We start from the raw sequence: 144,179 nt of genomic DNA, 5'->3' as shown, positions 1-144,179 counted from the left end.
AGTGGAAAAAAATCCAACTAGAAACCATGAGGTTGCGGGTTCCATCCCTGGCCTTGCTCAGTAAGTTAGGGATCCAATGTTGCCATGAGCTGTGGTATAGGTCACAGACACAGCTCAGATCTGGTGTTGCTGTGGCTGTGGTGTAGGCCAGCAGCCGTAGCTGCCATTAGACCCCCTAGCCTGAGAACCTCCATATGCCATGGGTATGGCCCTAAAAAGACAAAAGACCAAAAAAAAAAAAAATGGGAGTGCTATAACAGCTACCTAATGCTTGTCCCAGAAATGTATATTGGATAGGGAGGAGGAGCGTGGATAACTTGTGTCTGGCCTTCAGAAAAACTCCACCAGAGGCTCTGTACATAAAGAGTTTCATCCATACTGGACCTGATTGAAAGGATGAGCTCCCGGACTTCAAATTAATGTCACATTGGGATAAGTCTTGGGGGTCTTGCATGTGGGAGAAATGGAAACTATTGTGACCACCAGGTGGATTGTGGCAGATTGTATTTTCCAGTCCTACATGTTCTTACAGTATGACTTTTGACACCCGTCTCATTGAGAATGGTGGTTATGTTCCCTCCCTTTAAATAAGGGGTAGGAGTGAGGCTTCTAAACGACACTGTGTGACTTCCAAAGCTGGGTTATAAAAAGCTATGCAGCTGCAGCCTGGTTCTCTTTGCAACTGTTGCTCTTGAAACCTAGATATCATGGTGTGAGGAAATTCAAGCATCCACTGGGAGAGGCCACATGTGGGTGTCTTGGCTAACAGCCTCAGCTGAGGTCCCAGCCAACATCAACCATGGGACATGTGAGTAAGTTAGGCTTCCAGTCCCCAGCAGTCAAGTTCTCCCAGCCTTCCAGTCTGCCCATTTGAGGCCCAGACACCATGAAGCAGAGGTTCACTATGGCTCAAACTCATGACCCACAACCATCCATGAGATTTCAGTACCAGGATCATCCTTTGCCAGCTGTGTAACTATGAGCAAGTCCCCTAGATGATTATTACTGCCTCAAGGGTTGATTACAAGAACTTAATGGGATAACACATATAAGGTACAAGGTAAAGTGTCTGACCCCTACTAGCAGTCATGAAATGTTTGTCAGTTGTGGTTATTTTTCATTCATACCTTTATCACCACACTTGCTGTTGAAATTATCCTTTTTTTTTTTTTTTTTGTCTTTCTCTCACCCTTGGCCACAAGTTGCATGACTCCAGGACTTTATCTTGTTCATCTATGTAGTTTAGTGCCTACTGTTTGCTTAGCAGACTATTTCAAATCTCAAATAACAGAATGTGTACAAAAGTATTTGTAAGTGATGCTACAAAAGTGTACGGTATAGGAGTTCCTGTCGTGGTGCAGTGGTTAACGAATCTGACTAGGAACCATGAGGTTGCGGGTTCAATCCCTGGCCTTGCTCAGTGGGTTAGGGATCCGACGTTGCCGTGAGCTGTGGTGTAGGTTGCAGACACGGCTCGGATCCCGAGTTGCTGTGGCTCTGATGTAGGCTGGTGGCTACAGCTCCGATTTGACCCCTAGCCTGGGAACCTCCATATGCCGCGGGAGCGGCCCAAGAAATAGCTAAAAAGACAAAAAAAAAAAAAAGTGTACAGTATAATTGTATCTGATTAACCTCTGTTTCAATTCATATCCTCAGACCACTTAATATGTGGTCAAGGATTTCACACATACTGTCAAAATCATCTTCTTAGCCATATTATGAAATTTTATCTTCATTTTACAAGTGAAGAAATTGAGACTCAAGAAACCTAAGGACTACTCAGCAATAAAAGTTAGGCTTGTTCAAGTTCAAGTTCAAGTTCATCCCTGCTGACCCCAGACCCCCAGAACTTTCTCAGGCACCAAGGTTGCCACAGATACACTCTCTAGTCCTCGTCTTTTAGGTTACCACCCTTCAAATTCCCCATCGTGGACAAATTTCCATCCTTTGAAATGGTCAAAAATCATAATAAAGATCACACAACTAAGTAAAAAGGATATCTATTTTTTTTTTCCTCCAAAACCAGACATGACAACACAGTCATAAGACCGGTTTTCTTGCAAACTCTAGAAACTCCTCCAAAATAAAAGAACGTTTTTAACAATTTTGGACTAAATACCCAAGGTGAAGAGACGCGCTTTTTTTTTTTTTTTCCGTCTTTTTGCCATTTCTTGGGCCGCTCCCCGCAGCACGTGGAGGTTCCCAGGCTAGGGGTCTAATCGGAGCTGTAGCCACCTGTCTACACCACAGCTCTCATAGCAACACCGAATCCTTAACCCACTGAGCAAGGCCAGGGATCGAATCTCTTGGTTCCTAGTTGGATTCGTTAACCACTGAGCCACGACGGGAGCTCCAGAGACACACTTATTTTAATGTACGGCTTTACAGTTGAACTTCATATTTTCATTCTTCCACGTAGTCTCTATAACTATTATATGTGGCCTGAAGGGAATATGAAGCTTTGGAAAGATACTTTAGAATCATTCACAGCAGCTTTGAAGGAAGGTGGAAGCCACTGAGGAAAAAGCAAGGAAAATGGTTTCAACTAGTTGACTCATTTCATACTTTGTAAATGGCCCTGTTACTCCTTTAAGTGGTGAATCTATCAAGAAAAGGATATTCAAAATATATTCTAAATTGCATTTTATGAAGGAAGGAGGAGAGGGAGATTTCAAACAATTTAAGCAAGGTGTTTTTCACACTATTTCCATCTTGAAAACTATATAAAAGAAAGCCTAAATACTGTTTGAGTACATTGAAGGAAAATATTACAGCTAAGTATAAAAAGGCTGGATTTCAAACTTCCAAAAAGCAATCTCCTCTCTGAGATAAAGTGATTTGTAATGAGAAATTTTCTGGGTTTTTTTTAATTTTATTTTTGAGCCTTATTGAGCTGTAATTAACACATGACACTTTGTTAGTTTAAGGTGTACAGCTTATACCTATAGACATATATATTGTGCATTGCAAATTTCTGTTCTTAAAGTATTAGCCTTCTGATGATTTTTGGTTTTGTTTTTTGTGGGGTTTTTTTGTTTGTTTGGTTGGTTGGTTGGTTTGGTTTTTTGCTTTTTAGGGCCGCGCCCACGGTATATGGAGGTTCCCAGGCTAGGGGTCGAATCAGAGCTGTAGCTGCTGGCCTACACCACAGCCACAGCAATGCCAGATCTGAGCCACATCTATGACCTCCACCATAGCTCATGGCATTGCCAGATCCTTATTACACTGAGCGAGGCCAGGGATCAGATCTGCGTCCTCATAGACGCCGGTCAGATTCGTTCCCACTGAGCCAGGACAGGAACTCCCCTTCTGACAATTTTGGAAAAATTAGAAATAAGATTTTTAAATAGAATTTACTCATTATTCATTGGTTTGTCAAATATTTAGAGTGCGACACTAAAGGTAGGCACAACCCTAGTTGCTGGGAATGCAGTGATGAGTTCCGGAAACCTCATCTCTGTGCTCAGAGAGGTTACTGTCTTAGAAGAGATAAACCTTGCAGTAACCACCAAATGTGATACGTGCTATGAGGGAAGGGACTGTCAAGGGCCCTATGGCAGGAAAGAAGGGAGCACTGGAGGAGCAGAAGGAAGGCAAGGGGACATAAACTCACCATCACACTACCTCTCAGCTTATCCATGCGACATCATCTTTTCTCCTGACAGCTCATCAAAACGGAGAGGACAGTTACATTAGTATCTAGAGAGTAAGATATAAACCTGATCTCTCTCTGACTTTGTGGCTGAGGTCCTCATGAGAAAAAAAGTCCCAGAGTTCCGTCCTGGATCCGTGGTTAACGAACCCGACTAGTATCCATGAGGATGCGGGTTCAGTCCCTGGCCTCGATCCGTGGGTTAAGGACCCGGCATTGAGCTGTGGTGTAAGTCACAGATACAGTTCGAATCCTGCGTTGCTGTGGCCATGGCGTAGGCTGGCAGCTACAGCTCTGATTCAGCCACTAGCCCGGAAACCTCCATATACCATGGGTGCAGCCCTAAAAAGACAAAAAAAAAAAAATCCCTAAGGATGGAACACAGAGGGTTTCTGGACAATATTTCTGTCAGTAGCATTGACTGAAACATGATTTTAAATGGTTTCCCTTCATACCTCCAGGGGGATTTCACAGGCAGCTTGAAATCTCTGAATAAATTACTATACCGAGTCTCATTAAAAACAAAATAAAACCAAAAAAAAAAAAAAAAAACCACCGTGATGGTCTCTTTCATGGTGCAAAACCAGCTAGTTCCCAGAAGGCTCTATCTGAATGAACATCCACCCTTGTTTTTAGGACCAACCCACATCCTGATTCTGTGGTCATTCACTTCTTTGAATCCAGATCAACTCCAAAACCAATTGTAAGACCACAAATCAAGATTCAGTGCCTGGTTAGGCAATTCCCGTAAACCCAACGTCTGCTTAAAGCATTTAAGGTTGCAACAGATCCCCCAGGGTAAGGAAATTAGTTTATGCCGGACTAATGAACAGGGTCGGAGTATCAAAGAAATGGTGGGCCATGGAGGACCTAAGAGTACTCTGGTAGGAGGTACTCTGGACCCAATTCTGGGTTTTTGTCCCCAGAGGGGAGTGGGTGGGTCCGTATGTGTGTAAGCATGTCGCTGTTCTCCAGACCACAGTTGACTTTGGAACAGGTTCTTCTAAGAAATTCCATGAGACACTGAGAACATCATGTCTTCTCAGGTCAGCTTTTCCTGGAACATCCAACAAAAGTAGTTTGAAATCTACCCTGTAACATATTTGTCTTCCATTCACAAACTTTTTGTGCTCAGGCACAAAAGCAGCACTAAGATTTGTTATTGACCCACCGTCGAAAACCGAATTCCTCCTGCCTGTGTTGGGGACTGTTGGACTGAGATCACCTGACCTGTTTGTAATTCTATTCTCCTTTCTTCAACTGGGCATAACACGTGCCCTGTGTACTTCGCAGGGTTACTGAAAGGAGTGAACAGGTCCATGATGGGGAAACACTTTGAGAATGATAAAGGGCCGCGCACACTCAAGTTCTGGTGATCGGTTCCGTTCTGTCCAAGCGTCTCTCTGAAATCTCTCTCTGGAGACAGACAGACAGACAGACAGACAGACAGACAGACAGACAGACACACACACACACACACACACACACACACACACACGACAGATCAGAGAAGGCAGTGTACCCCCGTGGGTCCACAAAGACTTCTTCCTGCTCCCACACCTGCTCTCTCCTGACATCAGGTGTTCTCACTCACAGCTGCATATTTTATCCCAGTGGTTGTCAACACTAGAATTATCAAGGCCGTGCTTCAGCCCCAGCCCAAAAGTTTTGACTGAATTGGTCTGGGCTATTGGTAATTTATAGTTTTTGGCGTTTCCGTCGTGGCGCAGTGGTTAACGAATCTGACTAGGAACCATGAGGTTGCAGGTTTGATCCCTGGCCTCGCTCAGTGGGTTGACAATCCGGTGTTGCCGTGAGCTGTGGTGTGGGTCGCAGACACAGCTCGGATCCCTAGTTGCTGTGGCTGTGGCGTAGGCCAGTGGCTACGCTCTGATTCGACTCCTAGCCTGTGTACCTCCATATGCCACAGGTGCAGCCCTAAAAAGACCAAAAAAGAAAAAAAAAAAAAAAAAAAAGGTGATTTATAGTTTTAAAGTACTCCTAGTGATCCTAATGGGCAGCCATGAAATTTTTTAATCCTTGTTTTAGAGGCTCACAAACAAAAATCACAATAATAATAAATGCTTCCTGGGTACTTACAAGGTGCCAGCCACTGTGACAGGTATTTAAAAGCATCATCTCGGCCAGTCCTCAAAATCATTCTCTGAAATGAGTGCCTTTACTCTTCCCCTTCATTGGGAGAAACTGAAGCTCCTACAGCTTACCTGCCTCACCCCGCCGCCCCCCCCAACACACAGTGACTAAACCAGGGGGCAGGATTCAGACTCCACTCTGTCTGCACCAGAACCCAAGTCAGGCTCTCCACCAGCACCTCCCCCTGCCCTCCACTGGAGCCACGTGACTAGCAAATGAGCTTGGAGGAACCCCCCAAATCTGACTTTAACTGGGGGAGAGAGAGAAGGTGAAGAAATTTGCCATGCCAAACGAGTCTTAAAACTCAAACGCTTTCTGACCCAGCATTGTTAGAGCATTTTTCTTTCTCATATTTCAAATGTACGGTTGACCCTGGACTATATTAAAAATGGGGGTTTCATTTAATTTTATACTGCATTTCATAAAGCAGTGTTGTCTCACTCTCAGAGTTCATAGTCCAAAGAAAAGCATACATGATGAGGTTTAGGGGAGGGAAAGGGCCTGGGGACCCCCAAATCTCTCCCAGTTAAGAGAGATACCCCTGTCGCTCTCCCTGCCTCCCCACAAGCCATAGTAATATGTAATGTGTAATAAGCTTAGACCATCCACAAGCTGTAGGATCTCTCTTCCTCTGCTAAGTTAGAACAAAACCCATTCTCATGAAAATATTGAGGTTCTGTGGTTGTCTGTGGTTCTCACAGAGCACTTGGGGGTTCTGAGGGTCCTCCTGGATGAGGGGGGAGGTAACTTGGAGGAAAAGAAGATAGGGCTGAGCTGGGGATCCTGGAGGCTCTCCATCCACTTTATCAGAGCAACCCAACTTTTCTTTCCTTGACCTATTAAACGTTACATAAGCTTGGGTTTGAAGAGTGGGCTGTTGCTCTGTTGAAAAGAAAGTTTGGAAACCACTGTTCTAGTTAATCAGTAGTGACTCTGACCCGAACTGAATTACCAAAGTTCAAAGAATGGGATTACAACAAAATATACTTCATCCTAAACATGTACTGAGCCAATGTGGATGATTCAAGAAGTAGCACAAAGACTTAGGGAAGTGGTGGTGAGTCAAGCGTTCCAGTTGGTAGAAGGATGATAACAGCGTTTGTCATTCTTGGCTCTCCCAAAACATTATATGTACACAGAATAAACCCTCAAAGTCGCTCTTTTTTTCCTTTTTTTTTTAATAGTTATTTCCCATATGATTTTTTTATCTATTGTACAGCATGGTGACCCAGTTACACATACATGTACACATTCTTTTTTCTCACATTATTTTCCTTTTTTTTTTTAATTGAAGTGTAGTTGATTTACAATATGATGCTAGTTTCAGGTTGACGGCAAAGGGATACGATTATACATATAAATGTATATATACACTCTTTTTTTTTTTTTTTTTTTTTTTTTTTTGTCTTTTTGCCATTTCTTAGGCCACTCTCTCGGCATATGGAGGTTCCCAGGCTAGGGGTCCAATCGGAGCTGTAGCCACCGGCCTATGCCAGAGCCACAGCAATGCAGGATCCGAGCCGCGTCTGCAACCTACACCACAGCTCACGGCAACGCAGGATCCTTAACCCAATGAGCAAGGGCAGGGACCGAACCCGCAACCTCATGGTTCCTAGTCGGATTTGTTAACCACTGCGCCACAACGGGAACTCCCGACACTTTTTTTTATTCTTTTCCATGATAGTTGAAGAGAAGATCCAAGTGGCCCTTAATAGAAGCTGAATCCCTGCTTAGAGACCGCTGTGAAAGCATCAGGGAAGCTCGTCATTTCTCCACGGTTCAGAAGCCTCACGCAGCCTTCCTGTCCTCTGCAAACAGAGCAGCAGCAGCTGATCTGGGGCCACCTGGCAACAGCAGAAGAGGGGGCCGCTTTGGAGGAAGCTGCATGCACCACCTTGCCAAATGGCACTGCCTGATTTTTTTTCCCCTGATATTTAAAGTGAGATGTTCAATAGTATTTTTTAATAACAGTTATGCCACTTTCTGATCATAAAAATGTGTTTTGAAAGGCAACTGACTTCAGACTGTTTCAGCTTGCTGCTCAGATCTCCCAGGCCAAGAATGACAGAACCTGCCTTCTTATTAAAAATGGGGAGAAGGAAAAATTACAGAGAGGGAACAAATTATTCAACGAACTATGCTGCAAAAAGTTTTGTTGTTTGCTTACATGGGTGAGATTAAGCCACGTGGACACCACAGATATTTTCACTTCAGTAAGAGCTTCCGAAGAAACTTTATGGCAGCATGCTATAGTATATCAGATAGGCACCCCGCCTTTTGTTTAATCATTCTCTTATTGTTGACCTTTAAGATGATTAGCACTTGTTTTTCCTTTTTTTTTTTTTTTTTTTTTTTTTTGGTCTTTTTGCCATTTCTTGGGTCGCTCCCACGGCATATGGAAGTTCCCAGGCTAGGGGTTCAATCGGAGCTGTAGCCGCTGGCCTGCTCCACACCCACACCAATGCGGGATCCAAGCCATGTCTGCGACCTACACCACAGCTCACAGCAACACCGGATCCTTAACCCACTGTGCAAGGCCAGGGTTCGAACTCGCAACCTCATGGTTCCTAGTCGGATTCGCTAACCACTGCAACACAACGGGAACTCCTTTTTTTTTTTTTTTTTTTTTTTTTTTCTTAATTGCCATTCCTGTGGCATATGGGCGTTCCCAGGCTAGAAGTCAAATCGGAGCTGCAGCCACAGGCCCACGTCACAGCCATAGCTGGATTTGAGCCAGGTCTGTGACCTACGCCACAGCTTGCAGCAACGCCAGATCCTTAACCCACTGAGCAAGACCGGGGATCGAACCTGCATCCTCAGGGACACTATGCCATGTTCTTAATCTGCTGTGCCACCACAGGGACTCTGGTTTCCACTTTTGAGTTATGATAAATGACATGGTGGTGGACGTCTCTGAGAACAAGTAAAGGTCTGCACAGATTATTTCCGCTGCATAAGTAAGTGGCAATAGTAGAGTTTTTCACACCGTATTTTAATGAGATGCACCTTCCTGGTCGCCCCTTCCTTTCACTATTCCTTGTTCTTTCGTGCTTTGTGACCTTTCTTTACTTGGCGCCTTTCATGATTTCTGCATGTGCCTCTGGGTTTCTGTCCTATTTTATTTTCAAAGATTCTTCTGGGGAGTCTATATTCATGCCGCTGTTTGGGGTGCCCCAGCCGTCAGAGCTGAGCTCTTAATCAGGGACCGTGCCCTCAATGCTGAGGCAATCTCGTACCATCTTCCAGCCTATTAGACCTTACGAGCTATTCCCCAGGACCATTCAGTACATAACTCAGATCTTGCATTCTCCTCTGCTTCTAATACCCCTGTGTTTTCAAAGCATATATATTAAAATGGGTAGAAAACAGGCTATATAACACAAACCTGCAGTTTCTGAACTCTGTCTCTTTCCCTGGGAAATCCCTTATGCTTAGAAACTATGGCTTTTGTATGATTTTTTTTTTTAATCAGAGTTGCACTGGGGAACATGGCAGAGTTGCTGAAATTTGCACTCATTAGCATCCAAGCTGTAGTTAAACACCTTTCTATATTCAGTGCTGGAGCAAAAGAGGCTCACAGATCTATAGCGGCCCTCTCCCAATGGCTAAATTAAATGAAGCCAAATTTTAGAGTCTCTGGAAACACAAAGAGGTTCCAAATCTATCCAAGTGTCTTCAGTTCTTAATGATTTTACATTTTACTTGGGCTCTTGCAGGCTCTGAAAAAAAAAAAAATCAGTGTGGAGGTTGTCTGTTTCAAAACTCTGATTTATTTTTATGTATTTTATTTATTTGTCTGTTTGTCTGCTTTTTTGGCCATCCCGCCGCATATGGTGTTCCCTGGCCAGGGATCAGATCTGAGCTGCAGCTGCAGTAACGGCCAGATCCTTAACCCACCGCATAGGGCCAGAGATTGAACCTGCATCCCAGAGCAACCAAGATGCTGTGAATCCCATTTCTCCATAGCCAGAACTCCTCAAAATTCTGACTTAAAGGTCTCATCCTTGGAGTTCCGTCGTGGCTCAGTGGTTAATGAATCCAACTAGGAACCATGAGGTTGCAGGTTCCATCCCTGGCCTTGCTCAGCAGGTTAAGGATCCGATGGTGCCATGAGCTGTGGTGTAGGTCGCAGACGTGGCTCGGATCTGGCGTTGCTGTGGCTCTGGTGTAGGCCGGCGACTACAGCTCTGATTAGACCCCTAGCCTGGGAATCTCCATATGCCACAGGTGTGGCCCTAGAAAAGACCAAAAAAAAAAAAAAAAAAAAAAGTCTCATCCTTTGCAAAGCTCCTGGGGGCATGACGCCCCACCCCAATACTGTATGGCTGCCAACGTTCCCAGCACAGCTTCACCACCAGTTCCACCTTTTGTTAAAGCACGAGGCTTACTAACTCCAAGGTCAGGGACGTGGTCGCAGTGGACCCCAGTGAAGCCCGGCTATTGAGCAGAGGGAGTTCTGGATGAAATCAATGTTTCTCTTCTCTGCTATGGAAACTGAATAAAGAGTCTTCCCCACGCACAAACATATCTGATAAAATTACACAGAGCATCCTGCTAGGGGAAACTGGGGCCATTTAGAATGCAGCCTTTCTCTTCCTGCTACAAACTTCTACAGTATCTATTTTAATGAGAAAATGAATCTGACCAGGGCTGAAAAGTGGCCCCAAGGCACCTGGATGACCATGACAGTTGTTAAAATATAAAAATTCTTCAGTATCAAGGGGTAAATAAATATCTTTCCAGCATACTCTCCCCAACATCCTCCCCAGGTTCCAGCCACTAAAAGGTTAACATCTGGCACAGCTGAGGCTCCAGCACCTTAATTCTGCCCCATTGGATCCATTCCAACTGCTGATCCAGTTCAGGAGGAATAAATATTTTGAATAACATTCTCAAACCTGAATGATATGTCAGCTGACCTCAAAAATCATGGGACATCAGTTCACGATCATTTTAGGGAAATACTATTTAATCTCACCTTCAATTATTCAACAAATAGTTATTAGGCACCTGCTCTGCAGCGAGCAGAGCCTAATCCTGCCCCCAGGAAGCTCACAGTCTAGTGACAAACATGTAACTAAAAAGTACTCAGGGAGTTCCTGTTGTGGCACAGCGGAAATGAATCCAACTGGTATCCATGAGGATGATGGTTCGATCCCTGGCCTCACTCAGTGAGTCAGGGATCCAGCATTACCTCAAGCTGCGGTAGAGGTTGCAGATGTGGCTCAGATCTTGTGTTGCTGTGGCTGTGGTGTAGGCCGACAGCTATAGCTCTGTTTCGACCCCTAGCCTGGGAACTTCCATATCCCACAGGTGCGGACCTAAAGAGGAAAAAATAATAATTCAATATTGTGTAATAAATGCTACCACAGGGCAGGTATAGCAGGCTTCATAGCCACAGAGAAGAGGGTTTGATCAGGTTTACAGGAGAAGGTGACGGTGATGGTGAAATTTCAGGGGCAAGTCCCAGTGAGCCAGGTCAGTGGGGGTGGGAGCAGGTGTGGTCCTGGGAAAGATGATACAAGCGGACTCAACAGCCCATGGGAAAGCCTAGAGGCCAAAGAGAAGCAGGCAAGTTCAGGGAGCTAAACATAGTTCACTGGGCTTAGAAAGAGGGAAGTGATGAGGAATGAAGCTGTGGAGTTATCCCCAAGAATGACTTGCTTTTCATATCTTACAATTGTAGTTGGCAATGTTCATTCTTGGGCGTCTCAAAGTGCTTGTGGTCTCAAGCTGTATTCAAACTAGCCACGGTTCTGTGGACTCTTTCATTCCCAAGAAGGCTCTGGAAGTCCACCAAGGTCCCCCTGCATAGTGAACCCATCAGCTATGAACAGGAAGATGAACAGACTGGAGTTGCAATCAGCTCCTGGTAGAGACGGGGTCCTGGCCAGAACTCCTCTAGGCTGATGGCCCCCATGAGAGGCCTGGCACTCAGCAAATGTCTGCTGAATGAATGAATGAATGAATGGAGAATAAGTTACAAGGACAATCTGGGGAATGGAGCTCTCACTGAGTGCCTCATAAGTGCCCAAGTGATCATGGCAATTCAATAGGCATGGCTTCCAGGTAAGAGGTACTTTCCTTTTTTTTTTTTTTTTTTTTTTGTTGTTGTTGTTGTTGTTGTTATTGTTGTTTTGTTTTTTCAGGCTGCACCCTCAGCATATGGAATGTCCCAGCCAGGGGTTGAATTGGAGCTGCAGCCACAGCAATGCAGGATCTGAGACCAGGCTGCAACCTACCCCACAGCTCATGGCAACACCAGATCCTTAACCCACTGAGCGAGGTCAAGGATCAAACCCGCATCCTCAGGGATACTAGTCGGGCCCATTTCCGCTGAGCTGAGATGGGATCTCCAAGGCACTTTCAATATATACATTTTAAAGGGGAAATCCCACACCTTGTTCCTCATCTCCATCTCAAAACTGTTCTCATTCATTACCTATCAAAGCCTGAACATGGAGTTCCCATTGTGGCTCAGCGGTTAACAAACCCAACTAGCATCCATGAGGATGCAGGTTTGATCCCTGGCCTCACTCAGTGGGTTATAAGTATGGCGTCACCTTAAGCCATGGTGTAGGTCGCAGATGCATTTCAGAGCCCGAGTTACTGTGGCTCTGTCGTAGGCTGGCGGCTACAGCTCCGATTCGACCCTTAGCCTGGGAACCTCGGGTGTGGCCCTAAAAAAACAAAAAGACAAAAAAAAAAAAACCTCCTGAACAGGGTGATGAATTTTGACGTTTGGGGGAGAGGATCCGTGAAGCTTTGTCGCTGTTTCACCCTTGCCCTCGCCTACTGTTTCTTGCCTCTCGTTAGCTCTCTTTCCTCCTTATTCTTAGTGGCTGATGTCCATGGATTAGCAACTCATGCCAGTTTTCCCTGGATTTTGTGGGTTCAGCACTGAAAATCCCATGTCCCTGGAAACTCTTCCCCTCAATCCAGGCTCAGGAGAACCAGGACAGTTTGTCATCCTTCTGATGAAGAGCTTCCTCTTAGACCAGAGACACTCTGAAGACAATAAAACACTTCGATCCCTGCAATGGTGGAGAATCGCAGTGGGGGAGAATTACCAAAGCCTGGATCTGAACCCAGAAAGAGGAGCATGAATTTGCCAGGGGAACAAGGCAGGAAAGGGCATTCTAAGAAGGAACGGCATTTGCCAGAGGCCTGGGGATCCCACCCTCTGAGAGAAGTCGAGGTCCGAAGAGCAGCAGGAGGGCACAAGAGGGGAAATGGAGAGATTTCTAATTCTGGAGACAGATTTTTCTAGTACCAAAATAGCAGGTAACACACGTTTTCATACGCAAGTCATAGCTGCTGAAAAGAAACCCGTTCGACTGCCAATTTAGATTAGCCATGCTCTTGCTTTCATCCGTGGCTGTGAATAATCAAGAATTTGCAGAACTTCCTGCTATTCCCAAGGGAGTATGTGGTCTGGATCCAGTCCCACCTATTATACTCATCCTGTTAGTTCCTACTGTTAACGTGAATAAATAAGAAATCTGATGTGACTAAACACCACCCCAGGCTGCGTGATGTAGCAAAAGGCTCATTTATTTTTGACCTGCTACTTATGCGTAAACATCTGACTCAGAGCATCTTGCCTTCTCTCCAGGGACTCAAGGAGCTAAGTTGATGAAACACCTGAATATTATGCAGCAGAGCTTGGATTCATTTCTCCTCTCTTCTAACTCTTGGCTCTAAACATCTGTTTTCCCCTGCAGAGGCCTGGATGCATCAGCAGAACAACAACAGAGCAATCCTGTATGTGACTGTGTTCTTGACTATGAAAGTTCAATGCCTATGGAGTGTTTTCCTACTCACTATGGCTTTCTTAACTACCCAGATAATCGAGCCAAAAACACTAGGGTTTTTTTGTGTGTGTTACCACAGTCCACCAAAATAAACTACCTCTCAGAGTTCCCATTCTGGCGCAGTGGTTAACGAATACGACTAGGAACGATGAGGTTGCAGGTTAGATCCCTGGCCTCGCTCAGTGGGTTAAGGATCCGGTGTTGCCATGAGCTGTGGTGTGGGTAAGCTCTGGTGTGGGTCACAGACGTGGCTTGGATCCCGAGTTGCTATGGCTGAGGTGTAGGCCAGTGGCTACAGCTCCGATTAGACCCTTAGCCTGGGAACTTCCATGTGCCGTGGGAGCGGCCCGAGAAAAGGCAAAAAGACCAATAAATAAATAAATAAATAAATAAAAATAAACTACCTCTCATCAGCACCACATGGAGTTGTGGTTGCCTACCAGACACCCATGTCTTTTCTTCCTTCCTAACAGAACCATAATTGTGCTCAGGTGTTAACACAGCTAAGTGCCTCAGCGGAAGGTGACTCCCACTAAAGGTAGTCCCACCCAGGGTAACACCACTTTCTTGGAGTGATTGGCTCAGGCATGGGCCCATGAACCAGCGGTAGCCAATGAGATGCAAGGAAAAGTCTGCTAAGGGCCCTCCCTCATTCTCAAGTAAGAGCCACTGGAAGGCTGGGTGGGTTTCCTTTTTCGATGACTGCCTGAGGTGGTTGCATCCATTTTGCTGCCAGCCTTAAGATGTCGCCAGCATATCTGCACATCCCCTGTATCAAGCACGGAGTCTGGTATATAAGCGGTGTGGTAAATAGTGCCATTAAATGTGATTAAGATTAGTTGAGAATCACAAGCGAGCATGCAATCAGAGCTACTTGGGAAATTCATGGGCTATGACTAACAGACTACTTGGGATTTTAAGTGAAAGTCAGTCCTTTACTAGAAAGTGGGGAAATCAAAATGACATAGTGGGAAAGAAAGAAGATGGCAGAAATCCCTTGAAGTCCATTAACCAGAGAGCAGAGGGTATATGATTGATATTCAAGGATTGTGGAAAGAGAATATCTATGCATTCACTCCACAAATATTTCTTAAGCCCTGATGCTATGCCAGGCTCTGTGCTTGGCATGGCTGCATAAATGTAAGACATTTGTCCTGCCCAAAGGGAGTTCTAGACTAGAGACGAGACTGACATGGAAATGAAAAGCGTCCTACCCTGTGATGCGATGGAAGATGTGCTCTAATGGAGACACTTAGAAAGTTGACCAGGGTCAAAAAAGAAGGAGTGATGACTTAGGGGGTCCTGGGATGGCTTCAAAAAGGAAGGGAAAATGAGGCCTTCAAGGATGAGCAGTTGCCTGCCAGGAAAATTTAACAATATATACAAAGTCACAGAGGCAAGAAAGTACATGGAACATTCTAGAAATGAGAGTAATCTGTGTAATTGGAGCAGAGCATTGGGTGAAAAGTAGAAAGTGGTAGGAGGTGACATTGAAAATGTAGACATAGGAGTTTCTTGGTGGTTCAGTGGGTTAAGGATCCAGCATTGTCACTGCTGTGGCTTGGGTTTGATCCCTGGCCTGAGAACTTCCACATGTTGTGGGTACAGCCAAAAAAAATGTAGAATGACCCCAAATCACAGGAGGATCCTTGCAGGAGTTCCTGTCATGGCTCAGCAGTAATGAGCCTGACTGGGATCCATGAGGATATGGGTTAGATCCCTGGCCTCAATCAGTGGGCTGAGGATCCGGCATTGCCGTGAGCTGTGGTGTAGGTCACTGATGTGGTTTGGTCTTGTATTGCTATGGCTGTGGCTGTGGCAGCAGCCGTATCTCCAATTAGACCCCTAGCCTGGGAATTTCCATATATCGCAGGTGTAGCCCTAAAAAGAAAAAAAAAAAAAAACAGAAACAAAAAAACCCTACATACTCTGCAAAGGGATTTGGATTTTAGTCTAAAAGTAATATGGGGAGTTCCCATCTTGGCTCAGTGGAAAGGAATCTGACTAGTATCCATGAGGACGCAGGTTTGACCCCTGGCCTCACTCAGTGGGTTAAGGATCTGGTGTTGGAGTGAGCTGTGGCTGTAGCTTAGGCTGGCAGCTGTAGCTACAATTTGATCCCTAGCCTGGGATCCTCCATATGCCTCGGGCATGGCCCTAAAAAAAAAAAAAAAAAAAAAAAAAAAATGGAACCAGTCAACGTTTTAAGCAGGTACACAATGGATAGAATTTCCCTGCCCATATGAAGTTAGACATGATCATATGACTTATTTTGGTCAGTGAAGTCGGGATAGAACTGATAGGGGTCCCTTCTGCACGATGTTTAAACATCACTCTGAAGGGCCAGTGCACATCTCACCAGCCAGTGACAAACAATCTTAAGATACTGGCTTTTCTGTCAGCCTCAGTTCCTGAGTGATTATAATGAACAGCCGTGGACTTGAAGCAGGAGTAAAAACTTTGTTGTCTCAGCCACTTTGATTTGGAGGTTGTTTATCACTGCAGCAAACCTTCGGGCTAGGCGTTCCTGCTGTGATTCAGTGGGTCAAGGATCCGGCTTGTGTTCATCCCAGGCCCAGCCCAGCAGATTAAAGGATTTGGCATTGCTGCAGCTGTGGGGTAGGTCACAGCTCTGGCTCGGATTCCATCCCTGGCCCAGAAATTTCCATATGCCAAGGGTGTGGCCAAAAAAGAAAAAGGAAACTTCAGGCTATCCTGACTGATATAGCAGGAGAATAATAAGATCAGATTTATATTTTTAAAACATAATTGAGGGAGCTCAGTGGTTAATGAATCTGACTAGGAACCATGAGCTTGCAGGTTCAATCCCTGGCCTCGCTCAGTGGGTTAAGGATCCGGCGTTGCCATGAGCTGTGGTGTAGGTTGCAGACACGGCTTGGATCCCGCGTGGCTGTGGCTGTGGCTCTGGCGTAGACTGGCGGCAACAGCTCTGATTAGATCCCTAGCCTGGGAACCTCCATGTGCTGCGGAAGCAGCCCTAGAAATGGCAAAACAAGACCAAAAAAAATAAATAAATAATTGAAAACTAAGAAAAGGTGCAGAAAAGTGTGTTGTGACATCTTTTCTCTAATTCAAATATAGATTTGGTATGCAAATGTATGTATTCATGACTTTAATGGAAGGTATTTTACATATTGACATTTTAATTCTTAACAGTGTTTACTTTGGAGCAAAAGACTTGGTGGAGGTATGGGTTTATTTTTTTAAATAATTCCTGTCTATATTGTTTGAATTTCTATCTTGCACATATATTACTTCCCCCTTATTTTATGTCTAATAAAATAATTGCAATTAGCTATAAAAAATGTAATATAATATAATATAATATAATATAATATAATTGATGGCAGTATGGAAGATGAATTAGAGTAGGAAGGAGATTACCTACAGGCAAGGAAATCTATTGGGAAATACTGCATCTAGGAAAGAGATGATAAAGCCCTAAAATTAGAACACTAATAGTGGACATGAAGAGGATGAGTTATACTTAAGAAATATTTAGAGAGCAATAGCAACAAGAATTCAGTGACTAATTAAATGTGGTTTAGAAATACTTTAGTCATCTGTTCCTTTATAACAAATGACTCCAAAGCGTATCAGCTTAAAACAATGATAAATGTATATATTATCTCACAGTTTTCTGTGGGTCAGGGAGTTCAAGGAGAGCTTAGCTGGTGGTCCTGACTCAGGATCTCCCTCAGCTGTCATCACGATCTTATCCAGGGCTGCATCATCTGAAGGTCTGACTGGGGCCAGAGGATCCACTACCAAGATGGTTCACTCACACGGCTGACAAGTGATGCTAACTGTTGGCAAGGGGACTCCAGTTCCTCCCCATGTGGACCTTCCCATAGGGCTGCTTGATGTCTTTATGACATGGCAGCTGGCTTCCCCCAGAGCAAGTGAACCGAAAGAGAATTAAGGCGAAGGAGCACTTTCTCTCATGACCTCACCTGAGAAGCTACACCCCATCACTTCTGGTATGTTCTTTGGTCACACAAACCAACCACGATACATTACTGAGACCACACAAAGATGCAAATAGGAGTTCCTGTCATGGCTCAGTGGTAATGAATGAGACTAGTAGCCACGAGGACTCGGGTTCAATTCCTAGCCTTGCTCAGTGGGTTAAGGATCTGGTGTTGCCGTGAGCTGTGGCGTAGGTCGAAGACCATGCTCGGATCCTGCATTGCTGTGGCTGTGGTGTAGGCCAATGGCTACAGCTCCTGTTCGACCCTTAGCCTGGGAACCTCCATATGCCACAGGTGTAGCCCTAAAAAGACAAAAAAAAAAAAAAAAAAAAAAAAGAATCCGACTGCAGGGGCTGCAGAGGTGCTGTTCAATCTCTAGCCCAACTCACAGGGTTAAAGGATCTGGCTTTGCTGCAGCTGCGGTATAGGTCACAGCTGCCGCTTGGATTCAGTTCCTGGCATGGGAACTTCCATATGCCACGGGTACTGCCATTAAAAAAAAAAACCGTAGAACATACATTAATGGAAAATCTCTCTTTGTCATGAAGGCATCATGCTCCATTTATTGGTGATGGAAAATGAATGAATGAATGGGTTAAACAAAGCACCATCTTCTTCTCTGCCCAAACAACCGCAGCTTCAGGAAAAGCTGAGGATGCTGCTAACCTTCTTAGGGCAACTAGGAAGCCATTCTTCAAGGGCCTGGAGTTACAGGGTGGGACCACAAACCAGAATCACAGGATTTGAAAATAGTACAAAGGGATCATCTTAACAAACTTTTTCATTTTAAAGATAAAATAAGACCCAAGAAGATTGAGTTGCATGCCTAAGGTCACATAGCTTTTGTCCTTCAGCTGGATCCAGGCTTCCGGACATCCTTCGGTGCTCTTTTTTTTTGTCTTTTTTTTTTTTTTTTTGTCTTTTTGTCTTTTTGCCATTTCTTGGGCCGCTCCAGCGGCATATGGAGGTTCCCAGGCTAGGAGTCAAATCGGAGCTGTAGCCGCCGGCCTACGCCAGAGCCACAGCAATGCAGGGTCCGAACTGCATCTGCAACCTACACCCAGAACCACAGCAACACAAACAAATAAACAAATAAATAAATAAATAGTAAAAATAAATAGAGATCCCTGCAAAGACATAAAAAACAAACATGGAGGGATTTTGTTCACTAAAATATGTTCAATGTCTTAAAAGCCCCTGGCCCATGGGACGTATCCCAAAAATGTTTGTTGAATAAATCAGTTAGGATTGAATCCTAAGGTCCAGACATGCTCAAATGGCATTATTATGTTTAGCCAAATAGAAGCTTAATCCAGAGACTTACCAGAAACTAAAAGCAGAAATGTCATGGTCACTGCTACATTCAATCTAGTTGCCTTTGGTTTTGAAGACAGTGCATCACAGCAGCCCTGAAAGCTTTGTTTAAGATGAAACTCCAGGAGTTTCCGTTGTGGCTCAGTGGTTAACGAATCCGACTAGGAAACATGACATTGCAGGTTAGATCCCTGGCCTTGCTCAGTGGGTTAAGGATCTGGCGTTGCCGTGAGCTGTGGTGTACGTCGCAGACGCAGCTCAGATCCCGAGTTGCCGTGGCTCTGGTGTAGGCTGGCGGCTACAGCTCCAATTCGACCCCTAGCCTGGGAACCTCCATATGCTGCAAGAAGCGGCCCTAGATAAAAAGGCAAAAAGACAAAAAAAAAAAAAAAAAAAAAAAAAAGATGAAACCCCAGCCCACTAATATGCTCAGGAGCCAGTGACCCTGAAAAGACAGGAGGTGATAACAGGAAAACCAAAACTCATTACTGCTCAAAATTAACAGCTCTGGCCATATATCGATAGTATTTACTGAGCCTTTTCCACTCCTAGACAGGCTGGTGGGACATTAGAGACATCAACTCAGCCAAAAAGCAATAAAGGGCATTGTTATAAGGGATCCAATTCCTCTAATTCTTTCATTCATATATTGATGTTTTCCTTTCATTCAGCACTTTCACTGAGTGGATTGTAGGCTATCATCCTTTCTGGAATAAATCATGGTTGCTGTTGTCTTTGTTCCAGAGATGACAATTCTGGTCCATCCCCATCACCGTCATCTTCATCACTATCCATGCCATATCGGAGGCATGTGAAGGCCATCGTGGGAACCCAAGGAAAGCCATCTAGATATCTATCTGCTGGCTCACATTTCCTACCATGGGGAGGGATAGTGACATTTCCCGAGAAGTCTCACCTATGCCACCCAGCAAGTTATTTTATCCTAAGACTCCATCTATCTTGGACAACATAACTTAAGTCACCTGAGTCATGGCGGTGAGGGGGAACAATTGGGCTTATTTCAGAGAAGAAACTCCATTCCCTCATTTTGACAATATTTTCCCAGTTATAATTTAATCCTCAGAATCCATAAGAACCTTAGTTAGGATGAAGCTAGATAAATGATTGACTGCAGTACATCCAATCCCTATTTTCCTTCCAAGAGTTTTTTTCTAGGTGGGTACCAGTTTTTAGCTTTTCGCATCATCTTTTCCAACAGAGCATGAGACAACAGAAACTACTTAGGAGACCAGAAGATGCCAACCCCATTACGTGCCTTTAGAAATAGTCTGTTGATGACCCAGGAGAAATCAGATGATTAATTTTTACAACGTTTTTCAAAGACCTTCAGTATAGCCTCATACCTTCAAAACTAAATGAAAGAAAAAGGGGGTGTGCCTGTGCCAACACTTGGACAAAGGAACAACGGAAAGCAATCTTTGAAGCCATCAAACAAGCCACTCCTGACTGATCTCACCAAGAACTCCTTACAGATCCTCGGATTTCTGACTTCCTTCCAAACAGCCACAGGACTTCCTTTAGTCCCAGGTAGGCCTGTTCTCACCAAGAGTGCCAAACATGATGTATTCATTTCCTTGGGCTGCGGTCATAAACTACCACAAACCCGGAGGCTTAAAACAATATTTCGTTCTCTCCCGGTTCTAATGGGGAGATGTCTCAAAGGAAGGGCCATGCTCTGGAGTTCTCATAGTGGCTCAGTGGTTAATGAATCTGACTAGGAACCATGAGGTTGCAGGTTCGATCCCTGCCCTTGCTCAGTGGGTTAAGGATCCAGTGTTGCCGTGAGCTGGGGTATAGGTTGCAAATACGGCTCGGATCCCGTGTTGCTGTGGCTCTGGCATAGGCCGGTGGCTACAGCTCCGATTCGACCCCTCGCCTGGGGACCTCCATATGCCACGGGTGCGGCCCAAGAAATGGCAAAAAGATAAAAAAAAAGAAAAAAAAGGAAGGGCCATGCTCTCTTTGAAGGCTCCAGGCAAGAACCCTTCCTTGCCTCTTCCAGCATCCTTGGCATGGCTTGGCTTGTAGGTGTATCACTCCAGGTTCTGCCAGTCATCACGGGGTCATCACAGGGTCACCCCCCTCCCCCCACTCTGGGTCTCTGTGACCAAATATCCTTTTCCAAATATCCTTTGAGTCTAGGGCCCACTTGAATCCAGTGTGAACTCATCTTAACTTGATCACCCCTGCAAAGACCCTATTTCCAAATAAGGTCACATTCGCAGGTACCAGGGCATTAGAATTTCAATGTGTCATTTTAGGAGTTTCTGCCATGGCTCAGCGATAAGGAACCCAACTAGTACCCATGAGGATGCAGGTCCAATCCCTGGCCTCACTCAGTAGGTTAAGGATCCGACGTTACCATGAGCTATGGCAGACCCAGCTCTGATCTGGCGTTGTGGCTGTGGTGTAGGCCAGCAGCTGCAGCTCCAATTCAGCCCCTAAGCCTGGGAACCTCCATGTGCCATGGGTGCAGCCCTAAAAAAAGACAATGTGTCATTTTGGAGGACACAGTTCAACTCCCCAAAATGCCCAAACTCCAAGTCTTCTGCTCTGAGAAAATTCTACCAGATGGCATTAGAAATGGCCTTCCCTCTTTGCTTCTTCTTTCTTTCCTTCCTTCCTTCTTTATACAAAGATTTATATTTACCATGGGATCACCCTGTGTCACACTATGGAAAGCAGAAAGATGAAGTGAGATTCTCACATTCAAAAGATTTAGACCTACGTAGGAGGAAGATTCTCCTGTACATACAAATCATAATAAGATCATGGTAATGGCCATGAGAGTCGTAAACACAGTGACCCCCAAAATACAGAGAAAATAAATCAATTCCTGCTGGGGAGAATCAAGCAAGATATTTGAGCTTGACCTCGAAGACAATCTTGGATGTGGATTTTCAGAAACTAGAAAAAGAGTCTCCAATTGAGCGGGGTGAGCAAAGACACAGAGACAAGAAAACACAGCATGTTCATACATTTCTCTCTCTCTCTCTCTCTCTCTCTCTCTCTCTCTCTCTCTCTCTTTCTCTCTCTTTTTTTTTTTTTTTTTTTGGTCTTTTTAGGGCCACACACGTAGCACGTGGATGTTCCCAGGCTAGGGACTGAATCAGAGCTGTAGCCACAACCTGCACCATGGGCCAGATCTGAGACCTACACCACAGCTCACAGCAATGAAATGCTGGATCCCTAATCCACTGAGCAAGGCCAGGGACTGAACCTGCGTCCTCATGGATACTAGTTAGATTCATTTCCTCTGAGCCACGACAGGAACTCCAGGTTCATACATTTCTCAGTATGTCAAAGACCCTCCTATGTCACTGCTCCAGATACATTTCAGAAGGATTAATGGAAAGGAGATACCAAGAAAAAGCACCAAAAATCAAATGAACAGTGATCATCTCTGGGAGGTGAATATTTCCATTGTGTTTTTATATTTTTTTCTACTTGTCTTCGATGCTTATACATTATTTTCAATGTGGAATTTTTTTTTTTTTTTTTTTGTCTCTTTGCCATTTCTTGGGCTGCTCCCGCAGCATATGGAGGTTCCAGCCTAGGGGTCTAATCGAAGCTGTAGCTATCAGCCTACATCACAGCCACAGCAACTCGGGATCCAAGCCCAGTCTGCAACCTACACCACAGCTCACAGCAACACCGGATCCTTAACCCACTGAGCAAGGCCAGGGATCGAACCCGCAACCTCATGGTTCCTAGTCAGATTCATTAACCACTGAACCACGACGAGAACTCCAAGAAAGATTTTCAAATCACCTCAACATAGTTGTCTCCATAAAAGAGGAGAAATCAAATCTTCCCTGATATAGAATTATAGCAGCACAAGACAACTTCAATCACGTCACTTATGACGTGGAGGGAGAAAATGACCAGGAGAGGTAGTTTATCAATCTGTGGGTTCCTGCAGGTCCTGGCATTGCCTACGTGGGCGTACTTGACCGCCGAGGGAACTGTGTTTTCCTTTAGGTAAGCAATGCCTGCCCTCTGCTGGTGATTCAAAAGTTAGCTAACGAGAGCCCAGGTTTTTCTTACCCTGTCTTCCTAAAACAAAGTGATGAAAAGACAAGAAATATGAACTCATCATTCTGATGGCAAAGCCATATGTTTCATTATTTTGCTGAGTCTTGAATTACTTTACGTATAGGGGAGAAAAGTCTGTTGGTTCACTTTTCTTCTTGTGCCAATACAACCACTCTTCGGGCTGGAACTTTGAAACACCCTGTCCCCAAGTCAGAGGGATTTGCTCAGTTGGCAGGAAGGAGGGTATTCAGTTTGTAGGGTGTAAGGGAGCCCAGTGTCTGCAGGGGGTTAGGGGGTTTGCACAAAGTGACGAGGAGAAGCTCTGATAGGAGTTCCCATCATGGCGCAGTGGTTACCGAATCCAACTAGGAACCATGAGGTTGCAGGTTCAATCCCTGGCCTTGCTCAGTGGGCTAAGGATCTGGCGTTGCCATGAGCTGTGGTGTAGGTTGCAGATGCAGCTCAGATCCTGCGTTGCTATGGCTGTGGTGTAGGCCGGCGGCTACAGCTCCGATTCGACCCCTAGCCTGGGAACCTCCATATGCCACAGGAAGCGGCCCTAGAAAAGCCAAAAAGACAAAAAAAAGAAAAAAAAAGAAGCTCTGATACCAAAGGGGATCAGATGCTCTCCTAACTCAAGAAGTTTGATTCAGGCTTTTTCTGCTTTAAGCTTAAATGGGTGATTTAAGCTTTAAACCACCATTTCTCAACCTCAGCACCACTGACGTTCAGGGCTGGCTGGTTCTTGGTCACAGGGCTGTCCTGTGCTTTGCAGTGTGTGGAGCAGCGTCCCTCACCTCTTATTAGATGCCAGAAACCCTCCTGGCAAGTGGTGACAACCGAAAACTCCTCCAGACATTGCCAAGGACGCAGGTTCGATCCCCGGCCTAACACAGTAGGTGAAAGGATCTGGCATTGCCACAGCTGCAGGCGCAGTTTGAAGCTGCAGCTCAAGTCTGATCCCTGGCCTGGGGAAGCCAAAAAGCAGGGGGTCAGGTCTGATCCCTCGCCTGGGGCGGCCAAAAAGCAGCGGGGGTGGGGTGTGGGGGGGTAGGATGTGTTTACTTTAAACCAGAGCTTGATAGCACATTGCCACCAACTGCAACTTCTCAACCTTCAAAGGAATCCTCACCTCCTTGCCTTGGTTCTCTACTCCCATTTATTCACTCGAAAGCATTTGCTGAACCTGCATTATGTGCCAAATGCTAGTGCCAGGTGATGAGAACAAACACATGAATTAGACGTGGTCCCGCCTTGGCAACGTCTTGACCCTTGGACAACAGGCTGACATTTTTGGCTGTTGTTGTCCACTTTGTGAACAAAAGCGATTTTTGATTTCCCCTAAGTTTGTGGCCTAAAGAAGGGTGAGCTAACGAGGGCCTGCCAGCCAGTTACCCATCCTTACAAATAAAGTTTTACCAGAACACAGCCACTCATGGTTTATGTCATGTCACCCAGCTTTTGCACGTCACAAGGCAGAGTTCGGTTTGCTCTGAGTACACAGCAGAAACCATATGACTCGTAAAGCCTAAAATATTTCCTAAAAGGCTTTTAAAGAAGAAGTTCCCCAACCGCTAGGTTGAAGGGTAGCTGGTGGGGTTGTGGCAGGGAAAGCTGTAAAAGGAGATAAAAGGCAGGAAATTGCTGATTCAAGCCCCTGAGAAGAACGGCAAACTTGGGAAGCGTCGTGGTGCAGTGGAAACGAATCTGACTAGGAACCGTGAGGTTGCAGGTTCGATTCCTGGCCTTGATCAGTGGGTTAAGGATCCGGCATTGCCGTGAAGCAGTGGAGTAGGCCGGCAGCTGTAGCTCCAATTCGACCCCTAGCCTGGGAACTTCCATATGCCGTGGGTGCGGCCCTAAAAAAAAAAAGAACAGCAAACTGGCAGTGTGTAAGCTAGCACACAGTTCAGCGGCATGTATCAGAAAACCCAATCTTAGGCTTAAACAAAATAAAGCCTTCATTTCTCCTCTGTAAAAGAAGTCCAGAGGCTGATGGTCCAAGGCCGTTTGGGTGGCTCCATGATCATCAGGGCCATAGTTTCTCCATCAGCCTTAGCAGGAGCTTTTCCTCCAGGTGGTTTCATGGCTCAACATGGCTACTGGAGCTCCAGCAATTATATCTGTGTTCCCAACCAACAAAGAAAGGGCAGGGCAAAAGGATCTACCTTCTACCCGAGTTCATTCCCTTTAAGAAAATGACTTGCGGGAGTTCCCATCATGGCGCAGTCGTTGACAAATCCGACTAGGAACCATGAGGTTGTGGGTTCGATCCCTGGCCTTGCTCAGTGGGTTGAGGATCTGGCGTTGCCATGAGCTGTGGTGTAGGTCACAGACACAGCTCGGATCCTGCATTGCTGTGGTTGTGGTGTAGGCCAGTGGCTACAGCTCTAATTTGACCCCTAGCCTGGGAGCCTCCATATGCCATGGGAGCGGCTCAAGGAAAGGCAAAAAGACGGAAAAAAAAAAAAAAAAAGAAAAGGAAAATGACCTGGGGAGTTCCCTAGTGGCTGAGCAGGTTAAGGATCTGGCGTTGTCACCTGGTTACTGCTGTGGCACAGGTCTATTCCCTGGCCTGGGAATTTCTCCATGCCATGAGCATGGATTACAAAGAAAGAGGGAGGAAGGGAAGGAAGGAAGAAAGAAAAAGGAAACGACCTGGACTCCCTACTCTACTCTTCCGTTTCCAGCTCAGTGACCACTCCTAGCTATAAGGAAGATGGAAATATCACCCACAGCTCCCTGCTCATGAACCCTTCGCATTTTTCCCCACTGAATTATAAAAGGGAGTATGGATGTTAACATGGGCATTGCTAGGATGCTCACAGGGAATAGGTAAATGCCTTCTCTGATCTTGCTATTAATGGATTTGTTCATTCCTCAAATATGTTAAGCCTCTACTGTGTACTAGATCCTGTACTTGCCACCATAACTTTTTCTTCCTTTTTTTCTTTTGTTTTTTGATATATCAGTAATCTTTTTTTTTTTTTTTTTTTTTGCTATTTCAGAAAATGGCAGGAGAAAAGGATTTTTTTTTTTTTTGTCTTTTTAGGGCTGCACCCACAGCATATGGGAAGTTCCTAGGCTAGGGGTCAAATAAGAGCTGAAGCTGCTGGCCTACACCACAGCCACAGCATATCCGAGCCGAATCTGCTTGCTGCAACCCCGGATCCTAAACCCACTGAGTGAGGCCAGGGATCCAACTGGGATCCTCATGGATATGAGTCGGGTTCTTAATCTGCTGAGCCACAAAGAGAACTCCAAAAGGAAAATTTAAAATATCCAAACCGGAGTTCCCGTCGTGGCACAGTGGTTAATGAATCCGACTAGGAACCATGAGGTTGCGGGTTCGATCCCTGGCCTTGCTCAGTGGTTTAACGATCCGGCGTTGCCGTGAGCTGTGGTGTAGGTTGCAGATGCGGCTTGGATCCCTTGTTGCTGTGGCTCTGGCGTAGGCCGGTGGCTACAGCTCCGATTGGGCCCCTAGTCTGGGAACTTCCATATGCCATGGGAGTGGCCCAAGAAATGGCAAAAGGACAAAAATAAAAAAATAAAAATAAAATGAAATATCCAAACCAATGAATGATTCGATGATTAACAGATGTGAGTTTATTTTCCTTTATATGATATACATGGGTAGTTATTAGCAAGTGGTATATGTCCTTAGATAGCATGACCAAATTATACGGAGTAAAGTAGTCTCGTGTTATAGTTACTATAAAGTGCTCATCCACTGTGACTATTTGCTAATGTTTCTCTTTCCCCACTAGACTATCTCCTCTTTAAGAACCTCTTTGTGCTTGCTAACCTCAGGTGCTTAATAAATGTTTGATGAGGGAATGAAAGAATGATCTTCCCACCTTGCAGCTAAGGATTCTTTGCCTTTATAACTGTGCTCAGTGACTGCTTCCTACTCTCTTGAGCCAGATGGCAGGGATGCAAGTGAGACTTGCATATGGGCAGAACCTTACAATTTTCCAGGTATTCTCACATATATTAAAAAATCATCTTGGGAGTTCCCGTTGTGGCACAGTGGAAATGAATCCAACTAGGAACCATGAGGTTGCAAGTTCAATCCCTGGCCTCGCTCAGTGGGTTAAGGATCCAGGGTTGCCATGATGGCGTAGGTCACAGACGTGGCTCGGATCAGATCTGGCATTGCTGTGGCTGTGGTGTAGGCTGGCAGCTGTAGCTCCGATTAGACCCCTAGCCTGGGAAACTCCATATGCCACAGGTGCGTCCCTAAAAAGACCTAAAAAAAAATCATTTTAAAATTTAATTAATCCAAAAAAATATACCTTGGCCACAGGTGTGGTAGCCAGTTTCCCTTTTACACTGACTCAAGTTAGGAGAAGGCATCTCCTTCCTTCCAACTGGTCCACTAAATTGGCCTTTAAATGCAGAATTTGAAAGTGTGGATTTCAGGTGCTAGAAGCATCACTACCTTGTTCAACTAAAGAAAAACCAAGAATTTAAACAGCATTAACAGCAGTCCAGGTTGGGACTTACTCAAATTTTGTTGAACATAAAATATGTGAAGCCGTAGGATGCTTTCCTAAAAGAGGTACAGAATCAGAGTTCCCGTCGCAGCAGAAACGAATCCAACTAGGAACCATGAGGTTTCGGGTTCGATCCCTGGCCTCGCTCAGAGGGTTAGGGATCCGGCGCTCAGAGGGTTAGGGATCCGGCGTTGCTGTGAGCTGTTGTGTAGGTCGCAGGTAAGGCTCGGATCTGGCGTTGCTGTTGCTGTGGCTGTGGGGTAGGCCGGCAGCAACAGCTCCGATTAGACCCCTAGCCTGGGGAAAAAAAAGAGTACAGAATCACTGCAAAATGATGGTTCCAAAATTACTCCCCTCACACGGTTTTGGTTTTGGTTTTGGTTTTTTGTGGGGAAACCTGCAGGAAAATATTTGGCCACCAGAGGGTGCGCTACCAAAAAAATCCAGCGGGACTCCCTCAGTCAGCTCCCTATAAAACACTCAGGTATTGAAAACCTTCCAAGGGCCAGTCTCAAAGCTTTCTTGGTAGTTTTCCCAAGTAATTCTCCTTAAACTCTATGGGAAAGCACCGTTCCTTCATCTCTAAATTTCCAGATCAAGACACCATTTCTTAGAGGCAGGGAGTCACATGGGACCAGCGTTGCCCTAGACTGGAGCTCTGTGTTAGCTCTAACGCTTTGTACTGAGACCAGCCCAATTCTTGCATCTGCTCATGAATATAGAAATTTACATATGGTTAATTTATGTTCCCCACTTCTCTTAAGTACACTGGTGATGAATAAATCAGAACAATATGAGAACATACGATGCTGTTCTATTTAATTTAGCAATTAATAGCTAAGATTAAGAGAACTGTTTGTCATTTAGAAACCCCAGGATTAATCCTTTTAATTACCATCTGGATTTCTTGTAAATTATCTGATTTGTTTAATCCTTGTTTACTCTCATTCAAAAGCCCTCAAGTTTCACTAATTTGGCGCACCAGATATTCAGCTAATCGCCTTAGGAGAAAACAAAACAAAATATAAAAGAACTTAGCAGTGGAATCACTCTGGTGGTGGGCGAAGGATGGTGAGTGGGAGAGACCCAGCCTCCAATCCCCATTAGACTCCAATTACCTGTGGGATCCTGGGCGAGTCTCTTCCTGCCCCTAAACCTCATTCTCTTCCCTCGGAAAATGAGAGGGGGCTGGACTGGAGCAGAGGGGCTTACTTTCTAAGTGAAGGCTTCCTTCTGTAATGGAAGGGGAATATGCTAACATTTCCTGGCTCTGGGGAGATAGCAAATGGGTTCCCGTCGTATTCTCCCAAATACAGGGGATTTTCCCTTCCATATCGTCCCCCCTCCATCATGGGGATGGGCTCATATGAGCAGGACAGGTATTCCCACTGGAGCTGTCCACACAAAGTGAGAGTCATGGGGCCCAAGTGTGCTCAATTACATGTTTCAGAAGCTACATAGTGGATAAAGTGAGGGATTTATTTTCCTCGTGTAACAAGGAAACTGAGTAGCAGGGAGCCAGCTCAAGGACCAGGCTCCCTCTACCTCTCGGCTCTGCCATCCTCAGCAAGTGGTCACAAACTGTCTGCAGCATCTCTGGGCATCATGTCTCCATGTCAGGCAGAAAAAGAAGGGAAAGGAGAGAGCAAAGAGCCCAGGCCAGCTGAGTCCATGCATTTTTATTAGGAGAGCAATAGCTTTCTCGGAAGCCTCATCCAGTGGAAGATGGACGCCTGTCATTCACATCTCATTGGCCAGAACCATTGGCATGACCCTTGAAGGAAGCTTGGGACTTTCAGGATGGGCACACGGCCCGCCTGAACCACGTTGGAAATATAGCAGCAAGGGAAAGAGGTGAATGGAAATTGACTGGGTTGCTAGCTGCCCATGCCACAGGAACAAGAAAGTATTGGGACATACAAGGAGGTCCTTGTGTTAATCCCTGGATGACATGTAGATGGCTGTCTAAAAGAAGTCCTCACCATGGAGTTCCCATGGTGGCGCGGTGGTTAATGAATCCGACTAGGAACCATGAGGTTGCAGGTTCAATCCCTGGCCTTGCTCAGTGGGTTAAGGATCCGGCATTGCCCTGAGCTGTGGTGTAGGTTGCAGACGTGGCTCGGATCCCGTGTTGCTGTGGCTCTGGTGTAGGCCGGCGGCTACAGCTCCTATTCGACCCCTAGCCTGAGAACCTCCATATGCCGTGGGAGTGGCCCTAGAAAAGGCAAAAAATTAAAAAATAGGAGTTCCCGTCGTGGCGCAGTGGTTAACTAATCCGACTAGGAACCATGAGGTTGCGGGTTCGGTCCCTGCCCTTGCTCAGTGGGTTAATGATCCGGCGTTGCCGCGAGCTGTGGTGTAGGTTGCAGACGCAGCTCGGATCCCGCGTTGCTGTGGCTCTGGCGTAGGCCGGTGGCTACAGCTCCGATTCAACCCCTAGCCTGGGAACCTCCACATGCCGCGGGAGCGGCCCAAGAAATAGCAACAACAACAAAAGACAAAAAGACAAAAAATAAAAAATAAAAAAATAAAAATAAATAAAAAATAAATAAAAAAATAAAAATAAAATAAAAAATTTTAAAAAAAAGGAGTCCTCACCAGACACCAAGAAATCCATTACCAAAGCTCCTCCTTGTGGGGGATGCAGCTCACACTCCCAGTGGAGTCTTGATTCCTTTGACACCCAACACAGATGAGTCGTTGTCAGTGACTTAGATGATGATGGGCCTGGCAGTTGCAAAATGCTGACTGACTCTGCGCCTATCAGAGTCTGGCCCCTCACCCAGGCCCCGCTGACCTCCCCCCTATTCACTCCCCATCTCTCCCAGCTCTGAGTCCACCCTAAGGCAAGATTCTTTGCTTCTCCTCACTTCCTAAACTGCTGTTCTATGCACAGGAATCTGCCCAAGCTTGTGAAATTTACAACCAACAAATGCTTTCCTTCCTTTGTCCCTGTTTTCCCTAAGTCATCTTCTCCTATAAGGCAGTGAACCCAGAAAGCCATGCTCCCTGAATGGGTCGAGGACACATTTATACCCTGTATACAAGGGTATAAGAAAACCAGAAACTAAAAACAACTTAGATTTTAAAATACCATCCCTACGTTCTTCACGTGAAATCTCATCCAGAAACCCAAGATGTAAGACAGATTTAAAGAAAAAAACAAAACCCAGCATGGTTAAGGGGTGGATGGGTGATAGGAGGACCTCCCCATGACGCCTGAGAGAAGCCAGCCAAGGAAAGTTTGAAAATTCACCAAACTGGAAACATCTCTATGGTTTCCTCCAGCCTGAAAGTTCTACGATTCCATGTTAAAGGGTAAACTTTTGATCTCTTTTCCCCAAATTTGAAAGAGCCCCACATAACAAGGGTGACAGGTGAAATAAAGGATGATGAAGGTGCGTATGTTCCTAGCCTTTCCTTAATCCTGACCCTACTCTTTGGCCTGTTTCAGACGTTTCAGCTTCCCCAAGCTCACAGTAGGATTTTTTGATGAGGAATTGGCGTGAAACATGAGAAGAAGAGATACCAAAAGTTAAGCAAAGAAATACTGTTTGACCTAGCAATTCCACTCCTAGGTATAGACCCCAAAGCACTGAAAGCCATTCAAACCAACCTTGGACATTCATGTTCACGCCAGCCCTATTCACAATAGCTGAGAGTTCATAAACAGCCTAAATGTCCATCAAGAGATGAATGAATAAATTGTGGTACATAACAATGGAAGGTTATTCAGCCATCAAAAAGAAGAAAGCACCTGCTGGATGGACCTCAAAACCATTATTGGAAAGAAACCAGACCCAAAAGGCCACATATGGGAAGGTTCCATTGCTATGAAATACCCAGAGGAGTGAATCTATAGAGACAAAGCCAGTCAGTGAGCGCCTGGGGCTGGGGGAGGGGAGGAAGGGGAGTGGCTGACTCCTGGGTACCTGGTTTGGAAGGATGAAATGTTTCAGAACTAGAGAGAGGTAGCGGTTGTGCAATATTATGAATTTATTCAATGCCACTGAATTCACTTTAAAATGGTTTTGTACTGGAGTTCCCGTCATGGCTCAGTGGTTAACGAATCCGACTGGGAACCATGAGGTTTTGGGTTCGATCCCTGGCCTTACTCAGTGGGTTAAGGATCCGGCGTTTCTGCGAGCTGTGGTGCAGGTCGCAGACGCGGCTCAGATCCCAAGTTGCTGTGGCTCTGGTATAGGCTGGCGGCTACAGCTCCCATTGGACCCCTAGCCTGGGAATCTCCATATGCTGTGGGAGCGGCCCTAGAAATGGCAAAAAGACCAAAAAAAAAAAAAATGGTTTTGTACTTATGTCACCAAGGAGGACAGGTGGGGAGAGGGATGGACTGGAGGTCTGGGATTGGCCTATGCACAATGAGGTTTATGGAAGGATTGGCCTACGGGGACCTGCTATATAGCACAGAGAACTCTACCAAATACTCTGTGATAATCTATGTGGAAAAAGAATCTAAAAGAGAATGGATGTGTGTACACATATAACTGAATCACTTTGTACAGCAGAAATTATCACAATCTTGTAAATCAACTATACTACAATAAAACTTTAAAAAATGAAAAAAAAAAAAAGGAGTTCCTGTTGTGGCTCAGCAGGTTGAGAACCTGACTAGTATCTGTGAGGATTCCTGTTCAATCCCTGGCTTCGCTCATTGGGTTAAAGATGCGGCGTTGCCTCACGATTCTGCATGGGTCACAGATGCAGCTTGGATTTGGCGTTGCTATGACTGTGGTGTAGACCGGCAGTGGCAGCTCCAATTCGACTCCTGGTCCAGGAGGGTACATATTGCAGTGGGTACAGCAATAGAAAGGAAAAAAAAAAGAAAAGACAATGATTTTGTGAATTTCATCTCAATTTAAAAAAAAAAAATCAGTTGAAGAAAAGAAAAAGAACGAAGTTCCCGTTGTGGCTCAGTGGTTAACGAATCCAACTAGGAACCATGAGGTTGCGGATTTGATCCCTGGCCTCGCTCAGTGGGTTAAGGATCCGGTGTTGCCGTGAGCTGTGGTGTAGGTCATAGACACAGCTCGGATCTGGCGTTGCTGTGGATGTGGGGTAGGCTGGCGGCTACAGCTCTGATTAGACCCCTAGCTTGGGTACCTCCATATGCTGCAGGAGCAGCCCTAGAAAAAGGCAAAAAGGGTAAGTGAATTAATTGGTTCAAAGCCCTTGGAAGAGTGGGGCCATCACAAGCCTTCAGTGACCATTACCTCGTGTGTGTTGTTATCTGTTTGGTGTCATGGCTAGTCCTCTTTGACCAAACCATTCTAGAAATGAGCTGTGTCCGTTGTGCTTTATAAATCTTATATCAACGTTCACCTATTCAACGATTTTTTTTTTCTTTTTAGGGCTGCACCTGCAGCATATGGAAGTTCCCAGGCGAGGGGTCGAAACAGAGCCACAGCTGCTGGCCTACACTACAGCCACAGCAACAAGGGATCCCAGCCTTGTCTGCGACGTAAACCACAGCTTGTGGCAACGCCAGATCCTTAAACTAATGAGTGAGGCCAGGGATGGAACCAGCATCCTCATGGATACTAGTCCACCACAATGGGAATTCCACCTGTCCTATGATTGTGTAATGCAAACTTTGAGATAATTATAAATACCATCACCTCCAAAAAAAGATGTTTCGTTTCCTAGGGGTGATGTGAGAAGGTACCACAATCTGGGTGGCTTAGAACAACAGAAATGTAATCTCTCACAGTCTCACAATACTGGAGGCTAGAAGTCAGAAGTCAGGGTGTCGGCAGGGCCATGTTCCCTCTAAAGCCTCTAGGGGAGGATCCTTTCTGGCTTCTTCCAGCTTCTGGTGGCCCCAGGCCTTCCATGGCTTGTGGCTGCATCACTCCAGTCTCTGCTGCCACTTTTACATGGTCACCTTCCTGGATGTCTTCATATCACCTTCCCTCTCTGGGTGCCTGTGTTCAGATTTTTCTCTCTTTTTTCTTTTTAAGGCTGCACCCACAGCATATGGAAGTTCCCAGGCTAGGGGTCGAATCGGAGCTACAGCTGCCGGCCTCCACCACAGCCACAGTAATGAGGGGTCAGAGCTGCATCTGTGAGCTACACCACAGCTCAGGATAATGCCGGATCCTTAACCCACTGAGCCAGGCCAGGAATCGAACCCACATCTTCAGGAATACTAGTCGGGTTCATTACCACAGAGCCACAATGGGAACACCCCAGATTTTTCTCTTAATTAAGGACACCAGAAGTTAAATAACCTGGACAACATCAAAGCTAGTGAGAATGAGAAACAGGATTTGAATCCAGACAACCTAACTACTTTTCTCCACATATATATCTTTTTAGGGCTGCACCCATGGCATATGGAGGTTTCCAGGCTAGGGGTTGAATCAGAGCTGTTGCTGCCGGCCTACACCACAGCCACAGCCACGCCAGGTCAGAGCCGCATCTGCCACCTACACCAGAGTTCATGGCAACACCAGATCCTTAACTGAGTGAGGCCAGGGATCGAACCCACGTCTTCATGGATACTTGTCAGATTTGTTTCTGCTGAGCCACAACGGGAACTCCCAGACAACTTAACTACTTTTAAGACAAAAATATCCAAAACAGGGAAACAAAGGACGGCTGCCCACCTTTCCAATGTCATGCATTACAGAGCCACTCCAGAATTATCCTAGTCTCCAAGGGGTGTAACTTAATGACCTGCTCTTAACTATTTTTTTTTTTTTTTTTGTCTTTTTGCCTTTTCTAGAGCTGCACCTGTGGCATGTGGAGGTTCCCAGGCTAGGGGTCTAATGGGAGCTATAGCCACCAGCCTACGCCAGAGCCACAGCAACATGGGATCCGAGCCGCGTCTGAGAGCTACACCACAGCTCACAGCAACGCCGGATCCTTGATCCACTGAGCAAGGCCAGGGATCGAACCCGAAACCTCGTGGTTCCTAGTCAGATTTGTTAACCACTGAGCCATGGCGGGAACTCCAAACTTGCTCTTAAGTCTTGACCAGGATATTCTATAACTTTATAAGAGAAGACGTTCACTTGTAGAAAGCGGAGAGGGATTCAAATGATTCTGGACCTAGAGAAGTGCCAGTTTCTCTCCAGTGGAAAAAGATAATTCCAAAGGTTACAGTTTTATTGTTCTCTAGGAGATTAGCCAGTTTAGCAGTCTCATTCCTGCATTCTTTCCGTCAGTGACTGCAAATAGTTCTTTCTCAACTGTAATTCTTTGCATCCTGATTTGTTTGGTCTTTTTAATTTTTTTATGGCCACACCCATAGCATCTGGAAGTTCCTGGGCCAGGGATTGAATCCAAGCTGCAGCTGTGACCTGTGCCACAGCTACAGCAATGCCAGATACTTAACCCACTGCGCCAGGCCAGGGATCAGACATGCACCTCCATAGTGACCTGAGCCACTGCAGTCAGACTCTTAAACCAGTGGGAACTCTCTTTGAATCCTGTTTACTGTCCTGCTAGCTCCCTCACTGATGAGTCATTTAAGTCTGTGGCACATGTTCATTCTCTATTTGTATGAGAGTTATATTTTTAATGTTCTGGAAATTTTACATGGCACGCCAAAGCCCACTTGCTTAACCATTATACTAGAGTGAATGAATGAATGAAATTGAATCTGAAAATATAGGTTAGAAAAAGAAAATATATGTTGATTGTGCTTAAGAAGGGAATGCAGGGGGTAGGGGAGGGATGGATTGGGAGTTTTGGATTAGCAAATGCAAACTAGTATATACAGAATGAATAATCAACAAGGTCCCACTTATAGCACAGAGAACTATATTCAATATTCCATAATAAACCATCATGAAAAAGAATGTATAGGAGTTCCCGTTGTGCCTCAGTGGTGAACGAACCACTGAGGACGCGGGTTCGATCCCTGGCCTTTCTCAGTGGGTCAAGGATCCAGCGTTGCCGTGAGCTATGGTGTAGGCAGAGGCTAAAGCTCTGATTAGACCCCTAGCCTGGGAACCTCTGTATGCCGCAAGTGTGGCCCTGAAAAAAACAAAAAGACCAGAAAAAAATTAAAAAGAAAGAAAAGAAGAGAAAAGAAAAAGAATGCATATATATGTGTATAACTGAATCACTTTTGCTGTACAGCAAAAATTAATACATTGTAAATCAACTATACCTCAGTAAAGTAAAATTTTAAAAAGAGGGGTGATGAGTACAAACCACAACTGGAACCCATCAGTCTCTGAAAGAGCAATGAGTAAACTGGTGTGAGGGAGAATTACGTGTATCTATATTACACACACATATATATATGGTTTAAGATGTATCTAATATATCCCACAAAAGACTGTTAAGCCCAGAACAGCAGAAAGTGCTCTGGGGAAATCTTGTCTGTTGTTTTTTTTGAGAACTTGGTAGAAGTGAGACACAACTTTGAGACCAAGACTGGGACTTACCAAAAAGCCAGATGCTTCCCAGGAGAGTGAACTGTGTGTCTTTCAAAGGGTGTGCTAAAAAACAAACTGAAGGGAGTTCCCATTGGGGCTCAGTGGGTTAAGAAACTGACTAGTATCCATGAGGATACAGGTTCAACCCCTAGCCTTGCTCAGTGAGTTAAAGGATCCAGCGTTGCAGTGAGCTGTGGTATAGATTGCAGACACAGCTAGGATCTGGTGTTGCTGTGGCTGTGGTATAGGCTGGCAGCTGCAGCTCCGATTGGACCCCCAGCCTGGGAACTTCCATATGCCGCAAGTGCAGCTGTAAAAAAGGGGAAAAATGAAATTAAATTTAAAACAAACTGAGTAAAGTTTAAAGACCTTATTGGATTTATTCAACAATATATGAATCAACACCATTCAATCCAGTAGACAGAAAAGAGCTTCGAGGAACTATACAGAAGGAAAGACTTTTACAGCCAGAAGGGAGCAGGAAGAAGAACGTTATATTAGGCAAAAAAAAAAAGCAGGTTGGTTATTGTAAAATCATGTTCCTTCAGGGGACAGCAGGGAACATCAAGCAGATTAGCTGACCAGTGCTGATCAGGCCATTCCTGATTGACTGATTTAAGATTCCACTTCTAGGAGAGCCGAAACTGTAATTAAGTCAAGTCTCAGTTTGATGATGTGGGGCTTAGCACAAGCAATTCCATTTTGGGGACTGTTGTCTTGTTTTTAATAGGTGTAACCTCCTGGGGAATCTTAAAGGGGAAAATAATTAATACCTTTACCAAGGGCCTGGCTCAGCAAAAACCAAATACCCTAATTTGAGATGGCTAATAGAAGTTAATAAATGAAATAACTAAAACACAGTGAGTGATACTGCTGCTTGGAATATAGAAGATGCTTAATAAATATTGTATGGATTGAAAAATTGACCCCCGATGCAAAGAAATCATTTCTGCAAAAAAACAAAGCCGAGTTGAACCAATTCAGTCAAAGACATCTTACGGAGTTATTAGTCATTTCTTTTATATGGGGAAAGATTATGAGACACATACTTAGATCCAACTCACTACTAATAACTTGCTAGCAGTGCTAATGAAGTTTTTAATTATAAGGGAAAGACTATGAATGACCCGTTTTCTAAGGATTCAAGAACGGAGCCATATATTAAAAATCCACTGTGTTTCTGTGTTTCTTTTGCGTCTCTTTTCCGGGATGGTTATGGGCTTTTGTGGTTTCTATTTATAGAAGGACACCACCAGCACTGCGGAGAAGGAAGATTCCAGGCAGTATTGAGGGACAGCCTTATAAAAATGTTGGTAGGCTTCCTGAAATATGTCACTAGTTAAGCAACATACTTACTGATTCATCCAAGGGGCTCTTCTAAGCAGTAGGGATATAGCAATAAACAAAAGACACAAACTGTCGTGCTATCTTAGAGTTTATATGCTCATGGAAAGAAACACACATGAAAAAATAAAAAAGGAATGCACATAGTAAGATAGATGGTGACCAGCGCTGTGAACTAAAGTAACACAGGGACAGTGAAGAGGAATTTCCAAGTGGGGGTTGAGAGAGGAGCTAGCAATTTCAAATACGAGCTTCAAGAGTTCCCAGTGTGACTCAGCAGGTTAAGAACCCAACGACATTGCCTCCGTGAGAAGGCAGGTTGGATCCTTGGCCTCACTCAGTGGGTGAAGGATCAGGTGTTGCCACAAGATGCAGGCATAAGTCAAAGATGCAGTTCAGATCTGATGTTGCTGTGGCTGTGGTGCAGGCTGGCAGCTGCAGCTCTGATTAGACCCCTGGCCCAGGAACTCCCATAAGCTGTGGGTGTGGCTATAAAAAGAAAAAAATTATGCTAGTCAAGGATAGCCTCAGTGAGTAAAAACTTTAAAGGATGTGAGACAGCAGAGAATATGGATATTTGGGGAAAGGGCATTCTTGGAAGAGGAAAGAGCAAGGCAAAGCCCTGAGGCGGGAGCATGCCTGGTGTGTTTGAGGAATAAGCAAATCTGTGGGGAAGTAGAGGAGGGAAGGAAATAGCAGAGAGAGGAGAGAGTGGGAGAACAGATCGGGTGGGGTCTGGGGGAAGAGGACTCTGATGATCCACTGATGTCTTACCAAGATCACCCTGGCTGCTGGATTGAGAACAGATTGGAGGTGTCAGGACCAGAGCAGGAAGATGGGTTAAGGGCTGTTGCCCTCACTGAATGGAAGCCCACCTTCCCAACAGCTTCTCCTCCAAACGTCCGGCCGCTTGAAAGTGTGTCCAGCCTGCTCTTGCAATGTCATCTTGCAGTGATCAGATTTAGTCTCTGCTCCATAAGAGAATGTTCAAAAGAGAACAGAAAATAGGATGAAACATGAGGGGTATAGTTTCCCAGGAAATGAGAAAATAAATAAAATTGCAATTTGCATTTTTGACAGTTGGGGAAATGGAGTGGACTCATCCCCTCAGGAAGAAAAAAAGCTAATGTTAGTACGTTAAAAATAACAATGAGATACAGAGTGTGCTGGAATAATTAGCCTGGAAAAGGGGTTGCCCCAGTGATCTCATTACATTTCCTTGGATGACTTTCCCAAGCGGGGGCGGGTGAGGAATAGGAAGCCATTGGATGGCAGGCACAACGGTCTAGTTTTAAAAACCTCTAATTTGATGTTGAAATAAATGGCAGAGCCCCCAAACATCAAGATCAATTAGATGATAGTTAAAGAATCTGCACTAGTGTCCTATAAAGAACTCTCTTGGGATTTATAAACGCTATCACGCTGTCCTTCCCTTCAGTCAAGAGCATGAGTGGCCAGTATCCTTGGACACCTGCCAAATGCCTGGATGTTCCCGCATGTTTAAATTGTACAGCACCCATTCAGCTTAGATACAGAAGGTCTGTGGGTTTTTTTGTTTGTTTGTTTGTTTTTTTCTACACGCACGTATGGACCAAAAAACCAAGACCCACTGCTTGGAAGGCTAATGCTTTGCTGCAGGTCAGTGCTTTGTTCGCCCTGCCTGCTGTCTTGGGTGAGCGGAAACAAAAACCAATTACTCTCCAAGATCAAAATCTTCAGAGGCCTCGGGAGCTGTTTTAATTTCATTCTAGAATTATGAGCTGGCTTTCTCCCTCACCTCTTGGTGTCAGATGGAGCCAAATTAAAAACATCGCCAAGGAATGGAAAGTTACTTAAATCTTTCTCTTATGACTGTTTTCTCTTTACAACCCTTATGGTCATTCTCAGGCTGGCCACAGACATTTCTTTTAAAACAGAATGCCCCTTGGCTCATTTTGAGCTATTTTCTCACCCTCTTTATTGACCTCTATCCCTTTAGCTCATTCCTTTGGAAGCCTGAACCTCAATTCTATAAATACATTAAAAAATAAAACTGATCTCGTTTGGAATGAGGTCATATCGTTGAATTTATTTTCAGATCACATCACAACAAACAATTCTTGTTTGCTCCACAATGTGTTTAGAATCGAGGTGTGACCGGGCTTCAAGCTCTTGGCATCCCTAGTGATCAGAAGGGCTCACTCAAGCTGTACTATCCCTTCACCATCTCAGCTGATCCCTGCCTTGGCCCTGCCTGTGCCCCAGGATTGATTGTCTTGCCATCTCTCAGCAGGTGAGCTGGATGCTACCTACTTAGCATGACAAGCACTCACCAAAAGAGATATTGGTCCCTGCCCATGACTCTACTCAATTCAGCATCTCAGAAACCAGCTTCTGCAGAATGGCCTGGTCTCCAACCTCAACCCAAGAATCCTTCTACATATATCTGCTCATTAATTCATTTTCTTGACGACCTACTATGGGCAAGGCATTGGACCTAGGAGAGTCGATGGTCTACAGACAGCTCCATCTTCTGTTCCTCCCTGAGCTACCTCTAACATACACTGTTTTCCTGGAGCCCCCAGCTCCAACACCTTCCTCATCTCTCTTAGTGGTGACCTTGCCAATATCAGAGAAGGACTGCTTCAACTCTGTACACATCCTGACATTTGCACACAGATCAGCACCTTGCCTATCTTTCCCTCCTTCCTTCCCACCTCATCAGGAAAGATGTGATCTAGGTTCCATTATTTCCACTGGAGACATAGTTTCCATTTCCTTCGGGGTCTGACTCCACCACCTTTCCCTTCTCTCTTTTCTACCTTCGATCCTGCCAGCAGTTCTTTTCCACAAATATTTTTACATGTTCAGGCCTATCTCAAGTATAAAAATTCATAAATAAGTGATTTTCCCTCTAAGTCATTCACTAGCATTTGACCTATCTCTGTCTCCTCATGGCCAAGGGTCTAGAAAGAATCCACATATTCAACCCCCATGGCATCATCCCAGCAACAACATTGACGTAACTGGTTTCTGGATGTGAATCTATGTCTTAGATTCTCCCATATGTGCTCAAAGACCTACTGGATGTATCACCCGTTGGCTGGCCTGCAAGTGAGCCCATCAACTTCCTTAGACTGTAAGGATTTGGATCCCATCTCCATCACTTACTGGCCGAGTGACTTTGGACAAGTTAATGAACCATTTGTCTTTCAATGTCCTCATTCGAGAGCATCAAAAGCTGAAGAATCTGAGATGTTACCCTGCTTGCAAACCAACAAATTAGCCTGTCAGAGTTTCATAGATGCTATTCGAATATACAAAACTCCTGGGTCAGAAATGAATGACAGTGATAAACAACCACAAGAAGAACCAGGGTGTCAGTGTCAGCATGTTTCCTTGAGCCCTAAGTCCCACAGGAAAAATGCAAAAATCTGCACATGCAGTGTGGTTACAGGAAAGGAACTTTGAGTTTAGGGAAATTGCTCTTTGCTCCACAGAGAGACAGTACACCTCCTAGGGCTGCTCACTATATGTTCAATAAAATGTGGGGAATGTTATAGTAGCTCAATCCCAGGTTGTTGTATGAAATGTGTTTTTAAAAAGTAAAAGCCTTGAGGAGTTCCCGTCGTGGCTCAGTGGTTGGTGAATCCAACTAGGAACCACGAGGTTGCGGGTTCGATCCCTGGCCTTGCTCAGTGGGTTAGGCATCCAGCGTTGCCATGAGCTGTGGTGTGGGTCGAAGACGCAGCTCGGATCCCAAGTTGCTGTGGCTGTGGTGTAGGCCGGCGGCTACAGCTCCGATTAGACCCCTAGCCTGAGAACCTCCATATGCCGAGGGAACAGCCCAAGAAATGGCAAAAACAAAAAAAAAGTAAAAGCCTTGAACATAGTGCTGGGTGCATATAAATCCTAATACTACTTCATAGCCCCATCTTCCAAGTGCTGGTTGAGGGTACATGTTATGTATCTCTTTGTAAGCCTGTGTTTAGCACAACATGTGGTGTGTGTATACAGTGGTTGCATGATGCCTGCTAAATAATTGGTTGTGAAATACATGAATATATTGAGATATTACATGTCCTGTTTTACATTCCAGGCTATAGTAAATGCTATCATGGCAGAAATGTTAAAAGTGGAAACTCTTTTGGTCAGATATTTTTAAATTTTTTTGTGTCTCAGAGCCCTTTAGAAGTCTCATGAGGGAGTTCCCGTTGTGGCTCAGTGGTTAACGAATCCGACTAGGAACCATGAGGTTGCGGGTTTGATCCCTGGTCTTGTTCAGTGGGTTAAGGATCCGGCATTGCTGTGAGCTGTGGTGTAGGTTGCAGATGCTGCTCGAATCCCGCATTGCTATGGCTCTGGTGTAGGCCGGTGGCTATAGCTCTGATTTGACCCCTAGCCTGGGAACATCCGTGTGCCAAGGGAGGGGCCCTAGAAAAGGCAAAAAGACCAAAAAAAAAAAAAAAAGAAGAAGTCTCATGAACCAGGAGTTCCCTGATAGCCTAGTGGTTCAGGATTCAGTGTCGTCACTGCTGTGGCTGGGGTTCCATCTCAGGCCTGGGAATTTCTGCATGCCGTGGGTGTGGCCAAAAAAAAATCTAGCCATAAGTCTCATAACTACTGTAAATCCAAAGCAGGAGGGAGGAGTTCCTGCTGTGGCACAGTGGGTTAATGATTTGGCTTGTCTCCTTGGAGGTGCCAGTTTGATCCCCAGCCCTGTGCAGTGGGTTAAGGATCTGGCATTGCTGCAGCTGTGGCAGAGGTCGCAGCTCTGGCTCAGATTCGATCCTGGCCCACTGTGTCAAGAGTGCAGCCAAAAAAGAAAAATAAATAAATAAAACAAGTTTTAAAATAAATCAATCAATCAGAGAGGGAGTAAATGATATTTGCAACTAGCACAATGTTAAATGAAAATGCTTGTGATTTCTATTGATTAAGAAAGTCGCAGATACTGCTAACCAAATGGTGGTTTGTGGCCTGTATTTGTAATTGAAGGGAATCCTTATTTTCAGTTAGAGGTTCACGAAGAAAGAGATGTGATGATCTCCCATCACAGACCATCTTGCTCTGCCTGTTCCTTTTGGAGATGGGAAGTCTCAGATGGAGGAAATCTGAGAAATTTAAGATAAGAGGTCTAAGAACTTTAAGCCCCAGGATCCCAACCCTCAGACAGAGCACGCAAAATCAGAGGACACTTGATGGCCAGAGTCAGACCTTGAAGACTTGAATAAGTTATTTTGCTTATGTCTAGGAAGGGGTCAAGTTAATGGGGATTCAGTTCTCTCTGTATCCCTAAAGGACCACCCACACTGCCCTCAAAAAACAAAAACTCCCCATTCTACTACTGAGACCTAACACTTTTTTTTTTTTTTTCACTTTAGGGCCACACCCAGGGTATATGGAAGTTCCCAGGCTAGCAGTCAAATCAGAGCTGCAGCTACCAGCCTACACCACAGTCACAGCAACATGGGATCTGAGCCACATCTGTGACGTACACCACAGCTCACAGCAATACCGGATCTTTATTTAACCCACTGACCAAGGCCAGGGATCAAACCTGAGTCCTCATGGATACTAGTTGGGTTCGTTACCACAAGGGAACCCCCCCAAAATACTTTCTTTTTCTTTTTTTTTTTTCTTTGTCTTTTTAGGGCCACACCCTTGGCATGTGGAGGCTCCCAGGATAGTGGTCAAATTGGAGCTATAGCCACCGGCCTATGCCACAGCCACAGCAATGCAGGATCCGAAATGCATTCGCAACCTATACCACAGCTCACGGCAACACCAGATCCTTAACCCACTGAGCAAGGACAGGGGTTGAACCTTCATCCTCATGGATGCTGGTCAGATTCATTTCCTCTGAGCCACAACAGGAACTCCTAAAACACATTTTTAATCCCTGTTTTTGAGTTTCCTCATCTGTAAAATGAGACCAGTAACTACTTACCATACTGGGATGTTATGAGGATTATATGAAATAATATATTTAAAGCTCTTATATGGGTGTATATATTTATATGTACATATATATACATATGTGTGTGCATATGTATATGTATAAAGGGCCGGGCATGTTAAATTAAATAATACTTATGAAATTATTTCATGGTACATTACCCCTCAATTCTTCCTAATGTCCACAGGTAATGTGTCAATTCAGCTTCGAGAGTTAAACGCCTAGGAGTCTATTAAAGACACCTGATTAAGAGTTCCTGTCGTGGCACAGTGGTTAACGAATCCGACTAGGAACCATGAGGTTGAGGGTTCGATCCCTGACCTTGCTCAGTGGGTTAACGATCCGGTGTTGCCGTGAGCTGTGGTGTAGGTTGCAGACAAGCCTCGGATCCCGCATTGCTGTGGCTCTGGCTGGACCCCTAGCCTGGGAACCTCCATATGCCGCAGGAGCAGCCCAAGAAATAGCAAAAAGACAAAAAAAAAAAAAAAAAAAAAGACACCTGATTACATTTAGAAATGATGTTTTCTTTCTTTCCAGGCCTCCTTTAACTTCCAAATTGCTGTCTCCCAGCCATCAGGGCCTCACTCCCTCCGCAGAGTCTGCTGCCACAATCTCTAGAAAGCATGCTTTTGGATTCTCTCCCAGCATTCCTGGGTCTGGGGAGACAAAAGAACACCTGAGTAGGTAGGCCTGGCCACTCTGCCCTCTGCCAAGGTGCACACACTGGATAGATGTTTTCTAACTTTCAGATGCTTCAGGCCTGGGCAGAAGTGTCGGGCAAAGAAAACATAAGCCTCTACTGCAAAATACTTTAAGTATTAAGGTGAAAATTCTCCTGAATTCATAGGGTGGGGAAAAAAAAAAAAAAAAAACTCCTCTCTAAATGAAGGCTCCCCAACAATTTTCTTTCTTTTCTTTTTTTTTGTCCCTTTATGGCCACACCCACAGCATATGGAGATTCCCAGGCTAAGGGTCAAATCAGAGCTGTAGGCACAGGCCTACTCCACAGCCATAGCAATACAGGATCCGAGCCATTTCTGTGACCTACACCACAGCTCATCACAATGCCGGACCCTTAACCCACTGAGCAAGTCCAGGGATTGAACCTGCATCCTCATGGATACTAGTTTCCGCTGAGCCACGATGGGAAAGTTTTCTTTCTTTTTTTTAAATGTTTTAAAATTATAGTTGATTTACGGAGTTCCCATCATGGCACAGTGGAAACAAATCTGACTAGCATCCATGAGGATGCAGGTTCAATCCCTGGCCTCACTCAGTGGGTTAAGGATCTGGCGTTGCCATGAGCTGTGGTGTAGGCCAGCAGCTACAGCTCTGATTCGACCCCTAACCTGGGAACCTTCATATGCCATGGGCATGGCCCTAAAAAGACAAAACCCAAAAAATAAAGAAATATAATTTTAGTTGATTTACAATGTTGTGTCAATTTCTGCTACATGGCAACGTGACCCAGGCATGCCACACCTGCAGAGGCAACTACCAGGTGGGAGGGGGGTAACCATGCCCCTTTCTTTTCACATTCTGTTCTTTCTCCCCACCATGCCACCTCTCTCTTCTGTTTCCCCACCTCCATCCTGTTCCCTACCCAGGATCATCTACATAACTCCCCGGGCCCAGTGTAGACTGAAAATGTGAAGTCCCCTGTTCAAAAACGATTAAACATTTTCAAGATGGCCCAAGCAGAACTTCAGTTAAACCAGGACCAGGGGCCTTCTGTGTGTTGGGGGGTGGGGTAGGTGGGGGGGTTGTGCCACATTGCAGGTCACACACCCACACAGCCAGCCCTGTCTCCCCTTCTCTGCCAGTGCCTCATTCCATTCCCATCTGCCTCTACCTCCCAGATGACACTCACCCTTGACCCTGCTCCAGGCAAACATTAAGATCATAGACTCCCACACCCTTCAGGCCACAAAGGACCCCAGAGGCCAACACCCTGATTTTATTCCCGAGGAAACCAAGAGGCAACCGTGAGGACATGCAGGTTGAATCGCCAGCCCCCAGATCTCCCCAGTCACCTGGCTGCCCACTTCTCTCTCACAGCAAGTTTTATTTAGTTAGTTTTCTTTTTAATGATTTTTATTTTTTTCCATTATAGCTGGTTTACAGTGTTCTGTCAATTTTCTACTGTGCAGCAAGGTGACCCAGTCACACATACTATATACATTTTTTTCTCACATTATCATGCTCCACTGTAAGTGATTAGATATAGTTCCCAGTGCTACACAGCAGGATCTCATTGCTTCTCCATCCCAAAGCAAGTTTTCTAATTACACTCATCTGGGAGTTTCTTCTGTTCCTCATGCCACCTAACTAGGGAAAGCCATCAGGGAAAAGAAGGGAGAGAAGACTAGCCCCAAATAATCAGCATATTAAAATAGGGAAACTATTTCCCTTAAGGAGGGCTCAAGAGTTGTATAGCCTGGGAGACATAACTTCATAAAAATGGGGAGCAAAAAGTGGAAAGAAAAACATACACACTGATTTCAGCTCTTGGAGTTCCCTAGAGGTGCAGCAAGTTAAGGAACCAGAGTTGTCACTGCAGTGGCTTAGGTCACTGCTGTAGCATGGGTTCAATCCCTGGCCTAGGAACAGGCACAGCCAATAATAATAATAATAGTAACAATAATAATAATAATTTCAGCTCTTGCAAAACTTGCTTGTTCAGCCAATACTGGCCAGACCTTGTTGCAGATGTTAATAATACAGCAAATTTGGTAAAGTTCCTGATCTTTTCATTTTTCTTCTCCACCACACTCGGGGCATATGGAAGTTCCTGGGCCAAGGATCAAATCCCAGCCACAGCTGTGACCTACTCCACAGCTGCCCCAACACAGGATCCTTAACCCGCCAAAGGGCCACAGTGATCTTAAGAGCTCAGGAGGAAGTCATATTAGCAAGAAATAGCCCCTCCCAAAATAATAAAACTTAAAAGGCTATCAAACTGTATACACCTATAACACTAATTTTGCTTTTAAAAATATTAAAATAAAATTTACCTAAATGATCCCTAAAAAGCCGTTTTTCTGGTTGATAAAATGACAAATCATTTTATTTTTTCTTGTAATTTTCATTCTTATATTTATAATCTATTATTGTAATATACTTATAAGACAAAGTTACATTTATATCCTTGGACAATTACAGAATTTCTTTTTTTGTCTTTTTTTTCTAGGGCTGCACCTGCGGCATATGGAGTTTCCCAGGTTAAGGGTTTAATGGGAGCTAGAGCTGCCAGTCTACACCACAGCCACAGCAATGCCAGATCCAAGCCGCCTCTGCAACCTACACCACAGCTCATGGCAAAAGCCGGATCCTTAACCCACTGAGCGAGGCCAGGGATCCAACCCACAACCTCATGGTTCCTAGTCAGACTCATTTCCACTGCACCACGATGCAGGAAGTTATTTTAAATGTGAATAAATTTAATCATCACAGTGTTACTTATAATAAGGAAAAATTGAGGACATTTTGCTAAAGAACCTTCCCTGGAGCGTTTTTCAATGATCTCAGAACGTTGCTACTACAATTTAAGAATGGTGCCACTAGATGGCAACAGGGAATCTCTGACATGTGTGTCCATCTTGGAGGTTAGCTTGCAAAGCCGTCAGAACTTAATACTGGTGGAACGTTCATTAAAATTCTTTCTCAAAACGAACTCAAAATCTTACACCCCCCAAAAAAAAAACTCATCTATCATAGATATCCCACTTTTAGGAATAAGCTATTAAAGTAGAATAAATTAACAAAGATGTATGTATGTAATAGCAAAAAATGTGAAACCACCTAAAATAGTCCATCAGTTGAGGATGTCCATTATATGTTATTTGTAAGTGAAAAGAAAGCAGATTATCCAATACTGATACAGAAGATAATTTACTATAATGATTAAAAGCCTCTAGAGTCAGTGATCAAATATCAACTACTAGCTGTGTGACTTTGAGCAAGTCTCTTAACCTCTCTGGGCATCATTTACAAAATAGGAATGATATTACTGCCTCACCAAGTTGTAGTGAGGATTAAATGAAGTATTACAGGGAAAGCCCTGACAACAGCACTTAACACATACTAAACTCTCAGCAGATCTTAGCTATCTCTATCACATACAGTGTGATACATTGGGTTTTTTTCTAATATCCAATATATCTATCTCTATATGGACACCTGCAATTTCCAGAAGGACACATATCAAAATGCTATAATGGGAGTTTCCATTGGGGCTCAGCAGATTAAGAACCCAACATTATCTCTGTGAGGATGTAGGTTGGATCCCTGGCCTCGCTCAGGGGGTTAAGGATCCAGCGTTGTGGCAAGCTGCGGCGGAGATCACAGATGCAGCCTCAGGGGGTTAAGGATCCAGCGTTGTGGCAAGCTGCGGCGGAGATCACAGATGCAGCTCGAATCTGGCGTTGCTGTGGCTGTAGTGTAGGCCTGCAGCTGCAGCTCTGGTTAGACCCCTAGCCCGGGACCGTCCATATGCCACAGGTATAGCTATAAAAGGAAAAAAAGAGTTATAATGATTATAATACTGGAGTGACGTGATTGCAGGTGATATTTTAATGAAAGCTCTTAGTAATTGGGGGGGAAATTCTGATCATGGCTCTATATGCTCAAATACGTAGAGATCTGTAACTATAACTTTCTATACCACATTTTTTAGGAAAAAATTAAAATTTTTTCAATTTTTTACTTAATAACAAAAAAAATCACTGTTTTAAAAGAAAGTCTACAATAGATCTAATACCTTTCTCTTTTCTTTTCTTTTCTTTTAAATTTAATTCCATCTCTCACCTCACCAGAACTTATTCTGCATGTTTCTCTATACCCACCTTAAGCCCACCCCCCGCCCCCACCCCAGGTGGACGATAAAGGGTTCTTTCTCTTCTATTCCTACTTCCTCTTTCGCCCACAGGTCCCAAACCACTCCTTGTTCAAGAAAACTGAACTCTGCTGTCAGGTTCTCGCCAGTCACTGATTCTCTGGACATTTTTCGAAACCATTTTCCTTTTCATTCCTTTTAGATGAAAGGAGCGCCTCTCCTGCTCCGTCCACCCCACCCACCCCTCAAACCCCCTTCCCTATCTTGCCTGTTTGCTCTGATTCCCGCTACCCAGGGATGAAACATCCCTCAGCTGCCTCTTCTTAGGTTGTCTCGTTCCAATCTTGCTGGCTCCTTTAGAAACCATGATTAAAATGTCAAAATCTTGATATGCACCAGAACGTTTTCTTTGGAGAATGAACAGCAAATTAAATTGCTTTTGTTGTTGTAACTCACAGCATTAGCTTTAATTGCACCCCACTCCGCTTCCCACATAAACAGGCTACTGGTTATGAAGTTATCTCAATTAGCTTTTTTACCTATGCCCTCATTCTCAATACTAACAACAAACAAATCGCCTTCAAATAGGAGCTTCTACATTTGCACATTTGGAAGTTAGGGAATTCTCAGCAGACAAAAATCAAAACTGAAGCTGGCTCCCTCTGCTGATTCAAAAGGGCCCAAGCATTGCTGACACTGAGAATATGACGGGGCAGATACTGATTCCAGCATAAGGCGATTTTTTGCATTGGCTTAGTGATTAAAGCAATTGGAAGCAACCGTTACTATAATTTTTTTAGGTGAAACAAGAGGCAGCTACCAAATTTAATTAATATACATGTATATTGCAGGTAAGATAATGGCAGAACTTTGTTTTTTGTTTTTCTTTTTCTTTTTTCTTTTTTTGTCTTTTTTCGTTTTTTGCTTGTGGTAGAACTTTGTAAGGTCAAGATACAGTAAATAAAAATAACTCCTACTCACGCAAAGAACTCACAACTTGACCCAACTTCCATAAATATGTTTAATAACAGCGGTTCATGTAAATTCACTGATAGTAATCTTGGAATACAGACCATTAAAAATAACTTTTGATTTTATTCAAAATCAACCTTAGAAATTTAGATTGGCTTTAAAATAACTTTTAAATTAGTTTCATAGTGTTTTATGTTTAAATCAAAGCTCTCTCTCTTAATTGAAAACAAAGCTCACTTCGAGGATTTATTCATTCACCAAACATTAGCTGAGAACTGATGGCCAGCATAGTGTGGGGAGCAAAGTGGGGGAGAGGTGAACTACAAAGGCACAGTTTCCACTTTCAAGGCATTTGTCACCTACTCAGAGAGCAAAACTGAGTAACTCCTGAAAATTTTTTTTTTTTTTTTGCTTTTTAGGGCCACACTCGCGGCTTATGGAAGTTCCCAGTCTAGGGGTCGAAGCAGAGCTACAGCTACCAGCCTACACCACAGCCACAGCAACATGGGATCCAAGCCAAGGCTATGACCTACACCACAGTTCACAGCAATGCCGGATTCCAGACCCAGGGATCAAACCCCCATCCTCGTGGATACTAGTCAGATTCGTTTCTGCTGCGCCACAGTGGTTAACTCCCAAATTTTGCAGGTAACATAGTCCACAATGTCTGAAGATTATTTGTTTTTAAGACCTTTAAACTTGAGTTGCCAAATAGATTATTTGTTTTTAAGACCTTTAAACTTGAGTTGCCAAATAAAGTGCAAGACCTCCAATTACTATTTTAATTTTGTAAGTGACACAGAAAGGTTAGTATAAGAATGTCTCCTGCTAAAAAGAAGAAGAAAAAAAGTATTCATTATTTATCTGAAATTCAAGTTAATCTGGTGCCCTGTGTTATTGTTTTCTAAATCTGGCAACCCTAAATTGGAAGCATTTGGGGTACAGAAAGGGTCCTAATAGAGGGGAGGTGGTCAGATAAGCTTCCTGGAGAATGTGAGTTTTAAGCCAACTGCTGATGAAAGCAGTGGATAGAAACAGAAGACATTACAAATGTGGGACAGGCGTGTCCATGGCACTGAAATCGAGATGAGCAAGTAATTCCTGTTAGGATGGCAACCAGATTAGCTGAGCCAGAGGAAGATTTTCAAGAGGAATGAGAGAGCTGAAAATTGCTGATGTTCCCTCTTGACCTGATTTTTTCCTATAGAGTTTGTTTAAAGGATAATACTCATACCTCCCAATTAGCCTTTTTTTTTTTGTCTTTTTTTTTTTTTTTTTTTTGGTCTTTTTAGGGCCATGCCTGCAGCATTTGGAAGTTCCCAGGCTACAGGCTGAATCAGAGTTGCAGCTGCCAGCCTATGCCACAGCCACAGCAACACTGGGTCTGAGCTGTATCTGTGACCTACACCACAGCTCACAGCAGCGCCGGATTCTTAATCCACCATTTATTACCACTGAGCCACAGTGGGAACTCCTAGACTATTTTTTTTTTTTAATAATTTTTCTCTATATAAGCTAAGACCGCAGGTTTCAATGGCTTGGACACATAAGATTTTAAACTCTGTTTATCTCTACTGGTTATTTACATGGGCTCTACAATTTGAGTTTTGCTGTTACACATCTTAAAGATTTTTTTACGTGTTTGAAATATACATCCAATTGAAATATATATTTGTCTTTTTTCTTATTGACTTATTTTCCAAGTGGCTTTCAATAGGAGAGTCCTGATCCCTGAATCTTTGCTGGGTGAGGACAGTCAGGAGCATTGGTCAGAGGAGGGGGTAAGCCCTAAAGAGCTCTGCATAGTAAAAAGAATGAGCAGAGGGTAGGGAACCTGGAGCCTGTAGAGTGCTCCTGTCTAATGCTTCTATCATTGTAGAGAAAGATACTGGGGAGAAGAGAAATACAGAGGGGAATAATGAGGAGTTCCCACCATGGCGCAGTGGTTAACGAATCTGACTAGGAACCATGAGGTTGCAGGTTCGATCCCTGGCCTTGCTCAGTGGGTTAAGGATCCAGCGTTGCCGTGAGCTGTGGTATGGGTCGCAGACGCGGTTCGGATCTGGTGTGGCTGTGGCGTAAGCCGGCAGCTACAGCTCTGATTTGACCCCTAGCCTGGGAACCTCCATATGCCAAGGCAGCAGCCCAGGAAATGGCAAAAAGACAAAAAAAAAAAAAAAAAAAGGGAATAATGAGATAAAACTTCTTGTCCTTCTGCTTTCAAATCTATATTTCCTATATCTAGGCAGCCCTATTTCTAGAAATCTATCATAAGCTCTGGGATATATTGCTAAGTGAAAGATGGTATGCTAAGCTTATGAGAACACAGTATAAAAATATATGTGCTTATATGTTTTAAATAGATATGATTATATTTTAAAACAACAAATAATCATAAAATAAAAATAACAGGGAGTTCCCATTGTGGCTTAGTGGTAATGAACCTGACTAGTATCCATGAGGACATGGGTTCAATCCTTGGCCTTGCTCAGTGGGTTAAGGATCTGCCTTTGCCGTGAGCTGTGGTGTAGGTCACACACAGGTCTCAGATTCCGAGTTGTTGTGACTGTGGTGTAGGCTGGCAGCTGCAGCTCCAATTCAACCCTAGCCTGGGAACTTCCATATGCCTCGGGTATGTCCCTAAAAAGACAAAAATCAAATAAAAATAATAACAATAGGAAATGAGGTAGAAAAGAAACAAACACAAACTAGACCACTTTGGATGAGCCTTGTTTGGTAAATTTAACTTTAGGATCATGTAAATATCTTAAACATTTATACATAAATTAAGAAAAAGAAATCCTTAAAAAAAAAAAAAAGGAAACAAATGAACATAAGTGGGTACTCAGATGGTGGTTCAGCCACCAGAGAACAATTCTAAATGACTTAAAAACACAGTAATATGACTGGCACCCCCTGTGGGATACACCCTAGGGATAGAAAGAAAACAAAAACTAATAAGAAAATCTTTAAAGTTTTGGAGTCTGAACTGTCAATATCTGAGATTAATATATATATATAATTTGGGATAAAGCAAATGAATAATTATGAGATGTCCAAATTCTCTCATACCCAGCATTATTGAGAACTGAGATTCTTGGCATAGATGATAGGAAGGAAATAAATAAATTAGAAGAGATTAAGTAAAAATCCTATACTTATTAATTTGAATATGAAATATCAATATGAACAAATGATTAATTTTATCTTTAAAAGAAAAACTACATTTCCTAGCTCTGTCTGATGGAAAGCTCTGGAAACAATAACAAAAACGTAGCAAGGAGCACCCTAGTGCCACAACTGTGACCTTGAAATACAATTTCCGCTAAAAGAAATAAGGGCTCCATAGAAAGGACTAATTCTGGGAGCAGAGAAATAAAAAATGAGTTTGGGAGTTCCCGTCATGGCTCAGTGGTTAACGAATCCGACTAGGAACCAAGAGGTTGCGGGTTTGATACCTGGCCTTGCTCAGTGGGTTAAGGATCCGGCGTTGCCGTGAGCCGTGGTGTAGGTTGCAGACAAGCCTCGGATCCTGTGTTGCTGTGGCTGTGATGTAGGCCAGCAACTGTAGCTCCAGTTCAACCCCTAGCCTGGGAACTTCCCTATGGCATGAGTGCAGCCCTAAAAATCAAAAATAAAAATAAAAAAGATATACCACATTAACAAACTGAAGAATAAAATCCATATGATTATCCCAATAGATACAGAAAAAGCTTTTGCCAGAATTCAACATCTATTAATGATAAAAACTCTCAACAGGAAGTTCCCCCGAGGCACAGCAGGTTAAGGATCTGGTCGCACCTGCAGTGCACGTTTGATTCCTGGCCCAGAAACTTCCACATGCCGTGATGTAGCAAAAAAAAAAAACCTCTTAACAAAGAGGGTAGAGAGAGAGGGAACATAACACAATAAAGGCCATATATGACAAACCTATACTTAACATCATACTCAATGGTGAAAAGCTGAAAGCATTTCCTCTAAGATCAGAAACAAGGCAAAGATACCCACTCTCTCTTCAACATAGTATTAGAAGCCCAACCATGATAATCAGACAAGAAAAAGAATAAAACGAGTCCAAGCGGGAAAAGAAGAAGTAAAACTGTCACTGTTTGCACATGATATGATACTATATATAGAAAGACCTAATCAGCCCACGAAAACACTATTAAAATAAGAAATTCAGTAAACTTAAAAACATTTTTAATTCAAAAAACTGTTCTTATACTAACATTAAAATAAAATAAAAATATTTACAATTAAAAACAAACAAAAAATAGATACAGAGAACAAATGCATGGTTGCCAAAGAGGAGGAGGTGTGGGGAGGATGAAATAGGTGAAGGGGGTTACAAGGCACCAGCCCCCAGTTATAAAGTAAATAAGCCACGGGGATATAACACATAGCATAAGGAATATGGCCAATATTATTATAATATTTTGTATGAGGACAGATTGTTACTAGACTTGTGATCACTTCATAATGTATGCCAATGTCAAATCACTATGTGCTAATACCTGGAACTAACACAATATGGTACATCAAATCTATTTCAATTAAACAAACAAGCAAAAAAAGATCCAGTACACAAGAACCATGGGAGACAAAAGAATATGCTACACACTATGGGTGAGCAATGTGCAAAACTCGGGCAACCAATTTCTTTAACAATTCAATTACAAAGGGAGGGGTTCCCCAGTGGCCTACCAGGCTAAGGATCCAGCGTTGTCACTGCTGTGGCTTGGGTTACTGCTGTGACATGGGTTCAATCCCTAGCCCAGAAACTGCTGCATGCCACAGGTGTGGCCATTAAAAAAAAAAAGGGATTTAAGAGAGCCGTATCAACTACATATCAACAATAACAATGTGTAGATCTTAAATGGATCCAGATTCAAACAAGTAAACTGATTTTTTTTTTTTTTGTCTTTTTCTATAGGGTCGTACCCACAACATACGGCGGTCCCCAGGCTAGGGGTTGATTTTATTTTTTTTTTAGTTAGGACTTCCAGTTAGAAATGTGAACAGTGGATTGATTGTTGATGACATTGAAAGTTTTATGAATTTTATTAATTTAATGAAATCTATTAAAATTTATAAATTTTATTAATTTTAACCAATATTAACAATGGTATTATAGTTTTCATTTTAAATAGAAAATCGATTTTCTATCTTATCAACTTTTCCCACCAAAGAGAACACGTTAATATTTTGTATGCCATCAGCAGAATAATAGATGTTGAATTTGCTGAAAGAAAAGAACTCTATCTGCAAAACAAGCCTACCATCACTTTATGAAATCACTGATCATATTTTAAAACATGAGGCTTCTCTTTATCTTTTAGAAACATATACTAAAATATTTGGAGGTAAAACGATATGAAATCTGAGATTTGTTTCAAACCAACACTGAGGAAAGGAATGGAAAATAAGATGAATCAGATTGGCCACAAAATAACCATCACTGAAACTAGAAAATGAATACATGGGGGTACATTGTACTTCACTCTCTACTTTTACACGTTTCAAATTTTCTTTAGTAAAAAATTTCTAAACTCTATACTTCCCACTAATAAACAGCCACAATTTATGGAACACGTAACATGAATTTTATTTGACGTTGACAACAACTTTGTGAGTGAGGTACTATAACCATCATCTCTATTTTAGCGATAAGGAAACTCAGGCTTAGAGTCGGTAATTGACATACTGAAGGTCCCACAGCAGGAACAAAGATTCAATTCACCCTATTAACCTGGGTTTTCCAAAGACTGTATACTGGTGCCGAGTTATGTGTCTAAGCTGGTATGAAATGAGAACAGAAGCAGTCCTGGGGGACAGTTGGCATCTGGGTTTCAGCCATTTAAAAAATTTAAAATCTCCAAAATACACAACAAAAATAATTGAGAACACAACAGTGTGACCAAGCCAGGCCAAGGAAAATGTATCACTACTTCTATTCACAATAAAAAGCCTATTTGAACCAACACATTATCCCCCCAAAAAAAAGTATTACCAAGCCTTTCAGGGAATGAAAAAGCAGGCATAATACTTGTAGACAGGCAAAAGGACATATGGTCCTTAAGGGAATATGAATTTGAATAGAAAAATTTGAACAATGGAGAACAGTCTGCTTCTCAGATCCCCTGATGGATGAAGTTTGGTCCATTTCCAATAGCAATCAGAAGATGCTGGCACTACCCCAGCTGGCCTGCCTGTGAGACCATCTGGAAGAAAGAAAACTGTTGGCCACACACTGGTCAGGCTGACACCAGCCCTGGATTAGTGGTCCATTTTTATAGTACCTGGGAACTACTAGTCAGGCTAAAGTCACCCACAACTTCAAAGGAATTAAAGTGTCTCATTGAGATATTAAAGAAACAGAATGAATCAAAATTAGAATAAGCTATTACTAAGTTTTTAAAAATTGGTCAGGAGTTTACTCTTCATCTAATTTAAGGCCAATATTATCTTTTTCCCCTGAATGAAACTCAGGAAGGTTATCTTTAAGATTCTGCTCGTATCTAATGACCCAGACATTAAGTCTTCGATTTGAACATACAGCTTTGAGGTTGAAAACTGTTATCTCCCCTAAACATTCTGTTCTGGGAGGAAATAGCTTTTTCCACAGCAAGAAACTGGCCTAGTTCTTTACTCGTTTCTAAGAAACAAAGATACAGTATTCACAAAGATTCCTCAGACACCAGAGATAAAATACTTGCTTATAAAGAGGTGATTTTTAGGTCTTGTTAGATTCATGGAGAAAGTGCGTGCAGTATAGATTTTCAATAGCCATTTCCCCATCATGAAGGATCTACAACTAGTCATTTTATCACAGTTTTACTGAATTTCAAGCCTGTCACATAGTAACAAAAGGTAAAAAATTAAGAGTAGAGAAAATTCAGAATCAATTGCTGATTAATTCACACTCTTTGTGAAAAATAAAAACCTTAGAGGGATAAAACCATACATAAATTCTCTAATAATATCCAAAGGGATTTAAAAAGAAAGAACAATGAAAAACTGAAAATATCTATAGTAACATAAATGTAGGTAATTTGACATCTAAAATTGTTGTAGTACTATTATATATAGAATGGATAAACAACAAAAATCCTACTGTATAGCCCAGGGAACTACATTCGATATCCTGGAATAAACCATAATGGAAAAGAGTGTGTGTGTGTGTGTGTGTGTGTGTGTGTGTGTGTGTGTGTGTGTGTGTCTGAATCACTTTGCTCTAAGCAGAAATTAACACAACATTGTAAATCAACTATACCTCGATTCAAAAACAAATAAAATTTACCTTCACGTCAAAAAATTGTAGATTTTTCTCTTACTGTTTTCCACAAAAAGAGTAGGAGCCATAAAAGATGCAGGTTCGATCCCTGGCCTCACTCAGTGGGTTAAGAATCCAGCGTTGCCGTGAGCTGTGGTGTAGGGCACAGACACGGCTCGGATCCCACATTGCTGTGGCTGTGGTATAGGCCAGCAGCTACAACTCCAATTAGACTTCTAGGCTGGGAATCTCCATATGCAGTAGGTACAGCCCTAAAAAGACAAAAAGACAAGAAAAAAAAAAAAAATCAGGCCCTGATCTGTAGCATTTGCAGGTTTTGTGGTCTGAATTCCTGGGAGTACATGGCCAATTTCAAGCTACCAATGTGACATCCTGTACAGACAACAGAGCTGAGTTGGAAAGAGACATGCAATAGCAGCATACTGTTACCTAATTCTCTTCCACATGAACATAACAGACATAAATAGCCTCAAAAGCATAAGTAACAGGATAATGTAGTAAAATAACTATGGAGTGAGAACAAGGTCCTTTCATATAGCACAGGGAATTATATTCAATACCCTGAAATAAACCATAAGAGAAAAAAATACATAAATATTTTATAAATATTTAAAAGATAAAAAATAACTGGCGAGGGAGTTATATTACGTTTGTTTTACTATAATTTAATTATATGTGAATATAATTAAGTTTTTGGTATTGGCTGTGTTTAACAACCATCTCACAAAATTCTTGAAATTTTAACAATTGGTATGCACACAGCACTGCCTGAACCCAGCAAGGATTGGAGAAAGAACAAACTGAAGATAGGGGAGGATCTCAAGGGAGAAGCCCTTTCTTATCGGTCTTGGGACAAAGAGGGCTTGGTCATGGAAGAAGTTGATGACAATGGGACAGAAGCCCAATGACACCAAGTGTAGCTCCCAGGAATTCTTCTCCATCAACACCACAACTATGCAATGAGCCTCTCCTGGCTTCTCCAGATTTGAGAAAATGCTGTCTGTGTAGATAAACAGCTATTTCTAAAAATCATTCCCTCCCAGCCTCTTCTCCTCAATGTTTTGCTCTCCCTAAAATGCTTGAATTGTGATATTTTAAAATACGACATGGACTTCAAACACAATCTCCAACATCTCTCTACCAGTTTATTGAAATCTCTTTAGCAGCAGAAAAAATCCTTTTGTTCAAAAGTTAAAAGCCTAACAAGTATGTTCAAATAACACAGCGACGGAAATGCTACCTGGTAGGGATAGGCATGCAGTCTGTCAATAAACATTAAGAATGACATACCAGGAGTGCCTGTCGTGGCTCAGTGGAAACGAATCTGACCAGCATCCATGAGGACACCGATTTGATCCCTGGCCTCGCTCAGTGGGTTAAGGATCCAGTGTTGCCATGAGCTCTGGTGTAGGTGGCAGATGCAGCTCAGATCTGGTGTGGCTGTGACTGTGGCGTAGGCCAGTGGCTACAGCTCTGATTCAGCCCCTAGCCTGGGAACCTCCATATACTGCAGGTACAGCCATAAAAAGACAAAAAAAAAAAAAAAAAAAAAAAAAAAAGATGACACATCAGATCCTTTCTTAGTTGACAACCTAAAGAGAACATAAAGGCTACTGCAAGGAAGAAAAAAGCCAGACTCAAAGTGCTAAAGTTAGCAATTTCACCAACTTACTTGGACAGATGTTAATGGGGTAACTTGTTCTCTAGAGCTGTGCACCTTTGCATCATGGTTTGAGAACACAATAATGTGTGTATAACCTGAGCCTTTATTTTTAAACATAATCTATCATAATAAAGGAGTCTCCTCCTCAGAAGATCCATGAAGCACTAAAAAGGTTACTCACAGTAGTTTTGACAAATAACTCTCCACCTCACTAAAAATTCATGTGCATAGCTTTTTATTGCCTTCTCTCACATTACATTTAATTATCTGTGACCATGTTTGCTTTACCCAGAGAAAGGATTCTATTTTGTGTGTGTTTCTGTATGTGACACCTAAGAAGTACCAGCACAGAAAAGGGACTCAAAAGAAGTGTCTTGGAATAAGAAGGGAAATGTACATTGCATATTTTTTGTTTGAAATCCTCAGACCCTCCCTCTGGCTTGACTCCCTTCTCTCTATAGCCCCAAGGATCATTCATTCTCCCATTCCCCTGCTCACAGGATTCCAGCTCACATAGCAAACATCCAGAGCCAAATAAATATTCAAGAGGCTTCCCTGCCCTCATTATTCAATAATATCTGCTCTCTGCTAGATTCACTGTTTCCCAATCATAGCTTTTTTAAAACAGCTGTATTCCATCCAGCCATGCTTTTTAGGGCAGGGAAGGTGAGGAGAGACCTGATGTGTAGCATTTACCTATTTCCTTGGTATAATAAATATGCTCGCTGTGGCTGATTTCAAGCTACCAATGTGACTTCACTGAACACAGAGATATGCTCTTACGAGCAACTTCAGTCCACTCTGATTTACATCTCATCAGTTGGCTATGGCTACCAGTCTACTTTGGAGTAAGACAGAGCTGGAGTCTAGACCCAACTCTCCCACTGGGGGACTTTGGATACTTTCTTTAACCTCTCTACACTTCCATTTCTTTAACCATAAACTGGAGATAATAATGGCAGCCCACTTTATGCTTATTGAGTGTTAAAAATGAGATAACAGGAGTTCCCGTCGTGGCGCAGTGGTTAACGAATCCGACTAGGAACCATGAGGTTGCGGGTTCGGTCCCTGCCCTTGCTCAGTGGGTTAAGGATCTGGCGTTGCCGTGAGCTGTGGTGTAGGTTGCAGACGTGGCTCGGATCCCGCATTGCTGTGGCTCTGGTGTAGACTGGTGGCTACAGCTCCTATTGGACCCCTAGCCTGGGAACCTCCACATGCCGTGGGAGCGGCCCAAGAAATAGCAAAAAGACAAAAAAAAAAAAAAATGAGATAACACATATAAAGCGCTCACCACAGTGACTAGCACATAATTGGCGCTCAAGAAATAGTAGATACTATCATATTTATTAATCTTCTGTGCTTCAAGGGTCACCATTCACTGCTTCCACAGGTCATCAGGACACTGCTGTTGCCATCTGCACAGGCTGATGGTTGTAACAGGGGACCCTACCCTATCTGACTTTCTGTACAAGTATTTGCCTAATCATTACTATACCAAAATCTGGATATATTTTTTTTATTTGACTTCACACGAATAGGAGATAGGTGTGGAATGTTATGAATGAAGCTGATTTACTTCTGTAACAGGAAGAGAAAGATGGAGACTGGTTGTTTTGCTTTGAAGCATAGCTGATTTATAATGTATTAATTTCTGCTGTACAGCAAAGCAATTCAGATATATATATACACATTCAGATATATGTGTGTGTGTGTGTGTGTGTATATATATATATACGTGTATATATATATACACACACACTCACTTTTAAAATATTCTTTTCCACTGTGGTTATCTTAAGACATTGAATGTTGTTCTCTGTGCTAAACAGTAGGACTTTGTTGTTTTTCTGCTCCATGTATAATAGCTTACATCTGCCAACCTAACCTCCCACTCTATCCCTCCCCCAGCCTCTCCCCCACTTGGCAACCACAAGTCTGTTCTCCTTCTCTGTGAGTCTGTTTTTGCTTTGTAGATAGATTCATTTGTCATATTTTAGATTCCACATATAAATGATGTCATACTGTATTTGTCTTTTTCTATCTTACTTCACTTAGTATGCTAATCTCTAGGTGCAACCACATTGCTGAAAATGGCATTATTTCTTTTTAATGGCTGAGTAGTATTCCATGGTATATATGTACATCTTTGACCATTCATCTGTCAATGGACATTTAGTTTGTTTCCATGTCTTGGCTATTGTGAATAGTGCTGCTATGAACAGTGGGTTGCATGTATCTTTTCAGATTATAGTTTTATCTGGATATATGCCCAGGAGTGGGGTTGCTGGGTCACATGGTGGTAACACTATCCTTAGTTTTCTGAGGAACCTCCATACTGTTTTCCACAGTGATTGTACCAACTTACATTCCCATCAATAGTGTAGGAGGCGTCCCTTTTCTCCACATCCTCTCCAGCATGTTATTTGTTGGTTTATTTATTTATTTAAATTTTTTACTTTTTTTTTTTTTTTTTTTTGGTTTTTAGGGCTGCCCCCATGGCATATGGAGATTCCCAGGCTAGGGGTTGTATTAGATTTGTAGCTGCTGGCTTACACCACAGCCACAACAACTTGGGATCCAAGCTGTGTCTGTGACCTACACCACAGCTCATGGCAACGCCAGATCCTTAACCCACTGAGCAGGGCCAGGGATCAAACCCATGTCCTTATGGATACTAGTTGGGTTAGTTATCAACTGAGCCATGATGGGAACTCCAAGCCTGCGTTTTTTGAGTACCTACTTTGGCCCACAAGGTACTCTGTAGGGATTTTGTTTGTTCTCTCATTTAATCCTCACAAAAACCAGGAGATATAAAATCTTAGTCTCATTTCATTGGATGAGAAGATTTAGACTCAAAGGGACTAAGCAATTTGCCTGAGGTCACACAGCCAGGGATAGACAGCCAGGATTCTTCTGCCAGAAGCCAGTCTTTGCCCTCTTTGTACCATGCCATTAACCTCTTCAAAAACACTCAACTAGAAAGTAGCAAATGTATCAGACAAATAAGAGTAATTTTAGCCTGCATGTAACAGAAACTCAGTTACAGCTTCTTAGGAATTTTTTGTCTCATGTAACAAGAAAGTCCCAAGGGAGGTAGATCAGGCCTCCTGCATGTACTCAAGGAAATCAAATCCTCAGCATCCTTCAGTTTCCTGCTCAGTCTATAGCAGGTGGATTCCTTCTTCATTGTCATAAGAAGGTTACCCCATCTCCAGGTATTACATCTACATCCCAGAAAGGAAAAAGGAAAAAGACACATATTTTCTAAGTGCACTCTTTTTTTTTTTTTAATAAGGGAAATACTTTCCCAGAACTCCCACCTATGGACTTCTGTATACATCTCATTGGCCAGAACTAGGTCAGAGGCCACCACTAGTTGCAAAGGATCCTGAGAATTCGTCATTTTAACTGGACATGGTAAGATTCTAACACAATTGGGTTTCTGTTACAACGGGAAAAGACTGAATATTAGGAAAGAGAACAGATGGCTTGATCTCTCATGGCCCACAGAGCAACCTGCAGTCTTTCAGGGTTGAAAGGAGAAAAGAACAGAAGCATACAATCTTGAAATCCTTGGTCAAGTCCAATTTCCTGCCTAATGAAGGGGTTAACTGCTACAGTGTCTCTAACAAATGGTCATCCAGCTTCTGCTGAATAAAGACAACAGTGTGGTATTTGGATGTTTGACTGTAGGCCCTAGCTGTAAATTGACAACAGAATTATGGTCAAGGGTCAACCAAAAAAGAAGTATACAGGAGTTCCCTGGTGGCACAATGGTTTAAAAATACAGCATTGTCACTATAGCAGTTTGGGTCACTGCTATGGGGAGGGTTCAATCCCTGGCCTGGGAAATTCCACATGCCGTGGGTGCAGCCAAAAAGAATAAAACTGGAATTCCCTTCATGGCTCAGTGGTTAACGAATCTGACTAGGAACCATGAGGTTGCGGGTTCGATCCCTGCCCTTGCTCAGTGGGTTAAGCATCCAGCGTTGCCATAAGCTATGGTGTAGGTCACAGACACGGCTCGGAGCCGGTGTTGCTGTGGCTGTGGTGTAGGCCAGTGTCTACAGCTCCAATTAGACCTCTAGCCTGGGATCCTCTATAAGCTGCGGGTGCGGACCTAGAAAAGATTAAAAAATAAACAAAAAGAAAAAAACCAAACAAGACAGCAAAGACGACTATTACAACTGAGATGAGAAAAGTCAGGGTTCAATGAGTTCTAATTGCGCAGTAAAAAGATTTCCATCTTCCTAAAAGAGCTGATAAAAAACTGAAAGAAATTAAAGAAGGATGAAAACGAAAAGATGCCAAGGGGACTCCTGATGAAAGACACAGACTTTCCCCCACAGACAAATCTACTATGAGGAGACACTCAGCATGTTAACCTGTAGCTTGGGTAGAAGTATCCCAGGTCCTGGCCTGATTGTTTAACTCATTAGTATCTAACTCAGTCATTCTCAAAGTGTGGTCCAGGGGTGACTTACAAGGTCAAAACTATCTTTATAATAAAACGAATAAATACTTGCCTTTTTCTCTCTCATTCTCTTATTAGCATACAGTGAAGTATTCCAGAGGCTACATGATCTATGACATCACTGCAGAAGCAGATATGAAAATCAAATTTTCTTTAATTAAGGCAGACGTTAAAAAGATTTACAGGGAGTACCTGCCATGGCACAGTGGTTAACGAATCCGACAAGGAACCATGAGGTTGCGGGTTCGATCCCTGGCCTCGCTCAGTGGGTTAAGGATCCAGCGTTGCCGTGAGCTGTGGTGTAGGTAGCAGACGTGGCTTATATCTGGTGTTGCTGTGGCTGTGGTGTAGGCCAGCAGCTACAGCTCTGATTAGACCCCTAGCCTGGGAGCCTCCATATGCCACGGGTGCAGTCCTCAAAAGACAAAAGACCAAAAAATAAAACAAAACAAAACAAAACAAAATAAAATAAAATAAAATAAAAAAGATTTACAGGAGTTTCCGTTGTGGCTCAGTGGAAACAAATCTGACTAGCATCCATGAGGAGCAGGTTCGATCACTAGCCTCGCTCAGCAGGTTAAGGATCTGGCGTTGCTGTGAGCTGTGGTGTAGGCCAGTGACTACAGCCCCAATTTGACCCCTAGAGCCTGGGAACCTCCATATGCTGTGGGTGCAGCCATAAAGAGACCAAAAAAAAAAAAGATTTACAAATATGTAAAACAATGCCACTTTTCTCACTAATTTTTTTAAGAATTTTTTTTTGCTTTGGAAAAAATTAGTTTTTTCCCCCATAAAATGTATTATTTTAACATGTAATAGCTTTATTACTGTTATTTTTAAATTAATCACCTTGAGGGTTAGGATTTCAACATATGAATTATTGCATGGGGGGACAAATATTCAGGTCATATCATATCATGTATATTAATTTAAATGTATACAGATTTACAAGAGTACTTAAATGCTTAAATTTCGTCTCAAACCTAACAAGCAGCATGCCCTGTATTTGTCCTGTTTATAAAATATACAATATTTTTCCAATTCCAAGATGCACTTCTTTCTTCATATTAACAAGTCTGCAACCTGAGTGTGCCTTACAATCAATGTAAAAAGACAGCATTGGCAGTATTTTTCCTTTTGTAATACTACATGAAATAATGGTGCATCTCAGATTTGAGCTATAGTATTAAACTTGTAACAGCACTTTGAAATGTTTAAGGAAACACAAACCAGTTTTATTTAGGGGAATTTAATCCTTTGAATTTGTAAATTAATGGAACATTGGTTTGAAAAGCAAGCAAAAGCAATTTTTCTTAACTTTTAGAAAAACTCACAAGATTTATTAACAAAGTAACAAAGTACTTTTAGAGGCTTACGAAAAACAAATGTTCTCCATTTGTACTTACAATAAATTGGACATTATTTACAAGCAAATGTGGATAGTACTTTGCATGCATGACTCCACCTTCAGATTATAAACTGAAAGGATGTCATAGAAAGGCATGTAGAATAGGGGGGAAATTTCCGTTAAAAATTTAGTTAAAAAGCATGTAATTGTCTATATATGCCTGAAGCACTGCAGTAGCAAGCAATTTACTTTTCTCAGTGTGGAGCTTTGAAGTTAATCAATGGTTAACTGTGATAAGCTTTAAGCAAATTCATGAACTTTTTTTCTATAACAAAAATGTTAAGTACAAGAAGCCCATCGGCACTGGATCATTTGCCATGGTGCTTTCAGAGGTGGTGCTTTTATCCTAAGAGACCTGTCACTGTAAGCACTACTAGGACAGAAGGGAGAGTTCCCATTGTAGCTCAGCGGTTACAAACCTGATTAGTACCCATGAGGATGTGGGTTCAATCCCTGGCCTCACTCAGTGGGTTAAGGATCTGATGTGGCTATGGCTGTGGCGTAGGCCAGAAGCTTCAGATCCGATTTGACACCTAGCTTGGGAACTTCCATATGCAGCAGGTGCGGCCCTAGAAAGCCAAAAAAAAACAAAAACAAACAAACAAACAAAAACAAACAAACAAACCAAAAAAAACCCACAAAACAAAAACGAAAACAAAAAAAAGAAATTCATCTTATTAGACGAAACACTCCAATTATAATAGTGTTCCCTGCAAAAGCAATAAATGTGGAAGTGAGACCATACTGGGATTTAACCCCTCAACTTGCCCGTGGTTAGTATTATCTGCCGTCCAAGTGATCAAGCCTGATTCCTTCTCTGTTTCCATATCCAATCAGGAAGCAAACTCTGGTTCTTCCTTTGATATAGAATAAGCCTTTCACATGGTCTGAGACTCTGGTTCTTCTCTTCACACGGATGGCTGTGTGATGATGGCAGTGAGAAGGGGATGAGGCTCGCACCTACCCTCCCAATTCTCACTGCCACCACTTGACAGTCTCGTCTTTTCTCTTTCCCGTGAAATGCCTTCTAAATATGGAAATCGAGAAGTGTGACAGGTAGGCATTTCTCTCTTGATTACTACGGGATTTAAATTAAAAGGCTAGTTTTGCCAGATTTAAATTAAAAGGCTATGGAGTTCCCGTCGTGGCGCAGTGGTTAACGAATCCGACTAGGAACCATGAGGTTGCGGGTTCGGTCCCTGCCCTTGCTCAGTGGGTTAATGATCTGGCGTTGCCGTGAGCTGTGGTGTAGGTTGCAGACGCGGCTCGGATCCCGCGTTGCTGTGGCTCTGGTGTAAGCCGGTGGCTACAGCTCCGATTCAACCCCTAGCCTGGGAACCTCCATATGCCGCGGGAGCGGCCCGAGAAATAGCAACAACAACAACAACAAAAAAGACAAAAGACAAAAGACAAAAAAATAAATAAATAAATAAATTAAAAGGCTAGTTTCGCTTTTCAAAGGTGGCAGTTCTTCAACGGATTGTTTGTATATGGAAGTTTTAACAAGAATTCAGCGGTTCTGGCGTTCTCTTCTGGCACAGTGGGTGAAGGATCTGGTGTGGTCACTGCTGTGGCTGGGGTCACTGCTGTGGCGCAGGTTCAATCCCTGGCCTGGGAACACCCGCATGCCACGGACATGGCCCTAAAAAAGAGAGAGAATTCTTCAGTTCTTTTTCAGTGCCTCATTCCTGGTCTCCTGGTACCAGTCCCTCCAGTGTCCATCAGATGCTCCTCCTACAGCCATCAGAGTAGACCCTGGGGCTGCCCACACAGTTCTTAGAATGACCAGCTCAGTCTGTAAGGCCAGCACCAACAACTTCCAAGGAGGCCTTCACAGCCAATCAGCTGTTTCTTCTGGCTCGGTTTCAGTCTCAATCTGTACTCTATTTAAAGGACTAAAAGTTAAAACTGAGCCAAAGAAATAGCTAGGAGGTGACAGCCGCTAAGCCCCCAAGACTTTAAATAGAGTGGGATGCCACATAAGGAGAAGTTTCCCTGGAGTGTTCCTACACGGTGAAATGGGCCTTTCATGAAAGTCACTCCCTGGGTACCACTCACGACTGTACTGGAGTCAAAGGCTTGGTCACAGCCAGTTAAGAAAAAGGTGGGACTACAGTGCCAGGACACAGATTTCTGTCTTTATAAAGTAGGGGAAATACTATTTGTTACACCAGAGAATATGTGTTCTACAAAACAAATGAGACGAATGTACCTAGGGTCAATTATTATTTCATCTTACCCTAAGAATTTCAGATAAATGATTCTTCACCACAGGAAATTTTAGCTCCTAAAGAGTCTTCCAGGAGTTCCCGTCGTGGCTCAGTGGTTAATGAATCTGACCAGGAACCATGAGGTTGCGGGTTTGATCCCTGGCCTTGCTCAGTGGGTTAAGGATCCGGTGTTGCCATGAGCTGTGGTATAGGTTGCAGATGCAGCTCAGATCCCGCATTGTGGCTCTGGCGTAGGCCGGTGGCTACAGCTCTGATTCGACCCCTAGCCTGGGAACCTCCATATACCACGGGAGTGGCCCTAGAAAAGGCAAAAAAAAAACAAAAAAAAAGAAGTCTTCCAACAGCAGAGCCAGGTGGGCCTCTAAAATGTGAGTGAAATAAGAAGGCAGAAAATAAGGGTTTGATGGGCAAGTCTGCCCTCACCTAAAGATATTTAGATTTTAGAATATTTTAAAACATTGAACCATGCTTACAAAATAAAAATACAGCTGCAAGCGATTCTGGCACACATATACAAGCCTGTCTTGCGGGCTCTCAGTTTAAACAAAGAGATTTTTTAAATCATCAAAGGTTTGGAAACCTTTTTTAACTACCAGGTTAAATTTTAGATAGCATGAATTGACTCTGCTGTGAACGATGCAATAATACATTCTTATTTCTCCTTCCTATACTTTCCCTCATTGCACTTCTCAAGGCTTAAATTACATTTTACTTTGCCAGGTTATAAACCATCACAAAACATTCTGTAATAGTGATATTCCTAGTAATCCCATCTTTATTCTTTAAGGTGGATCCAGTGTTCATTTCCAGTTCTTTTACCAAGTTTAAATTCTTATCTCCGTTCATTTCTTTGGCTGGATTTCAACATCAAGAGGGGTTTTTTATTTGGTTTGTTTTTTGAGATGGGATCATGGGTTTTATATCTCTTACACACTAGATTCTATAACTTTTTTCCCTACATTTTCATGTCTGAGAAAAACCTACTTGTTGACTTTATAACCAAGCAATTATTTGGCTGGGTCACGTTTTCTTTTCCTCAGAAATTGGAAATACCGTTCCACTGCATCCTGCTCTTGGGTATTGCTGAGAAGTCTAAGGCAAGCCTCATTTTCCTTGGAGGTGACTTAATTTTTCTTCCTGAACAGCTAAAACTTTCTTATCTTGGAGTTCCCATCGTGGCACAGCGGAAATGAATCCAACCAGGAAACACAAGGTTTCGGGTTCAATCCCTGGCCTCGCTCAGTGGGTTAAGAAGCCGGCGTTGCCATGAGCTGTGGTGTAGGTCGCAGACATGGCTCGGATCTGGCGTTGCTGTGGCTGTGGTGTAGGCCAGCAGCTGTAGCTCCGATTAGACCCCTAGCCTGGGAGCCTCCATGTGCTGCGGGTGAAGCCCTAAAAAAAAGCCAAAAAAAAAATTTCTTTTTTTATCTTGAATGTCAATAATTTAACCAAAATGTGTCTTGATGTTTTATAATGCTGTGCCAATTTTTTGTAGCATTACAATGTGCCCTTCCACCTAAGGATTCAGTTTGTGGATTTCAGAGGAAGTTTATTTTATTATGTATCTACGTGGGACCTGTGACCTTTCTAATCATCTTTTGCTCTGGTCTACTTGGACCCAGGCTGGGGAAGTAGCCCTGGGCTTCCTGGCACATCACTAGCTCTCAGGTTGCTCCCACCCCACCACCCCCAACCCAGCCAAGGCTCACAGACCCCAGTCCAGCACAGGCCTGGACACCAAAGAGTACTACTTTCTTCCAGAGCAGCTCTGGTTAAGGTGGATGCCAGGGATGCCTGATGACAGTCTTCCCTGTGCACAAAGTCAAGGCACTTTCTAAGGTTCAAAGGAGAAGCTCCAGCTAATGAAACCCACCACACCATACTCTTAACTGACCCTTGGCTACTCAAAGCATTTGGCTTTCTTAGAAACACTGATTCTACTATAACATTCCAGAACAAAGGGCAAGCCAGAAATTTCCATATAGAAAAGTTCTTCATTGTTTTCATACAAAGTATGTTATTCTAAATAAATTCAAAGGCCAAATATTTGAAAGTCAAACAAGAGACTTGCAAGTTAGGAGGAGAGCTTCCACTGCTGAAACCCATAAGACATGGAAAATAACGAATCAAACTTCATCTTCTAGACTCAGTTTTTTGATATATTTTCAACGTTTTGCTTTTTTCCTTTGCAATTGAATTCACAGTCAACCAGCTTAGTCCAGTGAATGCATTTGAGACTGAAGCGTCACAATTTTTGGCATGGTATACCTGTCTTCTCATGTTCCCTTAAGAAGTAAAACGCTGAATTTTAGCTTGTAAAACTTGTACCTAAGCGTGGCCATATGACTAAGTTCTGGCCAACACTATGTGAGCAGAAATGACATGCAATTTCGGGTTGTGCCCCTTAAATAGAAGATGTGTTTTTTATTCTACTCCTTCTCCTCCCATCTTAGTGCCTGGAAGTTAGACATGGTGATAGGCCACCTGGAACCAAACAGATGACACTAATATTTTAGGGCCACTGCTAAAACTGCAGGATGAAAGGAGCCAATTCCTTCCATAATTCCCTCCAATTGTGTGAGAAATTAATCAGACTGTTAAATTCTATATTGTTCTATATTGTTTAAACTCCTGTTAAGTCTTCTTTAAAGCAGTTTACTCTGTGTCCTAATTGAAACACTTTACAATTTCAGTTGTATTACATTTAGAATTTATGCTTTTGGAGTTCCTGTCATGGCTCAGCAGAAATGAATCTGACTAGCATCCATGAGAATGCAGGCTCGATCCCTGGCCTTGCTCAGTGGGTTAAGGACCCAGTGTTGCCATGAGTTGAGGTATAGGTTGCAGATGCAGCTTGGATCCCATGTTGCTGTGGCTGTGGTGTAGACTGGTGGCCACAGCTCCAATTGGACCCCTAGCCTGGGAACCTCCACTTGCCGCGGGTATGGCCCTCAAAAGACAAAAAAAAAAAAAAAGAATTATGCTTTTGATAACTAATTGCTATTTCATTTTCTCTATCTGTTGCAGAATATTTAAATCAAGGAACAACAAAATATTCAACAAACTATACACATTTCTCCATACAAAGAGGGATGGAGGCTCTGCTAAAGTTGGTAGATATTAACATCATGCAACAGATATTTCAAAATGGTCATTTTCTCAGCTAACTATAAAAATCCAAATTCAGTGAGCAGACCTTATTCTCACGGTTATGCACAGTGTTTTCTATTCATAAAGAACATGAACAGTCTGTCAGGAAAAGGTAGCCTGAATACTGAACTTCCCATTCTTTTGGAGCAACTACGGCACAAGCCAGAAGAAACCATTCCAATCATTCAAGATAAATGATTTCCTGTTGCTAAATCCTCTTAGCAGATATAAACACATTACTCTAAATCTATATTTAACAACCTTTTAAGTTTAGGTTTGAAAGTTGGCTAAGAATAGTCTCCTCCTAACTTGCAAGTCTATTGTTCAGAAGAGATAGTGGACATGGTTCAAAAAGTTTCTGATATAAGCTGAGACTATTGTAACTACAAACAATTTCAGAAAGGAGATTACTATTAGATGCAAATTTGCACTCATAAACAACTCGGCTGGAGAACTAAGCAAGAAAGTTTCAAGAATTATAAAGACAAGGAAACAGGAAAAGAAATAATTTTAAAATAAAGAGCACTAGCGCTCTAAGTTTTATTTCACAGTGATACCCAATATGACCATAATTTCTGTTTCTACTCTGGCTACGGCAAATAAAAGACAGTAAAGACAGAAGCGAGTTCCTGTCGTGGCGCAGTGGCTAACGAATCCGACTAAGAACCACGAGGTTGCGGGTTCAGTCCCTGCCCTTGCTCAGTGGGTTGAGGATCTGGCGTTGCCGTGAGCTGTGGTGTAGGTTGCAGACGTGGCTCGGATCCCGCGTTGCTGTGGCTCTGGCGTAGGCTAGTGGCTACAGCTCCTATTGGACCCCTAGCCTGGGAACCTCCATATGCCGTGGGAGCGGCCCAAAGAAATAGCAAAAAGACAAAAAAAAAAAAAAAAAAAAAAAAGACAGAAGCAGTATCATTAGAAGAGGCGAAGAAATGTGTGTTTCTAATCTATCTAATTCTCCATGGGCTACCAAAATTGGGTGAGCAAGGTAAGTCGGTAGCCCTAAATTTTGATGGATGAGCAGGCAATCACCTGGCCTTCAGAGATGCCTCAGGGAGCATCTGGGAGAAGCTAGAGGACTTTCAGTTTTACAAACTATGAATAAGTCTTAAGAGGTATCGCATCTTCAAATGAGGATTTGTGGGAATAAGACAACGTCTCTCAACCTCTCTGTTTTCACTAATGGAAGAGTGATCACCCTGTGGCTCAAAAACAGAACATCAGTCATCCATGATTCTTCCCTCCCACCTTCTTATTATCACTGTCACTTTCACTTCATTTTCACCAGTACTGGGTTTAGGCACTTGGTACCTCAGATCTCAGACATGGACCATTCCACCCCACTCTCCAATCACGTTTGTTAATTGATTAGTTGAACAAATATTTATATTAAGAGGCCCTCAGCAAACTCAGAGCAACACAGTACACAAGTCAGATACCCTTCCAGATACCCTGGCCCCCAACCCCACTCCACACATACCAACGAAAGGCCGTGTGAAGACACAGCAAAAAGGCAACTGTCGGAGTTCCCGTCATGGTGCAGTGGTTAATGAATCCAACTAGGAACCATGGGGTTGCGGGTTCGATCCCTGACCTTGCTCAGTGGGTTGAGGATCTGGCGTTGCTGTGAGCTGTGGTGTAGGTTGCAGACTCAGCTGGGATCCCGCATTGCTGTGGCTCTGGCCTAGGCTGGTGGCTACAGCTCCGATTTGACCCCTAGCCTGGGAACCTCCATATGCTGAGGGAGCGGCCCTAGAAAAGGCAAAATGACAAAAAAAAAAAAAAAAAAAGGCAGCTGTCTACAAGCCAAGGACAGAGGCCTCAGGAGAAACCGACCCTGATGGCACCTTGATCTTAGACTTTCAGTCATGAGAAAATAATTTCTGCTGGGTAATCTACCCAGTCTGTGGTCTTCTGTTAAATAGGAGTCCAAAGCTGATGACGACATCCTGCTACCCTTCTTCTCTCACCAAACAGGCACTATTCTCCAATATTAGCCCTCAGCTCCAGGAAAGTAAAATTCTCCAAAACCACACATCTTTTCTATTTTAAACCTTTGCCCGTGTTATTTCCTCTCATCACTATCCCTGACTGTTTCAGTAAAGAATGCCATTATTTCTTTCTTTTTTTTTTTTTTTTTTAATCTTTTTAGGGCTGAGGCATTTGGAAGTTTCCAGGCTGGGGTGGAATCAGAGCTGCAGCTGCCAGCCTATGCCACAACCACAGCAAAACTGGATCCTTAACACACTGAGTGAGGCCAGGGATGAAACCCACATCCTTATGGATACTAGTTGGGTTCGTTACCACTGAATCAGGACCAGAACTCCTAGAACTTTGTTATTTCTTTCTTTTTTTTTTTTTCTTTTTTGTCTTTTCTAGGACTGCTCCTACGGCATATGGAGGTTCCCAGGCTAGGGGTCTAATTGGAGCTGTAGCCACCAGCCACAGCTACAGCCATAGCCACAGCAGTGCCAGATCCGAGCCGAGTCTGCGACCTACACCACAGCTCACGGCAACGCCGGATCCTTAACCCACTGAGAAAAGCCAGGGATCGAACCTGCAACCTCATGGTTCCTAGTCAGATTCATTAACCACTGTGCCACGATGGGAACTCTGAACTCTGTTATTTCTTAGAGCGTAAGGGTAGGCAAAGTTTGTTAATCTCTCTCTTAGATCCTTGTGCCTATGACTGAAGTCTGTTTGGAAGAGGAGACCATAACTGAAGCACTAATGGGGGTTTTCTTACTCTAATTGCAGAGCGGGAACAAAACAATCTTTGAAGAACAGGAATCATAAAAATAAAAGCACTCTGTCCAGCACTTTCATATACACAATTCACTTAATGTTCACATGAGAAGAGTAAAAGCTGAGAATTCTCTTGGCCAAAACTCAGACATAGCTATGAAATTTTATTTTAAAATAATTAGATATCCCATATTACAGTTTTTTATGTTTCCAAGAAAATAATGATCTAACATATTTACCTGAAAAAAGACATGGTGTCTATCAAAAATATCTTTTTGGTGGAGTTCCTGTCGTGGCTCAGTGGAAACAAATCTGACCAGCATCCATGAGGACACAGGTTTGATCCCTGGCCTCACTCAGTGGGTTAAGGATCTGGCGTTGCTGTGAGCTATGGTGTACATCACAGACACCACACACACACACACACACACACACACACACACACACACACACACACACACACACACATATTTGGTAAATGCGGCAGATCTGTACTGAAGCAAGCAAAGCTCTCCATGTAGTCACAAAACAGCTCATCAGAGAGGTCCCAGCACAGACAAATGGAATTCCTCCAAACAGTAACCATACTTTAAACTTGCATTCACTTGCACCATGTTCTAAGCCAAGTAAAAAACCAAACAAACAAAACCTCATTGAGTCAAGTATTTCATCAAATGTAGGATTTATTAGATGTAGCAAGGCCACAGTGGAGTAATAAACTTACTAACTGCCAAGCTTAACTTTTACATTATAGTATCAGTTCTCTGGTCAGCTTTTGAGTATCTGAGGTTATGAATTTCCATAAACGCTTTGGCCTTTCCCAGCAAAGACACCTGTGTCTTTCCTTTCTGCTCAGTCACCAGAATAGCTATGTATTTTTTACGAATATTAGGTCTCAAAAGAGGTCTGAGGGTTCTTTTTCCTCTCTTTCAGCAGAGGCAACTTAGCACCTTCTAAAGAAGTTTTACTTTTAGTAATAAAGGTTTCACAGGTTCAGAAATACAACCTAAAATTTGACTGAAACTTTCGAAGCCACTAGTTATGACATGATATCTTCAAGTTTAGGGGTGGCATTATTCAGCAAAAATAGGCCTCAATGAAACAGAACACTTAAATGTTACAACTTAAGAGCATTTCCCAGGGAGGCATTTTCAATTTTAACTATACTAACACCTAAGAGATGTCTTCTGGGAATACTCCCAGACTTGGGGAGTAAGTCCTTCATTACTGAAGCAGAATGTGGGAGGTATACCGTAGCATCCAATACAATCCTCATGCTCAATCAACTGACTATAGCAATACTTTCTTTCTTTCTTTTTTTTTTTTTTCCTTTGGTCTTTTTGCCATTTCTTGGGCTACTCCTGCAACATATGGAGGTTCCCAGGATAGGGGTGGAATCGGAGCTGTAGCCACTGGCCTATGCCAGAGCCACAGCAACTCAGGATCCAAGCCATGTCTGCAACCTACACCACAGCTCACAGCAACACCAGAACCTTAACCCACTGAGCAAGGCCAGGGATCGAACCAGCAAACTCTTGGTTCTTAGTCAGATTCGTTAACCACTGAGCCACAACGGGAACTCCGCAATACTCTCTTTCACTGAAGCCATTTAAGAAAGGACCCATCGTCCTTACTAAATTCTGAGATTTTTGAGGACAGATAGCATGCATTTAAACCAGAGTTTGGATTTAACAAAAGTCCAGTGAAAAAATGACTGGGTAAACGACCTAGAGAAACCGATAGTCAAAACCAAAGGCCAACCTCACACCATGCACAAAAACTCAAAAAGGCTAAAGACTTAAATGTAAGACAAGACACCATCAAACTCCTAGAGGAGAACATAGGCAGAACATTCTCTGATAGCAACCTCACAAATGCTTTCTCAGGTCAGTCTCCCAAAGCAACAGAAATAAAAGCAAAAATAAACCAATGGGACCTAAAAAAACTAACAAGCTTTTGCACGGCAAAGGAAACCATAAAAAAAAACTCCAAAAAGACAACTAACTTACAGAATGGGAGAAAATAGTTTCAAATGATGCAACTGACAAGGGCTTAATCTCTAAAATACACAAACAACTTACACAACTCAACAGCAAAAAAGCCAACAACCCAATGGAAAAATGGGCAAAAGACCTGAATAGATGTTTCTCCAAAGAAGATATACAGATGGCCAACAAGCACATGAAAAAATGTTCAACATCAATGACTATTAGAGAAATGCAAATCAAAACTACTATGAGGTAGCACCTCTCACCAGTCAGAATGGCCATCATTAATAAGTCCACAAAGAACAAGTGCTAGGGAGGGTGTGGAGAAAAGAGAACCCTCCTGCACTGTTGGTGGGAGTGTAAATTGGTACAACCACCATTGAAAACAGTATGGAGGGACCTTAGAAAACTATACCTAGAACTACCATATGACCCAGCAATCCCACTCTTGAGCATATATCCGGACAAAACTTTCCTTGAAAAAGACACAAGCAACCACATGTTCATTGCAGCACTATTCACAATAGCCAAGACATGGAAACAACCTAAATGTCCATCAACAGATGACTGAATTAAGAAGATGTGGTATAACTGTTGGTGGGAATGTAAATTGGTGCAACCACTGTGGAAAACAGTATGGAGATTCCTCAGAAAACTAAAAATAGAACTACCATTTGATCCAGCAATCCCTCTCCTGGACATCTATCCAGAGAAAACCATGAGTCGAAAAGACACATGTCCTCCAATGTTCACTGCAGCACTATTTGCAATAGCCAAGACATGGAAACAACCTAAATGTCCATCAACAGAGGAGTGGATCAAGAAGATGTGGTACATATACACAATGGAACATTACTCAGCCTTTAAAGGAAAGAAATAATGACATTTGTAGCAACATGGATGGACCGAGAAATGATCATGCTAAGTGAAGTCAGGCAATGAGACACCAACATCAAATGCTACCACTAACATGTGGAATCTAAAAAAAGGACACAATGAACTTCTTTGCAGAACAGATACTGACTCACAAATTTTGCAAAACTTATGGTTTCCAAATGAGACAGGTTAGAGGATGGGGGAAATGCACTGAAGGTTTAGGATGGAAATGCTGTAAAATTTGGTTGTGATGATTGTTGTACACCTATAAATGTAATAAAATTCATTAAGTATATATATATATAAAACTTTAAAAAAAGAGTTCCCGTCGTGGCTCAATGGTTAACGAATCTGACTAGGAACCATGAGGTTGCAGGTTCGATCCCTGGACTTGCTCAGTGGGTTAAGGATCTGGCATTGCCGTGAACTGTGGTATAGGTTGAAGATGCAGCTTGGATTCCGCATTGCTGTGGCTCTGGTGTAGGCTGGTGGCTACAGCTCCAATTAGACCCCTAGCCTGGGAACCTCCATATGCCGTGGGAGTGGCCCTAGAAATGGCAAAAGACAAAAAAAAAAAAAAAAAAAAAAAAGGAATTAAGGCTGAAAGCAAAAAAAAAAAAAGTCATGATATGTATACACGATGGAATACTACTCAGCCGTAAAAAAAGAACAAAATAATGCCATTTGCAGCAACATGGATGGAACTAGAGACTCATACTGAGTGAAGTAAGTCAGAAAGGAAAAAACAAATACCATATGATTTCACTTATATTTGGAATCTAATATATAGCACAAATGAACCTTTCCACAGAAAAGAAAATCATGGACATGGAAAACAGACTTGTGGTTGCAGAGAGGGAGGGGGAGGGACTGGGAATTTGGGGTTAATAGATGCAAACTATTGCCTTTGGAATGGATAAGGAATGAGACTGCTGTATAGCACTGGGAACTATTACCTTTGGAATGGATAAGGAATGAGACTGCTGTATAGCACTGGGAACTATGTCTGGTTACTAGTGATGGAGTATGAAAATGTGAGAAAAAAGAATGTATATGTGTATGTGTGACTCGCTATGCAGTAGAAAACTGACAGAACACTGTAAATCAGCTATAATGGAAAAAACAAAAATCTTTTTTTTTTTTTTTTTTGCTTTTGAGGGCTGCACCTGTGGCATATTGAGGTTCCCAGGCTAGGCGTCAAACTGGAGCTATAGCTGCCAGCCTAGGCCACAGCCACAGCAATGCCAGATCTAAGCCACACCTGCATCCTACACCACAGCTCATGGCAATGCCAGATCCTTAACTCACTGATGAAGGCCAGGGATCAAACCTGTGACCCCATGGTTCCTAGTCAGATTTGTCTCCACTGTGCCACAACAGGAACTCCTGGAAAGAATAGAAATCATTATTTAAAAAAAAATAAAATAAAGCCTGACACACACAGTGCCAATTTCTCCTTTGGAGCAGTATTTCTCAACCATTTTTTCAGTTATCGCCTAAGGGCTTTTTTAGATATTTTTCCATATGCAATTTTAATGCCACAAATCTATTGTATATCTGTGCATGTAGTATATATCTGCACTTTATACATTAAAAAAGGGTTTTCTGCCCCCAAACCAATACTTTCATCCTCATGGGAACTATATTGCCCCACCCTGAGAATGCATAATTTACATTAATAAACCTAACTGCAAAGAGGATACAGATTACTGAAGATTGGGAGTTCCCACTGTGGCTCAGCAGAAACAAATCTGACCAATATCCATGAGGACACAGGTTTGATCCCTGGCCTCACTCAGTGGGTTAAGGATCTGGCGTTGCCATGAGCTCTGGTGTAGGTGGCAGATGCGGCTCAGATCTCATGTTGCTGTGGCTGTGGTATACACTGTCAGGTACAACTCTGATTAGACCCTTAGCCTGGGAACCTCCATGTACCGCACAGGTATGGCACTGAAAAGTCAAAAAAATAAAAAACAAACGGATTACTTAAGATTACCCACTCTCCTATTTAGTAAAGTCTACAGGAGATGCTCATTACAAGGTGGGTGTGGTGTGCTGATCATGAAATCATAGCAAAGGGGGTTAAATGACCTTAGGGGATATCTACTGATAAGGTTCAATATACCTTTCTCCACTATAAGATTACAGCAGCAGCAGCGTTTCTTTTCTATGAAAAGGTTTATTTGTGCTCTATATTAGATTCTGGATATAAGTGATATCATAGTGTATTTGTTGTTCCCTTTCTGACTTACTTCACTTAGTATGAGAGTCTCTAGTTCCATCCATGTTGCTGCAAAAGGCATTTTTTTCTTTTTTATGGCTGAGTAGTATTTCATTGTGTATTGTATGTGTGTATATATACATATATATACATGTCCGACTGGGCCACTTTGCTGTACAGTAGAAAATTGACAGAATACTGTAAACCAAATATAACGGAAAAATAAAAATAATTTAAAAAAAGAAATATGTAAACAGCCTTCAGAAGAAAAAAAAAATTACAGCAGCAGAGCTCCCATTGTTGCTCAGCAGAAACAAATCTGACTAGTATCCACGAGGATGCAGGTTTGATCCCTGGCCTTGCTCAATGGGTTATGGATCCAGCCTTGCCATGAGCTGTGGCATAGGTCGCAGATGCGGCTCTGACCCTGTGGCATAGGCTGGCAGCTACAGCTCTGATTTGACCCCTAGCCTGGGAACTTCCATATGCCATGGTGCGGCCCTAAAAAGACACACACACACACACACACACACACACACACACACACACACACACAAAACAATGTTACAGCAGCAATTGCACCTCCATTATTTAACCCCACTTCTGTGCAAACTATTGCTTTTTTCATTTAATTTTTGTCACTTAAATTTAACTACAAAGTATTTCGGGCATAGAGAATGTAGGGATAAGGAGCACTCTTGTACCCATGACCTAGTTTAAGAGATAAAAACACTATTGATGTTTTTAAGCACAATCTTGAAGGCATTAACCTGCTGCGACTCACTTTGCCTGGCAAAGCAATAAAGCTATCTTTTTCTCCTTCACCCAAAACTCTTACCTAATTTTTATTCGGCAATAGTGGACAGAGGCCGAGTTTCAGCAACAATACCAGTTGGGTTCATAACCTACTGAGCCACCATGGGAACTCCAGCACTATCCTAAATTTAGTGTTCATTATTCCCATGCATGGTTTTACATTTTTATCTATACATATTTTTTTTTTTTAATTTTACGGCTGTACCTGAGGCATATGGAAGTTCCCTGGCCAGGGACTGAATCCAAGCTGCAGCTGCTGCAACACCGGACCGAGGATTGAACCCTCACCTCTGAAGCAACCCAAGTCACTGCTTGGGTTGCTTAACCTACTGCACCACAGTGCGAACTCCTTCTAAGCCTCTTTTTTAAACTTGACATGCACAGTATTGGAATGAGTATCCTTGGACATGTTCATTGCTGCATAGCATTCCACTGAATGAATATATCACAACTTTCACTTTTGTTATCATAGTCGTTTCTGCTTCCCCTGGCCTCCACCCTCATGCCCCAACCAGTTTTTAGTGCTGTACAAGTTCTTAGCAAATCTTCCCTTTTTTTAAAGAGGCTTGGAAGTATCCTGGCCCTTTCAGCAACACATGTACAAACTATCTTTCAGCTTATGATATGTTTGCAGAGAATTTTTTGGCCACACCCACATCATGTGAAAATCCTGGGCCAGGGATCAGATCTGAGCCTACAGTGATATCAGATCCTTCACCCCCTCAGCCACAAGGGAACTCCTGCAGAGAACTTTATTTACTAATTCTTACCGTTCTAAGAATAAGACCTTTCCTGACCGTATCTCCAAATTCTTGGCATACTCAACTATTCCCTGCTTTACCATAAACCCATCCCCCTAGGGGTCCCACATCAACATTTTTCTTGCATGGGCCCTCAAGAAGTAAGCTACTTGAAGGGAGGCTTCCTGTACTGTTACAAATTGAATATGTCCCCCCTCCAAATTCCTATGTTGAAGCCTTAACCCCAACATGACTGTAATTGGAGACAGGGCTTTTAAGGAAGCAATTAAGGTTAAATCAAGTCATAAGGGTGGGGCCCTGATCTGACAGGATTAGAATCCTTATAAGAAGAGCTACCATACAACTCACTTGCTCTTTCTCCACCATGTGAGGACATGGCAAGACAGTGGCAATCTGTAAGTCAGGAAGAGAGCCTTTACCAGAACACAAACCATGCTGCCCCCAGGATCTTGGAATTCCAGCCTTCAGAACTGTGAGAAAATAAATTCTAATTGTTAGAGTTCCCTTTGTGGCTCAGGGGTTAACGAACCCGACTAGGATCCATGAGGATGTGGGTTTTGATCCCTGGTCTCGCTCAGATCCAGCGTTGCCACGAGCTGTGGTGTAGGACAGACAAGGTCCAGATCTAGCGTTGCTGTGGCTGTAGCACAGGCTGGCAGCTGTAGCTCTGATTTGACCCCTAGCCTGGGAACCTCCACATGCCGTGGGTGCAACCCTAAAACGCAAAAAAAAAAAAAAATTTTTTTGAAGCTACCTAGTCTATGGAATTTTGTTAAGGAAGTCTGAGCAAACAAATGTGCACACGAATCCCCAAACCCATCACAGAGTTTACTGAAAAAAAGGACCAACCAAGGGGTAAAGAGCAGGAAAGACTGGGTTCTACTAACAGTTCAGCCACTCTGACTCTAAGGGACAACACTTAACCCTTTCAAGCTTCCTTTTTCTCTTCTATGAAATGAGAGGCTTTAGGTAGAACTTCTTCAGGCCCCTTAAAACTTCCAAACTAGAAGTGTTAAATTACATACTGTGGGCTATGGCTCAGGCAATCACAGTGGCAGGATGCCATCCTCAAGATGGTATTATGGATATTCACAAAAACAAGCATGTTCATGACAGAATTACAATTAACAGCAAAAAGCAAAAACACGAAGACCTGTAAATAACCTAACTATCCAACAATAAAATACGTTAAATAAATGACAGTAGAGCCAGAAAATAGAAAAAGCAAATATTTATTGTGCAAACTTTAAAAAAAACTTTTTTGATAATTAATATCAAGAATATAGTGTTGAGAAACCTCATTTTTTAAATCATAGACTGGCCAAAAACCTTATTAAAAACTGTATGTTAGAATGGAGCATGCCACTCCAGTAAGCAGCTGGATCACTTTTCAAAAAATTCTGTGGGCGTGCCCGTTGGGAGCCCCCAGCAATAAACCTGACTAGTATCCAAGGGGACGTGGGTTTGATCCCTGGCTCCACTCAGTGGATTAAGGATCTGGTGTTGCTGTGAGTTGAGGTGTCGGTCGCAGATGCAGCTTGGATCCCACGTTGCTGTGACCGTCGCAGAGGCCAGCAGCAGCAGCTCTGATTAGACCCCTAAACTGGAAACTTTCATGTGCCACAGGTGCAGCCCTAAAAACTTAAAACACACAAAAAATTCTGTGAACTGTTTATTGAGGTATATTTGACACAAACTACAATATCTAAAGTATACAACCTGCTAAGTTCATAGCAATAAAGATAACGCATCTCTCACTCTGCAGTTTCCTCTGGCCCCTTCATAATCCCTCCCTCTCACCTCTCCTTGCTCCCCATCTCCCCTGCCAAGTCACTACTGATTTGCTGTCACTATACATTAGTTTGCATTTTCTAGTTTTATGTAAATGAAATAATCATACAGTACATAGTTTTTTTTGCCTGGCTTCTTTCACTCAGCATAATTATGTTGAGATTCATGAATATTGCTGTACATATTTATAGTCCACTCCTTTTTATTTCTGAGTGGTATTCCATTGTATGTGTCACTCTGACTCTCAGAATAAGCAGTCTTCATTTTCAACCTACCTGCTTCAAGGAAAGAGTTTCAGAAATGACATTTCACATTTGTATTAACTTTGCCATTTCCAAGGAGTTAGAATTCTGAGTCTACTTAGGCCAAGCCTGATGTTAACTCTTTTAGACACAGCTTGTTTTGCTTTGAGTCCTTCAAAGCATTGCTTCATTTAAATTCTACCTAAATTTCACTCTGCTCCAAGTTAATAAACCTAACTTTGTGGGGCTACCAGACATCCCTGGCAAGCTTTATCAAATGGGCTATTAAATTAACATGAATGCTCATGACCACATGAAATGCAAAAGAATATAAACAGTGTTTTAAGGTCAAAGGAGAGTAACAGGAAAAAGAAGGAACAGTGATAGGATTTAACATAATCAATACTTGACAGGCTGCCAAAGGAATAGGCAAACCCAGCTATAATTACTGTATAATAGCTTAATTCATAAATCCTTAGGGGTTAGAGTTCCCGCGTCGTGGCTCAGCAGTAATGAACCCAACTAGTATCGGTGAGGACACAGATTCAATCCCTATCCTTGTTCAGGGGGTTAAGGATCCAGCATTGCTGTGAGCTGTGGTGTAGGTCGAAGACGAGGCTCAGATCTGGTGTTGCTGGAGCTGTGGCGAAGTCCAGCAGCTACAGCTCAGATTGGACCCGAAGCCTGGGAACTTCCACATGCCATGGGTGTAGCCACCAAAAGACAAAAATAAATAAACAAATAAATCCACAGGTGTTAACCTAGAAAGGGCAGTGGGACTTCTTAGGAACATCACCACCCTTCATGTCTCTGGAACCAAATATAGAATTATACACCACTTTCATAAATATAAATGGAACTTGGAACCTTGTAGAGATAAAGCAATTCTGATGACATCGAAGTTTTGTGCTTTGTAATTTACACTGTCTTTAATTATAAGTCTGTATAAAGCTTAGCAAGAGTCGTTTATTTATTTTATTTATTATTTACCAAACTCCTTTCCACCCATTAATCACAACATGCATTACAACGCCACTGCAAAAGTAGGTCAAAATACTCCTAAATACATTTTTGGCACTCTGTACTTATTAATATTACCCCTTTCCTAGTCTTTGAAAAAGTCTGTATTTAGTTCACTTAGGACACTTGCTTACACGCTAATTATTAGCTAATGATAAAACACTGAGTTTCCTTACAGGGAAATGTAACTTCAAAAATCTAAAGCAGCCCCCAAATATAATCTTTGTAATTAAGATCTGAAAATTCATTTCTACCCAGATATGGTCAGCACAGCATACAAAAATAGAAGTTTTATGTATAACTGAGTCACTTTGCTGTACAGCAGAAATTAGCACAACGTTGTAAATTACCAAGAATTTTTAAAAAAATTTTTAAATAGAATTTTTGGAAACTCCTTTTGTGAACTTGCATAAAAGCTTAAAGCACAAGGAAACTTACCTCTATATGTATAATACAATCTAACGTGTTTCTCATTATTTCTTGCTGAAGCTCGAAATGAGTAGGAAAATAACGCTGTCCATGGGCTTTCCACCTTTTGAGTTCCACTAACTGACAGCACGAAGAGCAAGAGTGGAGTGAAACCACGCGAAAGCGCCCTGGCCGGACAGGCAAATGGTAGGCACGCAATGCGGGTAAGGTGGCCCTGAAGAATACAAACCCCATTTGACAACTAAATAAACTCAGGCCCTCGAAGAAGAGTGCCCAGCTCCAGACTCAGCTGAGCCCACGCTGGAACCATTTAGTCGCCCCAGGGTGAAAAAAGCGCTTCCACTTCAACACCTCTCCCAGAAAAAGAACGAAGAAAACAGACACCTACTGAGGCGACTTTGACCTAGAACCTGTGACCCGGTTCCTCGCTCTTCGCCCTCTTCCACACCCCCCGCAGCCCCCAGCCTTCCTCGAGAGCCCCTCCCCTGGACTCATTCAAAGCGCCACGTCTCCCAGCTCCCGGCCACCAGCCACCCCGAAAAGGCTTCCTCCAGTTAACCCCTCCTAGCCTTCCGCCCAGAGTCACCCGTACCCAAAGCGCGGCGCCTCCACCAGGCCCAGATGTGTCACCACCAGCCGCCGCCACGGCGGTTCCCTCGCTCCAACAGCTCCCGCCCAGCCCGGCCTCGCTCGCGCCCACGTGACACCCACGCCACGCCCACCTGCTCCCACGTGACCCGCGGCCCTGCTCGACGTCTCTGCGCGCGGCGTGGGTCGCGGCCGCAGCCGCCATTGTTCCGCCGAAGGAGGACAGCGGGGCCTGGCACTGGCGCCGACACGCCGCTTAGCGGCCGCCACTGGAGACACTCCCTCCCGCCGCCCCCCTCCTCTTGGCGGCGGCGGAGTGAGGCTGACAAGGGGGAACTGGGAGCCCCCTCTCCTGGCGACAGGAGCGGCCGATCCCCGGCCCCGGCGCGAGGGGCGGCCGCGATGCGCTCGGCCTGAGGCAGACCGGCCCGGCCCTTCCTTGCTTCCCTTGACTGTCCCACGGCGTCTGTGCGCCCCAGCGTCATCCCGAGAGTCCCCCTGACGGGAGGGAAGATGGCTGCACGGAGCTGGCAGGACGAGCTGGCCCACCAGGCCGAGGAGGGCTCGGCCCGGCTACGAGAAATGCTCTCGGTCGGCCTAAGCTTTCTGCGCACCGAGCTGGGCCTCGACCTGGGGCTGGAGCCGAAGCGGTACCCGGGCTGGGTGATCCTGGTGGGCACGGGCGCCCTCGGGCTGCTGCTGCTCTTCCTGCTCGGCTACGGCTGGGCCGCGGCTTGCGCCGGCGCCCGCAAAAAGCAGAGGAGCCCGCCCCGCAAGCGGGAGGAGGCGGCGGCCTCGCCAGCCCCGGCCGCTGATGACCTAGCCCTGCTCAAGAATCTCAGGAACGAGGAGCAGAAGAAGAAGAACCGAAAGAAATTGCCCGAGAAGCCCAAAGTGAGTAGGGGAGGAGCGGTGGGAGAGTGAGGGCGAGGGGCCGGCGTGGAGCCCCTTGAGCGGAGCCGGAGGCCGAGCTCCAGTAGCCCCAGTCGGGAATGGAAAAGGGAAGGAGTGAGATCAGTCGGGAGCCGGGGCGCAGGTCTCCCCGGACGGAGGAGGTGATCGGTGGACACGTTACTTGGAGAATGGTGGAAACTCAGGAAGTATAGGACGGGTGGATACGAGCAGTTTCAAGGGAGGAAGTTAGACGGTATGGGGTAGGTTCAAATAAAAGCGCCTAGAAGTCAAGTCTTTTTCGGGAACCCAGACCGCCGGAATGACATACCAACTCTCTGAGGCCTACTGGGCAGGCTGCATGTGTGTGTGGAGGGCGATGGGACCTTAAGGTGGTCCTGGGAAGTTGTGGCAAGACTGCGCCTGGGCACACAGAGCCGGGTTCAAGTCACATTGAGGTGGTTGTCAGGGGAGGAGATAACGGTGACCTAAAAATGTGGGGGGGATCACACGAGGATTAAAGGTACCCAGGTCTAGACGCGCTTCCATTTTAGTTGGGACTGTTGAAGGGAAATGGTTGCCCACTCTCACTCTGGTGAATGTGGCCAATGGAGGCCGGCACAGGAGCAAGGCAAGAGGGAGTCTAGTCTGTTGGCTAATGTACCTCGGGGGGACGTGGTCCTGAAAGAGCGCTAAGGCAAGTGCAAGTCCAGCTAAGTGGTGAGAGAGGATTTGAGACAGAGTAAAGGGATGACAGAGCAGAATGGTGAAGGCTGCGAGAGGGAGTCAAGGCACCGTTTTACCGGAGCACGTGTGGAAATGCGGAGAGCATCGCATCCGTTTTATCCGGCCTTCGCGTTTTATTTCTACAGTCTCCCGTCTTTATTGCCATTTCCCCATGGTTCTCTCAATCCAACGTTCATGCTTTTATTTATCTTGTGAAAATCCTGTACAGTTGAGCAGAGTATGGAGGGTGTGCAAAATTAGAAACAGCTCCTAACCTATTTTTATATCCACTGAATTTAGCTCTTCACCTTTTCAGTACAATAAAGTGCTGTGTGAAATGCACTCTGGTGTTGGCTGGACAGTGGGAGGTATACACATGGGAGTTAGAGTCAGTCATGGAGAGTAGTGTAGGAGACAGATTCAAAAATAACGCTAATATGTTTTAGACTGATTGGTGGGTACGGTAGAGGTGTGAGCAGTGTAAATGAGGTTTGGTGAGTGGGAAAGTCATTCCATAGGAGGGATTTAGGCAAGTTATGGGGGGAAGTGGGGTTTGAGTTCAAGCTAAAGTAATGAGGGTATTGTTGGGCACAGTACAAAGAATAAGACTATTAGAAAATGACAGGTCACAGTTACTTCTGTATTAGGCCTAGATTAGACCTGCTGATTAAGAGAATGCAGGGTACATACCTGACCTGGAAAAGGAGACAACTTTGCCAGTATGAATACTACCTTAAGTTGGGAGAAGAGAAAATAGAACTGATTTGGAACATACGTAGTTCTATTTAAATATGTAGAGAGCATCAAGGATTACCAGAAAGTAATGTTATGGTGGAAATTAAGAACCTGGTTCCAAAATAGGAAGATGATCTTGGGGGGGGGGGAAACAGCACGTTAATAATCGTAGGCTCTGTGTGGATGAAACAGGTTGTGAAACCTTCAGAGCTCTGTTTGGGACATCTAGAATTTTAGGTAAAGTTGGGTTGAGAGACTAGTGTTCCACGAGCCCATCCGAAGAAGTGCATCACAACTTCTTCTGACTGGTACTCCTCAGAATCAAATGTGAAACCAATTTAGTGGGTCACAAATACTGCTGAAGAATGACTTTGGTAATCCATCTGAAGAGGGAGCACATGCAGGCTCCTGTGGAACTTGTCCTGTGAAAAATGCTCAACAGACTTAGGACTTCTCCCTTCTCCTTTTCATTTGGTTAAGGAAGGGGAATGGCTCAATCCATCTAGTATCACTTTTGGGGATTGGAGAAGAGGAACAGTAACGGGATGGTTGAATGTTAGTTTCCTGAGAAAATGTATTTGCCTGCGTGATGGTGAAGATGTGTTGGAAAGTCTTATCAACATTGATAAAACTGTGGCTCTCAAATGCTTTTGACTGCAACCTACAGTAGAAAATAACATTTTACATTACAGTACCCCCACACATTTTCTTCAGCAGTATTTGTGACCCACTAAATTGGTTTCACATTTGATTCTGAGGCGTACCACAGTTAGAAGAACACTGCTTTACAGGGTTGAGAAGTATAAGCTGCCGTTTATTTAGTACTTATGCTTTGCACTGTGCCAGGTGTTTACTTGCGGGGGAGAAAAGGAGGATACTGCTTGCAATTTGAAGGCGGTAAAAAGGAATACTCATATGTCTCACAGTGAAAGGAATACAAAAGTAAAAGCTCAGTTTCTCCCCAGGGAGCTTTTTATTCCAGTCATGGAAAAAGATATCAAAAACTTAACAATGCAACCCCAGCGTGGGCCCAGGTGGCCAGGAAAGACCTTATCACAGAATTTTGCTTTGAAAGTGGGTAGGAACAAGGTAGTGGGAGAAGCTGAAGAAACCGTGAAGGCTCTGGGGATGAAGGCTCAAGTGTCGGCCTGGCAGGAATTGGGAACTCTAAACTTGAGTAAAGCATTTAACCTTGCTCCGATTAGCTTATCTTGTTTATAGATTGAAGATCTTAGTTGAGTTAAAACACTGTAGGAGTTTTCAGATGTTAACCCTGACTACTTGGAATAGAGTTACTTTGAATGCTTGTTAAAATTTGTGGATTCCTATATGCCATGGGTGCTGCCAAAAAAGAAAAAAAAATTGTAGATTCCTGAGCCCCACTAAAGATCTTATAAATTCAGAATCTGTAGAATTGGGTCTGGGAAATTTGCCCTTTTAACAAGCTCTCTTGCTTGTTTGAAAATCATTCACTGCATTAGGGCCATAAGATCCATAGTATAAGAGAGATTTCTAAGTGGAGTCATGATTAATCTTGTAATCCAGTTTAGTTTAGTTTAGTTTTGTTTTTTAATGACTGCACCCACAAGCAAGTGGAATTTTCTGGGCCCAGGATTGAATCTGAACTGCAGATGTGACCTACAGCAACGCCAGATCCTTTAACTCATTGCACCAGGCCATGGATTGGACCCAAGCTGCTGCAGTCAGATTTTTCACCCATTGTGCCACAGCAGGAACTCCCCAGTATTTTATTACTACATCATTCTGATAAACATTTTAGGATATACTTGATTCTGATTCAGGTGGATTCAGTGATGTAAAGTACTACAGTTTTTTGGAAGGACCTTGCATATTTGTTTAAATATTTTCATCCTTTTAGTCCATTCTTTTTAGTTTTCTCTTAAATCATTCCAAATTTCACAACTCAAATTTTCAAGAAAATTCATTTCTAACTGCCTGTTTTTATTTGTACACATTGTTCAGCTTTTAAAAAATCTATTCAGAAGCATTTTTTTTTAATTCTTGGGGGTTTTTTTTTGCTTTTAATCCTGTAATATCTTTGCCATGGGTCTTTTATGGCATGAATTGCAGTTCCTTCCCCTATTAAAAGTAAAAGGAGGCGTTCCCATTGTGGCTTAGCGGGTTAGGAACCCTACATCGTGTCCATGAGGATGTGGATTTGATCCTTGGCCTCGCTCAGTTGCCTCAAGCTTCAGAATAGGTTGCAGGTGCCGCTCGGATCCAGTGATACCACGGCTGTGGCACAGGCCTGCAGCTGCAGCTTTGATTCCACCACTAGCCTGGGAACTTCCATAAGCCTGGGAACTTCTATATGCTGAGGGTGCAGCCGTAAAGAGGGCGGGGGGCGTGAAAGGGTGGCACTTTTCACTGGGCTTACTGTGTGGCATTTTTGGAAATCATTGTTTTCTTGTATGTATTTTTCATGACGCCTAGTTCAATGTAAGAAATAGGCATTTGGTAAATATTTTTCACTTAATCTGCACAGTGATTTAGATGGAGGTGAAATCTCAGATAACTGGTCTTTAACAATTGTTGCTTTAGGATTTCCCTTGTAGCTCATTGGGTTAAAGATCATTGTCACTGCTGTGGCTCTGGTTACAGCTGTGGTGCAGGTTAGATCCCTGGCCTGGGAACTTCCACATGCCTTGGGCACAGCCAAAAAAAAAAGTTTGCTTTAAATTTCAACTGGAAGCAGGTACCCAAGCTCATTGTCAAAGAAATTTCATTTTGATGAACATGTTATTTTTATATTAGTATAGGAATTTTCATAAAGATTTGTCATAATGCAGTTGTAAATTATAAGTTCAGTAATGTTTTGTTTGCTACTGTATAACCTTGCACAGTGCTTGGCACTCAGATAATTACTGAATGCATAATATGGTCCCACCAAAGTATCTATGCAGCTTATTTCTATTTTTCATGCCCACTAAACAGCCATATTAGCCACCTTTTTGTTTTTACAGTGGAAAATGGTCATTTGCCTCATCTGACTAAAATTTGGTAAGGTCCATCTTTCTACAGCCAATAAATCATTGTAACAGTATGCTGTGTCTTTTGTAGTTTTTTTTTTTTTTTTTTTTTTTTTTTTTCCAGTTTCACTGCCACTGCCCTACTTTTGGACCTTATTACCATTTACTTAAGCTATTCTAACCTCATCCTAACTGGTTTTCCTGCTTCCAATCCCTTTGTTGCCAATCCTTTCCACCCACTCATGCCAGTTAAATCTTTTAAAGCCTAACTCTGATCATGTGACTTTCAAGTTCAATTCTTTTCATTGTTTCCCCATCACCTGTTGGTGACATGGCACTCAACCTTTTTCATGATCTAACCCCATCTTACAGTTCTCTCTTACCATTACCCCTAAAATACTACCATTAGCTAGATGTCTGTGTCTGTTTATTCATATCATTTTCTTCTATTCATATTATTTTTTCTAAAGGCCCTTCTTGGGAGCTCCCCAGGTGACCTAGCAGGTTAAGGATCCACTGTTGTCACTGCTGAGGCTTGGGCCACTGCTGTGATTCGGGTTCGATCCCTGACCAAGGTACTTCTGCATCCCTCAGGCACAACCAAAAAATGAAAATAAAAAACTTTCTGTATCTCTAATTTCTACTTACCATTCAAGGCCCAGTTGTATTACTACCTCTGCTGTAAAGCCTTCTCTAGCTCCTAGGCTATAGTTAGTCTTTTTCTTTTTTATGTGTTTATTTTTTTTAAGAGTACTAAAACAAGCAGACAGAGCATTGCCTGGGAATGTACTTGTCGGGTGACTCAGATTTTTTCACAGTTCTTTGCATTTCCAAGAACGACAAGTATTGATTTGGGGGTTAGAAATAAATTTTAGTCGGAGTTCCCATCGTGGCGCAGCTGAAGCGAATCCGACTGGGAACCATGAGGTTTCAGGTTCGATCCCTGGCCTCACTCAGTGGGTTAAGGATCCGGCGTTGCTGTGAGCTGTGGTATAGGTCAAAGTCGAGGCTTGGATCTGGCATGGCTGTGGCTGTGGCCAGCAGCTACAGCTCCAGTTCATCCCCAGGCCTGGGAACCTCCATATGCCTCGGGTGCGGCCCTAAAAAGCAAAAAAAAAAAAAAAAAAAAAAAAGAAAGAAAAAAAGAAATTTTATTGAGTAGGCAGATTTGCCAATATGGAATCACCAAATAATGAGGATCACCTGCTAGCCTGTATCTGTAACTGGACCATTCCTCTCATCTCCAGAACCTCATTTCTAGTGTATACTTGTTTCTTCAACTGGAAATTTCCAAAAACTATAACACCTCCAAAACAGCACTCATAATTCCCTACCCTCTCCCAGTCTTCCCCATATAAATGGTAAATGATTACCATTCCATTCCCAGTCTTCCCCATTATAAGTGGGAAAAATGACTCTGCCATCCATTCAGTTATTCAAGACAAAATTCTAAGAATTATTCTTGGCTCTTCTGTTTTCCCTACCTCCTCCTCTTCTTCACCTTATGCCTAATCTATCAGCAAGTACCATCAATTTTATCTCCAAAGTATATATTCAGTTTGGCTATTCTAATTCTACTATCACCTTAACTCACTGTACAGCAGTAGCTTCTGTTAGTTGCCTCCAGTCCTTTCTCAACACCCTAGTAAGGAGTATTGGGGAGGGGGCAGGGGCTGCACCCCCTGCCTATGAAAATTCTCAGGCTAGTTGGATTCATTTCCACTGTGCCACAATGGGAACTCCACAAAAAAGGAATATTAAGGTTCAGAGAGATTAAGCAACTTATTCAAAGTCATAGAGCAAAGGCATTTCAGAGCAAAAGAGTATCCTGATTTTTAGTCTAAGAACTCACTGTTATTTCCCCTATACCTCTCTGGTATTGATAGCATGTTCCAGGACATTGCATTGCATTCACAGAACAAATCTCATTTTCTCAGTGAATTACAAACTTAGTGCTTTTAAATTTTACTTTTAGAATCGGAATTTTCTGTTGAAAATTATAATGACCTTTATAGAAGCTCCAGAATTTTGGCACCATTTGTTTGGTTATAAGACGGGATTTTTTCATCCTGTCATTTTATTCTTCCTGAGGCCCAGTGGAGAAGACCCTTAATAATTCTGACATTAAACATTTCTAATAGCTATGCTCATCTTATATGCCTGAAGCTGCTATACACCTTCTGAACATCTATTTTTGTTGCACTTTGGCATCATTGAGTAATGTACTACTTCTCAAGGTTGTGAAAGCCTTGTAGTTTTTTGGGGGGTGGGGAGCCCACACCTACGACATGTTGAAGTTCCCAGGCCAGGGATGGGCCATAGGGCAATCAAGCCATGCAATGACAATGTCAGATCCTTAACCAGCTGCACCTGAAAGAGAACTCCCCTGGAAAGTATTATTTTTCCAAGTCAGGAGATCTATGTGAGGAATTGGTGTTACTTGACCAGTTTTTAAGTTTACTCTGTTTATGGAGTTCCAGTTGTGGCTCAGTGGGTTAAGAACCCGGCTAGTAGTTTAATTTGGCCATGTGATGGGTATTGAATGTCATCTCTCTAGTCTATGAAAGTAGCCCTGAGCATCCCTGATGCAGTCAACATGTTGAGATATTTTGGAAACCTTGAAGAGGGTTTGGTTTTGATAAGCTGTTTAGACGGCACAAGGATCTTTACGTTAAAGAAATATCTCAGGATATATAGCAGGGTTTTTGCAAATTTGATTTGTAGGCAAATTCCATTTGTAAGATTATTAAGAGTTTAAAATTGGGGTTGAATTTTAAAATAAGTTGGTAAATTACTATGACTGAAGCTGTCATTTATGCATATGTTTAGTTTACATAATTGATAATGTGTACAACATTTGGAGGAAAAAAACCCACACAGTTTGTGTTTTCAAATAAATGACAAGAAATTGTTCTGTTTTGAATATGTATCAGCTCTTTTCACAACTAAGAAATGGACCAAGACTAAGTCTTGTCAGTTAAATGAGTTAGTGCATGTGCTTAGCACATGGCGCATACTTGAAAACAATTAGTTAACTGTCAGGCTATCTGGTAGCTAAAGATGGTATCTTATGAATTTCCATGTCTTGCCTTTTATCTTTTTTATCATGGACATAATATATAGACTTGTGCTTTCTGTGCGCTCAGTATAATTTCCAGCTAAGAAAATAGAGACTCCAGTGTGGAAGTAACTGGTCAAGGATGATACACATTTGACAACTCAACACTGGTCTCAGCTTGTCTTCAGAATCCATACTATTTTCCTTTAAGAGGTCAAGGGACACGTCAGGGGATGGGGGCAGAGTACACCTTTTGCCTGGCATTTAGGTGTGTGCTGTCATATACCTGTCTTCTTCCTTTGCTGGGGTCTGAGCTTCTTGAGGGCAGGAATTGTCCCTCACTTGTCCTTGTTTCTAGGTTTTAAGGGTTCTGCGTTTTACTCTGCTGGGTTCACATACTGGATATGAAGTGAAATGAACACAAGTGAATATGGTATAATTTTCTTAGAAAACGGTGAAACTATAAGCAGGTTTTTAAAAAGAAAGCTAGCAGGACATGTCTTTAGAAGAAACCTGGACTATTTCTCGCCTCTGGGAGAATATATTTACTCATTATTTCTATTCTGTTAACTTGCCAAAAGAATTTGTATCTGGAGCACTGGGCTTGGCAGATACATGTACAGTTGGTTGGCCCTGTTGGCCACCAGGACTTGCTAGTTTAAAAAATGACTTGAAAGCTGGAACATGGGATGAGGATGTGGGCTGTTAGAGCTTTGGAAAGAAAAGGATATTGAAGGAAAGACACTGTTTCTTGAGCAGGCAAAGTGTGCTTTTACATATTTTCTCATTTACTGTCATCTAAACAAGAAACCTGCATAAGACAAACTACATATTTTCTTCATGTTGAGAAATGATGAAGTTAAGGAAAATGCTTAAAATCACAGTGATTAAATATAGAAGTTGGGCCTTGGAGTTCCCGTCGTGGCGTAGTGGTTAACGAATCCGACTAGGAACCATGAGGTTGCGGGTTCGGTCCCTGCCCTTGCTCAGTGGGTTAACGATCCGGCGTTGCTGTGAGCTGTAGTGTAGGTTGCAAACGCGGCTCAGATCCCGCGTTGCTGTGGCTCTGGCGTAGGCTGGTGGCTACAGCTCCGATTCAACCCCTAGCCTGGGAACCTCCATATGCCGCAGGAGTGGCCCAAGAAATAGCAACAACAACAAAAAAGACAAAAGACCAAAAAAAAAAAAAAAAAAAGAAGAAGTTGGGCCTTAATCCCAGGCTTGTCCAACTCCAAAGCCCGTGTGCTCCTATTTCACTTTTTTGGTAGTGGGTAGACTGCCCTTCTTGTTTCTAAACTTACGTTTCCAAGTGGAGTTCCTGCTGCAGTGTAGTGGGTTAATCACATGGCTTGTCTCTGTGGAGGTTTGATCCCCAGTCCAGTGCAGTGGGTTAGGGGTCTGGTGTTGCTGCAGCGTGGCCTAGGTCACAGCTCTGGCTCAGATTCAGTCCCTGTGCCTAGACTGAGAATTTCCAAAGTGGAGTTCCCGTCATGGCACAGCAGAAACGAATCCAACTAGGAACCATGAGGTTGTGGGTTCGATCCCTAGTCTTGCTCAGTGGATTAAGGATCCAGTGTTACCGTGAGCTGTGGTGTAGGTCGAAGATGCGTCTCAGATCCTGTGTTGCTGTGGCTGTGGTGTAGGCCCGTGGCTACAGCTCTGATTAGACCCCTAGCTGGAAACCTCCATACGCCGTGGGTGCGGCCCTAAAAAGCAACAACAACAACAAAAAAAAAAAAAAATAGAGAATTTCCAAAGTGATTTGAAGTCGCGGTTTTTACATTTTGTGGGTTAAGGATCTGGTGTTGTCACTGCTGTGGCATGGGCTTGATCCCTGGCGGAGGAACTTCTGCGTGCCATGGGCATGACCAAAAATAAATAAATAAAACCCAGCTTGGAATTCACATTGGATTTGCAGTGTTAGTTTGTAGTTAGGTCTTTTCTACATAGTATGCTTCCAATTAGGGATTTGCTAATTTGAATGTGGTTAATGCTTTTCCAGGACAAGGCCTTCTTGACCAGCTAGTAGCAGAAAATGAGGGCAGATTAGTGCTCTCGATGGGGTAGGAGAGGCACAACCACCATAATATAATATATATCCTTTTTTTCCTCCTATCCAAGAATTCTGTTGACTTTTCCCTTGAGATAGAAGGCTTATTGTTTCATGGTGTCAGGCATTTGCGGGGAGTTGTTGATGATTTAATGAAATTCCAGTAGCTATGAGGCCTATATAAAGCCCAAGAGTTAGTGGAAAATTGGCAAATCTGCACAGACCAGAGGGGATAGCTGCAGTTCTAGCCATTACATAAGTTAGTGGTGCAAAGAAGGAAGTAAAATTCGCACAGGTTGGAACATGGGACCACCTTTGGTTTGCTTATCATCGCAGAGCCTATGAAATGGGAGCTGAGTGTTCCTTCCTGCTGTTGGTCACTGAGGACCTCAGACTTGGTATTTGTTCAAAAGGAAAGATTGTTTCATCTTTCATTTGGGAGGCTCTATCAACAATGTTTGCAGTTGTTTCTCCATGTTTAAAAATGATGAGGTCAAGGAAAATGCCCAAAATCTCAGAGGAATTGCTTTGAGCTTTTAGTAGGTTTTAAGGGTTTTTTTTTTCTTTTTACTGCCTCATCTATGGCATATGGAAGTTCCCGGAGCCAGGGATCAAATTACAGCTGCAGCTGCAGGTTTACACCACAGCCACAGCAACACTGGATCCAAGCCACATTTGTGACCTACCTGGCAGCTTGTGGCAACAAGGGATCCTTAACCCATTGGACGAGGCCAGGGATCAAACCCGCATCCTCACAGAGACAATATTGGGTCCTTAACCTGCTGAGCTACAATAGGAACTCCTTAAGATAGTTTTTTACCACTTAATTTCACCTTTTTACAGTTAGTATGTAAATTAAAAATTAGTCAGTGTAATCATTTACATGAGTAAAATGAAAGTATTATATTATATAAGCGACTATGATGGAGAGTTTCCTGAAGGGATTAGTTAAATGAGGTTTCACAGATGTAAGCCTTGTGAGCTGTTAATTAAAGAGATGGGAAACTGGATCCAGTATTGTCTCTGAGAGGATGCAAGTTTGATCCTTGCCCTCACTCAGTGGGTTAAGGATTGAGCATTGCCCCAGGCTATGGTATAAGTTGCAGATGCAGCTCAGATCCTATGTTGCTGTGGCTGAGGCCTCAGCTGCAGCTCCAATTCAGCCCGTAGCCTGGGAATTCCCACATGCTGCAGGTACGACTATAAAAAAATTCAATTAAATTTAAAAAAAATAAATGGGAAACTGTGGACTTGGAGCTGTAAAATAGTTCAGTTGGAGTAAAGCTTACATAGAAAGGTGAGGCTGACCCCAGGAAATCAGGAAAAGTTTGGCTAGAAAGAGGGTAACCTGGGAGTTCCCATTGTGGCTCAGTGGTTAATGAATCTGACTAGGAACCATGAGGTTGCGGGTTCGATCCCTGGCCTTGCTCAGTGGGTTAAGGATCTGGCGTTGCCGTGAGCTGTGGTGTAGGTTGCAGATCCTGCGTTGCTGTGGCTGTGGCGTAGGCTGGCAACTACAGCTCCAATTAGATCCCTAGCCTGGGAACCTCCATATGCTGAGGGTGCGGCCCTAGAAAAGAAAAAAGAGAGTCTGAAATAAGAAATAGCATATGAGAATTGACAAGTAAGGTGGTGCTATTGGAAAGTAGAATTAAAGTTTTATGTTCCTAATGTGAATACAGCTCTAAATCCAAATTCCTTTCTGGGGTTTCTTCTACTTCTCTGTGCATTGCCTCCCCTGCCCCCTCCCCCAGCTGCCCCCCCCATACTTAAATAGAGATGAGAAGAGGCAGCATTAAAATGGCAAAACAACATAGAAGAAAGAAAACCAAACCAAGAGTGAAGACACCTGATTTTGGCATTCACTGTCTGACTTTTAACAAGTTGCTTAAGCCTCAGCAGATTAAATTTGGGTTAATTAGGAATTTAATCCACTAAAAGACAGCTTTTGTTGATTTTTCTGCCGTAAATCTTTGGGAAGCCTGCAAATTGGGTTTTAGGATATTAATGGGTCTCTTTTTCCAACTGCATATCCTTGATAATTCTGTGCAAATGCAGGTAATGGCACATTAGAAAAACTTCAAACATTTTTACTTGTTTTCTTGAGTATAGCTCTACTGTAATAATCTGGTGGAGCTCTGTTTTGCAAGAACTGGAAAGCAATTAAAACTAGTATATTGATTTATTAACTTAATGTATTGAATATGAAAGAAATTAGAAAGTGAAAAGAAGTAGTAGACTCCTGAGAGAAGAGGTTAGAATACAAATACCTAGGCCCTTTCAGATTCCTGAATGTAAGTACATTTTTGCTGATAGGGCTCAGAAATGTTTTATTAAACAAACAAACTTATTATTCTGATTAAAAGCCAAATCTGGAGTTCACAGACTTAATTCTGCTCATGAATACCTCTGAGTGCTATCATTTTATTTGGGGAATGTTAGGAAAGCCTAGGTAGTCTTTTTAAACTGTGGCGGTGGGATTAGTAAAGCTTCTTAATCCCAGAACAATAGAGATGTTAGGTTGAAGAGTTACAGGGAACATTAGAGATTATCTAATACAGAGACCAAGAAACTGTAGTCTGTGGACCAAATCTGGCCCTCCACTGTGTTCAATTATTTTGGAACACAGCCACACTTATTCTCTTATGTATCATCCACTGCTGCTTTGTGCTACAGTAGCAGAGTTTTGTAGTTGAAACAGACTGTATGGCTCACAAAGCCTAAAATATTTTCTATCTGACCCTTTACCGAAAAAATTTGTGGACTTTTGAATATATCAGACTTATAGTTTTTGTAGATGTAGAAATAAGATTTAAAGATAACAAGTGAAATATTCTGAGATTACACAGCTAATTGGTGGTCAGCATGCAAATACAATTTAGTTTTCCTTTTTCCTGTTTCCATTCCACTATTTTTTCATTGGAGATACTGATGCCAGTAGAAAATAAATTCATGGGAGTTCCCATCGTGGCGCAGTGGTTAACGAATCCGACTAGGAACCATGAGGTTGCGGGTTCGGTCCCTGCCCTTGCTCAGTGGGTTAACGATCCGGCGTTGCCGTGAGCTGTGGTGTAGGTTGCAGATGCGGCTCGGATCCCGCGTTGCTGTGGCTCTGGCATAGGCCGGTGGCTACAGCTCCGATTCAACCCCTAGCCTGGGAACCTCCATATGCCGCAGGAGTGGCCCAAGAAATAGCAACAACAACAAAAGACAAAAAGACAAATGACAAAAAAAAAAAAAGAAAAGAAAAGAAATTCATGGTACAGAGTTTTGCTTATAAATTCATTTTTTATTATATTACAAGACGTAATTCCTAGGGACAGTAGTCCATCAAGTCTTAGGGAACACAGTTACAAAAATCTTTTTAATTTGGATCGGGGGTAGAATTTGATTATTGTCTCTTCTGTTTCATGAGCACAAATCTTTGGTTTGATCTGCCAAGCAGTTTGGTAATGGAATCCGTTTTTGTTGCTGTGCAGCCAAATGGACGGACTGTTGAAGTAGCCGAGGAGGAGGTCGTCCGAACTCCTCGAAACGTAACAGCAAAGCAGCCTCCAGAGACAGACAAGAAAAATGAAAAGGTAAGTTGGGGAACATAGGAAATTATGTGCAAGGCTCTTTAATAAAGAAAGAAACTTATAAAATCATACATGTACCCCCCCCATTTAAGGAAAACTGAGAATCTGAATTTATCATAGCAGATGAATGGACGGGTGGTAAAAATTTAAGTAAAGTTTTTTTGTTTGTTTGTTTGTTTAAGGAATGTTATATCACCAGGTATTTTAAACACTATTGTGGCATTGTTAAGTATTCATTTCGCCAAAAACAGTTTATTCATGACTTGAACATCTTTTATATGAGTCAGGTTCCAGAAAGGTAACATACCTCTTACTTGAAAACAGAATTGTGTTGCCTTTGTTAATAGTGCATATCTGGCATAAATCGTCCCATGATACTAAGTGTTAAAATTGATTTTGGTTTTTTTATGATAGAGACAAAATTATCTACTGATTAGATACAATTTGACTTTGTTTAACACAAGAAAATGTTCTATACTCAAGTCATAATTAAAAGGTTTGGATGGGCATCTTAGGTTTTGAAATAAGACAATCTATTGTACCCCATAAATGGTACATTCTTGGGGTTTTATTCATTTTTCTTTTGGTACGTTACAAACTATATCCTCCCCTCACCTTTTTTTTTTTTTTTTTTTTTTTTTTTTAAACCCTGTGCGTGCATAACTCCTTTTCAGGGAAAACAAACAACCCCTCCCCCCCCCAAAAAAAAACAACCACAGGTAAGTGATTTCTAGGAACCAGGGTGCCACAGCCCCAGCCCCCTAGGATAGTGGTATGAAATGGTTGGTACAGTTACTTAATGCTTGTAATTTCAAAATATCTTTCACAAACTGGTGAAATCAGTTCTGCCCCTGTAGCCCAGTGCAGTTGGTCTAGGGCCAAGACAGCAGCAGGTAGGATGGCTCAAAATGAAGGATGGTTGTGGGAAAGATTAAATTTATGTCTGACTTTGCCTTTGACAAAAAATAAATAGTAAATTACTTGAATTACAAATTAAGCATACGGTTTAGAGATTGAGAATTTATACTGTAAACAGTTTATATGCTTAATATAGATTATGCTTTTCCCATCTAGTGTTTCCTTTGTTCCTGGGCTTTCTCTCTACTAGTGAGCATTGAACTCCTGTTGCCACTCTGAATCATCCTGAAAATTTTGTAGTTGGAATAATTAATCAACTACCATTTGTCTCTTGTTGATTAAATCATAAATAGATTGGCTGTATCTGGATATTAAACCACACTTTAAAGTTTAAAATCATTCTGAAATCTCATATGTTGGAAAATAATTGCAATAGTTGACATTTGTTAATCATGTTTAATATGGCAGGCACTGTGCCAGGTGAGGTGTATATCTATGTATGAATATATTTATGTATAGTGGGGACTACTTGTTGAGCACTCACTGGGTGTACTCTTAAGATTTTTGTACATGTTACTGCAATTATCCTCACAAGAACACTGAGGAGGTGGTATTATGCCTGTCTTACAAATAAGAAATCTAAGGCTTAGGTTACCTATGCTATTAAGAGTATAGTCAGTACTAACCCAGATCCATCTGACTTCAAAGTCTGTGCTTCTTACTGCTCTATATTTTATTTCTGATCCTTTCAAAACAACTTGCAGGCAAATAGTAATAGCCCCATTTATAGATAAGGACTCTGAAGTATAGAGGGACTTTGTAATTTCTCATATAGTTTCTGAACTAGGATTTGAACCCAGCTCATTCTGATGCCAAAACCCATGTACTTTTTAATCACTTGACGGAAACACCTCCTTTCAGTTGCTGTTGCTTTTTTAATACAAGGCTTCTACCTTTGGTTGTTTGTCTCTTTGATTTTATTTTTGCCGAATAATAAATGCTACAACTCATGGCTAGTGTTTCTTTGTGTCATCCTACATCTTGAATTTATGGTTTTTAACTTGGTTCAGTCCAAATGACTTTCATTTCAGTTAATTTTTTATGCTATTCTGCTATATGCTTTTATGTGTTTTAAATATGTGGCTTTTTAAAAGACTTTTTAATTTTTTTTTTTGGTGAATAAACATCTCAGATCTATCTACTTATACACCTTAGTATATGTTATTATATAGTTGTTTTCCTCTGAGCCACATCTTGGGTACTTTGAGGAGTACGATTTGCCTGTAGAGCAGCTGCACTCTATGCAGTGATGTTGAGTACTTTGTCTTGTCACTTGCCTTTTAGATAAACCTTTGTCTAAAAGCCATATATGGCAGGAGCCATAGATCTTGGGTCTGTAAAGCAAGTTAAGCTACCAGGTCTTCATTTGGATATGAAGGTTGATGTGTCACTAATGCTCGTCTCTAACACAGTTTACATTGGCCCATTAGCCAGGCTGAATGCATTGTGTTACTAGATACTAAAGGGAATAAAGAGAAGTGTAAGATGTGCTTACCCTTCAGAGAGATTACAGTCTAGCTGAGGAAAGGCAAGCATAAGAGAAGATATCAGGGAGTTCCCATTATGGCTCAGCGCTAACAAATCTGACTATTATCCATGAGGATGCGAGTTTGATCCCTGGCCTCACTCAGTTGGGTTAAGGATCTGGCATTGCCAAGGCTGTGGCGCAGGCCAGCAGCTGCAGCTCCAATTTGACCCCTAGCCTGGGGTGCGGCCCCAAAAAGCAAAAAAGAGAGAGAGAAAATATCAGGTAATATAAGGCCTTGGGTGCCAGGTATTCGGAGGAGTAAGATAATCCTTTTCAGGTAGCTGGAAAAGATTGACTTCAGTGAACTCTTCAGGATGGGGATTGACTTCAATAAGTAGAAGCGGGGAAGCCAATTTTGGCAGAGAAGAGAAATGAACACAGTTATTCGTTGTTCATCAGAAACAAAATAATGCATTCAGACATTCCTCAAGGAAAAGCCCTAGATAGGTTTGACTGGTCAGGTTGGGGTGAGGATGTGATAAAAACTTAGAAATGTTCAGCTGGCAGCAACATTTTTGATTAGAATTGGTATTGCATCTATGATTATGAAGGTCTGAATTAGGATAGAAATATCAAGATTGTTAATAAGAGAAACAGTGAAAGCTAAAATATATAAAACTGAATCACCATCACGTTGTTCAGGATGAAGTCAGTGGTCTTCTACTTATGTCATTCATCATAAATATTAATAAAGGGAGTTCCCGTTGTGGTGCGGTGGAAACAAATTCAGCTAGTATCCATGAGGATGCAGGTTTGATCCCTGGCCTCACTCAGTGAGTCAGCAATCTGGCATTGCCATGAGCTGTAGTGGAGATTGCAGACGTGGCTTAGATCCCAATTTGCTGTGGCTGTGGTGCAGGCCAGCAGCTGCAGCTCCGATTCAGCCTCTAGCCTGGGAACTTCCAAATGCAGCAGGTGCGGCCCTAAAAAGCGAAAAAAAAAAAAAAAAAAAAAAAAAAAGGATGTATATATATATCAATAAGCTCTTACATTTTTATGATCACAGCGCAGAATATTTTCACATCTTTAATTCTAATGCACAGCTTTGGGGATGGGAGCGTTTTATACATATGTGTGTGTGTGTGTGTGTGTGTGTGTGTGTAATTGAAGAGGGCTTAATGAATTGCCCAGGATCACATGGCTAGTAAATAATGCTCTGTCAATTTCTCTGAAGCAGCAGTTCTCAAAGTGTGGATCTTGGACCCCTGGGAAGGTGTTCCAGGGACCCTTTTGTTAGGTCCCAGAAGACAAAACCGCTTTCATAATAATTAAGACATTATTTGTCTTTTTCACTGTGTTGATATTTGCATTAATGGTGCAAAAGCAGTAATTGGTAAAACTACTGACTCCTTCGTACAAATAAAGGCAATAACACCAAACTAATAGTAGTTGAATTCTTTACTGCAATCCAGTCACAGTTTAAAAAAAAGAGAGAGCGCTAGTATCCTTGATAAATCTGTAAAAAAAAGATAATTGTTAATTTTCTAAAATCTCGACCTTTGAATACATGCTTTTAAATTATTCTGTATGATGACATGAGAAGTATGCATAAAGGATGCTGTGTACTGAAGAACAGCAGTGGTCTTGAGGAAAAACACTTGTGCAGTTGAATTGCAAACTGGTCTAGCCACTTATCATGGAAGTCCATTTTTCCTTGAGAAAACAACTGATAGACAGGTCACGGTTACTTAGGCTTGGGCACTTGCAGACATTTTCCCAAAAATAATCAAGGTAGTTCGAGGAAAACAACTGATAGCATTGTTGGAAATGATAAAGTGATTTGTTGCCAAAAGAAAACTAGAAATTTGGGAGTTCCCATTGTGGCTCAGTGGAAACGAATCTGACTAGCATCCTTGAGGACACAGGTTTGATCCCTGGCCTCACTTGGTGCGTTAAAGTTCCTGAGTTGTCATGAGCTGTAGTGCACATCACAGACAAGGCTCAGATCTAGCGTTGCTGTGGCTGTGGCATAGGCGGGAGGCTGCAGCTCTAGTTCGATCTCTAGCCTGGGAACCTCCATATGCTGTGGGTGTGCCCCTAAAAATAAAAATTAAAAAATAAATAAATAAATTTGGAAAATTTGTGACTACTGCATGAACTTAACAACATCCCCCTTCATAAAGAATTTCTGAGATCAGTGATAAAACAAATGTGTTTTTTTTAATATTGTATATAATGAAATGTTTTGACATTTTGCAAGATGCATATAACTCAGTGAATTAGTATTTCCCAAATGACAAATATTTGTATGTTACAAAATCAGGCGAGTGTTAAAATTCATTTAAGGTGCTAAATAGACCAGTGGATTTTAATGGAGTAGAGTATAGAAAGCTCATTGATGTAGTTTCAGATTTTCATGGCGCAACAGTTTTTAAGAAACTATCATTTGACAAGTTTTGTTGTAATATCTCTTCCTTCCTCTACCTGAAATCCTTCCTGATTTCTCATTGCTCTTACTCCACAATCTTGAACATCATCCAAAGGCACTGTGACTCAAGTCCCTTTTCCTACTTCTTACCTTCTCTAAGCTCCAGATATACTGGTTTTCTTTTTTATTATTGTTAAATAGCTTTTAAGATAAACCATAGAATTCACTTCTTTCAAATGTACAATTGTAGGGTATTTACAGAGTTGCACAGCTATTACCACAATCTAATTATTAAACATTTTCCTCTTCCCAAGAAAAAAATCTTGTACCTGTAAGCAGTTGCTCCGTTTTTCCCCTTTCCTCCCCTTAGCAACCACCAATCTTTGGTATACTATCAGTAGTATCACAATTACCTGAAAAAACTACTGAAAAAAATTCCCTTTTCTGATTACATATCTATGTGTACATAGCCAGGTATCTTCATATGCTTCAAATAATATATCTCAGTAAATTAATGCAAAAACAGATATGCAGATCCTTATGGACATTAAAATGTAAAACATGAAACTCCTTTCACTAAAATGTTTATTTTGGAAAATATAATTATATAGGTGTAATTATATAATGTGTAATTATTATTTTGAAATAAATCAATTCGTATCTAAACAATTTCTTATTTTAAATTTATGGTAGGTCGATAGCAATAAATATAACCCACATAAAGGCTCTTTGATATCCTCAATACATTTTAAGAATATAAAAGTATCCTATGACCAAGAAGTTTGAGAACCACTGTTCTAGGAGTGATCAGAGTTTAGAAAACCAAAAACATTATTCAGAAGCAACATGGATTTTATACAGGCATAAGCTATAGCAGGTCTTAGCAAAATAGCGAATACCTGAATGCCCTGGGAGTTTACGTACATTTGTTCTATCTTCCATAATACATATCAGAAACTATAGCCCGTAGCAGTTTAAAACCAGGGACTGGCAGACCATGACCATAGCCATATCAGGCTCTGCCTATTTTTGCAAGTTTTATCGGAACACAGCCACATTTATTCATTTATAAATAGTCTGTAGCTATTGTCTGTGGCTGCTTTTGCACTACAACAGCAAAGTTGAATGGCTGCAATAAAGGCCCTATAGTTTGCAAAGCCTAAAATATTTACTATCTGGTCCCCCCCCCCCCCCCCCCCGCGAACTCCTGTCTGAAACTCCTAGTATTATATTTTGGATTCATTAAAATGTTTCATTATCTCGAGTGCTTTAATATGATCTAATTCTCTAGGTCTTGGACTCTTGATCTTCCAGGCTCCCTTGTGCCACAGTCTATAGCTTTGTGATTTCTTGGGTTCCACCCAAGGAATTAGTTTTCAAAGTCTCCTTTAAGGTAAACTGAATAACTTATTATAAAAGAGGAACTATCTTACCAGAGAAACCTCATTTCTGACCCTAGACTTTTCTGTCTAAACTCCTAACAAATAGTGGAACAGAGACCAGAACCAGGACCTCTGCCTGGCACATCATTTTTCCATGATACTCTGGTTGTATAAGACAGGAAGAAGGAAGAGAGGATGGAAATACAGTGAAATAGTGAATTTGTTTTTTAAAATGCTAAGATTGAAATGAGAATGGGATCTCCAATTGGAATTAGTTTATTAGGCTATTGGAAATGTGAGAGACAAATCTGGGAGAGTTCAGGGCTAGATAAAATGGGCTTTTTTGTTTGTTTTTTTGTTTTTTTGCTTTTTAGGGCCAAACCTGCAGCATATGGAAGTTCCTAGACCAGGGGTCAAATTGGAGCTGCAGCTGCTGGCCTACAGCCACAGCAATACCACGTCCGAACCTCATCTGTGATCTCCACCACAGCTCGTGGCATTGCTGGATCCTTAACCCATTTAGCGGGGCCAGGGGTTGAACCTGCGTCCTCATGGATACTAGTCAGGTTCGTTACCGCTGAGCCACAACAGTAATGCCTCTTGTAAATTTTTAACATTATGATTTGATAGCCATGCTGCTCGTGCAGTGTACCATAACTTATGCTTGCACACCAAACATAAACAATATAATGACTTGGATGATGGATCAACTATATAAATGTAATAGCTCAAAGGTTGTATTTGTGGGGACAGTGAGAGTTGGGCAAACAGGCCAATTTAATGCAGTCTAGCTTTAGACTTCTTCATTGATTAACCAAATATTAATGGAATAACTTCTTTGTGCAAGACACACTATTCTAGGAAGTAGGAATATAATGTTTGATAGAAGAGTCACTATTCTCTTGAAGTCGAGTGGGGGAAACAACTGAAAAAAGTGAATATAGGCTCTAAAGTCAGGTGCTGTGAAAGACAATAATCAGGGCGAGAAGAAAGAGGTAAAGTGCACATTTTGGGCACTTAAATGCGCTGCAACTCTACTCCTTCCATTTTTTTAAATGTATCAGGATAGTAGTGACTGGAGTAATCCTGAGTCTAGTTTAAATCACAAACCCTTCCCCAAACGGGAAAAATCAATTGCAAGCCTCTCGACTTTCTAAAAGCTTTGTGACACTTTTCATAATTAAGCTCATCCTAACGTGTATCACAAAGTTGCTAAGATTAAGAACTGCAGGTTTAGGTAGAGTAGAGAAATGGAATTCATATGCCTTTTGAAGGGCCTTTCGTCCTTTGCCATTTAACCATGCCTAACTTGTCTGTATGTTTGAGACAAGTGAAAAAAATAAATCATGCCAAAATGTGAAGCCATGGAAAATAGGGACTAGTCTTATTTGTTTAGGCAGAAAGTGGACAAAATTGATCCTAAAGCAGTGGTTTTCAGACTTCTCAAGTGGCGGTTGCTAAAACTTTTCGGAGTAAATTTCACTAACAGCTTTTAATTTTGTCAGGTACATTTTTAAAACCATTGTCACCATTACAAAAAAAAAGAAGGGAATTTTGACCCAGTGGGAGTGTAGAAAGAACAAAAATCTCAGAAAAAAAGACAGTTTTTTGCCACGGATTAATGAAAAGCCTTATATACATCAGCCACTAGTCTGCAGGCCAGAGCACTCCAGTATTCATTTCTAACCTCTAGAAAAGACTTAGCTTTCTTCTTTTTCATGCTCCATTTACTTTATCCCTCCTGACATTACTAGCAGATACTTCAGATGATTATAAGGCTATAAATATGAGAGATGTCAGTTTGCCAAAATTTTAAGAACCAGTGCCTTCCTGATTAGAGAATTCATAAATCGAATAAGGATTATTCAGAACCTGGCTACTTACGTTGTGTATAAATAATAGCTAATTGCAAAATAAAGTATCATTGATTTAAAACTTATGCAGTATCCCTCTTATGATAGTTTTGATGCAGTACAAATTTTAGATTATACTCCTTAAGATAATTTTTCCAGGAGTTCCCGTCGTGGCTCAGTGGTTAAAGATTCCAACTAGGAGCCATGAGGTTGCGGGTTTGATCCCTGCCCTTGCTCAGTGGGTTAACGATCTGGCATTGCTGTGAGCTGTGGTGTAGGTCGCAGACGCGGCTCAAATCCCACGTTGCTGTGGCTCTGGCATAGGCTGGCAGCTACAGCTCCGATTGGACCCCTAGCCTGGGAACCTCCATATGCTGCGGGAGCGGCACAAGAAATGGCAAAAAGACACACACAAAAAAAGATAATTTTTCCAGCATTAATTGGGTACTGCTCTGCCTTTCTTTATACTCAGCAATTCTTTTTTTTTTTTAATACTTTAATTCTAACCTGGGGTGGGGGGAGGTGCTCAGTCTGTGGCATGCAGACCTTCCTGGGCCAGGGATAGACTCTGCTCTACAGCCGTGACAATGCGGATCCTTAACCCACTGATCTACCCGTGGCATATAGAAGGTCCCAGGCTAGGGGTCGAAGGTCAAATCAGAGCTGCAGCTGCCACCTATACCACAGCCACAGCAATACGGGATTTAAGCCACTCGTCTGCACCCTACACCACAGCTCACGGCAACACTGGATCCTTAACCCACTGAACAAGGCCAGGGATCAAACCTGCATCTTCATGGATACTAGTCAGATTCGTTTCCACTGCACCACAATGTTACAATTCTTTAAAATAGCAAAATCTTTTTTTTTTTTTTTCTTCTCTAGGGCTGCACCCATGGGATATGGAGGTTCCCAGGCTAGGGGTGGAATCGGAGCTGTAGCCGCCAGCCTACGCCAGAGCCACAGCAACGCATGATCCGAGCCACCTCTGCAAACTACACCACAGCTCACGGCAATGCTGGATACCCAACCCACTGAGCAAGGCCAGGGATTGAACCCTCAACCTCATGGTCCCTAGTCGGATTCGTTAACCACTGAGCCACGACGGGAACTCCTAAAATAGCAAAATCTTTTAAGAAAGCAGTTAATCATTTGACTATATCTACTTTTGCTGTCAAGGTGTACCTTTTCCCACTCTAATAATTGATAGCACTTATTTGTTGGGTATTGTCTAATATTAGGAATATTCATTTATGTTAAGCTTAAAAGATGAGCTTAATATGGAAGTCATTTGTGTGTTTGATAACCAGCTCATAATTTTTTTTACATTTAAGTTTTATGAATTTGAGAGTGACTTACTAAAACTACTTCAGCATGTGCTTTTACAAGACCATAATCTCCAAAGTAGAGTACAAGAAGATCCATTGGGATAAAGGAATAAAATACTAAGCTTTCTATTTATACTTAGTTTCTTTATCAAAAAAAATTAATCTTTCCTTACACTTTATATATGGCTCATCATTGGCATCCTCATTTGGGATGTTAAAGGGAATTAATTAATTACAGGAGGGGAAAGTGGGAGAGTGACAGCGATAAAGCAAATGGAGTGGAACCTGAGCTGGGTTAAAAAAATAATAATAAACATCATTTTAGGCATTGGCCATCAGTAGAGGGGGCGGGGCACACATTAAGGCTATAAGAAAGTCCCAGTCAACATCCTGGCTGCAGTACTTTATTTTGAGAGGTGATTCATGTATAGCTGGGGCAAAGACAAATATTTAGAGATGACAACAGTTTTGTTGGAACCAAATGATTGTATATGTGAAAAAAAGAATATGAGGTTGAGATTAATTTGTATGAGACCTTATATGTCATATAAAGAAGTTATTAGGCTCCATAGATGGTAGGAAATGGCGGGGGGTTTTCAGTGGTAATGTAAATTAATTGGGCTGGTATAGATATGTTGGGAGGGAAGCTCTTGAAGATAAGAGTATCTCCTAATGCCCCATTTACATGTCTGTTTCTCCTATTAGGTAACAGGGAGGCAGACCTTTGTGGTTTTAGTTTTCCTTTAAGTATTAAATGTAGTGTACATTTATAGCCCCAAATCACATAGCTAATACATTATTAAATTTAGATTTGCTGTTAAATGTAGAAAGAAAGAGTATTTGTGAGAACAGGCTCTGTAGTCTGAATTGGGTTTTAGTCCTGGTTTCACCACTTTATAACCTTTTATCTTCAGGGATTTATGTGATCTCTTTATGGCCTCAGTTTCCTTATCTGTAAGGTGGGGGTATTTACTTTAATTAGTTTCTATAGGTATGTACTGTCCAGTATGGTAGCTGCTTGTCAGATGTGGCCATTTAGCATCCTTTTTCATACTATCTTATTAATAGTTTTAATATTAATTACACTTACATTTTGAAATGATAGTATTTTGGATGTGCTGGGTTAGATATATCTGCTAGAAAAAAATTTTTTTTCTGTCTTTTTTTTTTGTCTTTTTCTAGGGCCGCACACACGGCATATGGAGGTTCCCAGCCTAGGGGTCTAATCGGAGCTGTAGCCGCCAGCCTGCACCACAGCCACAGCCACGCCAGATCCGAGCCATGTCTGTGACCTACACCATAGTTCTAGGCAATGCAGGATCCTTAGCCACTGAGCAAGGCCAGGGATAGAACCTGAAACCTCATGGTTCCTAGCTGGATTCGTTAACCACTGAGTCACAAGAGGAGCTCCAGAAAATTATGTATGTTGCTTGCATTATTTTTCGGTTGGACAGTACTCCTCTAGACCAGGAGTTGGCCAACTCTGGCCCCCAAATTCAACCAGATGCCTATTTTTGTGAATAAAATTTTGTTGGAACACAGCTACACACACTTTCATGCCACAGCAGCAGAATTATTTGGTTACTGCATGTAGAACCATACGACCTGCAAAGCCTAAAATATTTACTGTTTGATCTTTTATAGAAAAATTTGCTGACCCCTGCTCTAGATGTATAACTGATAGATGTTCAATGTGTATATGTTTACTCGAGAGGATATGAAAGACAGACAGAAAGTAGGTTAGTGGTGGATGCCGGTAGGGAAAAGGTAGTGAGGAGTGACTGCTAAAGAGTACCAGCTTTCGGAGTTCCTGTTGTGGCTCAGTGGTTAACGAATCCGACTAGGAACCATGAGGTTGCGGGTTCGATCCCTGGCCTTGCTCAGTGGGTTAAGGATCCAGCGTTGCCATGAGCTGTGGTGTAGGTCACAGACATGGCTCGGATCCCGCATTGCTGTGGCTGTGGTGTAGCCTGGCAGCTACAGCTCTGATTAGACCCCTAGCCTGGGAACGTCCATGTACTGCAGGAGCGGCCCTAGAAAAGGGAAAAAGACAAAAAAAAGAGTACCAGGTTTCTTTTTGAGAATGATGAAAATGTTCTAGAGTTAGGTAACAGTGACAGTTGTGCAACTTCAAAGATACTAAAAACCACTGAATTTTGCACTTTAAAAAAATATCATCTCAATTTTTTAAAAGTGGATATGAGCCTGATCTGCTAGATGTAATAAAGCAGTACATTAAACATGATACATATTAATGATAATGAGAACTTGAAAAGAAACACGCAGATCAGCTACAGGGAACACAAGAAAAGATTTTTTTTTTTTTTTTTTTTTTTTTTTGTCTTTTTGCTATTTCTTGGGCTGCTCCCACAGTATATGGAGGTTCCCAAGCTAGGGGTCCAATCGGAGCTGTAGCCACCAGCCTACACCAGAGCCACAGCAGTGCGGAATCCAAGCCGCATCTGCAACCTACACCACAGCTCACAGCATCGCCAGATCCTTAACCCACTGAGCAAGGCCCGGGACCGAACCCACAACCTCATGGTTCCTGGTCAGATTCGTTAACCACTGCGCCACGACGGGAACTCCAAGAAAATCATTTTAATAGTTTTTTATATATTCCCATTGCCAAAGACAATTTTTAATCACCTTTAAGAGATCATACCACTTGGGAATATTTGCAGATAGTTTATTGATAAGGAAAGTAGCTATTATTTATTGTTTACTCAAACTGTCATTTACTGCTTACCCTATCTCTTTTTAGTTGTCAACTCTTAAGATAATGCGTAATAATATATAGCCAATTTCAGTAAATATTAAATGAGTAAATACAAAGTATAAGTAAAAATCACTATTTTTTTAATATTAGTTTTCTGTGGGAAACATCTAAAGATAAAAATCATGGCTTTATGGAGTTTGCTTTAGCAAGCTTTTGAGAGGAAAAAATATTAGTGGAAGGGAGTTGGAAGACCGTTCCAAAATGTCCATATCTTGTATGTGTGTAGGTGTTTTTTCTTTAATGAATTACTGAACATCTACCATATACAAATCTTAGATGTTTTCACATTGCTTTGAAACTGATAAAATATTATTTGCTTTGTACAGCTGATTCATCAGTATGTTATACATAGGGTATGCCAACAATCTGCTTTATGAAATCTAGAAACCAGTAATTAGTGTATCATTTTCCTTCTGAACACTAGCAGTAGGTTTTTATTTTATTTCTCTGAAAACACCATTGTATAGTACCTTAGGATAGCATGATGTCCAAGGGCACAGACTTTGGAGCCAGATAGACCTATTACCTAATTTACCAACTTAGTATGACCCAGAACAGCCTATTTAATATTTAACAAGTCTTCGTTTCCTCATCTCATAAAATGGGAATAATACCTTCTCCAGTGAGTTTTTTTTAAGGAATAAATAATGAGTGTAAAGTATTTAGCATATAGTAACCACTGAATAAATGGTAACCTCATACTATTATTGCCATTTTAATGTTAAGTTTTTTAATCAGACATTAAATTTTTTTGGTTGTCAGCATCATACATTTCATTATGTATTTTACTGACTCCTACCTTTTCAAAAACATAATGAAATATTAAGTAACATTCTATTTTACTTTCAGTCAAAGAAAAATAAGAAGAAATCAAAGTCAGATGCTAAAGCAGTGCAAAACAGTTCACGCCATGATGGAAAGGAAGTTGATGAAGGTACTTGAGCAAGTGAAAGGACTGTAGAAAAAATTTTAATCCTTTTGTACCAAGGTGCATTATATAAAAGCTGCATTTCTCTTGCTTAACCTTGTGTCTAGCTCTTCTTTTTAGTGACTAGATTTTAATGTACACGTCTGTGACATTGTTAGGAGATACTTTTTTCCCTAAATTATTTAAGGATTTAATAGCACTTTCCTTGAAGGAAACTGCCTTGAAATTTAAGGTCTAGCCCAATATCCTGAGCAGTTGAAAAGCCATTCATTTGTCTTTGTTTCCTAGAAGCATGGTTTGGGTTTTTTCCCATTGTTCTTAAATATGCCATCCCTAGAAGTCTATGTATAAGATTCTTGAGTAAGCCATTTATTGTCCCTACCTAACACACCCACTTGTTAGTAAGTATATGTAACACTCTTCTACTAGTTCTATCCAGGAAGATAAAAAGATATACAAGATAACTTATATCAGTTTTTCTAAACCATAGATGACAGATCTGACTAAAATTACCAAAATAAATAATGGCAATTAGCTGCCTAAAACAACATAATGAAATTAGAATAACTTCATAGGATAAATTAATATAATCAGCACTCTTGGTTCTTAGTTTAACATCTAAATTTATCATGATACTTCAGGTGCCCCACCCCATTTTCCCCAAAAAACTACAAGTTTTTTTGTCTTCCCCTTACTGAATAACATTTTTTTTTCTGGGGCTATGTCAGGAGCCTGGGAAACTAAAATTAGTCACAGAGAGAAACGACAGCAGCGTAAACGTGATAAGGTGCAGACTGATTCTGGTTCATTGGATTCAACTATCCCTGGGATAGAAAATATCATCACAGTTACCACCGAGCAAGTTACAACTGCATCATTTCCTGTTGGTTCCAAGAAGAATAAAGGTATATTAGTGAACCATACAAGTGATACATCAAATCCAGCTCCTTTTAATCAGATGTACAAAATATCATTACGTCAAAATCTGACTATTTTGAACTGTTTACATCATTGTGCTGATATACCCTTCTTCATGAGAGCATTGTGGACCACATTTTGGTTTCCCTGATACCAGCAGTGTTTCTGGTTACATACTGCCTAATGAATGGCCTATTAAGTTAAAATTGCCTTCCTGCCTTGAGTCACATGAGAAAATGCTGCCTTTTTCTCATGTTTTTGCTTTGCCCCACCTCTCTTACATATCCATTTCTTATAGTGGATATTTATTAAGTGGAATTATTTGTCACCATTCTGCATGTTGGGTCCTTTCATTCCAAGATGAAAGAAGCATGTTTTGGATAGTACAGGTTCTGTTTGGATTTCTTATCACCAGAAATTTTTGAGAATGTTATGGGTGTTTGATAAACCCTGACTGGAATTTCAAAACACCTATTGAGCTAATCTTATTCCCTAGTATTTCAGATGCTCAATACTGATGACTTCTTGGTGGCTCTTTATGTCACCATTATTTTCGGATAGATCTATGTATAAGATTCTTGAGTAAGCCATTTACTGTCCTTACCTAATACCCCCACTTATTAGTAAGTATATATAATATGTCACCTTGGAGACATCAGTCTGCAGAGTGATTCTGTTCCTCTTGCTTCAAGGCATTGACTTTTTCTTTCAACTTTTTATTAATTGCCAGCACCTCCCACTTGTCTCCAAACCTCTGTCCTAGCCTTGGTACTTTTTACTTTTTTGCTTGATGATTTGGTGGGATTTATTGCTGTAGTACAACAATGACTCGTGTTTATCATTTGCACTATCACATGCTAGCCATGCTTTAGTGTTTCTGTTGGTGACCTTTTATTTTCTTGTGCATGACCCCCTTGCTAGCACAATCCTGTCATGCTAGTTTTTTGATACGTTGTAATCATTTTGCTTTTTAGTGTCAGAACAATAGTATCTTCGTTATAACATGTAGACTCACCTCTTGCCATATTTCCTAAGTCCTGGTTCAAATACTGGCAAAAATCTTCACAAGTTGTTGTGTTTGCTTCCAGGATTGTTGAAAAGGCAGCTAGCTGGTCTTGTTAAGAGGTGGCAAAGTTGAATCCAATTACAGAGCCCAGTTCTCCAATTCTGCTTTAGGGAATCTTGATAACCATTACAGAACAGCAGACTATCCATATACTTGGGCAATTTTCCAGGTCCTTTATTGGCGTTGTAGTTGACTAAGAATATGGTAACTAGAACATGTGAAATATGTTGTGCCTTTTTTCCAATGTAAGAATTTAGTAACTTAAAGGAGAAATTTATTATAAACAATTAGTAAAAATTAATTTGTATGTTACACCTAATTTAATGTGCATAGTGGCCTGTTTAGTATTAAATAAATTTTATTTCTATTTCAACCAGGTGATTCTCATCTAAATGTTCAAGTTAGCAACTTTAAGTCTGGAAAAGGAGAGTCTACACTTCAGGGTGAGAGAAATTACGTGTAACTTAAACTGAAGGCCCATCAAAATAGAAACTTATATGTCGTCTTCCTCACATGAATGACAAAAAAAAAAAGCTTAGAATTTTTATTTTTTTATTTTATTTTTTTTTTTGGCTGCACGCGCAGCATGTGGAAGTTTCCAGGCCAGGGATCAAACCTGCACCACAGCAGTGACAAGGCCAAATCCTTAACCACCAGAGAACTCCAGAAATGATTTCTAATTACTAAAGTAGCATAATCACAGTCTAGAGATTTTGGAAAATAGATAAGAAAAGTCACTCCCCATTTCTAACAGTTTTTGGTGTATTCTAATTGTTTCTCCCTCTTCCCCATATGTAAAAACATTCTTTTGGTAATAATTTATATGCAATTTTGATTGTTGTTTGCATTGTTTAAACCAATAGAGAAAAGGATTTTTTTTTTTCTGGACTAGGGTTTAACACAGGTGTATGTGGGATAAAAGACTTTACCTCTGCTTATTAAATAGTCTTAATACCTATAATCTTCTAAACTGCTTCTTGAACAGTATCAAATATTTTGTAATAAATGGACTATAGTCTAAAGTTGTGCAGAGTTTTACAAATAGAAAATATATTTTATTTATTTGCTTATGATAAAGATTGAATTAAGTAGAGAGTGGTATATCTGACTTTAAATTGTTTCTAGTAAAACATAAAATTCAAAAATGAAGAAGTACCTTCTTATTTCAGGCTTGTTCTTAACACTGACAGCTTCCTTCATTCCCATGGTTCTCAATCCTGGCTACACATTACAACCATCTAGGAAACTTAGAAAAAGCCACACATATATATGAAAAGAAACGTGTGCTTACACACACACTTATAGACCAGTGTGTGTGTGTGTGTGTGTGTGTGTGTACAGAGATGCACACATACATACACATACATACCTATACCTGCATGTAAATATATACACACATACATATTGATCCCTGGGCTTTATCCCTAGAGATTCTGATCTTGATTGGTTTGGGCCGAGGCTCCAATATCAAAGTGAGGACTTAGAAATTTTTCCATTTATTTTATTTTTTATTTTTTGGCCACACCTCCAGCTTGCAGAAGTTCCCAGGCCAGGGACCCAATTTGCACCACAACAGTGACCGAAGCTGCTACAGTGACAATGTTGGATCCTTAATCCATTGCACCACAAGAGAACTCATTTATTTGATTTTAATGTGCAGCCAGGTTTTTGGAGTAATGATTTTAAATACACTTATTATTCTAAATACCTTATACATTCTATATCTATATATATAGAGAGAGAGATAAGTATGTATGGAAAGAGCATGTAACTAAGGAGAAGTCTTTATGTTCTTAGTGGGTGAGTATTCTGTGCATATCAAAGTATTTATTTTCCTGTTTGCTCTCTTGTACTTCTTTTGAGCAAGTCAGCCTGCTTTTGAAAACATTTATTAGTATATATTAAGTTCAGACCTACTCATTTTTTAATTAAAAGTCATCCATGGTGGTCATGTCACTTTTTAAATTATTTTATCTTTAAAGCTCAAGCTATTTAGAGGACAGTAGAGGGGAAAGAATGAATTATAAATCAAGCAATTATAGAAACTTGAAAATATCCCAGTTTTAACAAGGAGTCATGTATCAGTTTTTAATCTTTCTTTTCTTTTTTTTAAGTTTCTTCAGGATTGAATGAAAACCTCACTGTAAATGGAGGAGGCTGGAATGAAAAGTCTGTAAAACTTCCCTCACAGATCAGTGCAGGTGAGGAGAAGTGGAACTCTGTTTCACCTGCCTCTGCAGGCAAGAGGAAAACTGAGCCATCTGCTTGGGGTCAAGACACTGGAGAGGCTAATGCAAATGGAAAGGACTGGGGAAGGAGTTGGAGTGACCGTTCAATATTTTCTGGCATTGGTAAGAGCCATTAGAAAGTTTTAAGTTTGTTTGCATGCTTATCTGGTATATTTTAAAATTTTTAGGAATGAGGAACAGATCCATGAATAGAAAAGTTAGTGATGCTGTACAGAAATAATATGACTAACTCAACTCATCTCAGATCCTTCACGTGGGCAAAGTGAGGACTTAATAAGTAAATAATAGTATTTTTTATTTACTCAATGTTTTCACGTAATTGTATCACATTTGATTATCAGTGCAGCTAAATGGTATAATTGTGTGTTTTTAATGATACAATATGTATAGTGTGTGGGCAGACTTTGATAAATTTCAACAATTCTGTGGAGTTTAAATAAAAATAGTAAGTGGTAGTACAGTTTATAGTATCAATTTATATCCTGTTTTACAGTCTACAAAATGCATATTTGTAATTAATTGTTCCCCTGAATTCCAGATAAAGACCAGTAGTGGAATAGCTTTTTTCTGTTAAGAGCCATCAAGTTAAAGGCAACTTAATTTCAGGAGTGTGTGTGTGTGTGTGTGTGTGTGTGTGTGTTACAGAAAAGAAATCCATGTTTAATATGGAGAACTTCAAACAGAGAAGGAAGAACCCACTGTTACCACACTACCCATTAAATTTCCTCATGGTCTTTTTTTTCCCCGTGTACAATTGTGTTTTTGTTTCTTTACATAATCTAAATCATATGTACATTTTTGTGTTCCTGTCCCTCCTTTAATATTGTAACAAACATTGTATTTACTTTCTGTAAGTATGTTTATTTAATGGCCCTATAATATAATTTTGTATGCATAGCCTAAATTATTCCACTATTCCCATATTACCGGAGAAATAATTTTTCTTTTTTTAACCCTTGTAGATGACATTGCATTGAGTATACTTGTTAGGGAGATATTTCTTTAGGACAGATTCTGGGGAATGATATTGGGTTAAAGGGAATATGAATGTTTACAGTGTTCTATGACATGTTGTCAAAAGTATTTTCTAGGAAAGTTGTATTTATTGTCAGCTTCATCGTGAGTGCCATTTTATATTCTTACCAAGGTTGAATATTCTTACTTTCGTTATCTTTTCTAATTTGATAAGCAAAAAAATACATAAATCATTTTGGTTAACTTTTTAAAATCACAAATGAGGTTGAATATTTTTTACAACTTTCTTGATCATTTCTATTTCTTTTACAAATTGTCTGTTCATGTTCTTTGCTCATTTGTGTAATGACCTCTTACTGTTTTTGTGCTTTTTTAAAGTTATAATTCCTTGTGCATTGAACATAAAATCTTTTCTGTTGTGCTTATTGCAGATATGTTTCATTAGTTTGTTTTACTTTGGGGAGTGATAGACATGACAGAGTTTTTAGTATTTAAGTAAGAAAGAGTTGTGTCTTCCTATGTTATTTGCTTTTCCCATCACTTTTAAGCCTAGAAAGACTCATGTCGACTAACATGCCCAAGAAGCAGGCTCTTAGTAGATCATTTATTAATACTGCTCTTAAGTTTATTTTCCCCTCTTCCCCTGCAGTGTCCAAAAATGGTGTAGAAATATCAAAGTTCTTTTGGAAGAAGAGACAATCCCTAAATTCCCAGTCTCTTTTTCAGCAGTGATTGAAAGCATACATTTCTGTAAAGCATCTTTTCACATTGAATTAAAAAAAAAAAAAATGAGGGTTTTTTTGTGGCATAGTAGGCTAAGGATCTGATGTTGTTACTGCAGCAGCTTGGGTCACTGCTATGATGTGGGTTCAGTCCCTGGCCTGGGAACTTCCATGTGCCACCAGTGCGGCCAAAAAACTTAAAAAATAAAATAAAAAGAAATGGTCAAGTTTATCAAGTAATCTTAAGAACCATGACCTTTTGAAATACTGCAATTTACTTATAAAAGCTATGTAGTATTTTCATAATTAGAACATAAATTATTTGGCAGTACTTGCTTAATGTGGCTATAGATAAAATTAAGCAGCAGGTTAGGGTTCCTGCTTAGGTAGATAAGGATGTCTGTTGAAATCAAAAGGGAAGTGTATTAGATGAGGTTTGCAGTGAGTCACTGAGAAAAGATGAATGTGACTGGTCTCATAGATGTGTATGTTCCTTAAAATACTCATCTGTAAGAAGGAAATTGCTTTAAAATGTTGAAAAGAATATCATGGTATAGTGGAATGAGCATGTTCCTAGTTCAGACAGATCTATTTGGTATGAACCCCTATTCTTCCACAAACTAGCTTTTATGGGTATTAGGCTAGTTATTTAAACTGTGTGAACCTCCTATCTAAGTAGTAGTTAAGGATTGGCTTTAATGAATGTCAAGTTCAGTGCCTGCTCCAAAGTAGTGGCTTCATTGTGGTAGATGATAAGGTAGGCAGCTATGTTAGAGAAAGAACATGGGCTTTGGAAGGATAACTAAGTTCCAGTCATGACTCAGCTATTTTCTGACAGCAAGTCGCTTAACTGCTCCGAAACTTGCCCTAAGGGTTAGAAGTAGTTAGAAGGGTTAGTAGTTAGTAAAGAGCCCAGTTCATAATAGACACTCAAATAGTAGCTATATTATTGATATTTTAAGCGGTTCTGATTTCTAAGGTTGTCTTTAAATATTGTTATTGTAGTTTTAAATCTGTACATATCTTTTCAAGTTTAATTGCAAATTGAAGGTTCCAAGTGACGTTCTTTATTTTAACAGCTGCTTGGTCTAGTGTGGATAGGGGAATGAATACCTCTGAACAGAATTCTGCTTCTTTTGCATCTCTCACACTTAACTCTGCTGGTTCTGGTATGTGAAAACAGTCTTTCATTTAGTTAACCAAAAAAATTGTTTAAATTAATGTTAGCACTTGCTCTTTGAAACAATAATCAGAGTCAAGTACTGCTGTTGACATAAATAATAGATGTACAGTATAACAGCAAGGGCCTTAATAAAAGAGAAAGAAAGACCTAAATTCTTATCTGCAGGTGGTGTGGCTTAGTTCCTTTCTTTTGTGGAGATAAGGAAGATTCTGTGTCCTAATGTAACTGAAAGTATGTTGGTACACAGACGAATGCAAATACAAGGCCTTCCCTTCCAGGTCATGACACTCTTCTCTTACTGCTGTGCTCCTACCATACTTCTACTTCCAATTTGGTATTTTACTTCTCTTTGCCCTTATCATGAATTTATAGCTAAGCCTTTCAGGTTCAGTGGACCCTCACATAATAACTCTACTTTGAGTATCTTTGAGTTACTAGAAAATTCATCATTGCTAATAAACCACTATCAATGCAGCGTGACTTAAGTGGTTATGCCTTTTATTAATAATATAGAAGCTCTATGTACTTAACAAATACTCTGTAAGTGTGGGACACATTTAGTTTTGTAATGCTTGGTTCACTTGGGTTCATGGACCCAGTACTACTTAAGTGTCTACAGTGTCTAGAGTTTCTAGGCTAACCTAGGGGTCAGCAAACTTTTTCTGTAAAGAGCCCAATAGTAAGTATTTTAGGCTTTGTGGGCCATGCTGTCTCTGTTGCAACTACTTAATTCTGCCGTTGTATCAGGAAAGCAGCCAGAGGCGATACATAAACCAGATGAGTGTGTCTGGTTTTGAAGTATTATTCTTTTGATTTTTTTTTTTTTTTTAGCCATTTAAAAATATAAAAACTGTCTTTTGCTCACCGGCCATACAAAAAAGGGGTGGCTGGATTTGGCCTATGAGTTGTAGTTTGCCAATCCCTGTTCTCTTAGACTGCATTTCAGTTGCAGAGGTACAAGTTAATTTCTTACTTCATTTGTTGACTTCATACAATACAGATGCTGTTCTCTTCATATCTTCAGAGAAAGCAGCATGGGCTGCTAAAGAAATAGCAGCAGTGTTAACTGTAGCGCTTCTGAGCAGCGAATATGCTAATTATGTATGAATTATGTAAGTCTTTATACTAATAGGTATTCTTTTTAGCTGTTTCTTTATATAGGTGGCTCTGAATCCAAAGTGAATATCAGAGTCACCTAAAGACTCTAAAACATGCAAATTCTGATTCAGATGGTCTGGCGTATATACTACCTGAGGTATATACTACTGCTTTATTACATTTACATTCTAAAATGAATTTATGGCGGAGTTCACATGGTGGCTCAGTGGGTTAAGAAAAATGGCCTTTAAAAAAAAAAAATCTGGGTCCCACTGCGGCTCAGTGGTGATGAACCTGACTAGTATCCATGAGGATGCCAGTTTGATTCCTGGCCTCACTCTGGGTTGAAGGATCCGGCGTTGCTATGAGCTGTGGTGTAGGTCACACACAGCTTAAATCTGGTGTTGCTGTGGCTGTGGCATAGGCCAGCAGCTGCAGCTTCAATTCGACCCCTAGCTCAGGAACTTCCATATGCTGCAAGTGCAGCCCTAAAGAGGAAGAAAAAAATAATAAAATGCATTTATGGCTGTAGAGTCAAGGATTTTTGATTTGGCATCCTTGAACTTATATGCCCCCAAAACTATATGCAAAATTTTGTGCAAGTCCTAGATATTAGTCCACCACAGCTTCATCAGATCACTGAAGGACTGTGACTCCTCACTCACTCCACCTGTTCCCTACCTCCCCAAAAAATAAAAACAGAAAAAACCTAGAAAGTAATATTCTCTCCTCTTTAAGTATACTTAAATTTAACTTAGTCTCTAAACCACCAGCTCATCTCTCCTATTCTCTTTGGCTTCTTTCTGCCTCACCTCTCTAGGTAATCCTCTATTTCTTTTATTTTTCCTTAAGCAGAAGATTGTAGCAAACCTCAGACATTTTCTAGTTCCCTCCTTCAGGGTTCTAAGGATATAGGCATAACTTTAAACATCCAGGATTTCTTTTGTGCTTTATTATTTTTTATTAAAAAGAAAAACAACTTTTTTTACTTCCTGCAATATATAAATAACCAGTTTGAGTATATATTATAAAAGACAAGATCTAATGGATTGGTACTAGGGAAAAAATATATTTCTGATCAGTGAATTTAATCAAGTAGTTATCATGCTTAATCAAAAATTACCCTCAATTCTACTTTTCTTTATCTTAACTCTTTCTAATGTTTGAATTTTTCCTTTTAGGAGAAAAAAAAAACATAATTAAATCTTCGTGTGCAAAGTATAGAACTATTGTTATGAAACATCATTAGAAAATTCCATTTTTAATTTTATTGCATTCGTTTTCATTTAAGGGTCTACTGCTGAGCCAGTTTCTCAGTCTACTACTTCTGATTATCAGTGGGATGCTAGCGGTAATCAACCCTATATCGATGATGAATGGTCTGGGTTAAGTATGTCCTTTTAAAATTATCAGCTTGTTTTTGTTTTTGTTTTCATAATTTTCTTTCTAGCACCCTGAAGTCATACTTGTTTTAATTTTAATCCTAATTTTCACCTGTTAGGTCATAGTAATATAATTTAATACCAAATGTGTACTACTTTAAACTGATTATTGCATACCTGTAGAATTAAAACAAAATTCACTTTTCATAGTTGAGGTAATATTTAAACATAAAGGTTTCTTATAGTTGCTCTGTAGTTTTTCTGGTTTTTAAATTTTTTTGTTTTAAATCAATGTCTTGTTGTGTCTTCCTTGGTTTAGTATATTAGAATAGAATATACAGGAATGGCTTTGAATTCTTGAAGTGTACAAGTTTTTATACTGATAAAAAGCTGTTTTCTTAGTCTGATTTCCAGTAGAAGCACAGGAAAGTTAAAGGCAAAAGTCACAAAAAAGAGGGAAAAGGAATATGGTTTTTGGTTTGTTGTTGTTTTTTTGTTTTGTTTTGTTTTGTTTTTGTCTTTTTAGGGCTGTACCTGCAGCATATGGAGGTTCCCAGGCTAGGAGTCTAATCAGAGCTGTAGCTGCCAGCCTACACCACAGCTCACAGCAATGCCGGAGCCTTAACCCACTGAGTGAGGCCAGGGATTGAACATGTGTCCTTGTGGATGCTAGTCGGGTTCGTTAACCACTGAACCATGACGGAAACTCCAGGAATATGGTTTTTATGTTCTTCATTTTTTAAAAAAATAAGATCCAGAGTTCCCTTCGTAGCTCAGCAGTTAACAAACCCAACTGAGATCCATGAGAATAAGGGTTCAATCCTGTCCTCTCTCAGCAGGTTAAGGATCTGGCATTGCCGTGAGCTGTGGTATAGGTTGCAGACGAGGCTCCGATCCCGAGTTGCTGTGGCTGTGATATAGGCCAACAGCTATAGCTCCAGTTCAACCCCTCTGTATGCCGAGATTGCGGCCCTAAAAAGAAAAAAAAAAGATCTCACACACACACACACACACACACACACACACACACACACACAATTTCAAACCTTAGAATTTAAAACCTTTTGAAATCAGGAACTCATTGACTGTTTCTCTGTCCTCCGTACCTAATGCAGAGCTTTATACACAGGTGTTCAGTAAAAATAATGATAAAAGCAAACACATGACTGTGCCAGGCACTGCTCTAAATGGTCTAGATCTTATGCATATTAGTAACTTATTTAATACAATTCTATGAGGTAGCTAGGTATTTTTTTCCATACTTGCCAGATGAAGTATTATCGAATTTTCCCCAGCCACACATCTAGTTAAATGGAAGAGCTGGTATCAAACTTTGGTAATTTGGCTCCGTATTTCTTACTCTTAATCACTACATGGTACAGTCTCGGTGATGATTGTAATCAAGAAAGTAAGCTTGCACACAGTTCAAAGATTAGTCTTTGATTAGTCTCTGTTAGGTTAATTGAAGCACAATTTTTAGAGACTAGGGGGAAGGTGAGGTTGGGAGGGTAGATTGGGAGGGGCCATATTGTGAAAAACCTTGAATTGCTGGCTAAAGATTAGCGACGTAAGGGTCAGAATACTAGTTTAGAAGGTAAATCCTAGTTCTAGTTCTGACTTAAGACATAGGTGCCTCATATGGCTTGGCCTTCATCTTTGTCACTTACCTTGGAATCTGGATTAACTGACCTGTAAAATAGAGCAAATAATCTCTCATATCTACTTCATAGATTGTTGTGAGGTTTTAATGAGGTATTGAAGGAATATGAAAGTTCTTTGTAAATCGCAAAGGATCAGATAAATCCAAATAATACAAGACATGAAAGCACTGTTTTAGAAAAATAGTCTATCTGTACTTTGGGGAGAAAATCAGCTATGTGCAAAGTAGAATTGAGGAGTGATTGTAAAAAAAAAATAGCGGGTGTCTTGAGTATCTGTAGGTTGAAGATGAGGAATACTGAGCAAACAAGCAAACAGAGCTCTAGGCTTCCCTGCCTGGACAGAATAGCTCCACCTTTATCTTTTTATTCTTGTGATGTGAAAAATATGGTTGGGTGATAAGTAAAAGACTGAAGTAAATAAATACATCCACAGGACTCTATACTTAAAGTGGTAAGTGTCAGCAACACCACCTTTTTCAAGTTGGTTGTGCTGTACTGGCAGTCTTTGTGGTCCAAAGTTTCTCTTTTTGTTGTTGTTGTTGTTGTCTTTTTGCCATTTCTTGGGCCGCTCCCACAGCATATGGGAGGTTCCCAGGCTCTAGGGGTCTAATTGGAGCTGTAGCCGCCAGCCTACACCAGAGCCACAGCAACGCCAGATCCAAGCCAAGTCTGCCACCTACACCACAGCTCACGGCAACACCAGATCCTTAACCCACTGAGCAAGGGCAGGGATCAAACCTGCAACCTCATGGTTCCTAGTCGGATTTGTTAACCACTGCGCCACGACAGGAACTCCCCAAAGTTTCTCTTTAATCTCATTTTCTCTGCGAATTTTGTGTGTGTGTTGTCTTAATGTCACTAATTTTGGTACTAAGTGAATTTATTCCTTCTAATGTGATAGGATGCATGAAATAATCAAGTTTACTAATCCACAAAATGTGTGTGTGTGTGTATATATATATATATATACATATACCAAATGTGTGTGCGTATACACATACTCACTATCTTTACATTTATCAATGTGATATAATTAATGTATTGACCCTCTGGTATGAAGCATAGACGTCATTATCTGTCAGAAAGGCATCAAATTTACCCAAACCCTTGAATGTAAAGTTACGATGCTAAAGTACTGAAGGTAATTTTTTTTTAAGACAGATGTTAACCTATCAATTACCGTGACTGTAAAGGAACCACATTATCATAACCCCTATAAAAATTGAGATTTTGAATAGAACTTTGTTTTTGTTGGCACACAAGAGTGATTGGATTAACAGCAACATAGTGAAGGGATTAAGAGCTTGAGCTTTGAGGACCTGGGTTTGAATCTTAGCTTCCTTGTTTTTCTGTGCTTCAGTTCCATTATCTGTAAATATAATAATTCTTCCCCCACAGAGTTGTTGAGAGGACTAAATGATATAAGGACTAAATGTATGTGAAGCCCTTAGAACACTACCTGATAGATACATGGTAAATTTTCAGGAAGTGCCGTTGATGGTACTCTTTTAGGGACAAAATTAGTATACTCAGTGGGGTTAATTTGTATTAATTTGTATTAAAATACTGAAGGATGTATTTCTGATGTAATTGTTTTGTTTTATTAAAGTTAGTGCTGAATTAAGTTCTGACCAGAAGCAATTGACAGCCATTTTCTTACTGAGATAAAATAGAGAAGAGCTATGAGATGCTTTAACCTAAAACATTATTTCAGAAGCACATTAAATGGTGAGATAATCTCTTGCCATTTTGAAAAGACAACTAATATAGCTCTTTGAAGAGTTTGAAAAGTTTGGCAAACTGATGGGAGAATTTTAAGAAATGAGAAATTACTATATAAATGAAGAGAACTATACTGTAAATGAAACTATACTGCTGCTTCATTTCTAAGAAACCATGTCTGAGAAGTTTATTAGCACATTATGCCCATGAACCTTAAGGATTATGCATTGAGGAGTCTCCTAGTGACAGTTTTTAGACTTGGGTGTTTGAGCTGTTGTTTTAAAGAGGTTTTCTTTGTTAATTAAAAAAAATAATAGAAAAACCAACCTGAAACCAATAAACATGGAAGAATCACCATAAAATTTTATGAAGCCAGTAGAGATCTATGCTTCTGTTAATGTTCTGATAGAAGTTAAAATATAGGCCACGGATATTCCTCAAACTTTATGGCTATCTAAGCCTTTTTTAAAAAATATAATTTTACTAAGTGCTTTACTAGATTTTTATCTCCTACCCCCACCACCGTATTTACTAAGAATATAGTTTATATGATAATATAGTGCCCATTAACTTGCTTAGATTTTTTAATTTAAAAAAATTTATTTTTTATGGCCACGTCCACAGCATATAGAAGTTCCTGGGCCAGAGATTAAATCTGAGCTACAGCTGCAACCTACACTGCAGCTGCAGCAATGCCAGATCCTTTTAACCCACAGTGCCAGGACAGGGATCAAACCTGTGCCCCACAGAGACCCAAGCCACTGCAGTCAGATTTTTAACCCACAGTGCCACAGTGGGAATTCCTTAAATTTTTTATTTTTATTTTTTTTTCATTTTGTTTTTATTACTCAAATGAATTTATCACATCTGTAGTTGTATAATGATCATAACAATCTGATTTCACAAGATAATTTTTTTATTTTTTAACAAAGTTTCTTTTTTGACAAGAGACCTGAAGAGACCTGGCTTATGGACAGCAGTTTTGTAAATCTGGGTTTCTTATTTGTGAGGTTTAAAGCAAAACCATTGACAGCTTTGGCATTCAAATATCTTAAGAATATTGTTAGTGAATGTTTGGTGTAAGATGAACAGTTGGTTCTAGACGTATACTAGATCCTTTTTACTTGTAAAAATGACTTCTGCATTGACATAACCAATTGTATTTTATTGAGAGATTTATTGGGATTGTGAGAAATAAATTCTTAATTTTATATGCCTGATAGCTTAGAAACTGGCTTTCTGTTATTAATGTCATCAATGATAAATTTAAAACAACTGGGGAGTTCCCACTCTGACACAGTGGGTCAGGGATCCAGTTTTCCTCTGTGTGGGTGCCAGTTAGATCCCTGGCCTGACACAGTGGGTTAAGGTTCTGGTGTTGGTGTGGCTGTGGCATAGGTCACAGTGCCGGCTCACATTCAATTCCTGACCCAAGAACTTCCACATGCCGCAGGTATGGCCAAGAAATGGGGGATAGGGGGACAGAGTTATCATTTATTGAGCACTTACTGCGTGGCCCTGAACTGCTTTACATGTATCTCATATAATCCTCAATCCTCTCAGCAGTCCTATGAAATCTGTCTATAGCCCATTAAGATCAAGGAATTAACCTACAATCATGTAGTCATTAACTGGTAGAGCAAGATTCAGTTGTAGGTCTGTTTGACTCTAAGGTCTGTGCACTTAACCTCTGTGCTAATACTACATAATACTGGCTCTGGATACCCGCTCATGGTAGTAAATATCAGAATATAGGCAGAAACTTCCTTTTTTGTAACACATTTCACACTTGTAATCAGCTGTTCTGTGTTTTTCCTCTGCTGAACTGTAAATTCTTACTTATATTTTCAGTCTCTCCCTATCCTCTTCTGATTTAGCCCCTCTTCTTTCTACTCCTCCCGTAACAGAACCTGTCGCTCTGTACTTAATTGTCTGTTGAACTTACTTATCTTCATCCTTGAGTAAACAGACTGTAAGCTCCATGTGGAGAGGGATTATATCATACTAATTTTTGTATCTCTGTTACATATCTAGCTCAAGTTCTGGTGCTTAGTAACTGCTTAAGAAGATGAAATTCCTATGACTTCATTGTTAAAACATATCTGTTATATGGGGTTCTCGTTGTGGCTCAGCAGTAATGAACCCAACTAGTATCCATGAGGACTTGGGTTTGATCCCTGGCCTCACTCACTGGGTTAAGGATCCAGCTTTGCCATGAGCTGCATAGCTTGGATCTGGTGTTGCTGTGGCTGTAGTGTAGGCCAGTGGGTACAGCTCCGATTTGACTCTCTTAGCCTGGGATCTTTCGTATGCCACACATGTGGCCCTAACAAGACAAAATATATATATTTTTTTTTTGTATAGTATTTTATATATATATAGTATTTCTTTTATCTCTTTCTCAGATAAAATTTGGATTGGGATCTTTCATCTGCTGCACATGTGGCCCTAAAAATACAAAACATAGTATTTATGTATATATGGTATTTCTTTTATCTCTTTCTCAGATAAAATTTAGTTCAGGTTGCAGACAGTTTTGTCTGTAATTTTTTCTTTTGGCATTTTCCCAGATCATTGTATATTTTTTCAAAACATAGGTTTGTAAAGCCTTTGTGCGTATGTATCATAATATCTCCCCTCTACACAAAAATAATAGAATTTATGTAGAAAAATAAGAATAGTGAAGAAAATAAGAATAATGCAAGCAGTTTTATTGTTCTAGATATTAAAATGTATTACAAAGTTATGTTATATTTGGCACTATCCCAAGAATAGATCAATGGAATAGAACAGAAATTTCAGAAACAGACTGAAGCATATAGGAAAGAATTTGGCATTAACTGGAGAAAGGTTAGATTTTTTTTTTTTTTTCAGTAAAGCAGTGTTAGAATGACTAATTAACCATTTAGAAATAAAGCCTAACTTGTATTATCTTGGCTCTAAGCAGTCATTACAGGAGTATATATGGATGCATATGATGTCCAAGGAGAGGAGGGAAAAATTAATTTTGAGAGCTACCTATTTAGCCAGGGTAGATTGTTTTTCTGGCTTATTCTTTTTGAGTAAGCTAGTGATAGCTTCCTAAAGAAGGTAAAAATTCAGTGCGCCTCAGCACAAAAGAACTCAGAAGTCTAGAATAAAAATTTACTCTTGAGAATAGGGTGATAGAAGCCCTGAAAGTGGCCCACGTATTGTAGAAAGGTAAAAAGTAGCATTGAAAAATCTGGGAAAAAATGCAAGAAGGTGCAGGTTAAATATTTCTTTAAAAAAGAGGAGGAGGAGGAGTTCCCGTCGTGGCGCAGTGGTTAACGAATCCGACTAGGAACCATGAGGTTGCAGGTTCAGTCCCTGCCCTGGCTCAGTGGGTTGAGGATCCAGCATTGCCGTGAGCTGTGGTGTAGGTTGCAGACACGGCTCGGATCCCGCGTTGCTGTGGCTGTGGTGTAGGCCAGCGGCTACCGCTCCGACTCGACCCCTAGCCTGGGAACCTCCATATGCCGCAGGAGCGGCCCAAAGAAATAGCAAAAAGACAAAAAAAAAAAAAGAAAAAAAAAAAGAGGAGGAAAAGAAGAGGTTGACTATTCTGCATGACTTGGGAGTTTGAAGAAGAACCTAATCTTGAAAAGCTCATAAGGAGGGGAGGAGCGTGATATTGGCACTACTGTTAAAGACTGAGTCCTTCTATATCCTGGGTGAAAAGATCAGTTACCAAATGTTGTAATAATCAAGACAGGAAAAATTAGCAAGTCCTAGATGAAGTTATACATCCACATTAAAAAAACAGCAAATTCAGGAGATCAACTTCCTTTGATAGTAAAGGAAGTAGGAAGCGTGGAATAAATGGTTATTAATTCCTAACCTTTCTGGAGTTTCTTAGACATTCCATCTGTTCATATGATGTGCCCAGCATACATTGGGTAAAGGTTTTTAACATCATGTTACTAAGTTTTTTTCCCTAGCTCTTAAAATGTGCTTGAGAGAGAGAAGAGCAGTCATTTAAAATTTACTTGTTCAAAATTAGGAATTTTGGTTTTTGCATTTAGTTTTTAGTAGAAATGACAGATACCTAATTCACACTGTTAAATTTTAGATGGTCTGTCTTCTGCTGATCCCAGCTCTGATTGGAACGCGCCAGCAGAGGAGTGGGGGAATTGGGTAGAGGAAGAAAGAGCTTCACTTCTAAAGTCCCAGGAACCAATTCCTGATGATCAAAAAGTGAGTAAAGGAACTGGTGGGCATGTTTATTTCCCTGTGCACCCAGAATTATTGAGCATTACATTCTATATTATAAATATATCCAGGGGTAGAATTGCTTCAGAGAGGCCTTTAATCCTGTATGCTTCTGTCATCATATGTCCACGTGCTTTCTCTATATCACTATTTCTTTTTTTCCACCAATCATTAAGGATTGTACTATATGGAAAGCACTATCAGACACTGATAAGAAAACAAAATGCACAATTCCTATTCGCTTACAAAATTGTTATAACAGCCTACCACCTCTTTGTGTGTTTAGGGAGGAATAGTTTTGTTCTCAATGAAAGATTAAGGAAAGCTTCCTAGTAACAGACAACACCAAGAACATTATGAGAAGGGAACCAAGGGAGGAAAGTTGGTAACACGTTTAGTGGAGGAATATAATGCAACTTGTGGAATAAGTTGGTGCTATTTTTTCTTTTTCTTTCTTTCTTTGTTTCTGTTTTTTTTTTTTTTTTTTTTTTTTTTTTTTTGGCTGCACTCACAGCATGTGGAAGTTCTCCTGGGCCACAGCAGCTGTAACCAGAGCCACGGCAGTAACAATGCCCAATCATTAACCCACTGAGCCACAAGGGAGCTCTAGAATCAGTTCGTTATATGTCAGTCTTCCCTTTCTGGGCTGCATTCCTTAAAGAAAGGGACTGTGAGGAGTTCCCATTGTAGCTCAGCGAGTTAAGAAAGCAACACAGGGAGTTCCTGTTGTGGTTCAGCAGATTAAGAATCCGACTAGTATCTGAGAGGATACAGGTTTGATCCCTGGCCTCAATCGGTGGGTTAAGGATATGGCATTGCCACGAACTGCAATGTAGATTCCAGATGTGGCTCCCATCTGGTGTGGCTGTGGCTAAGGTGTAGGCCAGTGGCTGCAGCTCTGATTTGATCCCTAGCCTGGGAACTTCCATATGCCATGAGTGTGGCCCTAATAAGAAAAAAGAAAGAAAGAAACCAACACAGTGTCCGTGAGGATGTGTGTTCCATCCCTGGCCTTGCTCAATGAGTTAAGGATCCAGCATTGCCACAAGCTGCAGTGTAGGCTGCAGATGAGGCTCGGATCCAGCATTGTGTGTCTGTGATGTAGGCTGGCAGCTGCAGCTCCAATTCCACCCCTAGTCTGGTAACTTCCATATGCCACATGTGCAGCCCTAAGAGAAAAGGAGGGGCGGGAGAAGCAGGTGCAGCCGTCAAAAGAAAAGACAAAAAGGAACTGTGAAAGTTTTTATTTTTGTAGCTCTAACACTGTGCTTGGCACTCATTAACTGAATAATAAGATGAAACAGGTGATGTGTATACCTTGCTACTTTTTTTTGTGTCTTTAGGGCTCACATGCGGCATACAGAGATTCCCAGCCTAGGGACTGAATTGGAGCTGCAGCTGCCAGCCTACATAACCACAGCCACAGCAACACCAGGTCCTTAACCCACTGAGTGAGGCCAGGGATTAAACCCATGTCCTCATGGATGCTAGTCACATTCCTTTCCACTGAGCCATGACTGAAACTCCAACCTTGCCACATTTGTATGGAATTCTCTAATGAAAACCCACTGACAGCTCTTAAACGAGAGATAACATAATCATTGCTAGGGTTAGAAAAATTAGACTGGATATTGCAGATAGAAGAGAAGACTGGTTTGGGAGACTATTTTGTACTACTTTGGTTAAGTGTTGAAGAGGGCACTACATAAATCAGGAAAGGAGGTAATGAAACAAGTCGATAGCTTTGAAAAATAAATGGAAACAGTTATTTACAAGAGACCTTAGGCTACCAATCAGACTTTTCTACTGCTTGGTTATAGAAAAGAAGATGAAATGTCAAAGAGGGCTCTGAGATAATAAGGCCATTGATATTCAACGAACATTAATTGAGCATCTGCCAAGCTTCAGCTACTGTGCTAGTGGAGAAACAAGATAAACAAGACACAGTTACTGTCTTTGAGGAGCCTGTGATCTAGTTAGGATGGAGAGGAAGGAGACAGGCACATTGATAGATAAAAGTAATGCTGTACATGTGTTAGATATTACGGAAGCACTTTGGAGTTTTAGCAGAGTGGTCAGAGTGAGATTGGAGAGGGAAGCAGGGACCAGATTCCAGAAGCCCTTGAATTTCATGTTTTTTAAAACTTGGATTTTTTCCTATAAATAAGGAAGAATTTTAAGCTAAAGTGAGATTTTGGGGAGGTTTTTTGGCTACTCTGACAACTCATATAGAAAAAGGAGTGGAGGGATATGAGAATAAAGGCAGGAATACCAAGTCAGAGGTTATTTAATAGTCCTCTACAGTAGTAATAAGAATGATATACAGAGTAGAAGAGAGATTTGAAAAGTAAATTGAAGCAAAATCAGCAGAACATGTGGTTAGAATTGATTGGAGAAAGAATCATCAAAAATGACTTCTAGGGTTATAGCTTAGATGACTGAGACAGTAAAAACGGTGCTTCCCAACAGAGAAAGCAAAAGCTAGATAACTGGGGGGAAGATGGTTGGTTCAGTTTGGGATATGTTAAGTGCAGGGTGTTTTGTAGATATGCCTAAGAAATAATGTAACAAGTTAAAGCTTAGGGAGAATATTTGTGTTTGGAAGTTATTAGTATATGGTTGTGAAAACTTTGAAGGTAGGAGTTCCCATCGTGGCTCAGTGGTTAACAAATCCGACTAGGAACCATGAGGTCGCAGGTTTGATCCCTGGCCTTGCTCAGTGTGTTAAGGATCTGGCGTTGCTGTGAGCTGTGGTATAGGGTGCAGACTCGGTGGCTACAGCTCCAATTGGACCTCTAGCCTGGGAACCTCCATATGCTGCAGGAGTGGCACAAGAAATGGCACAAAAGACAAAAAATAAAAAATAAAAAACTTTGAAGGTGAGTGAGAGATCTAGGAAAATTTATAGAGTTGAAAAGAGCAGTATAATTAGCACGGAAATCTGGGGAACTCTCAACTTTTAAGGAGAAACAAAAACCCATGAAAGAAACAGAAAAGAGAGTTCTCAGTCACAGAGGCTCAGACATACGCTATCTGGTAATTTTGAGCAGTTTCATTAGAAATCTTGGAATAGTGGCCCTATTGAAGTGAGTTGAGTAAATGATGACTTAAAAATAATAATAACAAGGAGTTCCCGTTGTAGCTCAGTGGTTAACGAACCTGACTAGTATCCAGGAGGGCACGGGATTGATCTCTGGCCTCGATCAGTAGGTTAAGGATCCGGCATTGCTGTGAGCTGCGGTATAGGTTGCAGTCACAGCTCGGATCTGGCATTGCTGTGGCTCCAGTTTGACCCCTAGCCTGGGAACCTCCACATGCCAGATGCTGCCCTACAATAAGGGGAAAAAAGTCTATTAAAAAAAAAAAAAAGAAAGAAAGAAAGAAAACACTTCCTAGTACAGTATCTTAAAACATAGTAATCATTCTGATATTTGTTGAATGTTTAGTGAATGTGCAATTGAAAGTCTGTGTTTCTAACTGAAACTTCCCTGTGCCTGATCATCAGAATTAAACCATAGAACCACTGATGGAGTAAAGACTATCAAAGTATAGTTCTTTTTCTGAGTATGTTCAGAGATCATTTTTTGTGTTTGTGAACAGAAATGAGGCGTCATCTAAATGCTCATAAATCGGGGAATGGAGATATAAAATGTGTCATGTTTACAGTAGCAAATTAGACAGATATTAAAAATAAGTGAAATGAAACTACATTAATATCAACATGAATAGAATCTCAAAAACATGCTGCATCATGAAGGACACACTACAGAAAGATACAATATGATACCATTATGTGAACTTTCTGTGTGTGAATACACATAAATTACGGAGAATTGATTGGATGCAAACAAAAGAAATTCATGGTAATTTACCCCCTAGGGAGGTAGTGTGGGAATAAGATTAGGACGGGGCTCTAAAAAAATTTTAAATTTAAAAAATCCACAGTAATTTCTCAAAATGTTAATGTTGATTTCAGGAGGTCTCTTGTGGCACAGTGGGTTAGAGATCCAACATTGTCACTGCAGCAGCTTGGGTTGCTGCTCTGGCCCAAAAAGTTATGTCACAGGCACAGCCAAATAAAAAAAAAATTTTTTTTTTTTTAAAAAGGTGTTGGTTTCAGCCTTCTTGCTGTGAACAAAAGTAGTGTTTTGCCAGGCAGAACCACATTTCTCTTATGGTTGGACTATAAATTGGCTGAGAAGCAGACGGTCCTTGTGACCTGAATATCCTTCATAGGATGCATGTTTTCATATGGTATTTTAGTCGTTGTGAGTCTATATTGAAAACTTCTAAGGAAGTTTCTCCACAACAGGCAACCAACTTGAACTAAAATCTCTTAGCTAGGTTTGTGGAGATTTGGGGGGGGGGGTGTTTTTCCATCTGCTAGTAATTTCTGTAAACTATTTGGTGGCTCATGAGACCTCCAGAATTATCCTAATAACTGTGGTGCTGAGGAGAGAAATAGCAAGTTAGCCATATTATCTCTTTCTTTAAGTAGAGTCTAGGAGTCTTGGCTATCATCTGTACAGACAGAATAAACAAAAAGCACTTTTCCTATAGAAAGCTCAGCTGTGTGGTATGTGTGAAGAAATATCAAGAATACTAATTTAACAATTCTAATTTGCTATTTTTATCATGCAGAATATAATTTTCAATGATATCCCTTCTCAAGTGCAATTTTTTTTTAATGACACAAATGAACTTACTTGCAGAACAGAGACAGACTTGTAGAACACTATGTCAGACTTATGGTTGCCAAGGTGGAAATATGAGGGGAAGGGATAAATTGGGAGTTTGGGATTGATATATACACACTACTATATATAGAGTGGATAACAAACACAGACCTACCATACAGCATAGAGGACTCTGCTCAATATTCTATTATAACCTAGATTGGAAAAGAATCTGAAAAAGAGTGGATGTGTATATATGTATGGCAGATTCATTTTGCTGCACCTGAAACTAACACAGTGTTGTAAATCAATCAATTGTACTCCAACAAAAATTTTTTTTTAAAAGAAAGAACAAGAACAACTTTCTCTGAAAGCTGTCAAGAGTTTGTGTCTTTTGTTTTTCTGTTTGTTTTGTTTTGGTTGTTTTTGCTTTTCAGGGCCGCACCCACAGCATATAGAAGTTCCCGGGCTAGGGGTCAAATCAGAGCTGTTAGCTGCCAGCCTCCGCCACAGCTGCAGCAGATCCGAGCCCCGTCTGTGACCTACACCACAGCTCACAGCAACACCAGATCCTTAACCCATTGAGCAAGACCAGGGATCAAACGCACATCTTCATGGACTCTAGTCAGGTTTGTTAACCGCTAAGCCATGGCAGGAGCTCCCCAGTTCGTGTCTTATGAGCGTGAGCTGCCCATTCTACTCGTGAGGTGCCCTGCAATAAATGCTGTACTTTCCTTCACCCCCCCCCCCATTTAAAAAAACTTTCTACTTTTTTTTAAGGCTGCACCTACTCCACAACTGTGGCAACACCGGACCCTTAACCCACCTCACCAGGCCAGGTATTGAACCTGTGCCTTTGCAGTGACCCGAGCCTCTGCAGTCAGATTCTTACTTAACCCATGGCACCACAGTGGGAACTCCTCCACCCCCTTCTTAACTCCTAGCAACCAGTGATCTGTTCCCCAACTCAGGGATTTTCTCATTTCAAGAGTTTATGTAGTATGTAACATTTTGGTACTGGTTTTTTCATTCAGCATAATTCTCTAGAGATTCATTCAGATTATTTTGTGGATTATTAGTTGGTCCTTTTTTATATATGAGTAGTAGCCCATGGCCATGATACTCCTGAGATTATTTAACTATTCCCCTATTGAAGGACAGCTGAGTTGTTTTCAGTTAAGGGCTCTTGTGTATAAAGCTGCTGTATACATTCATATACAGGTTTTTGGGTGAACATAAATTTTCATTTCTCTGGGATTAATGCTCAGGAGGTCAGTCCCTGGGTTGTATGGTAGTTGCATATTTAGTATTTTAAGAACTGCCAAACTATTCTCCAGAGTATCACTTTACATTTCCTTTGGCAATGTATGAGTAATCTAATTTCTCTGCATCCTTGCCAGAACTTGCTATTGGTCACTGTTTATTTTAGCCATCTGGTAAGTGTATAATGGCTACTCGTTGTGGTGTTTTTGTTTTTGACCTTGCCTGCATCTTGCACAAGTTCCTGGGCCAAGGATTGATCCAGAGCCACAACAGTAACAATACTGGGTTCTTAACTGCTAGGCCACCAGGGAACTCCTACTCATTGCCGTTTTAATTTGCATTTCCCAGGTGGCTAATGGTGGTGAACATCTTTCCATGTGCTTCTTTGCCATCTGTCTATTCTCTTTTGTAAATGTCTGTTCATATCCTTTGTACATTTTCTGATTGAATTTGTTTGCTTACTGTTGAACTTTGAGTGTTCTTTGAACAAACTAGATACAAGTACTTTGTTGGATATATGATTTGCGTATATTCTTCCTACTGCGTAGCTTGTCATTCTCTTAACAGGTCAAATTTAATTTTAATGCAAGAAGTTCTGCATTTAAATAAATAAAACAGGTGTTCCCATCGTAGTGCAGCAGAAACGAATCCAACTAGGAACCATGAGGTTGCGGGTTCAATCCCTGGCCTTGCTCAGTGGGTTAAGGATCCGGCGTTGCCGTGAGCTGTGGTGTAGGTTGCAGACGTGGCTCGGATCCCGCATTGCTGTGACTCTGGTGTAGGTCAGTGGCTGCAGTTTCTGTTGAACCCCTAGCCCGGGAACCTTCATATGCTGAGGGTGTGCCCCTAAAAGGCAAAAAAAATAAATAAAACAGGAGTTCTTTTGTGGCACAGTTAGTAAAGGATCTGGCATTGTCACTGCAGCAGCTCAGGTTGCTGCTGTGGCTTGGGTTTGATCTTTGGCCCAGGAACTTCCCTGTGCTGTGGACACGGGCCTCCTCCAAAAAATAAATAAATAAATTATCTATGAAATTACTTTTTTGTGTGTGTGTGTGCTTTTTAGGGCTGCACCTGAGGCATATGGAAGTTCCCAGCCTATGCCACAGCCACAGCAACTTGGGATATGAGCTGCATCTGCAACCAACACCACAGCTTAGGGCAGTGCCGGATCCTTAACCCACTGAGGCCAGGGATCGAACCCACACCCTCATCGTTCCTAGTCAGATTTGTTAACCATTGAGCCACAATGGGAATTCCCTGCAATGACCTTCTAAAAAAGGTTTACACAGCTCTCTAACTGACTATGAAGTGAGCGATGAAAGATGGAAGAGTACATTTCCATGTAACCTTTGTTATTTTTGAATATGTGATTTCAGATCAGTTTTATTGTTACTAATTCTTATTCATGATTTGGGAGAAAAAGACTGAACTTAAATTATTTCATAATAATTTTCTGAATAATGGAAACTTAACCAGTTGGTTCACTCCAATACTTCTTACTTTTAACCTTAGGTTTCAGATGATGATAAAGAAAAGGGAGAGGGAGCTCTTCCAACTGGGAAATCAAAAAAGAAAAAGAAGAAAAAGAAGAAGCAAGGTGAAGATAACTCTCCTACACAGGTAGAATATCAAAACAACAGACATCATTCATTAAGCTCCTACTGCTGAGTTGTACAAAGATAATATGCAGATGATAAGAAAATGTAAAGCTCTAAGATAGTGTGAGGTGTCAGATTTACCTGAAAAACATTTGAAAAAAAGTATGAAAAGTCATAGAATGTTTTAAAGATTTTATACATCATGCTGTAATAAAAACATTGCTTGAAAGAAAATTATATCAAAGGTATAAACCTAAAAGTAAAGAACTAAAATTTTAAATTAGATGCATTTTGGTTTATATTATGGTGAAATGGAAAAGGAAGGAATACAGTATTTCACACAGAAATTCTTTGAGTAATGGAATTCAGCAAATTAGAATTTTAGCACAATTAGAAAGAAAAACTATGTGCATAAGAAGTAGAATCTTTCACTTGACTGTGAGTTTGCTGGCTGTTCCACTCAAGTGTTCTTTCCTGCTTTTTTGGCTTCCAATAGAAACTTTCTATTTATTATCACTTTTATATTTTAATTTTCTTTTCTTTGGTCTTTCCTATAATCTATTACTAGATTATAATACAGATGAAAACAAAGATATTTTAAGGCATACTAGATTCCTCGAAATGTGCAGGGATTTATTTTTGAAAACACTTACCACCATAACATTACAACCTTATGAAAGGCTTAGCCTTTATGTATAACCATGTGGCTACTTGTTTTCATTCCTTTAAATGTAGGAGATCGCCAAAATTTCTAGGGGATTGGCTATTGTAATTTTCCTACTTTATTTGGGGAAATTTTCTGCATGGCTTTTTTTTTTTTTTTTTTTTTCTGCATGACTTTTTAAAGTATGTGTGCAGTTCTCTTGTGGGAAACACACCCCTTCATAAATGATGCCAATCCATTATCAGTATTAGTTTTTTCTCAGTAGTAATAGTAGGTGAGCATTTATGTTAATATAACTAAGATCAATGGACATAAAAAACAAAACTATGTAATAAGTGCGCTTTTCTTATTAGCTGAACTAGCTGATGAGAAATGTTATTGATAGCTGTCCTTCATTAGTAATACTATCCAAAATCCATGTAGCCAAACTTTTCGTGGATTTCTGTGATTTAAATTATAGCCTTTACCAATACTAGTTTTCTGGCTTGTGGAATAGGTGAGTTCCTTTTAAAAGAAATTATAGGAGTTCCTATCGTGGCTCAGTGGTTAACGAATCCGACTAGGAACCACGAGCTTGTGGGTTCAATCCCTGGCCTTGCTCAGTGGGTTAAGGATCCGGTGCTGCCGTGAGCTGTGGTGTAGGTCGCAGACTCGGCTCGGATTCCTCGTTGCTGTGGCTCTGGCGTAGGCCAGCAACTACAGTTCCGATTCGACCCCTAGCCTGGGAACCTCCATATGCCATGGGAGCAGCCCTAGAAATTGCAAAAAGACAGAAGAAAAAAGAAAAAAAAGAAATTATATATAAGTACTTCATTCCCAGAAGTCGTCGTTAAGTGAAATGCTAGTTCTAAAAACTCAACTAATTCACTATGTCCTTTTTCTAACAGGAAAAAAATACTAGTTTATCATTTGGTTTAGTTAATTAAATGGCTCCCATTTACAGATGTGTGTGTGTTGTTTTTTAATTTACAGTTGATTTAGATTTAAATCCCTGAGGAAAGCAGGAACAATGATTGTATATATTCCAAATGTACCTGTGATTATGCATCTTTGAATAATTATTTTTTTAGGCTCTTTTAAGATATCCAGGCAGTTTCTGAAATAAAATTATCTTCTGGGACTATCTTCTGGATATTAGTACTACAAACCAAATAGATTTTAATTAATAAAAATGAGTGATTTATATCATCTAATACACTACTTTTCTCTGTAGGACACAGAAGAATTAGAAAAAGAGATTAGAGAAGAGCTTCCAGTGAATACCTCGAAAGTCCGTCCAAAACAGGAGAAAGCTTTTTCCTTAAAGACCATAAGCACTAGTGATCCTGCAGAAGCACTCATCAGAAATAGCCAGGTAATTTTTTATATTTAAGAATGAAATTTTGATGACTTGAGAATTGTATTATTGCTAATATTTTTTTTGAAGCACCATGCTAAACATTTTTAATACACCAAAATGCCCTCAAAACTCCACAGGAAAGGTGAGACCCATTATATAAATGAGATTAGAGAAGTTGGATAATTTGGCCCACGTCCCATAGCTATTAGAGATGAAACTAGAGCCACTAGACTATATTTTTCCTCATTAAATATCGAGGCTTACAGGGGATAGATGGCTTACAGAAAATCATGACTTACAGAAAATGTGGCTGGTTGCACCTTCACAAAACCATACACGTAGTATGACTATGGTTTATAGTATTTGTATAAAATTTGGAGACTGTAGTTCCAGTTGTGGCACCTCAGAAATGAATCCCACTAGTATCCGTATCCATGAGGATTCAAGTTCAATCCCTGGCCTCACTCAGTGGGTTAAGGATCTGGCGTTGCCGTGATCTGGGGTATAGGGCACAGACGTAGCTTGGATCTTGAGTTGCTGTGGCTGTGGTGTAAGCTGACAGCTATAGCTCCAATTTGACCCCTAGCCTGGGAGCCTCCATATGCCGAGGGTGCGGCCCTAAAAACTAACTGTGGGGGAGGGGGGGCAAAAAATAAAATAAGATAAAACTTGGTGACAGCATCTTGAAGTATGTGCCATCTCTGAAAAATTTTGGTATGTTAGATGGGACCATTTTACAAAAGGTAACAGTGACACCTAAATCTGATTTCTGGGAGTTGCCTTGAGCTGTGGTGTAGGTCGCAGACGTGGCTCGGATCCAGCGTTGATATGGCTGTGGCGTAGGCCTGAAGTGTGCATAACCACAAAATTCTGCCTGATTATTTTATATACTCATCCAAAAAAGTGTATTGAGAATCTACCACAGTGCCACACACCCTTCAGGTTCTGGAGATGGATACATTAGAGAACAAAGCTCTTTCTGGAGCTTACATAATGAAACAGCTTATACAAGTACCTGAGTTATTGCTAAGAGAAAGAATTTGTAACAGATTTTTGGACTAAAAATCTTAACCATACTTCCTGTTTCAATTTGATGTTTGTAATTCCTTGAGAGTGTTTTGAGGAAAAAGGATGCAATCTCAGTACATGCATGGGTTTAATAGTAAGACTGCAAAGGACCGTATGATGTTTTGATGTTTTTCTTAGTTGTTTTCAGAAGCCATCTTGTAAAGGATATTGGAGTCTTTTTGTGATTTAATATAGATAAGTGAGAGAACTGGGGGGGCTGTGGATTTTAGATGAGTACTAAAACTTCTGGGTATGAGATAAATACAGGGAACATTAATAAAGCTGAATTGAGCAGCATAAATGCAGCTTCAGTTACCTGGAATAGTAAGGAGTCCTGGTAGTTACCTGGGTACACATCCTCCTCTTGTTTCCTTTCCCCATTGTGCTTTCCCCAGCCCTTGGAGCCTGGAAGAACAAGGGACAAAACAAGCGTTACTTACCCTTGGTTTTGTATTCAAAATAATCATCACAGGTAAAGCCAAAGGGTGAAATGGCAGCTTACTCATCCATTACAGCCTCAGGTTACTCCAAGTATTGGAGTTTGTGTCATTATCTGCCCTGACCTGAACAGGCCTCATTGACGCAAGTCAATTAGTTTACGTCTCTGCTCCCAGGTTGGAAAGGAGAAGCTCGGCTCAAGAATCTAGGCCCTAAATAAGCAAGTTTTCACTCCCAGACTGGATAAAACGCTGAAGATTTAGACCTGAGTGTTACTAGTCACTTTAATCGATTAGGCTAATAGCCATAATCTGCTTTTTCTGAGGTTATCTTATTCCTTGGGAAGGAAACCGACGTTCTTGCTGCTGCTATTTGAGATATTCCTGGCTCTCCTTGAGAAGGAGAAAAGGGGAACTCACCTATTGGTAGTGCAGAAATTCACTGTTTCTTTTGCCTTTCACATGAAAAAGTTTTGAGTTGAGAGTTGGTGAAAAGTGGACACAACCATTGAACAAATAACAAATCCTGCTATTTGTAATGAGAAAGAAAAATGTAGAAGTTAATGAAAATGGGAGGATTCGTTCCCATTTGAGAATCAGTAAACATCTTGTAACATTACACTCCCCTGTTTTTATCTCAGCCCATATTTGTAGATATTATAGGTAAAGATTTATTTGGTTATGTGTCACTAGAGGGCAGTGTAGTTGTAGTGCTTCTGCTGGTAAATTATTGGGAAACCATCGTCATATTTACTTGCTGCTAAACAAGCCTCTTGTTATTACTATGATACTTAACTTTATTTGAACTTTCTAATGAAAATCTAAGATAATTTTATTTCACAATAGCCTATCAAGACTCTTCCACCTACTATTTCTACCGAGCCATCTGTTACTTTATCAAAAAGTGATTCTGACAAGAGCTCTTCCCAAGTGCCACCGATGCTACAAGAAACAGATAAATCCAAGTCAAATACTAAGCAAAATAGTGTGCCTCCTTCACAGAGTAAGTAGTCCTCATTTTTTATTATTTCGTGTGTTCTCCGTAGTGTTTGTAAGTATTAATATCGTAGTAGTCTAATAATCCATTAATAGAGCAGCCCTTCCCTCCTTTGCAAAGCCAGATCCTTGGAACCTTGTGGACCTCAGTTGTGAGGGCCAAGAGGCTGCAGTCACTCCAGGCAAGAATAGGTGGACCAGGCCATGCACCGAGGAGGACTTGACTTGATACCTACCCTTATTGGCCTGGCCCCTCCCTTTTTCTGTCACATGTTCTTGAGTACAGATTGTTCTGTCCCTTTTCTTCCCTACTTTTTCTCCCTTCAGCTACCTTTAGTTTCCATTTTACTCATTTTCACATTTATTACTTAGATTGAGTCATATTAAATGATGGTCAAAACTAGTGAAATATCAGAGTTCCCATCGTGGCTCAGTGGTAATGAACCCAACTAGCATCTTTGAGGACCTGGGTTCCATTCCTGGCCTCACTCAGTGGATTAAGAATCTGGCATTGCCATGAATTGCAGCATATGTGGCTCAGATTCCAAATTGCCATGGCTGTGGTGTAGGCCAGCAGCTGCAGCTCTGATTCAGCCCCTAGCCTCAGAACTTCCTTATGCCTCTGGTATCCCCCCCCCCAAAAAAAAGAACTAGTGAAATATCATCTGTATACATTGGGATTGAAAGGAAGATAGGGGAGTTCCCGTCGTGGCGCAATGGTTAACGAATCTGACTAGGAACCATGAGGTTGCGGGTTCAGTCCCTGCCCTTGCTCAGTGGGTTAACGATCTGGCGTTGCCGTGAGCTGTGATGTAGGTTGCAGACGCGGCTCGGATCCAGCGTTGCTGTGGCTCTGGCGTAGGCCAGTGGCTGCAGCTCCGATTCGACCCCTAGCCTGGGAACCTCCACATGCTGCAGGAGCGGCACAAGAAATGGCACAAAAGACCAAAAAAAAAAAAAAAAGAAAGGAAGATAGGAAGGCAGCCAGAGAATAACCTAAAAACATGTAACTAAAACTTGAGAATATAAACATGTAAAATTTAAGGCATAGTTACTGAATTTCAAAGCATATTTTAGTTGATGCTAATTTTATATTTTTGAAGCAGAACAGTATTCACTGCCTCCTAACTTTTTTTTCTTTTTCCTCCTCCCTCCCCCCCTTTAGCCAAGTCTGAAACTAGTTGGGAATCTCCCAAACAAATAAAAAAGAAGAAAAAAGCCAGACGGGAAACGTGAATATTTTTTTTCCTGAATTGGACATGTGTTTGTAAACACTGTCTTGAAGATTATGCTGTTTATGCAATAATTTGTGAACATGTACAGAGTTTTATATAAATTTAAACCAATTTTTAAAACAAGACTGTGAACACAACCACCGTAAAAATGGAATCAAAGGAAAGTTAATTTATGAAATTAAGAGGTCAGCAGAATATACTACAGTGCTGGAAGACACTTGGGGAAAGTCTCTCTTCAATTTAACAAGAACAATCTTAATTTAAGAATATTATCCTGGTTTTATAACAGTGCCCTGTTTACAACAGATTGTGCCCTATCTCATCTGCAGCTGAGGAATAAAGGATTCTGATTAGAGAGAAGGTTGCCTACAAATTAGTTGGCAGCTTCTTGGATCTTATGCACGGAACTTAAACCATTTGAATACATTTTATGCTTAAATCAAAGTGCTTTGATCAAATGCATAATCTGCCATATCTTTACATATTTGTTGGTAGCAGTTTGTATTAAAGGAATCACAAGTGCAAATAAAAAGTCATTTATTCTTTGTTTAACTAAACTCTCATGGTTTGGTTTACAATTTTTAAAAAGTTCTTAAAACATTCAAAATGCAATTGACACTTGTATGGCTTATGAAGTTATTTTTGATGAAGTCTTACATTACTTGAATTGTTCAAAGTACAGTGTATTTTAAGTTAAGAAAGGTAAACTATATATGTATTTGTCTTATACTTTTAAGGTTCAGACTCACAAATAATGCTCTTGTTTATGATTTGAATACTTTCAGACAAAATCCAACTTATGTTTTTCCTTTCCCTAGCAATTACTTTTTTCCAGTGTCAGCTCTTCTTCATTACTAATACTTTTTGACTTTAAAAAGGAAGTCTTTCACAAACTAGTTATACAGACAGAACTTTTGAGTCTATGATGGCGAATGAAAAACTAGAGTCAGACAGCTTTAAATTGACATTGTCAAGACCTCCAGTTATCAGGAATACATTTTTTTACTGCCTTAACCTGTAGTGCGTAGAATATGCATCAATTTCTTGAAGGGGAGTCATGTTTTTATAAGAATTTTCATGTAACTATTGCAATCGTGGTCAAATAAGGAACGTTTCCTGCTTGAAACTATATGGATTTAAACGACGTGTGAGATGTTGTTTCACCGTTTTCAGGCACTGTGTAATTCTATTGTAATAAACTGGCAGGTATCTTTGTAACTATAACTAGTGCATGCTCAGCCATGTACACTGTAAATAGCCTTTACCAAACGTGTTTGACAAGGACCATAATTAACATCACTTAGTGAATTGTGATAAAGAAAAAAAGCCATGACTTATTTGATGTGATTGGCTTAATTGTTTTTCTGTGGCGCCAAGAATGAAACTGTTTAACAGCTGTAACCAATGGTACTGATCTATCCATCCAATCTTGTCTTTATTCTATTTGATTGTGGTTCGATAGTATTGCATTGTCACACTGGGAAAGCTAAAGAGACAAAATGGTTTTGGTTTCGCTGAAGACTGGCCTTATTAATGGACAGCTTTCCTAACAAGTGATTATTAACTTTTATCAGGTGTTAACATCTGTTTCAGGAACATGGCAGTATGTTTACATGTCAGAAGTTTTGTTTTAATTCTATGATATTTCTAAATTGATTTGTTTAAATAAATTCAGCAAATGGATAGCATTGTTTTTATTTGCTTCAATATCGGGGTAAATATTAAGCTAAAGTGCCAGGAGTGGATTTCTTCAAATGACTGTATTCTGTTAGCTTTATATGGATGCTTCCTAAAGAGATCCAAGGATGCCTACATTGCAGCACTTTGTAAAGATATCACAAAGGAGGCTTGAATTAGGGAGTCTGTGTAATTTTAGAATGTGCCAAAAGATCTGTGCTCAAAAAATTTGATTGAACTCTCTCAACTCTACCTCACCATTTCTTTATCTTAGAGTTGTGCTGGCTTTGTCACATGTGGGATTTTATTTCTCCAGCTTAGTAGCTATCACTCACTCAACTGCCGCTGCCAGGCGTTAGAGACACCGTCTTTTGAGGGGAGATTGAGTGTGGAGATGGAGAGGTGCGCTCTTAAATCGGGGTGGATCCAGGATGGAGATACCTGTCCCTTCTCTCTGGCTCAAGAGCCGGGACATGGATTTTCTGTTTTGAGAGGAGGCAGCTATGAATGATAAAATTAATAAGTTCATTCTCTTACACAGGCATGAGGTGCAGACTCTTGCACAGTTAATCCTTGTTCATTGCTCTTGTTCCCTTAAGAACTTTATGTGACATGAGAGCAGTTTCTGGCGTCTGAACAGAGGAACGGTTGTCCAGCCTCAACTCAGAAGGCAGTAAAGTCAAGGTAGCAATTTGGGGAGGAGGGGAGGGGGGAGCCTGTTGTCCTTTGGAGGCGGGGACGAGGTGCCCTCCCAAACTGCTAAGACTAGTGATCCCTTCAGACCTGGAGGAGACCCTTGTTCTGACTAGCAAACAAGGCCTCAGAGAAACTCTTAAAACTCTCCCTCGTCATGACCTGTCTCCACATACTCACTGAAAATCCTTCCCTGTTCTGGAGCTGGACGTAGCGGGTTAGGATGTCCCCAGACGAATCCTACCTCTCTATACCCTGAATTGAGCAAAACAGTAGTTGAGAGAGTCCAAAAATCCAGGATTGGAATAAAATGTTGATGTTATTGACCATGTTTACTCTGTGCATGCGTTGTCTTGGGCCGGCAGTGGGAGTAACTCATCGGAATCTAATGGTATGATTTCGTAGATTAATCCAGTTTGCACTTGGGTTAAAGATATTGAAGGGCAATATTTAACTACAGAGTTTAGTTTTTCTTAATTAAGAACAGTCCTCTATTAACATAGTGTGAAATATCTTTCAAAATTTAGAATTTAGGTTTAAGATGTCTAAGAGATGTCTTAAGACTTTCCTGTAAACTCATTGCACAAACTGGAATTACTTTCCAAAAGACTTAGGGAATGCAAATATGTTATTTGTAAAATGCATTGAGTATTGTAAATAAAACAAACCATTTTTGTTTTGTTTAAATTGCTCGTGATAGTTCTCTTCTGGGAGGGGATTTTGCATCCAAACCTAGTCTAAAGGCAATTTCTTTTTGATGTTCTTGATGTTTCTAAACCATGGTTTCCAAATCTTTCAAATGTCCATGATGCTCTGAAACCTTAGGTGCGCTTGCAGGCTTTACCACAGGGAAATCAAATATTTGGAGTTAACTATCTCTAGAAAACGTCCCTGTTTGCGACACAGTGTTTTCTGTGGGAAACAGCATCCACCTTATATCTTTTTGGCAGTGATGTTAAGGCCACCAGATGCAGTATATCCCTCGTGTGAACCTTTTCAGTTAAGGAAATTAGATTCAGATTTGGCATTATATATTCGTATGGCTGTGTCCCTAAACAATAGCAACTTAAAGTAGGAACTTATTTTTCTTGCATGTATAAGTCTGGGAGAGCAGTCCAGGGGTAATTTGACACCCTGCAGGACCAGGCATCCAGGGTCCTCCTGCGTTACTCTTCCCTTTTCTCAATACATGGCTTTTATGGCACAGTTGCAGACAGCTGCACCTGCTAGAAACGCCCTGTCAGCATTTCTGCCCGCTTCCTTTAAGAACACTTCTTACAAGTTCTTCACACCACACAGGCTTATCCACCCAAACGTAATCACTTGATCCTGCTAGTACACAGGGGGATGGGAAATAAGAGTCTTTATTCTGGGCTGTCATTACAATTCAGGATTTATTACAGAGGCAGCAGTGGAGAACTGGCTATCGGGAACAGCCGTCTCTGTCACAGGATCAATGTACCCTGTGTATATCTTGCACCCAAGCATCACTTTTCAGGTCAGGTTAGAGCTTTTCCACTTGAGCAGAAATTTTGAAATCTCTT

General features: G+C 41.3%; 1 protein-coding gene across 3 annotated transcripts; it reads left to right on the top strand.

Moving 5' to 3' along the window:
* MTDH (metadherin) lies at positions 82,837-143,322 on the top strand. 3 transcript variants are annotated; one of them, XM_005655347.2, is made up of 13 exons: positions 82,837-83,565; positions 96,601-96,702; positions 109,705-109,789; positions 110,512-110,688; positions 112,145-112,210; positions 113,882-114,118; positions 116,793-116,882; positions 119,286-119,384; positions 126,850-126,974; positions 134,441-134,548; positions 136,404-136,544; positions 138,881-139,037; positions 140,196-143,322. In XM_005655347.2, exons 1-13 carry the CDS (start codon positions 83,185-83,187, stop codon positions 140,264-140,266), a joined length of 1,839 nt encoding a protein of 612 aa, XP_005655404.1. In that variant the 5' UTR covers positions 82,837-83,184; the 3' UTR covers positions 140,267-143,322.

The sequence above is a fragment of the Sus scrofa genome, chromosome 4 (assembly GCF_000003025.6).
Source record: "Sus scrofa isolate TJ Tabasco breed Duroc chromosome 4, Sscrofa11.1, whole genome shotgun sequence".
Taxonomy (NCBI): Eukaryota; Metazoa; Chordata; class Mammalia; order Artiodactyla; family Suidae; genus Sus; species Sus scrofa.
Note: the sequence above shows the minus strand (reverse complement) of the source record. Positions and strands in the feature narration are given on the sequence as shown.

Coding starts and splice junctions, on each gene's coding strand:
- MTDH (XM_005655347.2), top strand. CDS start 83,185: ATGGCTGCACGGAGCTGGCAGGACGAGCTGGCCCACCAGGCCGAGGAG. Junction 114,119..116,792: donor TTCAATATTTTCTGGCATTG/GTAAGAGCCATT, acceptor TTATTTTAACAG/CTGCTTGGTCTAGTGTGGAT. Junction 119,385..126,849: donor TGATGAATGGTCTGGGTTAA/GTATGTCCTTTT, acceptor GTTAAATTTTAG/ATGGTCTGTCTTCTGCTGAT.